Below are 144,179 nucleotides of genomic sequence, written 5' to 3'. Positions count from 1 at the left end.
GCTTGTAGGGGGAGGGGGGATGAGGGGAGGAATAGCAGGGGGTGGGAGGATTGGAGAGGGATAAGATTAGGAGAAATACTTAATGTAGATGACGGGGGATGGATGCAGCAAACCATGGTACCTGTATACCTATGTAACAAACCTGCATGTTCTGCACATGTACCCCAGAACTTAAAGTATAATTTTAAAAAAATCAGGAGACAAATACCCATAAACAATAAAAAATGGTATTTATTATGTCAAGATCTGTTTCTTCTTTGCCTAATTTGTTGAGTTTTTATCATAAAAGATGTTGATTTTGTCAAATGTATTTTCTGCATATATTGAAATGATTGATATAAAAATTTATTTTTGTCCTTCATTCTGTTGATGTGATATATCATGTTTATTGATTTGTGTAGGTCAAACCATACTTTCATTCCTAGATAAAACCCACTTGATCATGGTGTATTATCTTTTTAAGGTGTTTCTGGATTCAGTTTGCTAGTATCTTGTTGAGGATTTTTGCATTTATGTTCATTAGGAATATTGGCCTGTAGTTTTCCTTTTTGGGTTGTATCCTTGTCTAGTTTTGGTATTAGGGTAATTCTGGCCTCATAGAATGAGTGTAGAAGAATTTCTTCCTTTTCAATTTTTTAGAAGAGTTTGAGAATAATTGTTTGGTAGATTTCAGCAGTAATGCCATCCAGGCCAGGGCTTTTGTTTGTTGAGAAACTTTGTATTACTGATTCAATCTTGTTCCCCATAATTAATATGTTCAGGCTTTCTATTTCTTCCTGGTTCAATCTTGGTAGGTTGTATGTATCCATTCATACAACCATTTATCCATTTCCTCTAGGTTGTTTAGTTTATTAGTGTAGAGTTATTTATAATAATCTATGATGATCTTTTGTGTATTTGTGGTATCAGTTGTAACATCTTCTTTTCCATTTCTGATTTTGTTTATTTGGGTCTTCCAGTTTTCTTGGTGTGCTAGCTAGCAGTTCATCTTCTTAAAAAACAACTTCATTTTATTAACCATTTGTATCTTTTTTAGACTCTATTTCCTTTTTCCTTTTATCTTAGGTTCAAAGGGGTACATGTGCAGGTTTGTTACATGGGTAAATTGCATGTCACAGGGGTTTGATGTGTAGATTATTTTGTCACCCAGGTAATGAGCATAGTACCCAATAGGTAGTTTTTTAACCCTCACCCCCCTCCCACCTTTTACCCTCAAGTAGGCCCTGGTGTCTATCGTTCCCTTCTTTGCATTCATGTGTATGCAATGTCTAGCTTCATATTTGGTTTTCTGGCTTATTTGATTTCATGCCATATTTGATTTTCTGGCTTCTAGTTCCACACACATTACTGAAAAGGGCATGATTTTCTTCTGTATGGCTGCATAGGATCTCATTGTGTGTGTGTATATATATATATCACATTTTATTTGTTCAGTTTACTGTTGATGGGCATTTAGGTTGATTCCATGTCTTAGCTATTGTAAAGAGTGCAGCAATGAATATATGTGTGCATGTATCTTTCTGGCAGAATGATTTCTATTTTTTTGGGTACATATCCAGCAACTTATTCTTTTTCATCCTGTTTTTCTTGTTTCATTTTTATTTTTGTTGCATATTTTTTTTCTTCCTTGGAAGTTGTTTTTTTGTTGTTGTTATTTCAGGGTCTTAAGAAAACTTATTTGAAAGTCTTTGTCATATTGCTGCATAACATTAATTTTATTTAGAGTGAATCTGTGTCCTGATTGTTGATTTTGTTTGCTGTCTTTGTTAGCAACTGATTTCCTTATGTGTAGTGGATTTTGGTATAAAATATCATTACGTGTGTGATTTATTTATTTAGTGTTTTATTTTTATTATTATTACCTCATACACAAACCTCTGTGTTCACACTGTTTTTTGTAGTTTTGTGATTGTTTCCGCCTGGCTTTCCTAAGCTTACCATTTAGAATCAAGTTCTGTAATGGCATTTTGGAGCTCCTGCTCCTACCACAATTCAGGATATCACAGATAGAACCACCCACTGTAGCAGATGCTATTGCTATTTGTGTCCCACCCAGCTGCCCTGGGTGTTGATTGCTAATAGATCATTCTTGTATTCTTTTCTAAAGGATCATTTTTGACTGACAGAAACTTTTTCTTCTTCTTTTTTTTTTTTTCTGAAGGATTCACAACTTCACTTTGGGAGCTGGCACATGGCCAATGACTGACTGAAGCAAGAGTATGAGAGCTTATCCCTCCTTCTTCTGGTCAGGGCAATCTTTGACACATTTTAAATTTCAGAGCTCCCTGTGGGATTTTGCTTTTCCTAAAATGATATGCCTAGTTGCTGCTTCTACACTATTCTGCTTTCATCACTCCGTTATGGATTTCTCCTGAAAGAACACTTCCAATAAATTCAGCACCTCATCTCAGACTTGGCTTCTGGGGAAGTCAACCCAAGAGAAACCTAAGGTGGCTTAGTTTATCATCGGGTCGCAAGTTCTGTCTGTTCTATTCTAGACACACAGGTCAGCCTCCTTTCATGACGAGAGGGACTGAGAGAGAAGTCTCTTTTCAAGCAGTAATGTAGACAATACTGTCTTAGATGAAACCTTTCAACTCTCCTTAGCTCACAGTGGTGGACTCTCAGCTGTTACATGGTGCTTCAGGATCCAGAGCTCAGTGAATCTTTGGCTTCAACCACTCTCATAACTTTACACTTATGTTCTTGGTAAATCTTGTTTCTTTACCTCAACTATATCTTTTTAATTATGTGTTTTTACATAAAACATTGTTATTCTAGGTTTGGATCAGATAGTTGCATCAAACCTGGGGAAGTCACTGAGATATTTTTCTATTTGTGCACATTTATGAATTTTCCCTTCAAAGAGATTATATACCATGATCCACTTTTTGTGGCCTGATATTTTCCCATAGTTTTATTGTAAGTGTATTTTCTATGTCAATAGATGTATTTTCTGCAACATTATTTTCTTTTCCTGGGATAAGTCACATGTAGCCATTGTGTGTTATTTTTTTTATATACTATTGGATTTAATTTGCTAGATTTTTTTTGAGAATTTTTGAGTCTATGTTCATGAGGCATATTTATGTGTTGCCTTTTCTTTTCTTTTTGTAATGTCTCTGTTTTTAGAATGAGAGTAATGTTGACTTCATATAATGAATCAGGATGTATTCTCTACTCATCTGTTTTCTGAAAGCGTGTTTATAATAGATAAAATTTTTTTGAATGTTAGAATTTATCAATGAAACCATCTGGGCTCAGCATTTTCTTTGTAAAAATATTTTAAATTATAAATTCAATTTATTAAATGGATAGAGGACTGTGAAGATTTTTGAATTTCTTTTTGAGGCATTTTTGGTAGTTTGTGTATTTTTCAAGAAACTTGTACTTTTTGATCTACGTTTTAAAAATTTACTCAGGAATGGGAAACTAAACTTCATATGTTCTCACTTATAAGTGGGAGCTAAGCTATGAGAGTGCTTAAGAATGATATAATGGACTATGGGGATTTGGGGGAAAGGGTGGGAGGGTGGTGAGGGATAAAAGACTACACATTGGGTACATTATACACTGCTTAGGTGATGGGCGCACCAAAGTCTCACAAATCACACCTAAAGAACAATGTCCTGGAGAGTTTTTCCAATGTTTTCTTGTAATAGTTTCTTAGTTTTAAGTCTTTGATCTGTTTTGATTTGATTTTTGTAGATGGCAAGAGATAGGGATCGAGTTTCCTTCTTCTGCCTCTGGATATCCAGTTTTCCCAGCATCATTTATTGAAGAGGTTGTCTTTTCCCCAATGTATGTTCTTGGCACCTTTGTTGAAAATGAGTTTGCTGTAGGTGTATAAATTTATTTCTGGGTTCTCTGCTCTATTCCATTGGTCTATGTGTCTGTTTTTATGACAGTGCCATGCTGTTTTGGTTACCATAGCTCTGTGGTTATAATTTGAAGTCAAGTGATTTCTCCACTTTGCTATTTTTGCTTAGGAAAACTTTGGCTATTCTGAGTGTTTTGTGGTTCCATATAAACCTTAGTATATTTTTTCTATTTCTGTGAAGAATGCCATTGATCTTTCGGTAAGGATTGCATTGAATCTGTAGATTGCTTTTGATATTATTGATGGCAACAGTGGCCCATTTGGAGTGGCCGCTACAAAGATTCTGGCTGCAGCAGAGGACGCCTGGCCAGGGCTGTGTGCTCTGTGGAGCCCACGGGAGCTGGGAACAGGCCGGAGACCCATGCTTCCAGGTGCAGCTGCACAGGCATCCCTGTGGTCTTGGGGACCCAGAAAGTGCCCCTACCGCCACAGGCTCAGAAGTGCCTGTTCCCTCTGCCTGGGCTCTCCCTACTCCTGGTGCCCACTCCGATTTCGGAGTAGAGTTATGGCTAAGCCTGGGTGCTGTCACTACTGGTTAGGTATGCACTTGCTCAGGCAGGTGCTGACACAGAAGACTCCTGCTGCTGCTGAGGCCCCCATACCACTTGTGGTATGTTTAGTCTAGCCACAGCAGGGAGACAGTGCTTGTGCCGGCGTCTGGAGTTGCCTGCCCCACTGCAGCCAGTGTGCCTGGCTGTGTGAGGTGTCCAGACCCTGTATTCGCTTGTCACGCACCCCTCACCACACCATACCTGGCTTACCCTTGACAGGAATGGGATCGGAGCTGGTAGTGAAAGTCCAGCGCAGTCTGCCAGGCCGAGTGGGTGGAATGAGCCCAGTGGACCCAAGCAAAACGTGGGCAAAGGTGCCACTGGCCAGAGAGGTTTCTGACTGGCAAAGCAACATCCTAAGGATCCTGTGACAGTATGAACATTTTAGTAATGTTGATTCTTCCAATCAACAAACATGAAATAGCTTTCAATTTTTTGGTGTCCTCTCCAATTTCTTTCATTAGTGTTTTCTAGTTTTCTTTGCAGAGATCTTTCATTTTTTTTGGTTATTTAATTTCATTTGAGGCTCTTACAAAGGGGATTACTTTTTAAATTTATTTTTCAGATTGTACACTGTTAGCATTTAAAAATGCTACTGATTTTTGTATGTTGATTTTGTGTCCTGCAACTTTACTAAGTTTGTTTATAAGTTCTAATGGTTTTTTTGGTGGAGTCTTTAGGTTTTTCCAAATATAAGATAATATCATTTGCAAACAAGGGTAATTTGACCTATTTCGTTCCAATTTGGATGTCCTTTTCTTCTTTCAGTTGTCTGATTCCTCTAGCTAGGATTTGCAGTACTACATTGAATATTTTTTTGCAGTACTACATTGAATAATTTTATCAAATGCTTTTTCAGCATCAAATGAAATGATCATATGGCTTTTGTCCTTCATCCTATTGGTATGATGTATCACACTGATGGATTTGCAAATGTTGAACCATCCTTGTATCCATAGAATCAATCCCACTTGGTAATAATGAATGATCTTTTTATCGAATTCAGTTTGCTAGTATTTTGTTAAGAATTTTTGCATTAATTTTTATCAGAGATAATGGCCTGTAGTTTTCTTTTTTTGAATATGTCTTTGTCTAGTTTTAGTGTTAGGGTAATACCGGCCTTGTAGAATGAGTTTGGAAGTATTCTCTCCTCCTCTATTTTTCACAACAGTTTGAGTAGGATTCGTATTGGTTCTTCTTTAAATGTTTGGTAGAATTCAGCAGTGAAGCCACCAGGTCCCAGGCTTTTCTCTACTGGGAAACATTTTATTAATGGCTTTGATCTTGTCACTTGGTTTTGGTCTGTTTAGGTTTTGGATTTCTTCATGGCTCAACCTTGGTTGGTTTTATGTGTCTAGGAATGTACCCATTTCCTCTAGGTATTCCAATTTATTGGCAAATGATTATAGTAGCCATTAATAATCCTTTGAATTTCTGCAATATCAGTAATGTCTCCTTTTTAAATATCTGATTTCATTTAGGTCTTCTCTTTCATCTCCTTTGTTAGTCTGGCTAAAGGTTTATGAATTTTGTTCATTTCAAAAAACAAACTTCATTTTATTGACCTTTTGTATTGTTTCTTTCATTTCAATTTCATTTATTTCTTCTCTGATGTTTATTATTATTTTTTTCTTCTACCAATTTGGGGTTTGGTTTTCTCTTGCTTTTCTATCTCTTTAAGATGCATTGTTAGATTGTTTATTTGAAGGTTTTTTTTTTTTTTTTTTAATGTAGGCACTTGTAGCTATAAAATTCCTTCTTAGAACTGCATCCCATAGGTTTTCTGCTGCATCCCATAGGTTTTGGGATGTTGTTTCCATTGTCATTTGTTTTAAGAAATTTTTTAATTTTTCAATTTTCTTCTTAATTTCATAATTGATCAACCAGTCATTCAGGAGTGTAGTGTTTAATTTCTATGTGGGTGTATAGTTTCCAAAATTTCCCTTGTTTTTGATTTCCAGTTTTATTCCATTGTGGTCAGAGAAGATGCTGGGTATTATTTTAATTTTTTGACTGTTTTAAAACTTGCCTGTGACCTAACACATGGTCTTTCTTTGACAATGATAACATTTTTTAGGAGATGCATGTGTATTTTGTGCCCAGTGGATAAAATTGTATGTAAAGATTAATCAGTTTCATTTCTTCTATAGTGCAAATTGATTGTGTTGTTTCTTTGTTGAATTTCTGTCTGGGAGGTCTGCCCAATGCTGAAGATGGGGTGTTGAAGTCTCCAGCTATTTTGTTTGTCTGGGAAAGTCTTTATTTATCCTTCATGCTTGAAGGATATTTTTGCTGGATATACTATTCTAGGGTAAAAGGTTTTTTTCTTCAGCACTTTAAATATGTCATGCCACTCTTTCCTGGCCTGTAAGGTTTTCACTGAGAAGTCTGCTGCCAGATGTATTAAAGCTCCATTGTATAATTTTTTTTCTTGATGTTGTTAGGAACCTTTCTTTATCCTCAACCTTTGGGAGTTTGATTACTAAATGCCTTGAGGTAGTCTTTTTTGGGTTTAATATGCTTGGTGTTCTATAACCTTCTTGTACTTGAACATTGTTACTTTTATCTAGGTTTGGGAAGTTCTCTGATAGTATTCCTTTGAATAAACTTTCTACCCTGATATGTTTTTGTACCTCCTCTTTAAGGTTCATAACTCTCAGATTTTCCCTTTTGAATCCATTTTCTAGATCTTGTAAGTATACTTCATTCCTTTTTCTTTTGTCTCCTCTGACTGTGTATTTTCAAATAGCCTGTCTTCAAGCTCACTCATTCTTTCTTCTGCTTGATCAAGTCTTCTATTAAGAGACTCTGATGCATTCTTCAGTATGTCAATTGCATTTTTCAACTCTAGAATTTCTACTTAATTCCTTTTTAATTATTTCAATCTCAATCTCTTTGTTAAATTTATTTTCTAGAATTTTGAATTTCTTTTCTGTGTTATCTTGAATTTCTTTGAGTTTCCTCAAAACAGCTATTTTGAATAGTCTTTCTGAAAGGTCACATAGCTCTTTTTCTCCAGAAATGCTCCTTGGTGCCTTATTTAGTTCATTTGGTGATGTCTTATTTTTCTGTATAGTCTTAAGGCTTGTGGATGTTCATCAGTTTCTAGTATTCATTATTGTCTTTATAGTCTGGGCTTGTTAGTGCCCGTATTTCTTGGGAAGGCTTTCCAGGTATTCGGAGAGACTTAGTCCCCAAGCCCCAAATTGCTGTGGTTCTTGTAGACTTGTAGAGGTACAGCTTTGGTGGTTTTGGATAAGATAATCTCTGGATTATCAGGCAGAGACTCTTGTTCTCTTTTCTTACTTTCTCCCTAACAAATGGAGTCTCTCTCCGTGTGTGCTGAGCCAGATGGGGCTGGGGTGACAAGAAGCTCTGTGACCACCACCACTGGGGCTGCGCTGAGTCAGACTTAAAGCCAGCATAGCACTGAGTCTTGCCCAATGCCTTCTGTAATCACTACCTGGCTATGGCCTATGTTCACTCAAGGACTTTGGGCTCTAAAATCAAAAGGTGAGGAAGCCAGCCAGGTTTGTGTCCTTCCCTTCTGTCCCAGAGAAAATCCAGAAATGCTGTCTGAGAGTCTAGGCCTGGACTCAGGAACCCCAAGAGCCTGCTTGGTGCTCTACCCCATTGTGACTGAGCTGTTCTCTAAAGTTCAAGACAAAGTCTTCTTTACTTTTCACTCTGCTTTTCTCAAGCAGAAGATCTTTCACCATAACCACCACAACCAGGGACGTACTGGGTCCCACCTGCAGCCAGCATGTCTCAGAGTCTTATCCAAGGCCCACGATGTACTACTCGGGTATTGCTATTGGTTATTCAGGGCCCAAAGCCTGTTTAGTCAGCAGGTAATTATTTCTGTCTATCAGGATTAGTCCTTCCCTTCAAGGCAGTGAGTTTCCTGCTGGCCCAGGGCATGTCTCAAAATGTTGTCTGTGAACTAGGGCCTGGAATAGGGGCCTGACAACTCTGCCTGGTGCACTATCCTACTGTGGATGAGCTAGTATCCAAGACACAAGACAAATACCTCTTTACTCTTTACTCTCCTCTCCTCAAGCAGAAGAAAGGAGTTACTATCATTGCTACAAGCTACACTGCTTGGGTGTCAGAGTGGTGGCACAAGCACTCCCTTAGCTGCCCCAGCTGGTGTCTTACTAGGTCATGTGCTGCCCTAGTCCACTGGCTGTAAGTCCAGCCTCGGCACTAGGACTCACCTAGAAATTGTAGTACTTGTGTCCTAGACTGCATTTTGGGTTTACCTAGAACCCCAGAGCACTTTAGCCTGCAGTGTCAAAGTTTGCTGAAACTCAAGTTCCAACCACTGGGATGGGCAATTCCCCTCTGGCTGGGACTGGTCCAAATGCTCCTTCTGTGGGTGGGTGCGTGCCAGTAGAACCAAGCAAGGCTTTGTTCCCTGCTGTGACAGGGCAGCACTGAGTTCAATGCCAAGACCCCTAATCACTGAGCTTGCCCTACCTCAAGTGCACAGATTCTTTCTCTGTGTGATCTGGCCACTGCCAGGGAGGGGAGGAAGAGTGGCATAGGCAATTCAACACTGTCTTTCCTACCCTCTTCAATGTCTCTTCAGCAATATAAAGTTAAAATCAGGTACTGTGATTGCTCACCTCATTTTTGATTCATGTGATGGTGCTTTTTTGTGTGTAGTTAGTTGTTAAAATTTGGTGTTCCTTTGGTGGGGGGATAATTGGTACAGATTTCTGTTTGGCCATGTTGCTCTGACCCTTCATTTTCTTGATAATCTGTACCTTTTGTCTTTGTTCTTGGTAAGTCTAGATATGTCAACTTCAATAATCTTTTCAAAGAATAGCTTTGTTTTAATCAATTTTCTCTATAGTTTGTCTATTTTCTCTCATTGAGTTCTGTCTTATTTTCATTATTTTCTTCTTGTTATTTTGGGTTTAGTTTGCTCTTATTTCTCTAGATTACTAAGATAGATGCTTAGATAAATTATCTTGCACATTTCTTCTTTTAAGGTATACATTTAATAATATAAATTTTCTTGTAATTACTACTTTAGCTGCAGCTTAAAAGTTTTCATATTTTGTGTTTACATTTTTATTCAATTAAAATATTTTCTAATTTCTGCAGCTTAAAAGTTTTCATATTTTGTATTTTCATTTTTATTCAGTTAAAATATTTTCTAATTTCCTTTATAATTTTTTATTTGACCCATTAATTGCTTAGAAATATAATGTTTAATTTCCATATGCTGTTTAGTTTCCATATGTTTTTTAGAGTTGGCATTATGCAAATATCTTTGTTATAGATTTCTAATTTCATCCCGTCTTGTTGAAAGAACAACTCTGTATGATTTCAATGCTTATGAATTCATTGAAACAGGTTTCTATCTCAAAATATGGTTTGTCCTGGTGAATGTTTTATGAACAATGGAAAAGAATATGTATTCTGCTGTTGTGTGTAGTTCTATAAATGTCAATTAGGTCAGGTTTGGTTAATAGCCTTTTAAAAGTCATCTATATCTTCACTAATTTATCTATTTCTGTTATCAATTATTGTGAGAGTAATGATAAGTGTTTCCAGCTATATTTGTTGATTTGTCAAATTCTTTTATTTTTAATTTCAAATACAGGTTTTGTATCATGTATTTGAAACTTTCATTAGATGCATGCACTAAAGTTAAGATTTTTATTCTTGATAAATTGACCCTTTTATCACTATGAAATCACTATGAAATGTCTCTTCTTGTCTCTGGTAATATTTGTTATTTTAAAGTCTACTTTGATAAGAATATAGTTACTCTAGACATCTTTGATTAGTGTTTCATGATGTATTACTTTATCTTTTTACTTTTAATTTACTTGTGTCTTTTTTTTTTTTTTTTTTGAGATGGAGTCTTGCTCTTGCTGCCCAGGCTGGAGTGTAATGGCGCGATCTCGGCTCACTGCAACATCCGCCTCCGGGGTTCAAGTGATTCTCCTGCCTCAGCTCCCAAGTAGCTGGGATTACAGGTGCACACCACCATGCCTGGCTAATTTTTGTATTTTTAGAAGAGATGGGGTTTCACCATCTTGGCCAAGTTGGTCTTGAACTCCTGACATCAGGTCATCTGCCTGCCTTGGCCTCCCAAAGTGCAGGGATTACAAACGTGAGCCTCCACACCCAGCCCGGTGTCTTTTTATTTGAACTAGGTTACTTTTAGACATAATATAGTTTTGGGTGAAGATGAAAGTAGCCAGGACAGGGGTCCTGGGAATCTGGTAGCTACAAAGGGCAACCCAGAATGTGGTGTCATTGGGTGCATGGACAGCCTTCCACATGATCAAGGACATTCCCCTCGGGTTTTATTCCAAAACCCCAGAAGAATGGGCCACCACTGCCAAGAAGTATAATATGTGTGTGGAAGACTATCAGCCTTTCTTGGATGATGGCTTGGGTATGGTGACTACTCAAAGTTCCTTGACCACTCACAGTAAAAGAGGGATCTATGGTTTGATCTGGACCACCAAGACTTGAGGTTGAACTGGAGTGAACTGATATACTGGCATCTGAACATGTATATTAGGAGCCATGTGGATATGGCCCTCCACACCTATTTCTTGGAATATCATGTATGATAATCTCTTCAGCTTCCTGGCTTTCATGAACTTTATGTTCTATGTGGGAGAGAATCATTCTACCTACCAGTCTGTGGGGCTAAAGCAGTATCCTTTTAATAATCGGTACCTGGGACAAGGCACTGATCCGACTAAAGAACCTGAGCTAGTGGTTCACTATGAGATATAGGGCCTTCATGAGCTTTTGTGCCTTCTAAGTAGGACTCCTTCATTCCTAGAAATTTGACTTTAGTGAAATCTTTAATAAAACTTAGTGCCATAGAAAAAATATATACATGTATATGTACATACATAGTCTTTTCTTACTTTCTTATTCATTCTGAAAATCTCTGCCTTTTAAATGGAGTGTTTACACCACCTACATTTAATGCAATTATCAATTTGATCATGGTTACGTCTATTTTCTTATTATTTGTTTTACATTTATACCATGTGTTCATTGTTCTTCTTTTCTTTTTTTCTGTCCTTTTTTTAAATTTTTAAAATTAAATATCTTTAGTTTTATCTTACTATTTATTCCTCCTTGTTTTTATTTTTATTTTCAGTGCTTGCTGTAAAATGTGCAATAATAGTCTTTAAATTCTTTCCTACTGTTCTTTGTATTATTGTCATAGAATTTATTTTTGTTATAAACCCCATAACACATTGATATTATTTTGGCATAAACAGACAGCTGTTTTTTAACAAAATAAAAAATAGAATGAAAGTATTATATTTGCTTACATGTTTACTATTTTCAGTTCTCTTTATTTCTTAAGTTATATCCAAATTTATTTCTTGTGTTAGTGTCCTTCCTCTTAAAGAACTTCTACATCAATTCTTATAATGAAGATGTAATGGCAGTAAGTCTTATCAACTGTGCTTTGAAATATATTTACTTCATCTCCATTTATGACATATGCTTTTTCTGGGTGTAGAATTTTAGGTTGGCAAAAGTTTTTCAGAGTTTAAAAGTGGTATTTTCTCTTCTCACTTGCCTAGATTCTAATGAAAAGAGTACTATCACTCTGATCTTTGTTTCTTTGCATATAATATGTATAGAAGATTTTTCAGATCATCTCTAGTGTTCAGCAATTCGATTATCACATATCTTTATCTTGTATTGTTTGTGCTTTTTTTTTATTGTTTCATTGACGTACTTGGATCTGAGATTTATTGCATTTGTAAATATTTTGGCCATATTTCTTGAAAAAAATTTACCCTTCCTTCTCTTTATAGGACTCCAATTACATAAATATTAGACCACTTAATATTGTCCCACATGTTACTGAGACTTTGTTTATTTCTTTTCAATATTTACTCTCTGTAAGAGTCACTGTGAATAGTTTCTATTGTTCCATCTTCTAGCTCACCAATCTTTTCTTCTAAAGTGTCTAATCTGCTATTAATCTTATCCAGTGAATTTTCTATTTCAGATATTGTTTTTATCTCTAAATTTTTTTATTTAAAAAATATTTTACGTTCCTCTTCTATTTTGTTTTCCTTTATATATTTGAACATAGTTAAAATAGTGGTTTTAATGTTCTTTTCTGCTTATTTTACCATCGTTGTCATTTATGGGTCTGTTTCTGTTAACTGATTTTTCTCTTGGTTATGGATCACATTTTCCTGCTTTCAATGTCTAAGAAATTTTTATTTGATACTGGATAATATGATTTATGTGTTGTTCAGTATCTGGATTTTGTTGTTGTTCTTTACCTTAAAGAGTAAGTTTTTATTCTGAAAGAGAGTTAAGTTTCTCATGATTCAGTGTTATCTTTTTCAGCCTTGTTTTTAAGCTTATTGGGGTGGGTCTAGCATAGCCTTTATTTTAAGAGTCATTTAATTTCAAATAAGTTTTATCTTCATTAATAAGTTTTTAGGGATCTTTACTGTATGCAAAAAGTGATCAGTGAGGATTCTCTATTCTGCTTGAAGGTGGAAACTTCCTCTGTATAAATAAGCTCTGGGAACCATTCTTCTTAAAGATTCTTAGATACTCTTTGACCCAACTCATGAAGTTTAACACTACACATGTGAATTCTAGTAGTCAGGAAACATTCAAGAGGATATTGATATGGTTTGGCTCTGTGTCACCACCCAAATCTCATGTCAAGTTGTGGTTCCCAGTGTTGATGGAGGGACTGAGTGGGAGGTGATTTAATTATGGGGGTGAATTTACCCCTTCTTGTTCTTGTGATAAGGTTCTCATGAGATCATTTTGTTTGAAAAGTGTGTGGGACTTGCCCCCCCACTCCCCTGCCCACCATGTGAGACACTCTTGCTTCCCTTTCACCTTTTGCTATAATTGTAAATTTCCTAAGGCCTCTCCAGCCATGCTTCCTGTGCAGCCTGTGGAATCATGGGTAAATTAAACTTATTTTCTTCCTAAATTACCTAGACTCTGGTATGTCTTTATAGCAGTGTGATAATGGACTAATATAGAAAATTGGTGCTGAACAACGGGGCATTGCTATAAAGATACCTGAAAATGTGGAAGTGACTTTGGAACTGGGTAACAGACAGAAGTTGGAACAATTTGGAAGGCTGACAAGAAGACAGGAGGTTGAGGGAAAGTTTGGAACTTCCTAGAGATTTGTTGAATTGTTTTGACCAAAATGCTAATAGTGATATGGATAGTGAAGTCCAGACTGAGAAGGTCTCAGATAATGATGAGCAACTTACTAGGAACTAGAGTAAAGGTCATTCTTGCTATGCTTTAGCAAAGAGACTGGCAGCATTGTGACCCTGCTCTAGGGATCTGTGGAACTTTGAACTTGAGAGAGATGATTTAGGGTATCTAACAGAAGAAATTTCTAAGAAGCAAAGAGTTCAATAATGTGGCCTGGCTGCTTCTAACGATATATGCTTATATGCATTCACAAAGAGATGCTCTGAAATTTGAAACTTATTTTAAAAGGGAAGTAAAGCATGAAAGTTTGGAAAATGTGCAGCCTGACCATGTGATAGAAAAGAAAAAAACATTTTCTGTGGAGAAATTCAAGCCTGCTGCAGAAATTTGCATAAGTAAAGAGGAGGAGCCAAATATTAATAGCCAGGCAATGGGGAAAATGCCTCTAGGGCATTTCGGAGGCCTTCACAGTAGCCCCTCCCATCACAGGCCTGGAGGTGTAGGAGGGAAAAATCATTTCATGGGCAAGTCCTGGGGCCCTGCTGCTCTGTGCAACCTCAGAACATGGCTCCTTGTGTCTCAGCTGATCCAGCTCCAGTCATAGCTAGAAGACACTAAGGTATAGCTCAGGCCCTTGCTTCAGAGAGTGCAAACTCCAAGTTTTGGCAGCTTCCACATGGTGTTGGGCCTGTGGGCATACAGAGGGCAACAGTGGAGACTTGGGAACCTCTGCCTTGATTTCAGAGGATGTATGGAAATACCTAGATGTCCAGTCAGAATTCTGGTGCAGGGGCAGAGCCCTAATGGAGAACTTTACTAGAACAGTTCAGAGGGGAAATGTGGGGTTGGAGCCCCCACACATAGTCCCCACTGGTTCACTGCCTAGTGGAGCTGTGAGAAAAGGACCACCATTCTCTAGACACCAGAATGGTAGTTTCACTGACAGCTTACACCATCAGCCTGGAAAAGCTGCAGGCACTCAACATCAGCCCTTGAGAGCAGCTGTGGGAGCTGAGCCTTACAGACCACAGAGGCAGAGCTGTCCAAGGCCTTGGGAGCCTACCCCTTGTATCAGTGTGACATGGATGTGAGACATGGAGTCAAAGGAAATTATTTTGGAGCTTTAAGATGTAACAACTGCCCTATTGGGTTTTGGATTTGCATGGGATCTGTAGCTCCTTTGTTTTGACCAGTTTCTTCCTTTTGGAAAGGGAGTATTTACCCAATGCCTGTACCCCATTGTATCTTGAAAGTAACTAGCTTGTTTTTTATTTTATAGGCTCATAGGCAGAAGGAACTTGCCTTGTCTCAGATGAAACTTTGGATTTGGACTTTTGAGTTAATGCTGCAATGAGTTAAGATTTTGAGGGACTGTTCAGAAGGCATGATTATGTTTTGAAATGTGAGAAGGACATGTAATTTGGGAAGAGCCAGGACAGAATGATATGGTTTGACTCTGTATCCCCACCCAAATGTCATGTCAATTTGTGGTTCCCCGTGATGGATGAGGCACCTGGTGGGAGGTAATTGAATCATGGAAGCAGACTTATTCTTTGCTGTGCTTATGTTTGATTTTGCATGAGATTGGTTGTTTGAAAAGTGTGTGACATTTCACATTTACCCCCACCTCCTGCCCACCATGTAAGATGTGCTTGCTTCTCCTTCACCTTCTGCTTATAATTGTAAGTTTCCTAAGGTCTCCCAGCCATGCTTTCTGTACAGGCTGTGAAACTATGAGTTGATTAAAATTCTTTTCTTCATAAATTACCCAGTTTCAGTTATGTCTTTATGTCAGTCTGAGAATGGACTAATACAGACATCTATTCATATTTTTGTAGTTCTTTTTCTGTAAAGCTTTCTTCACTTCAGAACTCTAACACAGAACTTCCAACCACCTTGGCTTTATTTAACTCCAGTATCAAAAACTCATCAAGACCACTGCATACTTATCATGATCTCCTTCTCTGCCTTGTAGTCTAGAATGTCTTTCAAGAAAGACAGGGAACTCATAGAAATCATCTCTTTTGTTTCTCTTCTCTCAGGTATTATATTTAAGTACTGTCTGCTGCCAAAGATCTGAAACCAATGATCTCATATATATTGTATAGTTTTCTAGTTATTTACAGTGAGAGAGTAAATTATCCATGCTCAGAAGTGTTAATCTTGTGTGCCTTATTTTTAAAAGTTTCCTAGCTTATTCAGATGCACAGTCAGGATTGGGAACCACTCAGAAGTTTTAAATTTTATATTAATGGGGTCTAAGGTGGGTGGATATATTGGTGGGTGAAATGAATGAATGGATAAGAAGTTAAGTATATATAAGGGTTGGCTATATGGATAGGTAACAGAGCCAAGTGTATAAGCACTTATTTATTACCATGCATTTTCTCTTGATCCTTTTGCAGAGTATATACTAGTCTCACTAAGCCAACAGATTTCCCTGGATCCAGGCTTGGAGAAAACAATGTTTTCTCTTCTCTATCTGCAATTTTCCTGAAGCCAATTCTGACAGATATTATAACTGTGTCAGTCACAAAAGAGGAACAGAATGGGCTTTAAATCCTTCCTTTACAGCCATCCAAGGCAGGTAGGTGATACTGGAGAATTAGGGGTATATGATGTATTGAAGTACAGATCCTGTCTCCTTTTACAGTATTAAATCCTAGATCACTGTTCTCTGATTGACTTTACCATTTTTTTTTGTTGTTGAACTGCATCAGAATGATCTATCTAGGTTAAAATTCCATTCTATCTTACAATAGCACCAAAGGACTAGCTAAACCATCTATGAAGTAATTCTCTGAAGGAAACTGATAGCCGGCTCATTCCATCCAGTGTGTAGATATTTATTTTTGCCTTCAGTATATTTTTAAAACTTAAACTAGTCACCAATACTTAAAAATAGAGACATTTAACATCACATTTTAAAAATCTGATTTCCAGCTTTTCTTCAAAAATCATAGGTCCTGGCTACATTCCCACATGGTAATGTTTCACAGGAGCAGTGTAGTGAGGTCTTTTTCTAGACAAACTCTGTGATCTCCATTTTCCACAGTCTTCACCCAGCTCATTTCGTTCATTTATGTTGTCTTTTAGTCTCTTCAGCATTTGTGTTTGAGGTCTTGGCTCTAAAGATTAAGCATGAAAATTATGGATAAAGGTAGAAAAATTAAACCATATCATAAGCACACAATCCCCTACATACTGCACAAAATAAAAGGAGTTTTGAAAGAAACATAAAAATGTCTTAGTTATACAAAGATGAGTATAATATCATGTCAAAAAAATTAAGATAGTAACAAGAAAAGAAAGAGAAAATCCTAAGACAGCTGGGCATCATATTCCTTAATCTCACCCCTTCCCTGAATAATAAACGCTGGAGAAAGAATGAGAGCAGGCATATTTCTGAGAATTTTCACTATGATTCTCTAATTTAAATAGAAGCAAAATGAGACAGTAACAAGGCAGCTCAAGGAAAGTTATGTGAAATACCAAGGAGAGAAAAACTCCTGCCTGCCTGAGCAGAATCTCAAGACATTAGTAAAGGCAGGTAAACACATAAGGAGTCACCATTTTAAAGATCCTACGTAGCACTGAGAGAATGAATTCTACCACCTAGACCTCATATCATGATAATACGTGTATTTAACATAAATAAAAGTCATAAAGAGTAAAAAGGAATAATGAAAACTGCATTTCAGATGAAGCACTTCTTACATAGGAAATCCCAAGAAATCTATAAAATGACCATCGTAATTAATATGTAAACTTAAAAAAGTCACAAGATGAAAGGTTAATAGTATACAAAAATCAATTGTATTTTATATATCAGAAGCAAATAATTAGAAAACAAAAATTTAAATACAATTTTGTGAACAATCGCATTAACATAACACTTTTATTAATAGATTAGAATACGCACAGGATTTCTACATTGAAAACTATAACACTGCTGAGAGAAATGAAAGAAGAATTAAGTAAGTGGAGAAATATACTATGTTCATAGATTAAAAACATATAATTATTAAGATTTGATTCTCCCCAAGTAACCTACAGATTCAATGCAAGTTCCATCTCAATCTCAGCAGGCTTTCCTGGAGAAATTGACAAGGTGATTCTAAAATATATATGGAAATGCAAGTGATTTAGAATGTCCAAAATAATCATAGAAAAGATTGACCTTGCAGGACATATATAAAATTTGAAGACTTATTGTAAAGCTACAGTAATTAAGACTATGGTACATGGATAAGTATTTTACTAGTTTTCCAAGGGGTATGTAACAAAGTGCCACAAACTGGGTGTTTTTTTACAACAGAACTTTATTGTCCCACAGTTCTAGAGGATGGAAGTTGAAATCAAGGAGTGAGCAAGGACCTGCTGCTTCTGATGGCTCTAAAGGAGAAGCTGCTTCCTGCCTCTTCTTAGCTTCTGGTGGTTCTTGACAGTCTCCGGTGTTCCTTGGCCTGTAGATGCATCACTCTGCTATCTGTCTCTGTCATCACATGGCTGTTTTCTGTGTGTCTCTGTTTTCACATGCCATCTTTTTAATAAAGATGCAAGTTATATTAAATGAGGGGCCCACCCTACCCCAGTATGACTTCATCTTAGCTTATAAAATCTGCAACAACCCTATTCCCAAATGTCACATTCTGAGGTGTTAGGGAGTTTACGTTAAGACTTCAACATATGTTTTCAGGGTAACACCATTCAATCTATAATAAGAATCAAAAAATAGATTAATAGAGCAAAATAGAGAGCCCAGAAACAGACTTCCAATTATGCAGTCATCTTATTTTTCAGCAAAGATACCAAAGCAATCCAATTTCCCATGGGAAGGAATTTTATTTTAAATAGATGGTACTGGAATTACTGAACTTCTATGTGAAGCACCCCCAAAAATACTTATATGACAATGTTCACAGCAGCTTAATAGCTAAATATTAGAGAGAGCTAGGTGTCTGTCAATGGGAAAATAGATAGAGAAACTGACTTATAATCATGCTATGAAATACTACATTCATATTACTCTGTTATAAAAAGTAACAAACCACTGCTACATGCAACAACTTAGTTGAACCCCAAAACAATGCTGTGTGAAAAGAGCCATATGATTTTATTTATATGAAATTCTACAGGGTTCCTTTAGGTAAATTTAAGTGAAGGTGAAAAAAATCAGAAACATGTGATTCACTCCAGTGGCTGGAGTGAATGCGAAGAGATTGGAGGAACTTTCCGGAGTGATGGTAGCACTTTCCATATTGATAGGTATTTCAACTAACCATGCGTATGCATCTACTAAAACATAATGAATGTACTTTTGAGATTTGGGCATTTTGTTCTATGTAAACTTTTCTTTCAAGAGAAAATACTATAAACAAACACAGAACTATAGTTAATGATATGCATGTTAATTATTTTGATGAAAGTGAACAGTTGTTTATTTACTTTGAAATGTGTCAAAAAAAGAGAGACTGATGGATGAATATAAGTATGGATAGATGGATAAATATATGTTAAAAATATGGTAAAATGTTAAGGATAGAATATAAATGTTGAATATACGGGGTTTACACTGTAAAATTATTTCTTCTTTCTGTACTCTCAAACTAACCCGATGGTGTATGTTGTCCTACACACCAGTTATTCATTCAGTGAATATTTATTGAATGTTTACTATATGCCAAGCACCATTCAGGATAACAGGAATAGAACAGTGAATGAAACAGACAAAGCCCTGCCCTTCTGGAGCTAACATTTTAGTTGGGAGAGACAGATAAAAAATTGATTTTATAAAAAGAAATATACAACATATCTGATGGTGATAAATGCTATGGAGGAAAAAATAAAGCAAGGAAAAAAGAATGAGAGTTACAGAGAAAGGTGATGTGTATATCTGTGGAGGCTGCTATTTCATGTAGACTATTAGGAAAGGCCTCAGTGATAGAATGACATCTGAACAACTGTCTGTAGGAATAAAGAAGCAAGCCATGAGATTTAATGAGGAATGATTAAAGCAAAGGAATTAGCAGGAGCACAGGCTCTGAGGCAGGAGCTTTCTTGATGTATTCAATTAAAAGAAGGCCAGTGTGGCTGGAGCAGAATAGGAGAGAGACAGGGTAAGGAGGGATGAAGAGAGAGGTGATAGAGCCAATTACACGGGGCCTGCAGGCCATCGTGAAGGCTCTGGCTTTCATTCTAAATGAGATACAAAGCTCTATTTTATAAACCCTATTTGTAATATAACATAAAGTTTTAAGAAGTTGACTTTGGCAGCTCAGTTGGTAAATATGGGTGGTGGTGGAAGTGAGGAAATGCAGGATCCAATAGCAGAAACAAGAAGGTCACCTGGGCGTTATAATAATCTGAGTGAGAGATAATGCTGGTTTGAACCACAAGAGCTAGCAGTGAAGGTGATGATAAGTGATTAGACATGTCATCAGACTCTGGATACATTTTGAAGATATATGTAATTTGAGTGATACATGAGAAAAAAGAGGAGACTAGCGTGATAAAGATTCCGGCCTGAGACAATAAAAGGATGAAGTTGCCAGTACCTGAGTTGGGGAAGATGTGAGTGTAGGTTGGGAAAAAGAAAGGAGCTCAGGTTTGGACATGAATGAGACAGGTGCCTATTAGATGACATTCAAATGCAGATGTTAAGTAGGCAGGTGGGTATACGAGGCTGGGATCAGAGGCGAAGTCTGAGCTGCTAATACAAATTTAGGAGTTCTTGGCAGAAAGATGACACGAAAGTCATAAAACTGGATGAGGTCATTTCAGGAAGACATGAGTGTAAATAAAGTCATCTGAGGATAAAGCCCTGGCTGTTTAACTGTTGAAAGCATGGGGTTGATAAGGAGAACAAGGAAAGGAACCTGAGAGAGACTGACCCGGCAAATGTGATGTTCCAGAAGAAATTATTTCACCTAGGACAGAGGGATCAATCATGTCAAACACAGCCGTAGGGCAAGTAAAATGATAAGAATTGACCACTGGATTTAGTGACATGGAGGTCATTGGTAACCTTGGAATGGGACAAAAGCCTTCAAGACAGAACAGGAAGAGAGACTAGAGACAACTGGAATAGATTATATTGTAAAGGACAGCATGTGCCAGTGACTAGACTAGATATGAATGCAAGTCCAGGATACAGGTTTTTTTTTAAAAAAGATAAGACAATATATTTGTATATTTATGGCAATATCCAAGAGAGAGGTCAAATTTCATAATGTAGAAGAGAGAGGGGAGAATTGTTGAATGAAGTTCTTGAGTGGTTAGGGCAGAGATCCAAAGTATAAATGGAGCACTGGCCTTGTATAAAAACATGGAGAGGAACAAGAGGAAAGGAAAGATGATAAGTTCAGATGCAGGTGGCCAGAGGTAATGGGAACATGCAGAAGTTCTCTTCCAAATTCTTCTATTTTCCTTGTGAAATAGAAAGAAAGATCATCAGCTGAGAATGAGGGTGAGATAAAGATGCATAAGAAGAGGCCTCTGCCCAGAGAAGCTCTCACTCTATGGGGGGAAAAAAAGACGTACATACAGCCAGTTACTGCCATGATGGGTAAGAAAATCGAAATTTGAAAAAAGTACTGTGGAAACACTGAGGGGGAAACGATTAACAGCGGTACTATTGTTTGGTCAAGTGAAAGTTATGTCATGTTATCTTCATGTAGAGATAACATTCTCCAGGCAGTAATAATATTCTAGAAAAGAGAAATGACATGATCAAATGCTCTTTTTTCCCTTCAGGTCAATAAGAGTATTTTAAGCAACACTGTATTGAACATCCTGGTAGCAAAATCTTTACTCACATCCTTAACTATTTCCTTAGGATAAATTTCTAAAAATGGAATTTCTGGGTCAAAAATTCATTTATTGGCTCTTGATGTACTCAGAAAGACCTCTGGATTTCATAATTAGAAATTTTATGGATGATTACATAAAATTTTCACAAGTAATTCAGTTTGACCAGTAAAGGGTGGGGGATATTCTGGATTATGGCAGATAAGACTACAGAGAGTAGTTTGAATAAGATTGTTAGGGAATTCTGAAGCATTAGTAAAGATGTTGGATTTTATCCAATGGAAAATAGAAGCCCTCAATGTCCTTAAGTAGAATGAATAACACTTTGTGCTATTAGGGACATAACTTTAGGGGCCATTTGGAAGATGAAGCAACTTCTAGCAGACGATCTGCTCAGGTCTGATCCCTACTGGCTGCTGACTGAACGGAACCCCTTCTGAAGGCTCCACTCTGGCCTTTCTCTGGCTATGACTTTCCCTATAAGGCAAAGGGTCTATGAAACCAAAGGAAAAGACTCACCAGGAGCCCATAGCCTTCCTTCAAGGCAATGCTTCTAGGCCCAATAATTCCCTGCTCAAATAGTCTTGAACCTACTTCAGGGGCTTGCAAAAACCCCTTCCCTGGGTCTATTCTCCTAAGGATGAATCTCCTGCATCTCTAGGAGAGGTAGCCAATGGGCCTCAGTTTTTGAGAGGTATGATGCAGCTTGGATGTGTAGGCTGGGATGTTTACCTATCTGTGCATGCAAGACATTCTTTGTGCAGGATGAAGCCAGGGGTAGGAAGAGAAGAGAGAGCATAACTGGAGCATAGCAGGGGCTGGTTCTTCCTGGGCCTTCATGTTGCAAGATGCTAGAGAATTCCAAATTGTAACCTGTCCTTCTCTCTTGTTTTCAATGTGTGTTTGTCAAGGTAGGGGGTAGAACAATTGTATTTAATAGTATGTGAGCTTAATTTATACATTTTAAATACAGTTATTTAGAAATATGGCATGTGGACCTTTATTTTAATTCTTGCTCTGAGCTCACCTGAGTGTCCCCTCACCCTAGAGACCTTGTCTTGCAACCTAGCATGGTTTACGGGCAGATATTCCTTGGAATTTACTCCTTATGGAAGGAGCAAGAAAAAGGTTAAGGATACCACCCTGGCTTTCTGCCTGCAGATGTGGACAGTTGGCATTATTCACATGGACAAATCAAGTTATATAGCTCAGGGCTTTTTATTTTATGCCAAATTGGTGGGTTGACAGCGCAAAGGAAGCTCAAAAAGGTCCTGGGTCTTGGCTGCCTGTCAAAAACCCCATGAATCTGTGATTTTGCATGGATAATTTTTCTGTAACTCTTCTTTTGGTAAACCAATTTGAAGTTCTTTCTCACGTCATTGTAGTTTCCAGTCTGGCACAATATGGTTGTAACTTTGCCACAGAAGTAAACTGTGGCCAAACTGGGATTCCACATGGCAGGGTCTTATCAAGCTGAACATAGTATATCACTTGCCCTCATGTAGCTCACACACATAGACAATGATAAGATATATGCTAAAATAAAAATACAAAGGGCAGTAAAGTAAATTCCAAACCAAGGGAGCCTCCATGGACAAAACCTTTGGGAAAGAAACAAGTTATTGACATTTTGACAGATAGAGGTGTTGGATAGGTGAGTGATAAAAACAAATCAGACAGAGGGAACAGTTGAGCCCAGGATCACTGTCGCTCTGTTCAGGGGATGATGATTGGCTCAGTGCTGCTGTCACAAAGTGAGGGGAAGGAGTGGGTGAGTTCCCTGTACTCACTCTGGCCTAAGGGACCTTCCTATGACCTATTCCATTTGCTGAGAGGCTCTTCCCACCCATGCACCACAAAAGTTTGCCAGGTATCTCACAGGGCTTCTATCTCTCCTTCATGACACTTATCACAATTTAATCAAAGAATTAATGATGTTATTACTTGTTAACCTTCAACCTCCCTTTGCTAATATATGTACATTCCATGAAGAGCAAGATTATATTCACCTTGTTCATGGCAATATTCCAACTACTCAACACGGCATAGGCACTCTAAAAAATCTTTGGATAATGAATAAATGAATGAATGAGTTAATAAATAACATATACATTAATTAACAATGCATTAATTGATTGATAAGACTGAAAGAGTAGGTTGCAGTTAGAATGTGGAGGTACCTGAATGACTTTCAAATGAATTTGGACCTCATTTGCAAACAATGATGTTTTATTCATTTCCTTTACAAACTTAAATAAATATCCACTTATGTGTTCATTTTCTTCCAGGCACTGTGTTAAACACTGAACATAAAATGATAATTAAAACACTCTGCCAGGATCTTGCAGAACAGTAGGAGGTAACAGATAAATAAATAACTGTAATAAAAAATGTGAGAGATCATTATTAAAGCCACTTTCCAAGTATATGAGAACACAGGCAATAGACTAATTTATTCTGTTTCAGGAGAGAGTAGGGCAGTGAATGTCCCCTAGAAGAGACAACATCTCATCAAGGAATTTAAAGATAAGTGGGGGTTTTACAAGAAGGAAAACAGGGGAAAGGACATTATGGGGATTTATATTTTCAGCAATATAGAAGACTGGATAGTGTAAAAAAAAATCCTTTGGAAAGAAAAGAAAGAAGAAAAAAGAAAAAAAATGAGAGAGAAAAGAAAAGAAAAAAGAAAAAACTTAAAATATAAAGTAAAACTCTTCTAAGTAACATAGCTGCTATTACAAGACAAGAATGGAATCTCTTAGATGCCATATTAATCTGTTTTCACACTGCTGATAAAGACCTACCCTAGACGGGGGGGAAAAAGAGACTTAATTGAACTTATACTTACACACGGCTGGGGAGGCCTCAGAATCATGGCGGAGGTAAAAGGCACTTCTTACATGGTGACAGCAAGGAAAAAACCAGGAAGAAGCAAAAGTGGAAACTCCTGATAAACCCATCAGATTTCACAAGATTAGGAGGAAGCAATATTGAGAAGACACATACTCAGAAAGTTTAACAAATTGCAAACAGAGTAAATGTAAAGAAAATCAAAAGCTAAAATCATTGCAGTAAAATGCACAGTGCCTAAAAAGAAGAGAAAGTCTTAAAGACAACCAGGAAGATAATCAATAAAGACAGGTAATGTATAAGTAATTAGACTGGAAATAATCTTCTGAAAAGAAATAATGAAAGACAGAGCACAGAAATATCTTTGCATACTAGCAGGAAATAAATATCAACCTGCATTTACATATCCAGCAAAACTGAGTTCAGGAACATGGTTGAGAGATTCTACTTTTGGAAATGCAACATGAGGAGATTTGAAGAACTTCTCTCTGGTGAAACTACCATGACTGGAGAAAATTATTTTAAAAACCATCCATTTAAAGTCTCTGAAATTGTCTGGAGGTATACAGCAAATAAGGAAACATTTATTTAAAAGAGTTTACTAAATCTCAATAAAAACAGTGAAAGTCTATAGTACCAGAGCCGTGACTTTCTTTCTCCCTGTCCCCAACTCAGTGTGATGTTGGTATCATTCTGGGTGGTTTGGCTAAGAAGAAAAGGCTTCCTCTTTCCCAAGTCCTTAGTCAAGGGCAACATGTGGTAGCCAGATTAATCCTCCTGCAATATCCACATTCTGTTCCCCAGAACCTGTGAATGTTACCTTACATGGCAAAAGGAACTTTGCAGAAGTGATTAAGTTAAGAATATCGAGAGAAGAGAAGATTATCCTGGATTACCCAGGTGAAGCCAATGTAAACAAAACCTTTTAAAATTGATTAATTCAATATATTGAAATAAAATATGTTTGCCAAAGGGCATCACAGAGTGAAGGACAAGCCACAAAGCAGGACAAAATATATGCTATATGTATAACCTACAAAGAATTAGTATCCAGAGTTTCTAACATATAAAGAACGTCTACAAATCAAGAAAAAAAAAAAAAAATAGAAAAGCAGCCAGAGCTATGAATAGGCATTTCACTAAAGAGGTAACACAAATAGCTAATAACTTCCAGAAAGGGACTTAATCTTATCAGTTGTCAGGAGAATGCACATTGAAACTACAGTGAGACACCATTTCACACTACTAAGTTAGAAAAAACATAAAACTTTCACGATGCAAGTGTTGGCTAGCAAGTAGAGTAATACAAACTCTCCTAAGCACAAGTAATAGTGTAAATCAGTACCACTTTACCTAGTAAAGTTGAAAATGCTCCTCACTATAGGAAACAGAAATTCTACTTCTAGGCATATAATGTAGAGAAACTCTTGCTCATAGGCCCCAAGAAAACATGAACAAAATCATTTATGAGTAAAGGTGGCTTATAACAGTTTAACATTCGTGTAAAGGGGAATTTGAAGATAGCTATATAAAAAAGAGAAAAAGACACCACTTGGTAGCTTTTGTGTATTGATGACAATGCCTCTTAACATGAGCTTTAAAGATAGGCAGAACTGGGTTTGAATCCTGGCTCAATTGTTTACCAGCTACATGACCTTGGGCAAGCTGTTTATATTTTCTAAGCCTTAGTGTTTGCCTCTGTAGACTGAAGATATAAGACTGAAGAGATGAAATTTCTGTGAGAATTAGGTATAGGATATGCAAAACACCTGGCACATAGTAATGCTCTATGAATGCTAGCTATTATTACTGCTCTATTGAACATACTGGAGTGACCCACTAAGAAAAGAAGGAAGAAGAAAGGTGCCAGTTACCTACTGAGCATCTACAACATTTCAGTTACCCTCCAAAAGAAGGAAAGGTAAAGTCTTTGGGGCTGGGTAAATTCAAATCAGAAAAGACTCTTCCCTTCAAGTAAAATGTCAAGTGTGGGGATGAGGGTGTGGTGGAGAGGGCAGAGGATTTAGAGACTCAGGATCTGCATTTGAGTCTGGCCTTCACTACACAATAGATCTAAGTGCCACGTACCATTGGGTAAGTCATTTAATTTCTCCAGATGTCAATTTAGTCTATGTAAAAAGGAAACAATAGTGTACCAGGCTGCTATGAGAATTAGGAGAGAAAATATGCACAAAAACTCCACTCTGGAAAGAATTGTACAAAAGCCTTAAAATCAACAGTAACAATATCTTTCTATTTTTCACCCTTCTCTTTACAGGATTCCTCTCTCTGGACCTTTTTGGCACCCAACATTCTATTGCTGGTTCTGGAGGCTCCTGTTTCCTTGAGGTCTCCATCCTATGCATCGGAAGTTACACATCCCAAATACTATGTCCTCAGCAACTTTCTAGACAACTGGCTAATCTGATGAACCAATTCGTACTTGTCTATCGCGTTATGTTGGCTCTTATGTAGGCACTTTAAAGATGAAACTTGGTCATCTTTATATTGTTATTATGTTAGTTATTATGTAGGGATTTTAAAGATGAACCTCTAAGAGGGAAAATTATTTAATGAAAATGCTGCCAAATGCTCAAAATCATAGGTTTGTGGCAGACTGTTGGGTAAGACCCATTGGGTCAAACAAAGCTTCCCTAAATGACATACCAGAGGCATCTGGAAAAATGGAAATAACATTAAAATAGCATTTTATGCTGCACAAAGAACTCTGCTGTCTCAGTCCATGTTTACATCAATGCTGGGAGGAAAAACCTGAGACAGGTTTGTGACACCCAGCTTTGTAGATGAAGAAATTGAGGTTTAGGAGGTTAAGAAACTATCACACACAAGATCACACACCTATCTAGTGGCTGAGTTTAGCCACCCCTTTCTTGTGTTTCTCCTCCCTTTCTAGTCTCTAGAACATTTGGTCACACCTATCACCTGGACCACCCAAGAAAATATGGTGGGTGTGGAGTCGTCACAGACCAGTTCTTCTCTGTAGTGTTAGGTGTTCCCATTTCTTAGGTGGTCAAATTGGCAGGTAGTGTCAGCTAGCAGCCTAGAAGAAAACCATTACAGAGTTCAACCATTGTGGAAGACAGTGTGGCGATTCCTCAAGGACCTAGAAATAGAAATTCCATTTGACCCAGCAATCCCATTACTGGGTATATATCAAAAGGATTATAAATCGTTCTACTATAAGGACACATGCACACAAAAGTTCATTGCAGCACAGTTTACAATAGCAAAGACCCGGAACCAACCCAAATGCCCATTGATGATAGACTGGACAGGGAAAATTTGGCACATATACACCATGGAATATTATGCAGCCATCAAAAACGATGAGTTCACGTCCTTTGTAGGGACATGGATGAACCTGGAAACCATCATTCTCAGCAAACTGACACAAGAACACAAAATCAAACACGGCATGTTCTCACTCATAGGCAGGTGTTGAACAATGAGAACAGATGGACACAGGGAGGGGAGCACTACACACTGGGGTCTGTTGGGGGGAAATAGGGGAGGGACAGTGGGGGTTGGGGAGTTGGGGAGAGATAGCATGGGGAGAAATGCCAGATATAGGTGAAGGGGAGGAAGGCAGCAAATCACACTGCCACGTATGCACCTATGCAACAATCTTGCATGTTCTTCATATGTACCCCAAAACCTAAAATGCAATTAAAAAAAAAAAGAAAAGGAAAGGAAAACCATTACAGACTGCTGCTCCTTGTACATTCCAGTACATGACAGTAGCACCCCATAGGTTGGTTACTCTGGATGCAGAAAGATCCAGCTTCCCAACAAGGCTGAAAGCAAGTGGTGAGGGGTAGACCTGGGTGCCTTCTACCTTCCCTATCCTTTTTCACCATTCTCCATGTTTTCCCCATCTAGAGCAACAGGCAGTTATCCCTTTCCATCAGTAGCTATATATTTTTATTTTTTCAACTTTTATTTTAGATACAAAGGGTATATATGCAGATGTGCTAAATGGGAATATTGCATGATGCTGAAGTTTGGAGTGCAGATCCTGTCATCCAGGTAGTGAGCACAGCACCTGATAGGTTTTTTTTTTTTTTTTTTTTTTTACTCTCCCTCTACTCTGTCATAATCACAGTCCCTATTGTTTCCATATTTATGTCCATGTGTGATCAACATGTAGCTCCCACATATAAGTGAGAATATGTGGTTTTGGTTTTCTGTTTCTGCATCAATTTGCTTGAGATTATGGCCTCAAGATCCATCCATGTTGTTGCAAAGAGCATGATTTCATTTTTTATAGCTGCATAGTGTGCCATGGTTTATATACACCACATTTTCTTTATCTAGTCAAATATTGGTGGGCACTTGGGTTGATTCCATGTCTTTGCTATTGTGAATCGTGCAGAGATGAACATATGAATGCATGTGACTTTGGGAGAATGATTTACTTTCTTTTTGATATATATCCAATAATGGGATTGCTAGGTTAACTGGTAGTTCAGTTTTAAGTCATTTGAGAAATCTCCAGACTGCTTTTTTCAGTGGCTGAACTAATTTACATTCCCACCAAAAGTGTTTAAGTGTTTTCCTTTCTTTGCAGCCTCACCAACATCTGTTATTTTTTGACTTTTTAATAATCACCATTCTGACTGGTGTGAGGTCGTATCTCATTGTGGTTTTAAATTGCATTTCTCTGATCATTAGTGATAATGAAAATTTTTTCTTTTTTTTTTTTTGTCACTTATGTGTCTTCTTTTGAGAGATGTCTGTTAATGTCCTTTGCCCATTTTTTAAATGAGGTTATTTGGTTTATGCTTGCTGATTTGCTTAAGTTCCTTACAGATTGTGGATATTAGGCCTTTATTGGATGCAGTTTGTGAATATCTTCTCCCATTCTGTAGGGATTATCTGTTTGCTTTGTTGATAGCTTCTTTTGCTGTGCAGAAGCTCTTTACTTTAATTAGGCCCCATTTGTCTATTTTTCTTTTTGTTACAATTGCTTTTGGTGACTTAGCCAAAATTTATTTGCCAAGGTTGATGTTGAGAAGAGTATTTAGTAGGTTGTCTTCCAGAATTTTCATAGCTTGAGGTCTTACATTAAAAGTTTTCATCTATTTTGAGTTAGTTTTTGTATATGGTGAAAGGTGGGAGTCCAACTTTAATTCCATATATGGCTAGTCAGTTATCCCAGCACCATTTATTGAATTGTGGATCCTTTCCCCATTGTTTTGTTGACCTTGTCAAAGATCAGATAGTTGTAGATGTGCAGCTTTATTTCTGAGTTTTCTCTTCTGTTCCATTGATCTATGTGTTTTTGTACCAGTACAAAGCCCTTTTGTTTACTGTGGCTTTATAGCATAGTTTGAAGTCGGATACTGTGAGACTTTGTTCCTTTTGCTTAGCATTGCTTTGGCTACTTGAGCCATTTTTTGTCCCATATTAATTTTAGAATAGTTTTTCGAATCCTATGAAGAATGACATTGGTAGTTTGATAGGAATAGCTTTAAATTGCTTTGTGCAGTATGGACATTTTAAATGATATTAATTCTTTCTATCCATGAGCATGGAATGTTTTTCCATTCATTTGCGTCATTTCTGACTTCTTTCAGTAGTGTTTTGTAGTTCTCTTTGTACAGATGTTTCACCTACTTGGTTAGCTGTATTCCTAGATATTTTATTTTCTTTGTGGCTATTGTGAGTGGCATTGTTTTTTATTTCATGCGCACCCTGGATGCTGTTGGTGTACAGATTTTTGTATACTGATTTTGTATCTTGAAACTGTATTAAAGTGGTTTATCAATTCTAGGAATCTTTTGGCAGAGTCTTTAGGATTTTCTAGACATAGACTCATAATTGTCAGTAAAGGGAGATTGTTTGGCTTCTTGGTTTCCTATTTGGATGCCTTTTGTTTCTTTCTCTTGTGTGATTGCTCTGTCTAGGACTTCTAGTACTATGTTGAATAGGAGTGGTGAGAGTGGGTGTCCTTGTCTTGTTCCAGTTCTCAAGGGGAATGATTCAAGCTTTTGCCATTCAGTATGATGTTGGCTGTGAGTTTATCACAGATGGCTCCTAGCTATCAAAGAAAAAGAAAGAGAAGAGATCCAAGTAAGCACAATCAGAAACAACGAAGATGGTATTACAATTGATCCCACAGAAATGAAAAAGATCCTCAGAAGCTATTAGGAACAACCTGTGCACACAAATTAGAATATCTAGAAGAAATGGATACATTCCGGAAGCACACAGTCTTCCAAGATTGAATCAGGAAGAGATTGAAACCTTGAAAAGACCAAAGACAAGTTCCGAAATTGAACCAGTAATAAAGAACCTACCAACCAAAACGAAGCTCTAGATCAGATGGATTCATAGCCAAATTCTACCAGACATAAAAAGAAGAACTGATACTAATCCTACTGAAACTATTCCAAAAATCAAGGAGGGATTCTTCCTTAACTTTTTCTATGAGACCAACATCAGCCTGATACCAAAAGCTGCCAGAGACACAACAAAAAAAGAAAACTTCAGATCAATATCCCTGGTGAACACAGATGCAAAAATCATCAACAAAATACTAGAAAATTGAATCTGTGGGATATCAAAATTAATATACCACAATCAAGTAGGCTTTATTCCTGGGATGCAAGACTGGTTCAACATACACAAATCAATAAATGTGATTCACCACATAAACAGAATCAAAAGCAGAAACCATTTGTCATCCCAATAGAGACAGAAAAAGCTTTTGATAAAATCCAACATCCCTCCATGATAAAACCCCCCAACAGACTAAGCATTGAAGAAACATACCTCAAAATAATAAGAGCCATCTATGACAAACTCAAGCAACTTTAGAAATGATACTTAACCAGTCCTCCTAATGACTTAATAATCATGCCTTGCGTGTCAATGGACCTGGTGTTTTCAGGCTCCCTTGCAGTCATTAATTAATCCTGCACCAGCTTCCTGGAGATGTAGGTCACCTTGATTAATTTCAGGGTGTGGTAAGTCACTGAGACAGGCCAGAGATCTGCCTAAGGTCACCCAGCAGTGGCTGCAGCCCAGTCACCCCACCGGCCAGTGGTAATCAACATATAAAGTCAGACATGTCCTCTGTCCCTTCCTTCCCAGGGCCCAGTGCTCTCATATTGCCTTGCTTGGCATTCCACCTTCCTCTGATGAAGCCTCTCATCCAAACTTATGTGTCCTGGATCTCTAACGGCCATGTTAAATAACAAGAGGAATCTAATACAATAGTTTACATTAATGCATTACTAATTAACATGACTTCATTCATTTCCCCAGAGGTACATGCATTTTAACAGAAGGTCTTCTGCAGCTCCAAAACTTTAATCCATGGGGATGAATTTCTAATGGTAGAATTCCAGGCATTTGTCACTATCACTAGACAAGCTATTTTAGCAATGGGGCTTTTCAGGGAGAAGTTCCTCACACACCGTGGCCATGTAGCTCTAGTGTCTTGCTGGCTCTGTCCCCAAACAGAGCTCGTCGTGCTCTGGCTTGGTCATTAGTTCCCTCTCTAGGGACTGGAGATGAGTTGGCCACTTGGATGCAGGTGCAACACATTAATAAAGAGCTGCAAGTTGGTCCTCTGTTAACTTATTCCACCTGAATCCACATTCTCTTAGACAACCAAACCGTGTGCCAAGCCAACCTTTGCCCTGGTATGATCTGGGCCAGTCCCGCATAGGGTGCCAGATTTCGGGATGCTCAAACTTATGACTCACGAAAGTTCAATGAATGTATGTGTATGTGTGAGTGTGTGTGTACTGTGGGTACTGCGTGTGTGCGTGTACACATGCGCATGTGCCTGTGTGTGCCTCACGTGAGGCAGAGCAGCAAAGGTGACCACCTGAGAGATGAATCCTGCCCAAGCTACACTAGCTTGGAGGCCTGAGGAACCGAATGAATAAAGACCAATAAAGTGCAGATAAAAGACGACAGTTGAGCATTAAGTTCTCAGTTACGTGTTCTCATGAGAGGTTAAGGAGGCACAGGGATGCAATGGCTAATCTCAAAACCTTTACAAGATTTAGCAGTACCCTGGATAACTTCTTATTTGTGCTTGAACTATGATTATTAAAAAGGAATTGATTGGGATTGGAAATCAAGAGGGCCAGGCAGGCTGGGGGAGCCGAGGATCTTGGAAAACCATCTTGAATATGATTTTCTTGCAGCTCCTTCCCCAAAGGGGAGGTTTGAAGCACTTCATCTTAAGGATAAAACCAATTGACTACAAATCATTTTAGCTGATGCACTGAGACAATTCTGTAGCAAACTATCTTATCCTGGACTTTCTCAGTAACTGGAGTTGAAGGACTTGAAGATTCTCAAGGTAACATCTATGGAAAATGGGCTTTCTCTTTTTGTTCATCTTTCCACGTCCTGAATTCACCCCTTGAAAGTTATGTAGATCACACATGACAATCCTCTGAGCCTCAGTCTGTTGTAATTTGGCAGAGTTTCTGTGATGATTAAGCAAGGTAAAAATAACTGTGATTCTTGTTTATGATAATGATAATTGTTAACATGTATTGAGTATTTACCATCTGCTAGCTTACATTTCTATTACTGGTTTACAAATACCGTGTGAGATAGCAAGAAACTGGGGTTCAGAGAGGTGACATAACAGGTGCTCAATAAATATTCATTTTCTCAAGATAGTATGTGCAAAGTAATTCTATTTGGGTTAGATTGAAATGTATTTGTATAGAGATAAAATGAAAAAGACATTATAAAATATTAATTGCACTTTTATTTAGGAGGTCGGTCGTATACAAACCTTCCCCCTCCCCCACCGTTTAGTCTGTATGTAATATGAAAAAATCTACAGTGGAGGTGGAGGGTGTGGTTGCCTGCCACCTGCCTTGTTTGAAGCAGTTAAAGCTCCAAGACCTGTTCTGTTCACTTGGCAGGGATTATGCTAGGCCTGTAGCCCTTCAAAGAAAATGGACACTTGCTGGTTAAATCTGACACATGTGTTTTTTCTATTTCATATGCTTTTCGGCTTAGAATTACAAATTGTATCAAAATCAAGAATTCTGCAAAGAATATTTGCTTTTGCTTTGTTTACACACACACACACACACACATTTGTGCCCTTCCTGCAATTCTCTGACGATGAGTTCTGAACACTTGACCCCAATTCAATTAAGTGCAACATATATTTCTGTATTTAGGGCCCCAAATTTGTAGACTGAGAAGTGAAGACCCAGGCATAGCAAGCTCACTGCCTTGGGTCATAAAGAAGAATGCATTGGCAAAAGCATCTGGGGAAAGGAGAGGCACCCAAGCCCTCTTTCAGGACATGGGAACATAATTTTGTTTGAGGACTGATCTTGGTACTGTCCCTTTGTCGCCCGTGGTTAAGCACTATTTCAGGGGAAGTTGCTGATGGATGCAGGGAGAGCTTTTGTAGACTAGGTTCTACCTGCATGGTATTATAAAGGTCTATGATTGTGGGAGCAACTTCACAAAATCCATGAGGTTGGCATGGTAGGTAAGGAGAGGAGGCTGGCAGAATTCCCCCACAACCCACCTGTTTGCTTCTCTCAGATTCTGTCCCCTCAGGGCAGGTGACCCAGCCATGTACAAGAAGGACTTGGCTGGTAATACCAGCAACCTTTATTAAATTTTAAGCACTTTAAATTGTCTCAGTCAAGTCTTCCAACAACCCTAAGAGACATGTGCTATTGTTAGCAGCTTCACTTCACAGTGGAGGCAACTGAGATTTACAGAGGTTAAGTAAAGTAAGCCCATGGTCACACAGCCAAGTGGCAGAGCTGAGACTCGGACCCAGGTCTGACTCCACAACTCCCATGCTCCTTCCTCTCTTCAGCGACATGCTGCCTCACCAAACTTGCCCAGTCAAACCTGCCTCTGCTTCCTGTCCTGTGTCATGTCCCAGGGCTGCACTCCCCCACTGTGGGCGCACCTGGCAGGGACTTCCCATTCTCTTTCTGCATGCTCAGCCCTCAGCCTGGAGTCCCCTCAACAGCCTAATCCCCCATCTCTGCCTGTTGGAGTTTTCTGATCCGTCAAGCCCAGCTGAAGTCTTCCCTGGTCCCATTTAGAATTACTCTTTTCTTCCTTGGCTCATCTCAATGAATTACGAATAAATATGTAAATTTAATATATGTCATATATATATATACATGTATATATAGTTTGTATGTATATATAACATATATATGTATGTGTGTATATATACGTATATAATTTTTTTAAACAGTGGCAGCCAGTATAATGATGTTCTTCCCCCAAAGATATCTATGCCCCAATCCCTGGAACCTATGAATATGTTACCTTACATAGTGAAAGGGACTCTGCAGATATTGTTAAGATTAAGGCCCTAGAGATAGGGAGATTATCCTGGGTTATCCAGGTGGTCCCAGCTTAATCACTGAGTCTTCAAAAGTGAAAGAGAAGAAGAAGAGGAAGAAAAAGAAGACGAGAAGAAAGACGAGGAGCAGGAGAAGAAGAAGAAGAGGAGGAAGAAGAAGAGGAAGAGAAGAAGAAGGGGTCAGAGACATGTGACATGAGAAGGACTTGGCTTGCCATTGCTGGCTTTGAAGATGGAGGAAGGGGGTCATGAGTAAAGGAATGTGGTGGCCTCCAGAAACTAGCAACAGTTCTAAGCTAAATCCAGCCAAACAAACAAATGAAAAAAAAAAAATGGGACCTCAGTCACATAACCACAAGGAACTGAATTCTGCCAAAAATCTAATGAGAGGATTCTAGAGCCTCCAGAAAGCAATGCAGCATGTCAACACTTGGGTTTTAGTTTGTCGATACCTGTGTTATAATTCTGACCTACAACACTATAAAATAATATATTTGTGTTATTTTAAACCACTAAGTTTATGGTGATTTGTTACAGCAGCAATAGAAAAATAACATACTTTCATTGGGTGTTATTTTATAACACTATAGCATTCGTGCCAGTCTACTACTGTGAATGCTTCAAAATGCATATATTTCTCTCACTCACTTATTGGACTTAAGTCTTAGCTATTTTTATGATTTTCTCAGAGCCTCAAGTAGCACCTGGATTTTATTGCATTGCCTTACATCATCTATCTTACCTGAGTGACCACTACATGCACAGCATCATCTTGGGTGCAGAGAAACAAAGTCAAGTCAGTGGGGTAGTATGCTAAGTACTTCACAGACATCTGGGGTTTCACTCCTTCTAGACACATGAGAAGAAGATTGTATGTCTCTGCCCACTCAAAGTTCAGTGTGGCCATGTGACTTGCTTTGGCCAAGAGCTGAGAACAAATGCTTTATCCTTCTCTCCTTTCTCTGCAACGTGTTACCTTGCAACGTTTTAGATCGTGTGGGGTCTGGCAGCTTGCATCCCTTGGTGATTGTGGTGTTTAGAATCTGTTGGCTGGCTCACAGTGGACATGTACTGAAAGCAAGAAAGAGTCCTTTTGTTTTGACAGACATCTCAGATTTTGAGATGGTTACCACGGCATAATTAACCCACTCTGACTGATAAAGTCAGTTTCTGCCTTTCATATTCTTATAATTTTGGAGAGAAGAAAAATTAGGCATACACACAAATAACTACTATCTAGAAGAGAAAGGCTGGGATTGACTATAAGTGTTGATGGTTTAGTATGCATTCTTTCAGACTTTATATACACGCACACACACAAACACATCTGTAGGTATGTAAGTCTGTAAAAATAAATGCTTCTTTTTATGAAAATGGGATGATACTCTACACATTATTTTGTAATTTGACTCATTGACTCTCAAAAAATAAAGCCACTTAGCCTTCACAGCAAGCGATGAGGTAGGCAGTGTCCCTTTTTAACAGTTAAAGAAACTGAGCCTCAGAGAGATTAAGCAACCTCCTCAAGTTCACTCAGATGGCAAGTCATGGCATTGGGACTTGAACCTGGAACTCTCTGTCTACAAAGTCAGCAAATAACATATATCCTTCCTCCATAGAGCAGGACATGTGCACAAAACACCTTAAACATACAAGATGGTGCATGTTGAATGATCAGTCAGCACTGTGGATTGCATGTGTGCTAAGTGTTCCAAATGAAGAACACTTAACACATATGGGCTGGAGTGATGGGAGAAAGACTTCACAAAGACGTGGGACCAGAGCTCAGCCTCAGATGCAGGGCAGGACCTAACTAGTTGAAGTGGAAGGTGTTTATTCATTCATTCATTTATTCATTCACTATTTAGTAACTTATACAACAGCCATTTATTAAGTGCTTGACACAGAAGAGGCACTGTGTCAGTCCAGAGAGGGGACATTATGGGGACAAAGCCTTGGAGGTTGGAACATTCAAGAATAAGAGGCAGCCCTGGCTGACTGGACTCAAAGACTGGGGTGGGAAAATATGGGTAAAAAGGCAGGATAGGCAGGTAAGAAAACAATCAAAGGAGATCTTGGGTGTGCTCCACCACCACTGCCTAAAGAATAACCCCAAACTTTGGAAGAGTTTCAAATATTACTATGAGAATTTAAGAACTCAACTTCCAGTACAAAGCTAACACAAGATGATAGGGTGGAATTGGAGGGCAAGGTGGAAGACGGGGAAAAGCTACAATTTTCCATAAAAATGATTTCACTAGCTCTAAACTTCACACATCCACATTGGTCCAGTGCATTGCTGGGCACTCAGTGAGATTCAGAGGAAGAGGGACACAGCCCAACATGGTCAAAGACAATAGAGTCCACAAGGCAGTCAGTATATGGTTGATATCTAGTTGATGCTAGAATGTGAGCTATAGACAGAAGGACTGGAGGGGTGGAAAGCAGCCCTGTATATGAGAGGGATGGAGGAAAATTTACCAAGCAAATGGAAAGCAAAAAAGAAGCAAGGGTTGCAATCCTAGTCTCTGAGAAAACAGACTTTAAACCAATAAAGATAAAAAAGACAAAGAAGGGCATTACATAATGGTAAAGGGATCAATGCAACAAGAAGAGCTAACTATCCTAAATATATATGCACCCAATACAGGAGCACCCAGATTCATAAAACAAGTTCTTAGAGACCTACAAAGAGACTTAGACTCCCATACAATAATAATGGGAGACTTTAACACCCCACTGTTAATATTAGACAGATCAACAAGACAGAAAATTAACAAGGATATTCAGGACTTTAACTCAGCTCTGGACCAAGTGGACCTAATAGACATCTACAGAACTCTCCCCCTCAAATCAACAGAATATACATTCTTCTCAGTACCGCATAGCACTTATTCTAAAATTTACCACATAATTGGAAGTAAAATAATCCTCAGCAAATGCAAAAGAACAGAAATCTCAACAGTCTCTCAGACCACAATGCAATCAAATTAGAAATCAGGATTAAGAAACTCACTCAAAACCGCACAGCTACATGGAAACTGAACAACCTGCTCCTGAAACACTACTGGGTAAATAATGAAATGAAGGCAGAAATAAATAAGTTATTTGAAACCAATGAGAACAAAGATACAATGTGCTAGACTCTCTGGAACACAGCTAAAGCAGTGTTTAGAGGGAAATTGATAGCATAAAATGAGCACAGGAGAAACGAGGAAAGATCTAAAATCAACACCCTAACATCACAATTAAAATAACTAGAGAAGCAAGAGCAGACACATTCAAAAGTTGGCAGAAGACAGGAAATAACTAAGATCAGAGCAGAAATGAAGGAGATAGAGACACAAAAAAACCTTCAAAAAATCAATGAATCCAGGAACTGGTTTTTTGAAAAGATTAACAAAACCAGCTAGCCAGATTAATAAAGAAGAAAACAGAGAAGAATCAAATAGACACAATAAAAAATGATAAAGGGGATATCACCACTGATCCCATAGAAACACAAACTACCAGCTGGGCGTGGTGGCTCATGCCTGTAATCCCAGCACTTTGGGAGGCTGAGGTGGGAGGATCATGAGGTCAGGAGATCAAGACCATCCTGGCCAACATGGTGAAATCCCATCTCTACTAAAAAGTAGCTGTCCCAGCTACTTGGGAGGCTGAGGCAGGAGAATTGCTTGAACCCAGGAGGCAGAGATTGCAGTGAGCCAAGGTCGCACCACTGCACTACAGCCTGGGCAACAGTGTGAGACTCTGTCTCAAAAAAAAAAAAAAAATACAAAGTACTATCAGAGAATACTGTAAACACCTCTACGCAAATAGACTGGAAAATCTAGAAGAAATGGATAAATTCCTGGACACATACACTCTCCCAAGACTAAACCAGGAAGAAGTTGAGTCCCTGAATAGACCAATAAAAAGTTCTGTAATTGAGGCAGTAATTAAGAGCCTATCAACCAAAAAAAAATCCAGGACCAGATGGATTCATAGCTGAATTCTACCAGAGGTACAAAGAGGAGCTGGTACCATTTCTTCTAAAATTTTCCAAATAATAAAAAAAAGAGGGACTCCTCCCTAACCATTTTATGAGGCCAGCATCATCCTGATACCAAAACCTGACAGAGACACACAAAAAAAGGAAATTTCAGGCCAATATCCCTGATGAACATCAATGTGAAAATTCTCAATAGAATACTGGCAAACTGAATCCAGCAGTACATTAAAAAGTTTATCCACCACAATCAAGTCAGCTTCATCCCTGGGATGCAAGGCTGCTTCAACATATGCAAAACAATAAATGTAATCCATCACATAAACAGAACCAATGACAAAAACCACATGATTATCTCACTAGATGCAGAAAAGGCCTTCAATAAAATTAAACACCCATTCATGCTAAAAACACTCAATAAACTAGGTATTGATGGAATGTATCTCAAAATATTAAGAGTTATTTATGACAAACCTCCAGCCAATATCATACTGAATGGGCATAAACTGGAAGCATTCCCTTTGAAACTGGCACAAGACAAGGATGCCCTCTCTCACTACTCCTATTTAACATAGTGTTGGAAGTTTTGGGTAGAGAAAGGGCAATCAGGCAAGAGAAAGAAATAAAGCATATTCAAATAGGAAGAGAGGAAGTCAAATTATCCCTGTTTGCAGATGACATGATTGCATATTTAGAAAACCCATCATCTCGGCCCAAAAACTCCTTAAGCTGATAAGCAACTTCAGCAAATCTCAGGATAGAAAATCAATATGCAAAAATCACAAGCATTCCTATACACTAATAATAGACAAACAGAGAACCAAATCATTAGTGAACTCCCATTCACAGTTGGTACCAAGAGAATAAAGTACCTAGGAATACAACTTACAAGGGATGTGAAGGACCCCTTTAAGGAGAACTACAAACCACTACTCAAGGAACTGTGGGAGGACACAAACAAATGGAAAAACATTCCATGATCATGGATAGGAAGAATCAATACAGTAAAAATGGCCATACTGCCCAAAGTAATTTGTAGATTCAATGCTATTCTCTTCAAGCTACCATTGACTTTCTTCACAGAATTAGAAAAAACTACTTTGAATTTCATACGGAACCAAAAAGAGCCCATATACCCAAGACAATCCTAAGCAAAAAGATCAAAGCTGGAGACATCACGCTACCTGACTTCAAACTATACTACATGTGGAAGGCTAGCACTCTGATAGCACCACATTACATAGCACGGTGTCATCTAACCTATAAGCTAACTGGAAGGCAGATGAAATACAGTTCAGGACCATTGGCAGGGTTTTCATAATCTGCACTAAGTAAGAGTTTCATCTAGCAGATCAGCATCTTTGTAAAGGTTGCTGATGGGAGATGACCTCTCTGTTACCTCCAAGTTTGATGCTTGGATGCTTCTTGCTTCTTACAATAACACAAGGCAAGCCCTGACTCACCAAACTTATGTGAGCAGGCTGGATCTTGTGGCTGCAGCCAAAACTTAATCTCTTAGCCACCTGAACCAGGTCTGCTCAAGCCCATGCTCCAAAAAGTCAGATGCCATAGGCCAGGAATCACCGATGAAAAAGATGAAGGAGAATCCCCTATACCATGGAGGGATACCTCTACATCCAGGAGAAACATCACTTTGGAACTTCTTGGGTGAAACACTACTGTATATATCAATGGGATTTCCAACAAATCACCATGGTATCATTTGACCCAAAGTCAGGAGGAAAAGGGGGAGAAGATGAATCAGTTACCCTCAAATCCGGTACATGGTGGAAAACAGACTCCATTAAGAAGAGATTTTGCTTTAATGTGGAAGCAGTAGATGGGAACTTTTGACCCAGAGATGGACCTGCACACGAGAAGAATATGGTGTTAACATGAAGGCAGAAGTCGAGGAGATGCACCTACAAGCCAAAGAACACCAAAGATTGGCAGCAGAGCACCAGAAGCTAGGAGAGAGGCATGGAGCAGATTCTTCCTCACACATCTCAGAAGGAACTCTTGATCTTGAACTTCTAGCCTCTAGTCTCATGAAACTATACATTTCTGTTGTCTGAGACAAGATATATATATGTGTGTGTGTGTGTGTATATATTCGTTTCTCCATACACCTTGGAGAGCCTCCTTCAAGGCTTTTCCTTGGTTTGCTGAAGCCCTTCCTTTCTTCTTTATCCTAGATAATTAAAATACCTCTTTTTTTCCTTATAAAGTAAAGTCAGATTATCATTGATAATATAAATAAGCAAGAAAAAAAAAAAACTGACGATTACTTCACCAACCCAGAGATAACCTCTTTGAACTCTTCTGGTGTTTTCCTATCATACATATTTTTTCTTTTTTTTGAGACAGTCTCATGCTGTCACCCAGGCTCACTGCAATCTCCATCCCCTGGGTTCAAGCAATTCTCTTGCCTCACTCAGCCTTCCTAGTAGCTGAGATTACAGGCATGCACTACCACACCCAACTAATTTTTGTACTTTTAGTAGAGATAGGGTTTTGCCATGTTGGCTAGACTGGTCTTGAATTCCTGACCTCAAGTGATCTGCCTGCCTTGGCCTCCCAAAGTGTTCAGATTACATGCGTGAGCCACCTCACCCCGCCTCATATCTTTCCTGAATTTGTATAGGTACATGTATAAAAATAATATGTTATATATTATGTTGGTATTTTTCCTATCAGATATTTTTCTGAATATATGCATACAGATATACATATGTACAAAAGTAAAATATAATATAAACATCTTTCCACATTAATAAATACATTTCTAGAATATATTTTTTAATGACTGCATAGTATTCTATTGAAAGAGGATACTACCCAAATTTTTAATGAGGAAGATATTTACCCTATTTCATTTTAATTTTATAGGAATATTTCAGCAAATATCTTTAAGACTATATCTTTTCTCAGACCTTTCATTACTTCAAAATTTCTAGCAGCAACATCTCACATCTTTCAATATTTCCTTGGGAAAAATTGTAGCAGTAGTGTTGCAGGGTCAGAAAAGAAATGCATTTTTATGGCAGTAATCTTTACTTTTTGTTGAATTTCTTTCTTGAAATTTCACTCACTGCAAATGAAAAACATCTGTGGAAACCAAAGCAGAAGTAAGTGTTATGTCTTATGTTGCTGAGTCCCTAGCACAGTGCTAGTGTTCCAATTAGTCATATTAAAGTGATGTTTCTCTGACCAGGCTCACACCTGTATAATCTTAGCACTTTGAGAGGCTGAAGTGCATGGATTGCTTGAGCACAGGAGTTTGAGACCAGAATGGGCAACATGGTGAAACCCTGTCTCTACAAACAATAAAAAAATTAGCCAGATGTGGTGGCACACACCTGTAGTCCCAGCTACTGGAGATGTTGAAAGATCTCTTGAGCCCAGGAGGCTGAGGCTTCAATGAGCTATAATCTCCACGACACTCCATCTTGGGTGACAGAGCGAGAGTCTGTCTCAAAAAAATTTAACAAATAAATAAAATAAAGTGGCATAACTCTTCTGACTTCAGTAGCAACAATAAAAACAACTATTACTATTGTCATTGTTGTTGCTATTGTATTATCCTTTTTACTATTCTCCTGCTCTAAGATTCCCTCCACTTGGGCTCACTTAGGAGGAATGGGCCATTTGCCAGAAGCTCCAGGGACTTCTCCTGGAGCAGAGCACAGTGGTGCTGGCACTTTCACTGTCTGAAAAGCTGAGGCTGAGCTTTGCCTGATCCCTCAGAGCCCCTCACCTCTAGACAATACGTCTTCTGTACTGTGTGCTGAGTGACACCTGCAAGAAGCTTGTGTTCATTGTTATGTCATTTTCCTGGCATGCTTATCTATTGAGTTTGGCTTCTGCTGACTGCAGTGAGGGAAGCTGACCTAGTTGAGGAGAGCAGCTTGACAGAAAAGTCTTAGTGTTGCCATATGGCCTGAGGGCTCCATGTGAACCTGTCAAAATAAATATATATGAATTAATCATCTCAATCCTAAACAAGTCCTAGCATTGAGCACAGTACACGGCACAGAGCACAGGTACTCTGCAAGTGTTTGCTGAGTTAAAATAGGATGACAGACGAGGAGGGTATTAATGATCTCTTGCCTTATCTTGCTGTAGATTGAATGTCATGCACCCAGGGTCAGGTATTTATGTCTCCAGAAGCCCTTTCACAAGTGAGATGGAAGATCCTGCCTTATGTGTAGGGTTAAATACACATCTACTCTTCAACTTTTGGACAAAGACCAAAATGCATGGGTCTAACAAGTGCCACTAAGCTGATACTAAAGTAGAAGATTGACCTGCCCACCATTAGTCAAATGTGAACATGTAATAAAATATTTTCAACATCCATGGTCTCCAAAAGAGTCACTTCTTGGGAAGATACTAGAGGATACACTTCCCTAAAAATGGGGGTGGGGTATAAACCAAACCATGAAATCCAGGATCCTGGTACTTAACTCCAGAGAAAGGCTCAAGGTATTCTTGGGATGATGGCAAAAGAAAGAACAGAATAATAGCAGCACAGCAGACTTACAGAGCAACCAGTCTAGACTATGGGAGGGAGACCAAGCATCTCCAAGAGGGATATACCCTCCTCCCCCACAGAAACCATGAAACTCTCTAAGCACATGGTAGATTTGACTTCAGTAGGAGTTTTATAGCCCTATGTGAGAATTTGGGATTAATTAATTTTCGGTACACAAAACCAAGCAAAAGAAAAATAAGACATTTTAATATAGGAAAAATAGTTCACAAAAGGAAAAATAATCACAGTATGTGGCTCATCTAGGAACAATATTTTCATAGATATCATCATGCAAATAGCAACTACTGAATTAACAAAAAGTTGATATAGTTATATGTGAGTGAATACGGGAGGGAAAGTGTTATGGGGTGGGGAGACTTAGAAAGAGCAAAATAGAGGTTATGAAGAGAGATAAATTTTATCCTCCACTATCGAGTGACAAAAGAGAAATGTCTACAATTGAAAAATCCAGAACTAGCAGTATAAGCACATTATTTAAAGATAAAAATGTCAATGCCAAAGAAACAGCTTAAAAGGTTGAGAGTTGTTGCCTTTTGGGAGAGCAACCTAAAAGTAGGAAGGAATAGAACAGGCATTGCTGTTTTTCATGAGACGATTTTGACTTTTTAAAGATATTATTTTTAAATAAAATTACTAGAAGTGTCAGAGGGTGTATAACTGGAGGAATTGATGCACACTTCTTCCCTTGGGTTTTGATAGCTAAGTCAGTTTCTTTTAAAAATCATGCTCCCCATAGTTGTTTCAGAGACAGTCACAAGGAGAAAGGGGGTGACTGAGAGATTGGGGCTCTTTGACTCTTCTATCGGTTTTATATGTTGAGGTTCCTAGTGGGATTACATTTCAATTAAAGGGTCAATTGCTTAAACATTTTTTTTGTCTTGAAGTTTGAAAGCACAGACCTAGACATAACTTTCTGGGGACTAGATTTCTCTTGGTGGCCCAGTGAGTCGGTGTGCCACATCCAGAGCCCCCCTTACACAGTGCCAGGCTTACCCTTCAGGCAGGAGAAGGATCCCTCCCTCACCACCATGGCCTGGAGCTGCTCTCTCCAGAAGGAAGAATGGATGTGTGATGCACTGTCTACATCTTTGTATTTTTCTCCCCAGGATCAAAGGCCTGTTTCTGCGAGTTTAATGATCTGGAAATGTGGTGTGATTCTAGGGACTTGAGGCCCTGAGCTCACAGTTTTAGCTCCAGTGCCCCAACTCCAGCCAACTGAACTGAGCCATTATGAACACAAAGCTAGGACCACATCAACTTTACAACACACCCACAGCAATAAAAGTGAGCAACCTTTGAGTCCTTACGATTTGCCAGGCACTACTCTAAGTGCTTCCTATGTATTTACGTCTTCAATCATCACAACACTAAAGGCACTGTTGCTGTCTGCATTTTACAGATAAGGAAACTAAGGCACAGAGATGGTAGTTATCCACCCAGAGTCATGTGGTGAGCAAGATTCGAACCCAGATGGAGTCCAGAGCTCAAGCTCTTAACAACGTCCCTTTTATGTCCCCTACTACACATGCTTTCATATTCCTTTTCTTAGATGAGCCCACAAACCCTTTCACGGAGACTTTCATTGAGGTATTCTACGCCCTTTCATTGTCTCATTTGTCTGGTTTGCTTTTAATTAGGCTGGAGTTTCAGTAAACAGCAGACTCACTTAAAATTGAAGCCGGCAGAGAAATCCTTCGTTGACAAAATGTCTGGCACACACAAGCAAATCATGATTTGAAGTCATTAGAGGCAATTGGATACCCATGTTGTAATGGTTTGGAATTAAGAGTTTAAATCTCACACCCAAGGGCTGACACCCAGAGAAATCGCTCACTAATCTCTGTGCCTGATGCTTGGGCAGGGAGGTGAGGAGTTGGAGCTTTCCTGGGAGGGTGGATAGAACCAAGAGGCCTCTCCACACAGTAGAAGTCAGAGACTCTCCAAACCAACCCCAGATAGAACTTTAACAGGATCAACCCAGCCACTGAGTAAAGGGACAGGGAACCGTGGATGGGCCTGGCGGCCAGCTCTGTACCCCACTCCAGCCTCAACAAAATTTATTTGCATTTCTCTAACATGCAAGACTGGCTCCTGTCTCCGACACTTGGGACTTGCCATTCCCTCTGTCTGAAATGCCCTTCCCTGCCTCCTACTCACATGGGTCTCACCTGGATGAAGAAGAAACCATCCTGATCACCATAATTTAAAGTAGCCACATGCTCCCTGTGCTCATTTCTTTTTTATACCCTGTTTTTTCTTAAACAAACAAAAAAACTCAAAACCTATCATCGGGCTTATCATTAGTGGACTTTATTTATTCATTTATTTTAAATATTTATTTGCTGTATTTATGTATTCATTTATTTTAAATATTTATTTGCTGTGTACCCGTTACCTTTCTATGAAAGAAGCACTTTGTTTTGCATAAATTTCATTACTCCCAGAGTAATGAAATCATGTTAATATGTGGTTGAACTCCACTGAATATTTTTTGAACAAATGAATAAGTGAGTGAATGGTTGGATGGTATCCACAAGTTAGGTAGGTAGGAGGGTTCAATCTTTAGCCTGTGTTGTAGGAAAGAGAACAAGGACTTTCTCACTGGGGAATTATTCTTCTTGGCCTTTAGCAAGCCATCTCCTTTTCCAGTCCTCCCTCCTACCTATCTAGCATTGAAGAACTTGTTTCCATGCTCAAGGACACAGTGTGAAACCTTCCTGTTGGGAGCTCTGTGGCTTTTCTGGGAGTTGAAAGCAGATTATCTCAAGGTAGAGAAAGGTCTGAGTCCCATTTAGCCATATTGTTGAGGATCACTTGGAAGGAGTTGATGGGGAGAAAAGCCTGTCCTTTATTATTGCCTTCTAGGGGTCTAATACCATGACAAGCTGGCCTGAGCCATGAATCCTGGGCTCTCAAATCAGTGCATTCTCAACTCTCTGCATCCTGATCTTGACTAAGCGCATCCTGTTCCTCTCTTTGGAGGTTCCTGGCTAAAGATACCTCTATGCTGATGAGTAGGCCAAGCCTCTCTTGAACCAGGTGCTGAACTTGCTCAGCTCTGTAGATGTTCCGGCCTGTGACTCTTGTCCTGATCCCTGCAATAAGAATACAGTCATGATATTTCAGTCAATGAGGGACTGCATATATGATGGTGGTCTGATAAGGTAACAATACTGCATTTTTACTGTACTGCTTCTATGTTTAGATATGTTTAGATACACAAATACCTACCATTGCGTTACAATTGCCTACAGTATCCCATACAGTAACATGCTATCCAGGGTTGTAGCCTAGGAGTAATGGGCTATACCATATGGCTTAGGTGTGCAGTAGGCGATACCATCTAGGTTTGCGGAAGTACACGCTATGATGTGTGTACAACGACAAAATCACCTAACTACACATTTCTTAGAACAAATCCTTGTTATTAAGTGAGACATGACTGTACTCATCTCTAAGTTCTTCCTACTTTGCCAGGATTATGGAGACTATGATTGTAGGGGAGTCAAACTCAGCTTTGGTGGGACTTTCCACGCAGGCCTTTTCCTCTCCTCTCTTCCAGCCTCACCCCAGTGTGGTGCAACCCTGTCCTAATGGGTCACCAGACTGGTGAAACCTGAACAGTTGGAAGCCAAAGGAAGCATTTGATGACAAGAAGAGGGGGGAGGTGAGCAAGTGGGGGCATAGGAAGGGGACCTGGGGAGGGTGGAGAGAGAAGGGAGAGGCACTGGGGCTGTTTTCAAATAGAGATGGATTTTAGATGTCAATTTCATTGTTTTTATCATAGTGAAATCTTAGGAAGTTGATGTGAACAAGGCCCTGTATGCATTGTTATGCTATTTGGTTTTGATAAAAAAAAATGGCATTGTACAAGATGTTCCCTGGTGACATAAAACCTCACTGCATAGCTAATGGTGGCAGAGAGCCACACCACAAGTTGTGCAACGCCATGGCAGGGAAAACAGAGCTGCTTCCCAGGGATTAAACCTGGTATTTCTATTTGAACTTTAAGAAAGAGATTGAAGGACCAAGAAAGAAAAAGAGAGAGGGGAGAAAAAGGAGAATGCAAAGCAGGAATAAAGAAAGATAGAAAAAAGGAATCTAGGAAAGAATAAAAAAGGAAGACAAAATAAAGAGAATGATACCGTTTAACGGGGGAAAATTCTCTTTGCAAAATAGGGAAAGGGAATAGGTTCTGAAAGAGAATAAATGTCTTTGTTCCTTTTGCTACATTCTTTTCCTTCTATCTTTGTTCCAAAACTTCACTATACCTGTAAGGGAACTCTTTTCTCTCCATGTTTCCACTTAAAACTAGGAGTCAAAGTGTCTGTGGTGCTTTTGCCAACCTCGTAGGTTGCCAGGAGAGTTTAGCAATGCACTTATATTAGCTCCAAGACATAGACCTTTCCCTCACCTAAATCTAAACTGGAACTCTCGGTGTTTGTTCATCAGCAGCCTCCGTGAGACATGAGGAGACAGGAAGACCACTTTCTTCTCAACACTTTTCTTTCTTTTTGGCTCCTTTGAAGCAAAAGGTTAAGACCTACCCAAGGCACTTTGAGAAGAGACTTAGAGGCAAGGTGGTATAAATGGAAGGAGTATGAATTTGTAATTAGAGGGGTAAATATCTGAATTCCACACTGGGTTGTGAGAATGTCAAAAAGCACTGGCACATTTTAGACATTTGATAACTCTGGATTCTCTTGTTGACAACTCATCACTCCTTACTGAATATTGTGGGTTCTCATCTTATAAACAACAAATTTATTTCCTAATCTTGTGCCTGAGCAATGACTGTGCAGACAGTGAAAAATCTGGTCCTGTTATGAAGAAAAACTCAATCAAGGTATCAGAATTACACAAATGTCTTCCATTTAGTGCTGCCTCTAAGGACTATGACCTGAAATAGAAAGAAATCAATCCAAGTGTTGTAGAGTCCCAGGAAAACCCTGAAGAACTGTGTCCAGACCCATTGCATGCAACAGAGCTGTGGCCCGCCAGTGTGAATGGTAGGCAGTGGAGTTGGGACTTGGTGAGTTCTTCTTCTGTTGCCACCAACAACTTTGCAGCATCTGATGTCTTCTTGTCCTAAGACAGCATTTGCTTAAAGAGAACCCTTCTAACACTCCCAGCTTCTTCTTTCATGAGGTCCAACACTCTGTACCCTACATTCCCACAACCGCAACCAAAATGCACTTGCCAGATTATACAAGGCTATTGCACACACTCAGGCCTTTGTGCATCCTGCTCTCTCTGCATGCAGTTCCTTTTGTCTTGTCAGCACCTTGATTTGGTGAACACCTACTCATCTGCTATGACCTGAGGTGTAGCCTCAACTCTCCTGTGCAGCCTTTCCTGACTCCTTCCTGAGAGAACCTACTGTGCCCTTCTTTGGCCCCTACTGTATCCTGAATAGACTTCTATCATAACCCCTGTGCCTCCTTACTTTCACGTGGCAACTTTTGGAACTTAAGGACAATGTCTGATTCATTTATTTTATTTTATTGTATTTTACTTTATTTTTGAGACAGAGTCTCGCTCTGCTGGGACTGGAGTTCAGTGGCGTGATCTTGGCTCACTGTAACCTCCCCCTCCCAGGTTCCAGAGAGTCGGGGTTTCACCATGTTGTCCAGGTTGGTCTTGAACTCCTGATCTCAGGTTGATCCACCACCTTGGCCTCCCAAAGTGCTGAGATTACAGGTCTGAGCCACCGCGCCTGGCCAATGTCTGATTCATTTATGTATCCCTAGTATTGTGTCAGGCACATAGAGGGGCTCAAAATTGCTAGTTGAATGAACAAGTAAATGAATGGAGTGAAAAATAGGGGTAAAGAAATTTTTAGAAAATCAACTTAAGTATCTAAAAGAACAAGAGGTCAATTTTAGCATTCTGAGATAGTTCACCTTTGTCATAGTCAAAAATGTATTTAAACACTCTGTTAATGAATAACAAGCATCTCCACCAAGCAATAGCATTTGGCATATGACACTATGAATATGGACTAGATGTGCTTTGTCAATAAATTGAACAAAAATATACATTTTTAAAACTATGTGGGAGTCCATTATACTCACAGGAAAGAGGAAGGGAGGGAAGAAAGAAGAAAGGAGTAAAAGATGAAAGGAAAGGAAGATAAAATTTGGGGGACAGAAACTCTGTTAAGAGCTTTCACATACATCATCCATCTGGTTTTCATAGAGAGCCTGTGGAGGTGGGCATTATTATTATTCCATCTTACATACAAGAAAATTTTGGCCTAGAGAATTTTTACAGCTGGTAGGCATTAAGAGTAGAACCAAATTATGTTTGCCTCCCTATTCCAGAGGTTGCAGAATTCTAGAAGTTGGCTTGTTAAGCAATTCTAGATCACCTAGGCTTACTCCTGGAATTTGCAGATGAGAAAACTAAAGCACAGAGACATAGGAGTCTTGGTCCACATCATCCAGCAGTTGGTGGCAGAGCTTAGGATTCAACCTCAGGCCTCAGAAGTTCAACCTTATGAGGAGAAGATTGCAGGACCATGGTTCATGCACAGGTGAACACCCTCCAAGGCCATCTCATTGTTATGTCTGGATTATGCCTGGGGTGGCTGGAGTGGCTAATGCCAGAATTTTGGGGCCAAAAAATTGCAGAGATTTCAAAATTTGTAGAAATCATGCAACCTTGGGGGACTGATTCTGGGGAAAGAGTGAGAGAAAGAGTAGCCTGCATTTTTGACTGGCCCAAGCATTTCTTTCGACATTCTTAAGTAAGTAGTTGCACATAGCCAGAGAACAGTATAGATTAACTACCATTTTAATTCATTACCCATCTCTATTTTTCACATTGGTGATAGTTGCTGAATTTTTTAATGGTACATTAGAAGATTGTGCATTTATTCTGATGAACTTAAGACTCCCTTCACCATCTCCCATCATGTTAGGAATTCATGAAAAACATTTCAGTTTTTTGTCATCCCACCTTCTGAAGATTTCTTGTTGGATTTCAGAGACATGCAAACTTAAAAGAGCTGACTTGGTAACAGGAGCAAATGCACAGCGAGGGCTCACTCTCTCCTAGGTGCTGTTCCAAGTGCTTTACAGACATTATTTAATTTAGTGGTGGCATGAATCCATGAACTGTTTGTATTTCTTAAGTCAGTTTTATCAAGATATAGTTTAAATGCAGTAAAATTTGCACTCTTTAGACATACAAGATGATGAGTTTTTACAAATGTATGTAGAGTCATATAGCCACACCACAACCAAAATATCAAATATTTCCATCACTCCACAAAGTGCCCTTATGCACCTTTATATAGTCAATCCTGTCACTGCCCCACCCCCCCCCACCACGAACCTCCAAATAACTACTGGTCTGTTTTGTATCTGTTTCTAGAATGTCATATAAATGGAATTGTATAGTAACATAGCCTTTTATTCTGGCTTCTTCCACTTAGTCTAATGCTTTTGAGATTCATCCATGTTGTGAATTCCTTACTTCCACTATCCCACTTCACATATGAGGAAACTAAATCCCAGGCTGGTTAAGTGACTCTTTCAAGCTTAAAAGTAATGGAGTCAGAACTCAAACCCAGCCAGCCTGACTCTAGCTCCTGTGCTCTTGTTCAACTCCCTACATTTCTGTACGTGTGGCACGGCTCCTGGCCCAAGGCTGGCCCTTGTCATAACATGCTAAATGGACTGGTCTTGGCTAAATGCTTCATTTGGATGTTTTCCACACTGTGCAATCATAGTACTAGTTTTACATGTGAATGTAAAATCCTTATATGTTGTGTAAAGAATATGAGCTGCTTTTTTTTTTTCCATCTTCAGGGTTGATCCAGAAAATGTTCCAGCATAGAGCTACAGCAGAGTAACTTTGGCAAAAAAAGTTCACTTGCTACCAAGGAGCGTCTCTGTCTCCTGACCTCTGGATTTCTAAATCTTCAGCTCTGGCTGCCACACAGTGGCAGGCTCACACCTGTAAGCCCAGCACTTTGGGAGGCCGAGGCAGGTGGATCACAAGGTCAGGAGTTTGAGACCAGTCTGGCCAACATAGTGAAACCCCCTCTCTCCTAAAAATACGAAAAATTAGCTGGGTATGGTGGTGTGTGCCTGTAATCCTAGCTACGTGGGAGGCTGAGGTAGGAGAATTGCATGAACCCAGCAGGTGGAGGTTGCAGTGAGCCGAGATTGCACCATTGCACTCCAACCTGGGCAACAGTGCGAGACTCCATCTCAAAAAAAGAAAGAAAGAAAGAAAGAAAGAAAAGAAAATATAAGACTTATTAAGTTCACTTATCAAATATTTTTTAACCACTTACTATGTGCCTATGCCTTGGACTATGCTAGAGATACAACAGTGAACATCCTGACTAATGGAGATTATGTTGCTATCTTGAAATTTCGCCTGTTCCCAAAAGCCCCCAACATATTTATTTTGCTAAATATATACCCTTATTATACATATTATCCTCATTTTATACATACATATATATATATATACACACACACACACACACACAAACACACACACATAATATATGTCCTATATTATAGGGTAATGGGTGCCAACTACTGTGTTGAGAGCTCATTATGTATATGTTTCATTATTTAGTCCTCAAAATTATTCTGTGAGCCTCCAGAATTCTTTTTTCCAAGTGAGAAAAAATGAGGCTCAGAGCACTGAATGAACTTGCAAGTAAATGACTGAACTGGAATTTGGAACCAAAGCCTAAGCTTTAAACTGCTTTATTCAATGGCTTTTGGTTGTCTCATATTCACCACTGTCTATGTGATTGGTACACCCAGAGTGGTGCAGGGCGCCTCATGCAGCCCTGGCTGCCAAGATGAAGGCAATGGGCTGTCTGTGACAAACATCATCAAAAAAGATGTGCTTGACAAATACTTGGTCCTCAATACACAGTTATCAAATTTTTAAAAGTGAGCTTGGCCTTTTGCTGATTCAAGCACTCACCTAAGAGTTTACAGTCTGAAACAAAGACATCTATGCTAGAGAGAAGGAAAAACAAACAATCCCTGTGAGAAGCAATATCCTTCACACTGGCTGAGCTCACCAGCCCATCATTTCTGCCTTTGCAGAGAGCTCATGATCTTGTGTTTTAGATGAAGGGGAAGGTACAAAAATCATGAGACTTCCTCTTAGTCAAGAGAGGCTTTGTGGAGGAGGCGTGCTTCTCAGAAGGCTGTGGGAGTGGAAACTGTGAAGGTGCCAATGAAGCTAGAGAACTCTTTCCATGCAGAAAGTGGAGCAGAAGCTCATGGTTACATAAATACAGTGGGAAGTAATATGGCGATTATAATCTGGCATTTATAAAAGAAGAATCATACCCTGGCACAGTGGCACACGCCTGTAGTTCCAGCTACTTGGGAGGCTAAGGCAGGAAGATTGCTTGGGCCCAGGAGTTCAAGGCCAGCTTGGGCAACATAGTGAGACCTTGTCTCTAAAAAAAAAAAGATTCCTTTATAAAAAGGAGGCCTCTCCTTTTTAAGAGGAAGAACAAAGGAGAGTCTCTCTGCTATTCCTCAAATGGCCTCTTCATTCCACTCTGCACAAGTAAACCTCTCTTTTATGTTTGTCCACTTATTATTTAAGTCAGAGGTTTCTGAATGCTCTTGGTTAAAGGTCCACTCTGTGTCTTAGTAAACTTTCCAGTGTCTTAAGCCAAAAGAAATATCTCACAATTGTATTAAGTAGTAAGTTTCGTACAACTTCATAAACATTTATGTGCTAACAAATTAGTAGATGCTAAAAATAACACATACATATTGAAAAAATATTTAATTCTTAAATAATTACAATTACAAATCAGATGTGTGTGCCTTTTGTGCACACACAACTTCTCAAATCTTGGAATCAGATTGGGTTGTCCTATTCCACAATGACTTTTACTAAACTGAGTATCATACTACATGAGCTACTTCAAATACATGGAAACAACAGGGATGGAAAAAATTGTCCTGCCTGAACATCGGGAGGCAGGTGGTTGCAAGCATAGGTTCAGCACATCAATCATGCCAAGATGATTCTCTTGACTTTTTCCTTTCATTTGCAAGATGACCGTTATACTCCCAAATATCAAGTGCATATACAAGGCAGGAAGAGGGGCGGGGAAGGTAGTGCCAGCCTTATGTGATCTCTTTTAATGAGAAAGAAAAAAGCTTTTCAGAGACCGCCCTCCATCCAAACAGATGCCCAGTTATAGTCAGGCACTGCATAACAATGTTTCAGTCAGCCATGAACCACATATACAACAATGGTCCCATTACATTATAATACTGTATTTGTACTGTACTTTCTCTATATGTAGATACACAAATATACTTACCATGGTGTTAATTGCCTACAGTATTCAGTACAGTAACATGTTTTTCAGGTTTGTAGCCTAGGAACAATAGGATGTAGCATATAACCTAGGTGTGTGGTGGGCTATAACATCTATGTCTGTGTAAGTTCACTTTATGATGTTTGCACAATGAGGCATTTCTCAGAATGTATCCCTGTTGTTAAGCTATGCATGAATGTTTATCTCATGGGCCAGGAACTGTGTTATATGTCAATTCTTGGCTGCAAGGAAGACTGAGCTAGTGAACATTTAGCTGGGTAAAAAGTGCGCCAAGTCAGAGTTCAGTAGCAAGGAAGGAGCAGGTGGATACTGGGTAAATAAACAGTGTATGCTATAGAGTCACGTTTACTTGCACAAACATAAATAAGACACTATATTAATTCCTTATCTCAATAACCTCAAGTCTAGCCAGAAGACAAATAAGAACTTCTTGGAAAAATAATTACTATGTGATAGAATAAACTGACATATATTGCTGTGGAAAGGTACTTAATTTGCTTGGGGATGGGGGCAATCAGAGAGAGAGTTCTAGGAAGGAACGGACCACATTGCATTCTGGCAGAGGAACAGCTAGCACAGACGTTCAGAGATGTGAAGATGTGCTATTCAAACAGTTGAACAGCACGTGAACCACTGTCTAGAGTACAGGGTGGGTAGTACGAGAATGGCAGGAAATGATACCAAACAGGTTGTCGAGTCAGCTAGGGTTCTACGTGCCCACCAGCTTTTTGGGGAATAGCATAGGAAGGGAAGTGGACATCAGCTATGTTTTTTTCCCCTTTGGCCCTCCATCTCTTTCTTTGGGGAATTGTTCTTTCACACTCTACAAGACAGACAATCACATGACCCAACTTTCCATTTTCTGTGTGTGGACCCCTGACTCACGCAGAACTAATCAGAGTCCTGTACAGAAATTGATATGGATACTGAAAAAGAGACCCTGTCCTAAGAAGGACATCAACCTGGAGCTGCCTGTGGCTGTATTTTCCTCCTTCAGAGACAGCTTGCCTGAAAAAAGGAGGAAAAGGGAGGTGGGTTGGGGAAGAGAGAGTAGAGAAGATAACTAATGAAATAATTCTAACATCCTGGATCCATCTTACCTAAAATTATCTTTACTACTTAAGCTAGTAACATTTCTGGTTTTAGTTACACTAGTTGAAGCTGGCTTCCTATTAGTCACATTTGGAAGAGTCTTGGCAGAGGGGTTAGAACCTAGAAGCAGGATGACCAATCAGTAGCTCTTACAGCATTCTCGTCTTCTACCTGGCTACGGGCTGGGCCTCGCCTGGCTGCTGGAGAGAGGAAGGAGACCAGTTTTCCATCGTACCCACCTCAATCTTCATGCACAGTCTCTGAGAGAGGTGCTGGTTCTCACCCAGCTGGCTGGATGGCACCCACTTCCTGTCCTGCAATTGTCGGCTGCCTTCCCAGTCTGTTATCTGACTCCACTATCAGCCAGAGGCATCCAGGAACACATTGGGCTTCTAGGAAAAATGATGTTTTACAAGAGCAAACACATGTGGCCAGAGCTGACGGTAACCCTAGCTACACAATGAAGCCCTGGATGATATTCATGGCCTCTGGTATTCAGGAGTCTCGCATGAGCTCCAGAAGTCAAGATAACCAGCATTTCTGAGCTGGTAAGTCAAATCCTTAGAGACTATAGGGCTGACAGAGTCTTTGCTTTGAAAGAGAATCATCTCCAGGTGTTAGTGCTTCTTACATCTCAGTGTAGTCACTTACTCGCTGTGTGAGTCTGGGGAAATTACTTACCTCTCTGAGATTCCAACTCTCAATTTTAAATAGGCATGATCACAGTGATCACTACCGTGTATTGAGTGCTTACAATGTACCAGGCATGCTAAGTGCTGTACATGTAGTCACCTTCCTCTCAGGGGATATACCTCAAGGGAGTGTGGCCAATACAGTGGCTGGCATATTATGAAACTTTAATTTGGGTTTGCTATTATTATTATTACTCCTGGTACCATGGAGAGCATCAACTTCAATCCAGTCCTTTAATGGGTGAGAAAACTCATACCAAGAAGCAGTGAATGACTTGCCTAAAATCAGGCAGAATAATCAGTGACAGAGCAAGATCCAGAATCCAAGCCTCATTCAAATTAAGGGACATACACAAAGCAACAGAGATTATAAGGTATCTACAAATTATTTAACTTAGGATATGCATAACTTCTATAAAGAAAACTTTAACATTCTAATGGAAAACAAAAATGATCTGAATAAATGGAAATATTCCATGTTCTTGAATGGGCAACCTTATATTTTAATAGTAATAGCTATTCCCATGTTAATCTATAAATTAAAGGCTGTCAGATCCCAATTGGGCTTTTTGAAGAACTTGAAACATGTAATCCAAAATATTGGAGGAAGAGAGAGCTATAATAAGTAAGTCAAGTTTAGAAAAGAAGAAGGGGAGAATTGCCTTACTCCTCATTGAGAAGAATTATAAGCTGGTAGTAATGAAAAATAGTTTGATATTGGTACCGAAGCAGAAAAATAGATTCATGAAACAGAGTAGAGAGGCAAGTGTCAGACACTTAGAAACAGGGAGCCTAATATATGGCATAAGAGGACTTTGTGATTTTATGAGGAAAAGCCAGATTGTTTAGAGATGGAGTAGGGGAAAGTGACTCACTATGTGGAGAAAATTAGAACAGTATCCCAATTTAAGGAGACTCCAGATGAATTAAAGATCTAAATATGAAAGATGAGACATCAAGTTGTTAGGGAAAAAAATCTTGGCAACCTAGGACGAGGCAGAGTTTGTGAACAAAAGTATGAACTTCTGTTTAACATAGGGCATTATAGACAAAGTTAATAGGTAGCTGATAGGCAAGATAAAGATTTTTTCAATATCTAGAATGAAAAAGCCATAAGTGATATCCTTGTGATTCTACCATAAGAAAACAGAAGTTCCTATAGGAAAATAATTTCTTATGAACAATTACACAAGAAATGTAAAAGTTTATAGAGAAGTAAAGAAATACTCAAGATCATTAATAGTCAATAGATGAAAGTTAAAGTAATAAGATATCACTTTAAACTGAATAGACTGGAAATATTAGAAAGCTGTGTAATTCAAGTGTTGGTTGGGTAGGAACCCACATGCACAGATACTGATATACACTGATGAGAGTGCAAACTGATACAACATTCTAAAGAAAATGTGGATTATTTAATGGAATTAAGAATGTGCATTCCCTTATGGCCCAATAATCCCCCTTTTCTCCTTCTTTTCCCTAACTCTAGCAATTACTATTCTATTCTCTACTTCTATGAGCTCAACTTTTTAGGCTTCTACATATGAGTGATAATATGTGGTATTTACCTTTCTGTTCCCTGGCTTATTTCACTTAGCATAATGTCCTTCAAGCTCATGAATGTTGCTTAGCATAACATCCCTCAAGCTCATCAGTGTTCACTTAGCATAACGTCCTTCAAGCTCACCAAATAGAATTTTGTTCTTTTTCATGGCTAAATAGTATTCCACTGTGTATATATACCACATTTCTTTGATGGAATACTTTTTGTCACAGATTTAATCTTATTACTTTTAATTGTTCTGTTCAGTTTTATATTTCTTCCCGGTCCAGTCTTGGTAGGTTGTATGTGTCCAGGAATTTATCCATTTTTGCTAAGTTTTCTAATTTGTTAGTGTATAGTTGTTCATTATAGTCTCCAATAATCCTTTGTATTTCTATGATATCAGTTGCAATGTCTCCTTTTTCATTTTTTATTTTATTTATTTGGATCTTTTCTCTTTTTTCTTCTGTTAGTCAAGCTAATGTTTGACAGATTTTGTTTATCTTCTCAAAACATCAATGTTTTGTTTAGTTGAGCTTTTGTATTTTTTTAGTCTCAATCTCATTTCTTTCTGCTATTATTTCTTTCCTTTTGCTAAATTTGGATTTGGTTTGTTCTTACTTTTCTAGTCCTTAAGATGCATCATTACTTTGTTTATTTAAGATCTTTCTACTTTTTAAATGTAGGCATTTATTGCTATAAAATTTATCTTAATACTGTATTTCTGTATCCCATAGATTTGGGTATGTTGTGTTTCTGTTTTAATTTCAATAAATTTTTAAATTTCTCTCTTGACTCATTGGTTGTTCAGGTGCATGCTGTTGAATTTCCATGTATTTGTACAATTTCAAAAATTCCTCTAGTTAATGATTTCTAGCTTTATTCTATTGTGGTCAGACAAAAATACTTGATATGATTTCAATTTTTAAAAATTTGTTGAGACTTGTTTTGTGGCCTGACATGTGGTCTCTCTTAGAGAATGCTCCAGGTGCTGATGAAAATAATGTGTATTCTATAGCTTTTGGATAAAATGTTCTGTAAATCTCTGTTAGGTTTATTTGGTCTAAACTGCAGTTTAAATTCAATGTTTCTTTATTAATTTTCTGTCTAGATAACCTGTCTAAAGCTGCAAATGGGGTGTTGAAGTCTCCAACTATTATTGTCTTGGGCTGTCTCTCCTTAGATCTAATAATATTTGCTTTATGTATCTTGTGCACTGGTTCAGGATAAATATATACTTCCTGTTGCTATATCCTCTTGTTGAATTGATCATTTTATCATTATACAATGATTGTCTTTGTTTTTCCAATTTTTTACTTAAAGTCTGTTTTATCTGATATAAGTATAGCTACTTCTGTTCGTTTTTGGTTTTTGTTTGCATGTAATATCTGTTTCTATCCTTCCACATTCTGTCTATTTTGTGTCTTTACAGATGAAGTGAGTTTCTTGTAGGCAGTATATAGCTGTGTTATATATTTTATCCATTCAGATATTCTATATATATTTTAGTGGATGCTTTAATCCATTTGTTAATACTAATACATTCAAGATTACTTGATAGTTGAGGACTTATTCCTGTCATTTTGTTAGTTGTTTGCCAGTTATTTGTATTCCTTTGTTCCTTTCTTAGTTTCATTGTTTATTGCTGTAGGTCAGTCTTTTTCTGTAGTGATAAGGTTTGCTTCTTTTCTCCTTCTCTCTGTATTTGATCTGTCAGAGTTTTATACATTTGCATGTTTTCATCATAGTGGTTATTATCTTTTCACTTCCAGATTTAGGATTCTCTAGAGCATTTCTTTTAAGGTTGGTCTAGTGTTGATGAACTCCCTCAGTTTTTCATGTCTAGGAAAGACTCGTTCTCCTTCAGTTCTCAAGGATAGCTTTGCTGGGTATAGTTTCTTTAGCTGACAATTTATTTCTTTCAGTACTTTGAACGTGTTCTGTAATTCTCTCCCAGTCTGTAATTTTTTTTTTTTTTTGGCAGAGAAATCTGCTCTTTGTCTAATGGAGATTCTCTTCTATGTGAATTGATGTTTTTCTTTTGCTATTTTTAGAATTCTCTATTTATCTTTGATTTTTGATTATACTGTGTCTCAAAGAGGACTTTTTGGATTGCTCTTATTTGGGCAACTTTGAGTTTTCTTGGATTTGAATGTTCATAAATCTTTCCAGACTTTAGGAAGCTTTCAGATATTATTTTATTCAATAGTTTTCTATGCCTTTTCCATTTCCTTCTTCTCCTGGAACACAAATGTTATGAAAATTTGTTCATCTAGTGGTGTTCTACATGGCTTGGTGGCATTCTTCACTCTTTTTCAATCTTTTTTTTTTCTCTGACTGGTAAATTTTAAATGACCTATCTTCAAGTTCAGAGATTATTCTGCTTGATCAAGTCTGCTACTTAAACTATTTTATTTATTTTATTTTATTCATTCAATTCTTTAGCCACAGAATTTCTGTTTGGTTCTTTTTTTTTTAATAATGTATATCTATTTGTTGAATTTCTTGTTCATAATTTATATCTCTTTGTTGAATTTCTTGTTCGTGTCATGAATTGTTTTATTTCATTAAATTGCCTGTTTTTCACCTATCTCTCATTTATCTTCCTTAAGATCATGCTTTGAATTCCTTTTCTGTCAATCTGTTGATTTCCTTCTATTGAGGTCTGGTACATAACTATTATCTTCCTTTGGTGGTGTCACATTTCCTTGTTTTTATGTTTCTTGTGTTTCTATGTTGATGTCTGTGTATCTGGTGGAACAATCACCATTTCTAAACTTTATAGTCTTTCATAGAGAAACAATTCCATTTGCAGCTGTGTTGTAGTGTGCTGGTTGGGGAGGGTGTGATAACTTTGTTTCCAGATAAATACAGTGATAGTCTTTGTGCAATTTCTTCAGCTATGTTCAATGTCAGTCATAACTGTAGACACTTCAGTGGCCTAAGTTGTAAAAGTCTGTGTCAGTAGCAGCAGCAGCAGCAGCAGCATAGGTTGTTAATGTCCTTGGTGTCAAGGACATTTTGGGGTTCTCTTATTCTCTTTTTCCCCACTATAGAGAGACTTAGCCAAGGGAATCCCTATTGGTGTCAGGTCTGACATGGTCTACAAATAGCTGCAATAGTACTGGGATCTAGATGCAGGTGCTTGAAGTTGCTGAGGGGATGGGGTCCTAGGCTCAGGGTCTCATGAACCCACTGTGGCACCTGGATCTTGAGGTGCAGGCTTACTCTCTGTGGCAGATTTGGATGTAGGTTGCCCACTGAGCCAGGATCTGTGATTTAGAGGACTGTTCCTTTGTCTGCCCCACCTCCCTCCACCCAGCAGCTTGAGTCTAGAGGGCTGGTTTATAAATGCCATTTGACCTTTAGAGGGCAGGGCACAACACTGGCCTGACTCTGGGAAGGAAGGCGTCCTCTGGAGGTTTGGACATGGGTATCACAGTATGACTAATTGAGAATCTGAGCCAAAAGAGCTCAATGGCAACTTGGGTCCTAAGGGATGCAGCACCATGTAGTAGTGACTTTAGACCCTGGGATATTGGGGTTTGGCCACATCCAAGACTCTGTAAGGCCATATGCTGTAGCAGCAAGTACCCTAGAATGGTGGAGTACAGCTATTGTTCAGGTCCAGGGGGCAGGGAGCAGCACAGAGGCGACTCCACTTCCCAGAGAGAGGGAAGTCTCAGCAGCTCAGACTCTAGAAGGCTGGTCCAGTTCCAGGGAATCTGTATACTAGAGTCGTTTGACCTATAGGGCAGGTATCTCACCTCAGCCACTGCTCTGTTCTCCTGTTATATGGGGGTACTATATCAGCTCAGTCCTGGAATGCACAAATGCTCAGCTCAGCCAGGACACTGATTCCCCAAGGGGAAGTGCACTTCTTCAGCTTAAGTCTGGACAGCCCAGGCACCAATTCCTGGGATGCAGGGCACTACTTCAACCTAGGCATCAGGAAGGGATGATTGCTTTAAGTGACCAAGGTACTGGTTTCTCAGGAGGCAGGGTGCCACTTTGGCTCCAGACTGAAGGGGCAGGCAGAGAGGTAGGTGGAGTGGCTGAACGCTTGTTTGGCCCTATGAAGAATGATGTAATAACTGCTTGCAGCTCAGCTGGAGAATGTTAGCCACCAGGCTGGGTGGGTTGGTGGTGGCTTAGCCTGGGAGTGAAGGAGAGCCATGGCTAATAACCTGCAGAGCAAGACACACTCTACCCACAGTTCCAGTTCCAATATGGAGTAGCACAGTAACCACGTGGGGCATAAGGGGGACAGTATCAGCTCCTTCTCTAGGGGGAACATAGATATGTGGCCTCCAGGTAACCCCCTCAGCTGGGCTTAGTGCTAGTGAGGAATGCAGGGGACCTGGTGGTGAGGTCTGTAGGTGTCCAAGATACTCACTGGGGCTTCTGGGATCCTCTTGCTTACCTCTTTGCTGTAGGGAAAAGTTCCCCTGGTTTCCAGCTGATCTTGGTTGAGAGGGTGGTGAAGGCCCAGCAGTTCCTTAGTTTGGAGGGACACAACATTCTTGATTCAAATTTCTTTTCTCTAAGATTGCTTAATATAGTCCCCTAATCTCTTCAGGCTTATAGGGTTTCTACTGAAAGGTCTGCCATTAGCCTGACAGGCTTCCCTTTGTAGGTAATCTGCCCCTTCTGTAGCTGCCTTTTACATTTTTTCTTTCATTTCAATCTTGGAGAATCGATGACTATGTGTCTTGGGGATGGTTATCTTATATAGTATCTTACAGGGGTTCTCCACATTTCCTGACTTTGAATGTTTGCCTGTCTAGTGAGGTTGGGGAAATTTTCATGGATGATATTCTCAAATATGTTCTCCAAATTGTTTGCTTTCTTTCCCCGACTTTCAGGGATGCCAATGAGCTATAGATTTGGTCTCTTTACATAATCCTATATTTCTCAGAGATTTTGTTCATTCTTTATTCTTTTTTTTTTTTCATTTTTTGGTCTGAGTTATTTTGGAGAACCAGTCTTTGAGTCCTGAGATTCTTTCCTCAGCTTGATTAATTCTGCTGTAAATACTTGCAATTACATTATGAAATACATAAAGTGAGTTTTTCAGTTCTATCAGATCAATTTGGTTTTTTCTTAAAATGGCCATTTTATCTTCCATCGTATTCTTTTATTGCATTTCTTAGATTCCTTGGGTGGAGTTTTGACTGTCTCCTGAATTTCAATGATCTTCATTCCTACCGACATTGTGACTTCTATTTCTGTCATTTCGGCGATTTAAGCCTGGTTTAGAATTATTGCCGGGAAACTAGTGTGGTTGTTTAGCAATAAGAAGACACTCTGGTAGCCAGGCACGGTGGCTCATGCCTGTAATCTCAGCACTTTGGAAGGCTGAGGTGGGTGGATCACGAGGTCAGGAGATGGAGACCATTCTGACTAACATTGTGCAATCCCATCTCTACTAAAAATACAAAAAAGTAGCCAGGCGTGGTGGCACGCACCTGTAGTCCCAGGTACTTGGGAGGCTGAGGAAGAAGAATTGCTTCAACCCGGGAGGTGGAGGTTGCAGTGAGTTGAGATTGCACCACTGCACTCCAGTCTGGGCAACAGGGCGAGACCCTGTCTCAAAAAAAAAAAAAAAAAAAAAAAAAAAAGACACTAGTTTTTTGAGTTGCCAGAGTTCTTGTGCTGGTTATTTCTCATGTTTGTGGGCTGATGTTCCTTTGCAAGAGTTTTTTGCTTTTATCTTTTTGATGCTCTTGGGGGTTTAACTGTAGTATAAGATGGCTTCAGGCAACTGGTTTCATTTCTGGAAAATTTTAGGAGGCCAAGGCTCAGCTCCTCACTCTTGGGCTGTATGTTCTAACACTGGGGCTAGTACTGGGCTCCCAGCTTTGGTCTCTGGTTAAAAACCTGCTGTGCTGGAGAGGCCAAAGTGTTCCCGGTCTGCTGGCCACCACACTCTGATGAGTGGTGCTGGCCACAGTGCTTCATTGGGGTCCGTGCTTCCCCTTGTGTGCCAGCAGCCCTGGCGGCATGGTGGGGTGCATATGTGTCAGCTAAGGTGGGGTACTGGCGGGAGCAGGGCTGTGGTGTTCCCGCACGCCCAGAATAACTGTTTAAAACCAGATTTTGCCAACTCCCCAGGAGAAATAACAGTAGAAATTGGCCCACTGGGTAATTAGAAAATGAAGATGGGAAACGTGATCTGGTTTCAGAGATGAAAAGCAGTTGAGTTGGGCCCTGGGGAACTTGGGTTGGAGCTATCATTAGCAGCAGAATAAACCTCCTGCCTAGGTTTTGGCTCCACTCCAAGGGAAAAGATGAGGTACATATTGGCTTCCTGTGTGAATTTAGGTTAGCAATTTTCTACTATTGCACAGAATAATGTCTGGTAGGCAAATTGGAGTCAACATTCCTCACTCTGACCCATCTATGGACAAGGAGTAGTGGTAGTTCCTAAACACTTCAAAGACCAGTTTCATTTCTCCTCATGTTTGGGGGAATCTATTCACTCTGATGCCTGAAAGAAATGTGTGTTGATTGGAGTGAAACAAATATCAAGAGAACCTTCTGCACACTTTTTAATGGTGGAAGAATTGGGAATGAATAAAATTACAGGAAAGAAAAGTATTCAGGAGGAAGAAAATAAGGTGCTTGAATGTAGGGAATTGAGTCACCATAACCGGCATAACATCAATGCCTAATGCTGGTGAGAAGTCTCTTTCTATCCCCAATCTTTGTGCCTATTGACGCTGGCAGGCCAGAGTCTCTTGGGCATGTTCCTCAAATTAAGAACAAGTTCTTATTGCCAAGTCCATGGAATCTCAACTCCAATCTGACCCCCGGAGTTTACCAATCCTTATTAACTTGCTTTAGCTTTTAAAGGTGGATACAAATTAAAGGACTTGGTGTTTGCGTTTAAAGCACCTTAGGGATAACTTTTTCCCATGTCTGGCAGTGGTGGCCCCCAGGCTTATCCAGGCTGCATCTATTCTAGGCTAATCCAAAGGGAATTCACATTCCCTCACCTGTACATGACCTATTGCAGAATCACAAAATCACTTTTACTCTGAGTTGCAACTGAAGTAGACTCTCAACTCTTCATTTACCTCACTATTTTTTTAAACTTAAATTCAAATCTTAACGTCTTAGGGATGATGGGGATTATGGTGAATTCCAGTTCTGTCTTCATCACTTACTATTATGGAGTGACTCAATCTCTGGAAATTTGTTTCCTTATTTCACTTCAACAAGAGAAGCAAAAGTGAGATTTTTTTAAGAATAAAAAAAATTCAGTGAAAACCACTATAAGAATCCTTTAGTTGCTTTGGGGTAAATAAGATTAGTTTCCTAATAGCAGTTTCTGGCACAGTTCCTCAGCCAACCGAACTAAACTGAATAAATAGCTCAATGATGCTGTAATGTGGGGTTAAAGTCATGGTGGCTAGAAAAACTATTAGGCAGCTGCCAAGGAAAACCACACAAATATATAAAGCCAGCAGTGACCCTAAGCCTTACAGATAGAACAAAATTATTCCTTTTCATGCAGCTTAACATTCATAATACTCTTCAATGTTGGAAGATTAGCTTGGTAAGTATCCAAGGAAACACAAGAACAGGGCTAGCTTTTAAGGATTAGAATTCCAAAAAACAGAGCAGAGAAAGGGTTAGAAATCAGGGGGTCTGAAATACTCTAGTAAAAATACTGCTTCACTGAAGTATTTTCACTAAGGCCAAGAAAGTTTTTTCATTTTGAGTGACCTACTTAGTGTCATGTTTCTATAGAAGAGATCATTGGAAAGTATATTTCATTCTAATTTGCAGTTCAATTGATTATGCTCTTATTGATTAGGGGAGTTTCCCTCAGGGCATAAGCTTTCTGTCTTCTGTTTCCTTTTCCATTTGCATATTAGTATGTTCAAGGCACATGTGGCAAGAGGACTTTGTAAAAACCAAGTCTCAGATTCTAAAGATGTAGCAAGATGCTATTTTAAAATATACTTATTGTGATTTCTTTTCTTTTCTTTTTTTTTTTTTTTTTTTTGAGATGGAGTCTCACTCTGTCGTCAGGCTGGAGTGCAGTGGCAAGATCTCTGCTCACTGCAACCTCCACCTCCCAGGTCCAAGCGATTCTCCTGCCTCAGTCTCCTGAGTAGCTGGGACTACAGGTGCTTGCCACCACGCCCAGTTAATTTTTGTATTTTCAGTAGATACGGGTTTCACCATGTTAGCCAAGATGGTCTTGATCTCCTGACCTCGTGATCCTCCCACCCCGACCTCACAAAGTCTGGGATTACAGGCGTGAGCCACCATGCCTGGCTCTACATATTGTGATTTCTTATTTCTACTTCCTCAAGCAACAATCATCCATTGCCTGAAGAGGATTGGGCAAAAATAGCAGAAACAACATCAACTTATTTTTATTGAGTCTTTCCTAAGTGCCTGGCATTGCTCTGACCACATTATACATATTATTCAATACTCCCAGCAATCTTATGAGATGAGTGCTATTATTATCTCCATTTTACTGATGAAAAAACTGAGGCCTAGAAAGTTTAGGTGACTTATCTATGATCGAAATCTGGGAAAGATGAAGCCCTGAGATTCAATGTTCAGCTTTAACCTTCTAAACTACACTTATTTCAGAGAAGATGGCTACGAAAACAGAAGCTTCTGATTTGCAAGTTCTTGGCTTTCTTAAAAAAACCATCTGTTGGATTTTAACATTCACACATACCAAAAAGTATACAAATCAGCTGCATAGATCAGCGAAGTCCCACAAAGTGAACAGGCTCATGTAACCCAGATCAAGAAACAATATTACCAGCACTCAGAACTTCTTAAGTTCCGCCTCCAAATAAGATCTCTCTCACCAATACCTTGATTTCTAAAACAATTTATTTTTGTACCTTTTTGAATCTTTTATTATTGAAATTATATACTATGTACTTTTTTGTGTGTCTGGCTTCAGTCAACATAAGAAATATAGAGGATGAATCTCTAAGTAGAAAGGTTTTGTTTGGAGATAAGCTATTAGAAGTAGCATTGCAATCTGGGATGTGTATATGTGGCAGGGTGGTCTCTGGTATGTCCAGGGAACAACAGATTAAAAAAAAAAGGTTAGGGTTTTGTTGGGGAAAGAGGAGATTTATCTGTTTTATTTATTTATTTAGACAAAGTCTTGCTCTTGTCGCCCAGGCTGGAGGGCAATGGCATGATCTTGGCTCACTGAAACCTCCGCCTTCTGAGTTTAAGCAATTCTCTTGCCTCAGCCTCCTGAGTAGCTGGGATTACAGGTGCCTGCCACCACACCCAGCTAATTTTTGTATTTTTTTTTAGTAGAGATGGGGTTTCACCATGTTGGCCAGGCTGGTCTCCAACTCCTGACCTCAGCTGATCTGCCCGCCTTAGCCTCTCAGAGTACCTGTTGTTTCAAAAGACACTTCATTGCATTGACTGTCCCCTATAAGAGCTGAGTTCTGATTGGCGAATGCCAGTAGTTGCTAGGTGTGTAATCTTGAAGTTACAGTTGACTTTGCCGTTTTGGATTGAGCTTGAGAGGCAAGTGTTTCTGTGCACATGGCTAGCTGTCCTTGTGCTGCTAGCTGTCCTTGTGCAACTCATGTAGTAAGCTGCAGTGTGGAAAAAATTTCTTGTGATAGTTGTTGTTATAAGGCAAATCATGCATAAGAACCATCCCTTCATGACCTTTCCTGGCTCCGTTTTCCAGGTTTGACTTGAGTGACTCCATTTTGAGTCTGACAACTTTCATTCTTCTTTCACTCAAATTTATGTGGTAAGATCCATTCATACTGTGCTTTCTTTTCAATTTCATATGGAGTTCCTTGTGCATATAACAAAATACATTTATCTATTTTACTATTGATTGACATTTGGGTTGTTTCTGGTTTGGGGCTATAATGAATTAATATAACTGAAACTATTCTTGTATATATCTTTTGATGCACATTAAAACATATTTGTTGGATATACACCTAGGAACAGAAGTGATGGGTCATATGTTATACTTATGATCACTTAATAGATATTGCTCAAGAGTTTTCTGAAGTAGTTTAACTACTTTATTAATTTTAACATGTTAATTTATAAATTATTTATTTTGTAATTAGTTGATTTTGTATCAAATTTAAGAAATCTCTGTTTATCCCGAAGTCATGAAGATATTATCATCTGATTTCTTCCAAAAGCTTTGTTGTTTTACCTTTTTCACATTTAGATGTAAACATTTTAAAATTTTTATTTAATTGACAAATAAACATTTTTATTAATTGAACAAATAAAAATTTTGAGAATTTTTATCAAGAAAGGATGCTGAATTTTACCAATTTTTTTTTCTTCATCTATTGAGACTACCATGTGGATTTTGTTTTTCATTCTGTTGATGCAGTGTATTACATTTATTGATTTGCATGTGTTGAACCATCTTTGAGTCTTTGAGTCCCAGGAATTGAGTCCCACTTGATGATGGTGACCTTTCCTTTTAATGTGCTGCTGAATTCAGTGTGCTAGCATTTTGTTGAGTATTTTTGCATCTGTGTTCATCAGGGATATTGACCTGCAATTGTCTTTTCTTATAGTGTCCTTGTCTGGCTTTGGTAACAGTGTAATACTTGCCTCATAAAATGGGTTTGGTAGTATTTCCTTTACTTCGGTTTTTTTAAAAAGTTTGAGAATTAACATTGGTTCTTTAAATGTGTGGTAGAATTTGGCAGTGAATCCCTCAGGTCCTGGGCTTTTCTCTGATGGAGAACTTTTTATTATTGATTCAATCTCCTTGCTTGTTAGTGATTTTTTTTTTCTTTCAGATTTTCTGTTTCTTCATGATTCAGTCTTGGTCGGTTGTTTGTGTCTAGGAATTTGTTTCTTCTAGGTTATTGCAATTTTTAGCATATACTTGTTCACAGTAGTCTCATGATTCCTTGTATTTCTGAGGCATCAGTTATAATGTCTCCTCTTCCATTTCTTTATTTACTTGAGTCTTCTCTTTTTTTTCTTAGTTTAACTAAAGGTTTGTTAATTGTATTTATCTTTTCAGAAAACCAATGATTAGGTTTTGTTGATCTTTGCTATTTTTTTCTAGTCTATTTTATTTATTTTTGCCATCATCTTTATTATTTCTTTTCTTTTACTATCTTTGGCTTAGTTTGTTTTTTCTTTCCCTGGTTCCTACAGATCTAGCACTAGATTGTTTACTTGAGATTTTTCTTGTGTTTATATAGCCATTTATTGCTGCAAATTTTCCTTTTAGAACTATTTTAGCTGCATCTCATAAATTTGAATTAGGTTGTGAATCCATCTGGTCCACGGCTTTTTTTGGTTGGTAGGCTTTTTATTACTTTTTATTTAATTTCAGAACTTGTTATTGGCTTGTTCTGATTTTTACTTTCCTCCTGGTTCAGTCTAGGGAGGTTATGTGTTTCCAGGAATTTATCCATTTCCTCTAGATTTTCTGATTTGTGTGCATAGAGGTGTTCATAAGTCTCCAAGGATCCTTCATATTTCTATGGAATTAGTTGTAATGTCATTTTTGTTATTTCTGATTTTGCTTCTTTGGATCTTTTTTTCTCTATTAATCTAGCTAATAGTCTATCAAAGTTGTTTATTCGTTGGAAGAACCAACTCTTGGTTTTATTGATCTTTTGTATGGACTTGTGGGTCTCAATTTTGTTCAGTTCTTCTCTGATTTTATTTTATTCTATTTATTTTTTTTGAGACAGAGTCTCATTCTGTCACCTAGGCTGGAGTGTGATGGTGTGATCTCGGCTCACCACAACCTCTGCTTTCTGGGTTTAAGTGATTCTCCTGCCTCAGCCTCCCAAGTTGCTGAGATTACAGGTGTGCACCATGAAGCCTGGCTAATTTTTTTTTTTTTTTTTTTTTTTTGTATTTTTAGTAGAGTTGGGGTTTCGCCATGTTAGCCAGGCTGGTCTCAAACTCCTGACCTCAAGTGATCTGTCTGTCTCAGCCTCCCAAAGTGCTGGGATTACAGGTATGAGCCACCACACCTGGCCTTCTCTGATATTGGTTATTTCTTTTCTTTTGAGAGCTTTGGGGTTAGATTATTCTTTCTTTCTAGTTCCTCTAGGTGTGGTATTAGATCATTAATTTGTGATCTTTCTAACCTCTTGATGAAGGCATTTAGTACTATAAACTTTCTTCTTAACATTCTTTAGCTGCATCCCAAATATTTGATAAGTTGTGTCTCTATATTAATTAATTTCAAATAATTTTAAAATTTCTGCCTTAATTTTGTTGTTCACTCAAGAGTTATATAGGAGAAAGTTGTTTAATTTCCACATTTTTATGTAGTTTTGAGAGTTCTTCTTGGTATGGCTTTCTATTTTTACTGCACTCTGGTCTGAGAGTGTGCTTGGTGTGATTTTGATTTTTTTGAATTTATTGAGACTTACTTTATGACTGAACATGTGGTCAATTTTAGAATATGTTCCATGTGTAGATGAGAAGGATATATAATCTGTGGTTGTTGAGTGAAGTATTCCGTAGATGTCTGTTAGGTCCAATTTGTCTTGGAATTGTCGAGTTTAATTCCAGAATTTCTTGAAATTAAACTCGACAATTTAATTTAAATTTCTGTTTCGATGATCTGTCTAATGCTGTTACGTGGAGTGTTTAAGTTCTCTGCTAAAACCTGCTACCACAAAAACACACTCAAGCACATAGCCCATGGAAAATATAAAGCAATTACACCATCAGGTCTACAAAACAAATAGCTAACAACATGATAACAAGATCAAAATCTCACATATCATACTAACTTTGAATGTAAATTATCTAAACACCCCAGTTAAAAGGCATAGAATGGCAAGATGGATTAAAAGATAAGACCCAACTGTCTGGTGTCTTCAAGAGATGCAACTCACATGTAATGATCCCCACAGGCTCAGAGTGAAGGGATAGAGAAAGATCTACCATGCAAATGGAAAACAAAAAGAACAAAAGTTGCTGTTCTCATATTAGATAAACAGACTTCAAACCAACTACAAGCAGGAAGAAGAAAGAATGCAATGCCTTATGTAATCATAAAGGGTTCAACAAGAAGACTTAACTATCCTAAATATTTATGCACCCAACACTGGAGCCCCCAGGTTCAAAAAACAAGTTATTCTTGGCCTACTATGATAAGTCACAATTTTTAAGTTTTATTTTGCATTTGTTTGTTGCCAGCATATGGAAATTCAGCTGCACTGGCTACTACCTCCTGTACAATGTTGAATATAAATTGTGTATTGAGTATCTTTGTCTCGTTTCTGATCTCATAGGGGAAAGCTTTTAATGTTTTACCATTAATTAGGTTGTTTACTGTTAGCTTTCTAGTGTTCTTTACAAATTAAGGAAGTTCCTTTTTATTCCAACTTTGCTGAAGATTTTTTTCATGAATTTGTATTATATTTTATAAAAGCCTTTTCTTTAAGATGATAATATAATTTTTCCTCTTTTTGTAATTAATATAATAAATTACAGGGATATTCAAATGTTTAAACTATACATGTGAATATACAGGATATTCAAATGTTTAAACTATACACGTGTTCTTGGGATAAACCTCATTTTGTGATGATATATTAACCTTCTTATATAATATTGGATTCAAATAGACAATATTTTGTTCAAAAACTTTTCAGTCGTGTTCAACAGAGAAAGTGGCTTGTAATTTTTCCATTCCTTGTCAGATTTTGGTTTTGAGATTGTTCTGAACTCCTAAAAAGAGGTGGTAACTGTTTCTTCTTTTTTTGTTTTCTGAAGAACTTCTTACAAATTATTTTGTTGAATGCTTAGGAGACTAGACTGTAGCCCTTTCTTCTATCTGCCGAGGACAGATTCCAAGACCACTAATGGCCTGAAACCATAGATAATGTGAAACCTGATTGTCATTAATAGGAACACATTTCTGTTCATGTCTTCCACCCACAAATTTAATGCCTTTTCCATCTTAACTAAGCACTTATGTGTGGTAGTCATCAGTTTTTCAATTTGAGGTGTGACAGCAAAGCTAGCACAAATTTCTGTTTCCTTCCTCACAATTTCATGGATAGAAGGCTCATTCTTACTGTAACTCCTGGCAATCTCAGCATGTAATTTTTTTTGTCTTATTACTTAAAAAAAGCACTTTATGAATTCTTTCTGGCATATCGAGTTGCCAGCATCACTATATTTTGATTTGCGGCCATTATGAAGTAAAATAAGGGTGACTTGAAGAGAAGGGCTGCAATACCATGACAACTGATCTGATAATCAAAACGGCTACTGAGTGAGTAATGGGTTGTTTTGAGTAGAATGATGAAATTGCGCCTGCTACATGAATCATCCCTTTGTCCAGTGTATCCATGTTGCATAAACTACCCACCTGTTAGTCATTTAGTAGCCATCTTGGTTATCAGATTGACTCTCATAGTATCACAGTGCTCGTGTTCAAGTCATCCTTATTTTACTTCATAATGGCCACAAAGTGCAAGATTAGAGATGCTGGCCATATTTTTCTTACAAGCATCAGATAATTGTTTTTTTTTTTAGTGTTATCTAACAATATTTTAATATGAATATATAATCTATTTATATTTAATGTAATTATTGGCATATTTGGCGTTCTATCTGTCCAGAATTATTTTACTTCTGCCTAAAGAACTCCCTTCAGAATTTTTTTAGTTCAGGTCTGGTGGCCAAAAATTCTCTCATGTTAAAATGTCTTTGCTCCATCTTCATTTTTGAGAGATGCTTTACTGGTTATAAAATCCTAGGTTAGCAGTTATAGTCTATCAGTACTTTGAAGAAGTCATTCCATGTTTTCCAGCCTCCCTCACTTCTATTGAGAAGTTAATTGCCAGTCTTACCATTGTTCCTTTGGAGATAGTGTGTCATTTCTCTTGCTACTTTTAAAGATTTTTCTCTTTGTCTTTGGTATTTAGTAGTTTGATATGCCTGGATGTCATTTGCTTTGTATTTATCCTACCTAGTATTCACAGAGCTCCTTGCATCTGTCAGTTGATGCCTTCCATACATTTGCAAAATTCTCCATCATCATCTTTTTAGGAAATTGATTTGGGAAATTCTTTCCCTTATTTCTCTCTTTGGCTTCTATTGCATATGTATTAAAGTTTTTCACTGTGTTTGGCATGTCTTTTATACTGTTCTGTATTTTTCACCTTTATGTCTGTGCTTCAATTTGTGACTATTTCTTATTGAACTGTTTTCAATTCTCTAATTTTATGTTGCTTGGTCTCAAACTATAATTAACCTATCAATTGAGTGCTTTTTCCAGATTTTTAAATTTTTACTTCTATAATTTGATTATTGTTAAATAGATTTGAAATCTATAATGAAATTTTCCATTTTCTCAGTTTTTTTTTTTTTTTTTTTTTTGAGATGGGGTTTCACTCTGCCACCCATGCTGGGGTACAGTGGATCTCGACTCACTGCAACGTCTGCCTCTCAGATTCAAATAATCCTCCTACCTCAGCCCGTAGGTGGGACCACAGGCACATACCACAACACCTGGCTAATTTTTTTTTTTTGAAGTTTTGGTAGAGACAGGGCTTCACCATGTTTCCCAGGCTGGTCTCAAATTCCCGAACTAAAGTGATCAGCCTGCCTCAACCTCCCAAAGTGCTGGAATTACGCATGAACCACCATGCCACTTTCTTGAACACATAAAGCATAGTTATTTTATGCTTATATGCTAACTTCAATATCTGGATCATTTGCAGTTATATTTCTATTGCTCCGTCCATGTTTGTTTTTGACTTTTGGTCTTATGGTCCTACTCCTTGACATGCTGCACTATACACATATATGATAGATGCTCCAGAAATGAGCTTTCTTTTCTTCTTTGGGCAGACAGAGTAGAACTGTTTACCTGAATCTAGTCAGGGTCTGAGATGAGTCATCCTGGTTGCAGCCTTGGAGAGACTCAGTATGTTTCTAGTTCCCTTCTCTTTTTAGAAAGCTGCTCTCAAGGAGCATCAGCTAAGAGACACTTTTGTTTACTGGGCCTCCTCCTTTTGGATGGTCTGGAATTCGAATCTCGTTTTCTAAGCACTGAGATACTACAGAAAACTCCACTCTGTTTTTCAGAGTTATTTCTTTGCATTTTAAGTTTTCTACATACATAGCTTAAGAATTCAACAGATGTCTTTAGGAAAAACTGGACATGTATTTGAGGATTCTCATTCTCAAATTTGTCACTCCAACCCTTTAAAGTGCTGACTATCAGAAATACAATTCGACCTAGCAATCCCATTACTGTGTATATATCCAAAGGAATATAAATCATTCTATTATAAAGACATATGCACATGTATGTTTACTGCAGCACTATTCACAATAGCAAAGACATGGAATCAATCCCAATGCCCATCAATGATAGACTAGATAAAGAAAATGTGGTACATATACACCATGGAATACTATGCAGCCACAAAAAATGAGATCATGTCCTTTCAGGGACATAGCTGGAGCTGGAGATCATTATCTCTAGCAAACTAACACGGGAGCAGAAAAACAAATATTACATGTTCTCACTTATAAGTGGGAGCTAAATGATGAGAACACATGGACACATAGACAGGAACAACACACATTGGGGCCTTTTGTGGGTGGAGAGTAGGAGGAGGGAGAGAATCGGAAAAATGACTAATGGATACTAGGCTTAATACCTGGGTGATGAAATAATCTGTACAACAAACCCTCATGACACATGTTCACCTATGTAACAAACCTGCACGTGTGCCCCTGAACTTACAATTTAGTTTTAAAAAATTCTGCTGGTTTCTCTGTTCCTCAGCAGAAAACTTCTGTTTGGGAAAAGCCTGGATTCTCAGCCTCTGGATCTGCCTAAAATCAGTATATGGCCCCAAGGAAAAAGCAATTGCGGAAAAAGCAATTATCCTTCCACTTTTCTCCACTTTCTTTTATCTTAGTCTTTGAATATTCATTGCCTCAGCAGCTTTCTCATGGAGTTAAACAGATATTATTTTGCATTTTATCTAACTCTTTAGTTCTTCTCAGCAGAAGTGTTGATTTGTTGCAAATCATTTCCTTCTATACCAAGATACAATCTTTTTGAAAGAAAAAATAGTTCAAAGAAAATATCTTGAAAAGACAGCTGTCAATTTATCTACAGAAATAGATGGAAAAGAGCCTGGAAGAGATAGATAGCCCTCATCTAAGGAGAGTGCCAGAGTAGCTCTGGGGAGCAGACAGACGGAGACAGTGGGAGGAAGGGGCCGGCGAGACTCACAGATTCATGGAAGAGGTCAAGGTCCTGCCTAGCTTCTTCCTGAGTAACCCCTCCATGGCTGGCCCTAGAGGGAATATAGGGACTACAAAGGGAATATAAAGTCCATATTAAGCTATGCCCATAAATGACTCTGCTCAATAAAAACTTGTTGAATAGGTACAGATGCAGGTACCAGCAAAGCGAAAAGTTTAAGGGATATGGGAGAGGCTTGACAGCATCCATTACACCAGATGTGTGGTTTGGAGTTGCATTAATAAGATATAAATGACAATAGCCTCTAGAAGAGACTTCTCGGGGAAGCTTTGGCTGACTACTTCTCCTCAATATTTGTTGAACTCTTCCTTTTTAAACTGTGTTTGCTTTTCTCCATCCACACTAACGTTCTGCCAGTCCATGCCACTTTAATCTCACTGGCTAAGTCTGACATATCTTAGAGTTCTTTCCCTTCTTGCCCCAGGACCCTTCATCACACTACGCACACTTTATGTTCATTGCTCAATACTATGCATTCGCTATCAGACTCTCAGCTTCTCATGGGAAGAGATGGCATCTTTCTTTTGCTTCTTAATGTGATCCCCACACTTAGCAGTGCTTGGAGTACAGCAGATGTCTAATAATTATTTGCAAAATTAATAATGATTTTTTGCATCATAAATTCTATCTTTGGAACATTTGCTCTATAAAGTAGTGTCTTCTAAATTTGTCCCCCTACTACTTACTACTAACAGCAGTTACTCAGTCCTAGTCATCATTCTAGGAGTTTTAAATGATGGATCTATGGTCCTTATAATAATCTTGCAAGGTAGGGATGATTACATTTCTTTAAAGAAAAAATTGATGCACAGGAGAGTTAACTAGCTTGTTCAAGGTTATCATTTGATGAGGGATTTGCCTTCAATGCCCAATCTCTTTCCATGGCACTGCACTGCTTCCTCTTATTTAAGGCTCTGATGAACTTTGTACACTCAGGTGTTATGCAAACATCTTTTCTTCTTTTTGAATTTGTCCGCAGAACCTAACACCGTAATTCTGTTCTGTCCAACTCGCATGTGAAAAATCAAGGCACTTGAGGTCTTCCTGCGTATTATGACAGGGAAACAATCCCATCATATGCATAGGAGAAGGCAAGCTGCCCATGGGATCTACCACATGGAAAGACGTTCAAAGCTTCTCTAGGGCCATGTGCCCCAAATACTTTTCCCACTTGCTTCCTGACTTCTTGATGCTTGAAATTTCTCCCACAAAGTTACATATAAGGCTTTAAATGCAATTAGTTCTAAGGGAGAGGGGACCCTTAGCTTAAAAATCAAACTAAAGTATGCATAACTGATGTTATCTCATATTTCCTAGTTGGTTTGACTTGGGGCAGGGCAGTGAGGTAGTGCTGGAGGAGAGACAGCTGAGAGATCTGAGGAAGGGGTCTGGAAGAATTCGGAATACAACAATGTCAGCACAAGCTGGACGAAGTGGCAGAAGAAAAGTCATGAACAGTTCACAGTTTCCAAAACTGGGATGCCCTCCATCCCAACATCCCTAGAAGATACAGTCCCTTCATTCTTCTCTCACAGAAAGAAGTTCTGAGTATTAGCATCCCTATCAGTTCTATTGGTAAGAAATTCCAATTCTAAGGAATGGGGCCGTTACAAGAAGGGGAGAAACATACCCCAATATTCAATTTGGGGAAGAAGGGTCTACAGAAAACCCTTCCAAATGCTCATGATACCAATGTCTCCCACCAGAGGCACATCTCCGCTTCCTCTGACTAGCATGGACATCAACAGCTTTCATCTACCACTGAGCAGGGCCAGCGACTACGTAGTGGGAGACTTCAGGCTGGGTTCACCTGGTACCTGGTCCTGGCTCAATCGTTTTGTAAAATGTGGAGGTTCATACAGATTTACTAAGGGTTTAGGGTATCAGCCCAAGGGTCAGTATAAAAACCAACAGCAACATTGTTTTTCTGGGTTTGGTCTTATTCCTTGTGAGAAATCCTTCGATTGGCAGTTTCTCAGTTAAGTGTTCAGTGAATACTTGATTAAAAATTACCCCCACCTCCCACACACCCAACTCTCTCTCCCTCTGTCCAGCTTTATGTTTCTCAATAGCAGTGACTTCTGCCTTTGAACATACCATCTAATTTGTTTGTTTATTTATTGTTTGTTTGTTTTTAAGGCAGAGTCTTGCTCTGTCACCCAGGTTGGAGTGCAGTGACGCAATCTCGGCTCACTGCAGCCTCCACCTCCTGGATTCAATTGATTCTCCAACCTCATCTTCTCAAGTTGCTGGGATTACAGGCGTGCACCATCACACCTGGCTAATTTTTGTACTTTTAGTAGAGATAAGGTTTTACCATGTTGGCAAGGCTGATCTCGAACTCTTGACCTCAAAGGATCTGTCCACCTCAGCCTCCCAAAGTGGTAAGATTACTTGCGTGCGTGCCCGGCCCTTTATTTGTTTACTGACTTCCCCATGGGTATATAGGGAATATAAAGTCCATGAAGGATCTCTGAGGAGTTTGTTCACTGCCATATCCCCAGAATATAGCAGTGCCTAGCCCCTAATACATGGTCAAAAAATAGTTTTGAAATGAATGAATAAAATTAGTTTATACATGTAAAGTATTTAGAAAAGTGTCCAGCGCATACCCAGAATTCAAATAGTTATTATCATTTTCATTATTTTAAAATAAAATTATTATGAATAAAACATAAAATTAATCATGAATGAAATTAAATTATACATGCAAACTATTTATAAAAGTGTCCAGCATAAACTCAGCGTTCAATAGGTATAATTATTTTTATATTGGAATTCAACAAAGTAGAAATGTTTGTTCTACATCTCTAATGTTAACAGAAAATGGAATATCCTTTTCATGAGTTTTTAAAATAAAGCACTCTATCCCCAGTGCTTTCTGCTGCACATACCTTTATTTCTGTACATCCAGATCACTTTATCCTTACTTAGTCTTGATCTCTGCTGTATCCTGTCACTAGGGAAGGCAAGCTTCTAGGTAAACATATACAGAAACTAAGCATATAGGCAAAAATGGCTTCTTTTGGTTATGAGGCTTGAGAACATCAATCAATGACCTATACATAAAAGTTGATAAAAAGTAAGTCTCCATATTTTGTTTGCCAACCTCAGGGCACAGTAGGAACCAGATAGTAAAATGGAGTCATATACCATGTGTTAAATGAATTGAATCAACCCTTTTCTCTTCTCAACTTCAGCTTTTGCTCTGTGTCTTCCTGGTTGCTTAGGTTCTCTGGCACCATGTGAATCCTGCTTTATACACCAAGGGACTCTGTTAGGGCTGGAGGTGTCCTTTCTTTCACTATGAACTCCTCCCTCAAAAGCAAACATGGTAAGATATCAAGCTGGCAAAGCTTCACCTTCACCCACCACTTTAAAAATTAGCAAGTTGCTTCACAGATGTGATCTTTGCCAAGTCACTCAGAAATAGATGGGAATGGAAATGAGGTACTTAGGGAGGGACTCGAAGGCTATTAATATTGATCAAAAAGGTTGCCCAACAGGCAGAGTCTCCCAGTGTGAACTTCCCAAGACTATGGAATGGGGTGGAGAATGTCGTGACTGGCTTTGTGGCCATTAAGAAGGAAGAACTGCTTCTCTGAAGCAAAACGAAGGGACTTGGCTCAGAATGATGCCTGGTGCACAGCATCATGGGTCTCCTTCAGGCATGACCTTGCTGTCTCCTGTGTGACTATCTCATATCAGGTTAATGGGAGTCCCAAGGGTGAAACTGAAGTCAAGCCATGTTTGCCTTGCACTTGTTTGTCCTGTTTGGGCTCCTGTCCATCTCCTACAGCCATAGATGGCCTCTTCTGTGAAAAGTATGGACCAGGAGTAGAAAGGGACCAGTTTTATCTCAGTCAGGATTACTTTGTATAGCCCATGTGCTGTGGAGGTAAGAAAGGTGAGAGAAGATGACTCAATTACTCATTCACTTATGTGTACACATTTGCAGGGCACTGGGCTAGGTACTGGATATAACAATAACAATAATAAAATAATGACTATATGTGTCAGGACTGTGTCAAGTGCCTTCCTTGATGAGCTTATTTAAATTTCACAACAATCCTATAAGGTAAGTGCATTATTCACATTATACAACTGAGAAATTTGAGGTTTGGAGAGGTCAAGTAACCAGCCCAAAGTCACACACCTGGCAAACACAGAAATAGAATTGAAATCCAACTTTGTGCTTTTAACCATCATAAATATTTGGGTGAGTTTCAACACTCAAGTGGTTCACAGTCTAGTGGGAAAAACAGACAAACATGTGAGAGGTGTGGTAATTGCTAAAGGGTTGATCAGTTTTAGCCACAGTACAGTAAGTGGCATAGTATGAAAATTATCCTCTGAAGCTTTGAATTATAATTAAGTCCCTTTTATATCCTCTAAAGCAGGGTTTTTAAACCTTGGCACTATTGACATTTTAGGCCAGATAATTGTTTGTTGTGGAAGGCTAGCCTGTGCATTGAGGAACGTTTAGCAGAATCTACTTATTAGATGCAAGTATCACGGGACCCCAGTAGTTAGTGATAACCCAAAATGTCTCCAGACATTGCCAAATGTCAACTGGGGGCCAAAACTGCCCTGAGTTGAAAACCACCACTTTACAAGAATTAAACATTTTTAAAAGGCAAGAATTATATCTTAATTGTCATTTCATTCCTTCACCTTGCACTTCAACATACAAATATCTATAGAACACTTCACCCAACAGCAGCAAAGTGCACATTCTTTATAAACATCCATAAAACATTCTCCAAAACAGGCCATATTCTACACCATTTTAAAGTCTCAGCAAACATAAAAGAATTGAAATTATTAGATATATCCTTTCTGAACATAATGAAACTGAACTAAAAATCAACGACCAAAAGAAATATTAGAAATCAACACATTTCAAAATACCCTATGGGTATAAGGAGAAGTCCCAAATGAAATTTAAAAGTATCTTGAGCTAAAAGGAAATGAAAATACAGTGTAACAAAATTTATGGATTGCAGCTAAAGCAATGCTTAAGCTATGTTTTTACTTAAGTTTCTCCACAGCAAAAGAAACAATCATTAGAGTAAACTGGCAACCAATAGAATGGGAAAAAATTTTTGCAATCTGCCCATCAGACAAAGGGTTAATATCCAGAATCTACAAAGAACTAAAGCAGATTTACAAGAATAAAAACAAACAAACTCATTCAAAAGTGGGCAAAGGACATGAACAGACACTTTTCAAAAGAAGACAAATATGCAGCCAACAAACATATGAAAAAATGCTCATCATCATTGGTCATTAGAGAAATGCAAATCAAAACCACATTGAGATACCATCTCATGCCAGTTAGAATGGCAATTATTAAAAATTCTGGAGACAACAGATGCTGGAGAGGATGTGGAGAAAAAGGAACACTCCTACACTGTTGGTGGGAGTGTAAATTAGTTCAACCATTATGGAAGACAGTGTGGCAATTCCTCAAGGATCTAGAAATAGAAATTCCATTTGACCCAGCAATCCCATTACTGAGTATATACCCAAAGGATTATAAATCATTCTGTTATAAAGACACATGCACATGTATGTTCATTGCAGCACTGTTTACGATAGCAAAGACCTCTAACCAACCCAAATGCCCATTGATGATAGACTGGACAAAAAAATGTGGCACATATACACCATGGAATACTATGCAGCCATAAAGAACAAGTTTGTGTCCTTTGTAGAGACATGGATGAATCTAGAAACCATCATTCTCAGCAAATTGACACAAGAACAGAAAAAGGAACACTGTATGTTTTCACTTATGGGCGGGTGATGAACAATGAGAACACTTGGGCTCAGGGAAGGGAAAAACACTCATAGGCTAGGTGGGGGGTTGGAGGGGAGCAGAGGGGAGGGACATTGGGGTGGGGGGTGGGGAGGATGGGGAGGGATAACACCAGGAGAAATGCCTTATGCAGGCGAAGGCAGGAGGGATGGAGACAGCAAACCACCATGGCATGTATGTACCTATGCAACAATCCTGCAGGATGCAGGATATGCACATGTACCCCAGAGCCCAAATACAATTTTTTAAAAAAGATATGTTTTTAGCTTTAAATGCATATAGTCTAAATAAGGAAGTTCAAATATCAATAACCTAAGATTTTATCCCCAGACACAAAAGAGAGGAAATAAAACCAAGTATGTTGAAGGAAGAAAAAAACCAAAGATTATAGTAAAACTCAATGAACTAGAAAAAAATGGAAAAAAAAGGTCACGCCAAAAGTTGATTTTTTGTAAAAAATCAGCAAAATTAATAAACATTAACTAGATTTACTAAGAAAAAAGAGAGAAGACACAAATTATTAAGATCTAGTATAAAATCATTATACTACAATCACTATAGAATCTACAGAAATTAAAACATTATGAGAAATATTATGAAGAACTTCATGGCATTAAATTGGGCAACACGGAAGAAATGAACACGTTCCGTTTTTAGAAAGACATAAATTATCAAAACTGACTCAAGAAGAAATACTAAATCTAAATAGATAATATCACGTAATGAAATTTAAAATCTTTCTCCCACACATAAAATCACTTGGGACCAGAGTGATGACTTTACGGACAAATTTGATCAAACATTTAAGGTCAAGATAGTACCAATCCTATTCAAACTAACAGAAAGTAGAGGAATAAAAACCATTTAAACAACTTACTTTATGGGGCCATTATTACCCTGATACCAAAGTCAGACAAATAAATTAGGAAGAAAAAAATCTGCAAATTAATATCTTTCATGAATATAATTATGTAAACAAAATATTGGCAAATTGTATCTACAACATATTAAAAGAATTATACATGACAAAGTGGATTTTATCCCAGAATGAAAAGTCTATTTAAAATAAGTTAATGAATATAGTACACCATATTAATAGAATAAAGGTTTAAAATTACATGATCATTTCAACAGACTCAGAAACGCATTGACAAAATCTAACACTTATTCATAATAAAAATCTCAGCCAACTAGAAACAATTTACAAAATCCTATAGCTAACATCATGTTTAATTGTGAAAGACTGAATTCTCCTAAAATTGGGGTCAAGGAAAGGATGTTCACCCTTACTACTTCTTTTCAGCATTGTAGTGAATTCTATCCAGTGCAGTAAGTCCAGGAAAAGAAATTAAAGTCATATAGATCAGACTGGAAGAAGTAAGATGGCCTTTGTTTGAAGACAGGTGACTTTTTATTAGAAAAAAAGCTATTAAAACAAGTGAACAAAATGAGCAAGATCACAGGATACAAAATCAATATACACAACCAGTTGTGTTTTTATATATTAGCAATGAACAATCCAAAAATAAGATTAAGAAAATAATTTAATTCATAATGGTGTCAAAAAGTCCTTCATAGCTTGAAGGACTCAGTATTTTTGAAATAGTAATTCCCTTCAAATTGATTCGTAAATCAACACAAATTTTTAAAAATTTTAGCATGTCTATTTGTATAAATTAACAAGCTAATTCAAAATTAATGTGAAAATGCAAAGGACATAGAATAGAATAAAATTTTAAGAGAGAAAGACTAAGTTGGGGAATTTATACTACTTAACTTCAAAATTTACTATGAGCCTTCAAGAATCAAAAACAATGTAGTACTGGCAAAAGTACAGACATACAGATCAGTAGAACAAAGTAGAGTATCCAGAAACAAACCTGCATATTTATGAACCATTGATTTTCAACAAAGATGCCAAGGTAATTCAGTGAAGGAGGAAATAGTCTTTTTCTAAAAATGAAGCTGGAATAATTGGATATCCATATGTAGCAAAATGAACTTAGATGCTACCTTACTCTGCACATAAAATAGTAATTAAAAGTAAATCACAGACCTAAATGTAAGAGCTAAAAATATAACATTTCTAGAAGAAAACATAGGAAAAAAAATCTTTGTGACTTTGGGTTAGGCAGAGTTCTTAGATACAGCACGGAAACCACGATCTATAAAAGGAAAATCATTTATAATTTGGACTTCAGAATTTTTAAATGTTTGCATTCTGAAAATACCATTAAGAATGTGAAAAGACAAGCCACAGACTGGGAGAAAATGTAGTAAATCATGTATCTTATAATGAACATGTATTTGAAATATGTAAAGAACTTTTTCACTCCATAAGAAGACAACCTAGTTGAGAACTTCCAATGAATTTGAAACAAAAACCTCACCAAAGATACATCGAATACAAAAAGCACAAGAAAAGATGCTGAACATCATTTGTTATTACAGAAATGTAACAACACCACAGTGAGATACCACTATATACTGACCAGTATGGGATTTTTAAAAAAGATATTTATTGCATTTCTGTAGAAAAAGCTTGACTCAAAAATCTGTTGATAAGGTACAGGTTCCTGTCTTTAAATTTGTCAATAAAAGACAGATTCCTAAGCTTCACTCCAGAATTCATGAATCAGATATTTCACTGATTCATAATCTCTGGCGGAGGCTTAAGAGCAATAGCAGAATCTACATTTCAAATAAATCCAGTGGCATTTTAAATAAATATTACATTCAACAACTATTGATGTAGGTCTTACTTTAGCCATTGCAGTATGAGAAAATCAAACTGGAATTATTGTAATGTTTTTAACTCTAATTTTATGCCTTTTTCATCCTATATTTTTCCCTGTCTCTTTCAAAGCCCCTAATTTGCCCCAATCAGATTTTTAAAATTTTGTGCATTTTCTAATAAAAGAATAGGGAGGAGAGATCCAAGATGGCCAATTACTAGCAGCTCAGGATTGTAGCTCCCAGTGAAAGCACAGAGAAGGAGAGGACGCCACACTTTCAGACGAATTTTTGTTGCTCACGGATCAGGAGATTCCCAGCAGAGGAGCCCCACAGGTCACCAGCGCGACTCTTGTGGCCAGTGCCCCAGCGCGACGGTTCCCAGTGCAGAGTAAACGGGACTGGGTCCCCTTTTGGTCGACCCTATTCAGCTGATTGAAAAAGGGACTTAAGAAGGAAGCCAGACCAGAGATTCCGGGCAGAAAAGCACCACAAATCTTAACGCCACTGTTTTAGCCAGCACAGTGGGTTGCTCAGATTCTGGCGCTGGGAATCACCAAACTGGACATCCACTCAGAGACCTAGTTTGAGGGTCGGTAATTGCAAGGACGACAGGTGGATGGATTTACGATGATGGGAAGAAACCAGCGTCAGGGAGCTGGGAATACCTGAGATCAGAGTGCCTCTCCCTCTACAGGGGATCACAGTTCCTCATCAACAAGGGAACAAGGCCTGATGGAGAACGAGTGCTTTCCATTAACAGAATTAGGCTTCAGAAGGTGGATAATAAGAAACTTCTGTGAGTTAAAAGAACATATTCTAGCCCAATGTAAAGAAACTAAGAACCTTGAAAAAAGGTTCGACAAAATCCTAACGAGAATAGACAATTTAGAGAGGAATATAAGTGAATTAATGGAACTGAAGAATACAATACAAGAACTCTGCAAAGTATGCACAGGTTTTAACAGTCAAATTGATCAAGCAGAAGAAAGGATATCAGAGGTCAAAGACCAACTTAATGAAATGAAACAAGAAGACAAGATTAGAGAAGAAAGAGTAAAAAGGAATGAGCAAAGTCTCCAAGAAATGTGGGACTATGTGAAAAGACCTAATTTACATTTGATAGGTGTACCTGAATGTCATGAAGAGAATGAATCCAAGCTGGAAAATATTCTTCAGGATATTATTCAGGAAAACTTTCCTAACCTAGTAAGGCAGGACAATACTCAACTCCAGGTAATACAGAGAACACCACAAAGATATTCCTCAAGTAGAGCAACCCCAAGACACATAATCGTTAGATTCACCAGGGTTGAAATAAAGGAGAAAATTCCAAGGGCCGCTTGAGAGAAAGGTCAGGTTACCCATAAAGGGAAGCCTATTAGACTCACAGCAGATTTCTCAGAAGAAACCCTACAAACTAGAAGAGAGTGGGGGTCAATATTCAATATCCTCAAAGAAAAGAATTTTCAACCCAGAATCTCATATCCAGCCAAACTAAGCTTCATAAATGAAGGAAAAATAAAATTTTTTGCGAACAAGCAAGCATTCAGAGATTTCATCACCACCAGGCCTGCTTTACAAGAGCTTCTGAAAGAAGCACTATACACAGAAAGGAACAACCGGTATCAGTCATCCCAAAAACTTACCAAAAGGTAAAGAGTATCTCCATAATGAAGAATCTATATCAACTAATGGGCAAAATAGCCAGCTAGCATTAAACGACAATATTAAACTTACAAATATCAATATTAATCCTAAATTTAAATGGATTAAATGCCCCAATCAAAGACACAGACAGGCAAATCGAATAAAAAGTCAAAACCCATCGGTACGCTGTATCCAGATCCATCTCATAAGCAAGGACACACAAAGACTCAAAACAAAGGGTTGGTGGAAGACTTACCAATCAAATGGAGAGCAAAAAAAAAATAAAAAATAAAATAAAAACAGGAGCTGTAACTTTTGTCTCTGATAAAATAGACTTTAATAGTAACAAAGACTAAAAGAGACAAAGAAGGACATTACATAATGGTAGAAGGATCAATGCAACAACAGGAGTCAATGATCATAAATATACATGCACCCAATATAGGAGCACCCAGATACATAAGATAAGTTCTTAATGACTTATAAAGAGACTTGGACTCCTGCACAATAGTAGTGGGAGACTTTGACACCACATTGTTAATACTCGATGGATCAACGAGATAGATTAACAGGGACATCTATGATTTGAACTTAGACCTGGAACAAGTAAACTCAGTGAATATTTGTGGAATTCTTCACCCCAGGTCCACAGAATATATATTTTTCTCAGTATCACATTACACCTATTTTGAAAGTGACCACATAATTGGAAGTAAATCACTCTTCAGTATTTGCATAGCATTTCACAGACTTAAATGAAAGATTGGTTGGCTGTTGGTTTGTTATTTTCTTCCCTTATTCCTTCCTGTCTCCGCTGTTAAGCACAACTATCGGCATTAAAGAGGTTTTTAATACCTATTTTTTAGATTGCATTCCAGCCTGGGCAATAGAGCAAGACTCCTGTTCTCTCTCCCCCTTTCTCTTTCTCTTTCTTTCTTTAAAAAAAAAAGAATAGGACCTCCTTTCAATGCATTCCTCCCTCCCAGTGAAAGGCCCACATTCTAATTATTGACAATGCATCAGTTCATCCAGATGTGCTTTCAGCCTTTCTAGGTGTCTCGTTTCATCCACTATCAATGCAGGAGGGTGAGCTTTGTGCTTGGCCAATCAATGCTGATGAGAGTGAGATGCTGAGGAACCAGATCAAGGATTCAGATCCCACTGCTGCACTGCTCCCAGTGGATTTCATCCTCTGGCTCCATGACTCCTGCCTTAACTACAATTCAAAAGGGCCTAGTGTAGGGGTCGAGAGTGTGGCCTCTGGAGTCCAACACCTGAGTTCAGATTCTGGCTCTTCCACCTAGTGGCTCAGACACAGTCTGACTTCTCTATTCCTATTCCTCACCTGTAAAATGCAGATAAGAGAATTCCTGACTCACAGGTCCTTAGAAGGACCAGATGGTTAAAGTGCTTGAAAGAGTACCTGGCATATAGAAGGGACTGTGTAACTGTTTGTTAAATAAATGGACCTGTTTGGGTTGATTTCAGGTTTCAATTTCCCATGGTACAGTTCTGAGGCATCTGAGCAGTGCTTGGGAACATGTGTGAGATATAGATGTTTGCTTTTGGCTGTCAGCCTTTGGGGGTCACAACACAGCTCGATGCGGAAACTATGTTCCAAGAAGACCTAGAGATCCACTGTGTGTGTGTGTGTGTGTGTGTGTGTGTGTGTGTGTGTGTGTGTGTTTTGAAGTGAAAAGGACAGATAGTAAACAACTAAAACTGTAATGAACAAGATACTCTCAGATATTATGAAATAAATAAAACACGGTGATGTGATAGCAAGACTCTGTGGTCTTGTTAAAGGTGTTCCCCTTGCGGCTGCCTCTGTCTCATTCCTCCCCAGTTGCACCCAACCCCAGCCTACTCCCTGCCCAAGATGGGGCAGCCAGGGCCAAACAGTCACACATGTGTAGTCCACATCACCACACTTGATTTGCTCCACTCCCAAGGGTCAAATAGGCTAATTTCCCACATCCTGTGCTTCCCTCTATTTAAAAGCCCCAAATGACTATTCCAGTGACACTCCTTTGAAAAATTTTCCATGAACTTTAGGTTAAAACCTCCCTTTATTTAATTTCACCTTAATTGCATCAATTAGGCTCCTTTCATGTTTGCTCAACAAACTCTTTTGTTTCTTTCACTCAGCTCTGAGCAACAGCTGCCAAGTGGATTCTTTGTTCTGAGGCCTTTTTTTAATGGTCTTCACACCAATCCTGTTTGTTTTCCTCAGTGGCAGCTCTGAACAAACCTGAAAAAGTGTTGCCATTAAGCTGCAGAGGGCAAGCTTAGTTGCCAGCTGCCATTTACCCCCATCCAGTTCCCAGAATGGAAAACGAGGCCTTTCTTCTCTCATTTAGAAGGGAAAATGTTTGGTTTGGTTGCGTTGGGAGAGGTGTCAGAGACCTCAGATAACTTATGCCCCTCAGAGTCTCACTTATGACACCCCTTCTCCCATCCCCAGTCTACAGTCCCTGAAGTTGCTTTTGCTCTTTCAACCTATAGAGATTTCATGGCTACCTCCCTGACTGTAGTTTTCTCCCACCTCCCCCATTCTCACAGCTGGCAGAGAAGGATAATCATAAAATGGATCCCATCAGACCACTTACATGTTAAACTCTTCCATGGCTTCTCACAGAATTCAGGGTACCTTGCTCACTCCTTAGCTTGCTACTCCAAGTTCTTCAGGCTTGACTCTTTAGTTTCAAGTTTCTCACTGCCTGCAACCCACATGAGGAAGCTTTTTTCCAAGATGGTTGCCATCAAATTCCCTCCCTCCTTCTGTAGACAAGCCATTCCCCTATTAAGGGAAAGGGCTCTTACTGTCCCCTCTCCCTTGGATCTGGGTTGGCTGCAGTGACTTGCTTGATCGTAAGAATGCAGAAGTATGTTTTGGAACTTCCAAAGCTAGGTCACAAGAAACTTTGTATCTTTTACCTGGGCTTCTTGAAATACTCTAGGATTTACTCTGGAGGAAACTAGCTACCCTGAGACTGCCATGTCATCAGAAGCCACATGGAGGAGCCCTGGATGATGAGAAAATGTAGAAAGAGAAGTCAAGAAACACCAGGCCACTAGAAATGTCAGTGAAAAAAAACATCTTGAAAGTGAATCTTCAGCCCCAGTGGCCTAGCTAATGACAAGTAAATGAGAGATGATCCACCTAGTTTTGTCTTTCTGCATTACTTACCCACAAAATTACAACAAAACCAAATGGTTGTTTTGGGGTAGTTTGTTATACAGCAATAGACAGCCAGGAAGTCACTTCTTCAGACTATTCATTCAGACCTTGACGTCCACCCTAAGCTATCAGGCATATTCCCAAGTCACTGTCCTGGCACCTGCTACTGTGTCTATCTGAAATAACATTTCTGTTCTCTGCATGGCTTAACTCTTGCTTTTTCTTTGGAAACTTAAGAAGTACTTTATTTGGCAAGACTTTCTTTTAACGTTTCTAGTTTGTATAGGACAGGTCCCCTCTGAAATTCTTTTGACAAATATGTATTAAGCTTCTACTATGTGCCAGACACTGAAGTTTCAACAGTGAAGCATATTTCTATGATGGTCTGTGGTTCCCTGTTGTATCAAAGGCTCTGTATTCTGTTTGAAATAGCTTCTACCTTTATCTCATAATGAGCTCCCCCAAGGCTGAGGCTGTATGCTTCTCTATGTACATCCTGGGCATCTGGCACAGTGCTAGTATATAGTAGGTAATCAATAGATTCCAACCAAATGAACAAATGAATTGTGATCTTCAGTCGGTGTTTATATGAGCACTTGAGTTTAGGTTTGGCTGATTTCTGCCAAGTCCAAGCTTCCTGAAGTGGAAGCATTGTCAAAACCCTGAAATGATAGTGGTGGGAATGAAGTCTAACAGCAAAGTTCCTGGTTTGGGTACCCTTCAAATGCAAATGCACCAACACTAAGAACCCAAAGTTGGAAATGCTATAGAATAGCGCTAGGACGCACTTGTTCTGAAATAAGAATACTTTCTACTTTGATAGTGAGAGGGAAGAGGCAGCATTCACATCAGACTGTACTACATAAGTATATGAACCTCTGAACTTAGGCCCTCTGTCTCTTCTGCCCTGAGGGTAGCAAACAAATAGACAGATGGGAAGAGGCCAAACTCCAAAGGCTTTTTGTTTTGTTTTGAACCTACCAAGTAATCCGAGAAAGAGAACTTGTTCCTAAAATCAAAGTTATGTGTGCTTGCTTAGGGCTGGATACAAAAGAAAGATTTATCAATATTGAAAAACTCCATCTGTTTTTAGGAAGCTGCCTTGTGGTTACCGCTTCTTGTGCCTATTATCATCTCATGATAAGGAGCGATGCAGATAGTCTGGTAGCTGTTTGTCATTATGACACAGAGACAGCAAAAGCCCAGAGCCCAGAGGAACAACAAGCAGTTTGTCTATTATCTCAATCAGGGCTGGATTTACCTCCTTTGCTCCAGGACCTCTGACAATGACCAGAGACATTTTCAGGTATCATGTTGGGGTGGGGGTGGACTACTGCTTCCAGTGGATAAAAGTCAGGGATGCTGCTAAACATCCTACAATGCACAGGACTGCCCCCATTACAAAGAATCACCCAACCCAACGTGTTAGTAGTGCCAAGATTGAGAAATCCCGGCTTAGGGCACTGGTTTCAAGCATTAGTTTACATCAGAATCACTCAGAAGGCTTGTTAAGACACAAGTTGCTGGTTTGGGAGCCATGGAGTAGGGCACAGGAATTTGCATTTTTTTCTTTTTTGAGATGGAGTCTTACTCTGTCGCCAGGCTGGAGTGCAGTGGCGTGATCTCTGCTCACTGTAACCTCCATCTCCTAGGTTCAAGTGATTCTCCTGCCTCAGTCTCCCAAGTAGCTGGGACTACAGGCATGCACCACCACGCCCAGCTAATTTTTGGATTTTTAGTAGAGATGAGGTTTCACCATGTTGACCAGGATGGTCTCAATCTCCTGACCTCGTGATCCACCTGCTTCAACCTCCCAAAGTGCTGGGATTATAGACGTGAGCCAGGAATTTGCATTTTTTCAAATTCCCAGGTGATTCTGATGCTGCTCCTGGGACCAACCTTTGAGAATCAATTGTCTAGAGCTCCTTTTCCCTAAGTAGTGGAAGCTGAGAGTGGGTACCACTCACTGGGGCATGAAGAGAAGGTCTAGAAAGCGGGTTTCCATATAGGCCTTTTGGGGGACCTCTCTGACTTCTCAACAGGAATCTTTCCTTTGGGTCAGTGAACTTCACACTAATTCAGTCTAAACACCTACTCTGGGTTAGAACTGAAAAAACAAAAACATTCTTGAAAGAAAATGAGCAACCTGAACCAGGAAGGGAAATCAGCTACAACTGGGGTCAATCTTTTGGCACATTCCACGGGACTCACAGAGTGGGTAACAATAGCTCCAATTCTCCAGAGGGGCAGCCAGATCAACAAAAGTTCAATTAGTAAGTCTTGGCAAATAAAGGCAACAAACAGTTTGGCAATAATAAATTAAGGCCATGCTTGGCTTTCACCCAGGCTCGTTACTGTCTCCCTGCCAGGCTTTGTGAAAGAGTGGCTTTGAAGGCTCCTGAAAAGGGTTCATTTCTTGAACAATTCTTGCTTTTGTTTGCTGCCATTCTCTTCTTTTCTTTGCTCCTTTCTTCATTTATCATGAAGGGCACTCACAGGAGCATTCGGCTTCTGTCCTCCTAAGAGTATGACTTATTCCCAAGAAGGTACAAGGAGCCCACGTCAATTCTGCTGTCACCCACAGAGGACATTCAGGGATGAGAACTAAGGGATGGCAGACTCAAAGAGATGAGCTTTCTAGTTTAAAAATTCAGTTTCTAAGAAAACAGAGAACAAAGTCTCCTCACACTTAGAGACACTGCTTCATTTTGTACATGTTTCTAAAAATAAGGAAATGAAATCATTTGGTGAACATGCCAAGCACCTTGAAACTTCGCAAAATATAGTGTGGGGTCCACATCCTCCAAGCCCTCTGCATCCCCTAAGATGTGGATATTAGCATTAATGATAATGATAATTTTCTAATATTCCCTGAGCTTTTCTGTGTGTCAGATATACTTCTAAGCATTCTACATCTCTTTCTTTTATTTATTCTTTTTAGAATGGCCTGCAAGATTGATATTTTATTATTTCCATTTTATAGTTGAGCAAATAGGGGCAAAGAAAAATTAAGTGTCTGAGATGGAGTTATTTTAGTTTCTTTATGCAGCGATGCAGCCTGATTCTTGCCAATGGTGTAATTACAGTGTGCTAGGTGGCTATTCTACAACTTGTAGAGGGTCCTGTAGCAGTGGTGTACTCTCAAGCAAATGTTCTCCTTTAGGCAAACACGTAGCAAGAGACCAACTCTTACCACCATTGAGTGAGGTCCTGCTGGCAGTTAGTGTTTCAACTGTGCCTTGGCTGCTACCATTGATGGTTTGGGGACAAGGAGTAATGCTTGGGTTGTACTTAGGCGGCACTGAACTCACAGAGAGAATAGAAAAGGGAAAAGGGACCTAACAACAGCAACAACAACAAAATGGCAGATCTAGTTTAATATGTCGGGAAATCCAGTCCCATTGGGTCATTTTAGGTTTGACTTTACTGATCATCAAGGTCACCCCTTACTTGCATTTCCAGTTTCCCAAAGGAGGCAGTGGAGGCTAACAGGATGAACCTATCCAAAGATACATAGTAAATGGTAGAAGTGAGACTAGAACTTGGGACACTGACTTTTGTTCCTGTGTTCTTTTTATTATTTTTTTCAGACCCTCCCATTGGTACATCAGCAGTATGAGCCAGGTGGAATTTCTGGGCATAACGGATTTAGTAAAATTGACAGAATCACAGAATCTTACCATCCAGAGAGATCTTACCTGGTTTAATTGCCTACCTTCTCGGAAGGTGCAGTGAGAGCCATAGGAACATTACAGACATTTCTCTGTGTCTGTTTTAAGAGGCGTGAGCTCCACATGCCTGGGGCTGAGATAGCATTGACTAGCCCAGTCAGCAGACACTGTGGGCCCCCTTGTGAGCCAGGCACTGCCATATGTTACAGGGTCAAGTAAAATGGTGCCTTTTAGACAATGGTCCTACAACAGCCTAGAATCAGAGAGCATGTCCCCAGCTCCCAGAGAATATCAAGGCAGAAGTAGGAAATTAATATGAGGAAATTAAATTGAGGTTGGGTGCAGGGGTTATGAATGCCAGGCCAGACAGTCTTAACTTTACTCTGAAGACAAGTGGGGAACACCAGAACTTCTTAAGTCAATCTGAAATGGATAGAGTTTTGCTTTGGGAAAAGGAAGATGATGTGATGCCTAGACTTGCAGGCTGATATCAGATGGCAGAAATGGAAGCTAGATTACGGTAACCATCTAGACAAAAACTAATGTGGTGACTCAGCAATTTTGCATGTAGGATTTATCAAATGGAAATGAAAATCTAGGTTCATGAAAAGGCTGTACATAAATGTTTGTTATAGCTTTACTCATGATCATCAAAACAGAAACAACTTGAATAAATGTCAATCAACTGGAAAATGGATAAACAAATTATGATTTATTTCTACAATAGAATACTACTCAGCAGTATTAAGAAAAGAACTACAGATGCAGGAAACTATGTGGATGAATCTCACAGACATTATGCTAAGTGAAAGATGCTGAACAGAAAAGAGGGCATGCTGTATTATTCCATTTATATGAACTTCTGGAACAGCCAATCTAATCTAAGATGAAAAATCAGAACAACAGTTGCCCTGGGAGATGGGAGCAATTGGCTGGGCAGCGACACAAAGAAACTGGAAGATAAAATTGTTCTAGATCATGATACAAGCATGATTAAATAGATGCCTACATTTGTCAAATTTGTACACAAAGATTTGTGCTGTGTAAATTCTGTGTAAATTTTACCTCACCTAGAAAATAACTGTAGAATAATAAAAATAATTGAGCCAGGCAGGGGTACAGAATGGCATAATATTGACAATTATAAAAACTGAGTGATAGGCACATGGAGGTTCATTATACTAATCTGCTTATTTTGTATAAGTTTAATATTTTCCATAATGAAGTATTAAAATAAGTAATAGACCTGAACCAGGACAGTGGAGAGGGAGAAACCAGGACAGACGAAAGACATTGTAGGCATGTACCTGAAATGTCTTGATAAGTACTTGGATGTAGGGAGCAGTTTTCAAAGGCAAATGTCAAAAATGACATAGAGTTTCAGTGGTGAAGCCTTTAACAAAGAAAAAAAGAGGTTTTAGAGGCCATGGGAAAGGTTGAGTGTGAGGATGTACTGTTTCTGAAATGCTAGTGGAATGAATGGAAGGAAATGCTCAGGAGACAGATGAAAAGGAAGGAGGATGACATCCTACCTTGAGTGTCATCTTCCTTCCTGTCATCCTGAGTGCAGGATCAAAGGGGAAACTTCAATGATGGCAATAAATTATTGCACAGGTTCGTACATCACTAAGCTAACCACAAGTCCCCAGAGTTATCTACATTGGATGCTTACAATGTGCTAAGCCTTGTGTCCCACTGGGGCTACAGCCTAATGGGAGAGACAGGAAAACCAATATAAATGCAACATAATGTGGTTAGTGTGAAAATAAATGTATGTAAATCATTCTGCCAAGGCCCAGAAAGAAAGCTCTTGGCCCAGCCTGGCTGAGAGAGAAAGGAGAAACCCAAACCAAGTCATCCTTGAACAAGACCCCTGAGCTTAGATGGAAACCATGGCCAATGGGTGCTTCTGAAGTTAAGGGACCTCCTGGATGCCTGGGAAATTACTGTGATCCTTATATTTACCACTTGAGCTAGAGTTCTCATAATTATAGACTTCAGGAGATGAAATGAACCATGAATTAGATTCACAGGACATTTATTGGGGACCTACTAAGTCAAAGACATTGTGCTAGCAATATGGTTTGGCTATGTCCCCACCCAAATCTCATTTTGATTTGTGGTTCCCATAATCCCCACATGTTATGAGAGGTACCTGGAGGGAGGCAATTTAATCATGGGGTGGTTACTCTCATGCTGTTTTCATGATAGAGAGTAAGTTCTCACAAGATCTGATGGTTTTATAAAGGGCTTTTCTCTCTTTGCTCAGCACTTCTCCTTGCTGCTGCCATGGGGAAAGTCTGAAACTTTCTAGAGACTTGTTGAATGGCTTTGTCCAAAATGCTGATAGTGATATGGACAATAAAGTTCAGGCTGAGGTGGTATCAGATGGAAATGAGGAACTTGTCAGGAACTGGAGCAAAGGTGACTTTTGTTATGCTTTAGCAAAGAGACTGGCAGCATTTTGCCTTTGTCCTAGAGATCTGTGGATCTTTGGACTTGAGAGCAGTGGGCAGAAGAAATTCTAAGCAGCAATGCATTCAAGAGGTGATAGAGCATGAAAGTTTGGAAAATTTGCAGCCTGATGATGTGGTAGAAAAGAAAAACCCCATTTTCTGGGGAGAAATTCAAGCTGGCTGCAGAAACTTGCATAAATAGTGAGGAGCCAAATGTTAATCACCAAAACAATGGAGAAAGTGTCTCCAGAGCATATCAGAAGTCTTCATGGTAGCCCCTCCCATCACAGGCCCAGAGGTCTAGTAGGAAAAAATGGTTTTCTGGGCCAGGTCCTGGGCCCACCTGCTGTGCGCTGCCTAGGGACTTGGTGCTGTGTATCCCAGCTGCTCCAGCCATGGCTAAAAGGGGCTAAGGTACAGCTCAGGCCATGGATTTAGAAGGGGCAAGCCCCAAGCCTTGACAGCTTCCATGTGGTATTGGTCCTGCTGGTGCACAGAAGACAATAATTAAGGTTTGGGAACCTCCACCTAGATTTCAGATGATGTATGGAAATGCCTGGATGTCCAGGCAGAGGTTTGTTGCAGAGTCAGAGCCCTCATGGACAATATCTGCTAGGGCAGTGCAGAAGGAAAATATGAGGTTGGAGTCCTTACACAAACTCTCCACTGGGGCACTGCCTAGTGGAGCTGTGAGAAGAGGGCCACCATCCTCCAGACCCTGGAATGGTAGCTCCACCAACAGTTTGCACTGTGTTCTTGGAAAAGCTGTAGACACTCAATGCCAGCCCATGAAAACAGTTAGGTGAGGAGCTGTACTCTGCAAGGCTACAGAGGTAGGGCTATCCAAGGCTATGGGAATCCACCTCTTGCATCAGTAAGCCCTGGATTTGAGACGTGGAATCAAAAGAGATCATTTTGGAACTTTAAGGTTTAATGATGGCCCTATTGGATTTGCATGGGGCCTGAAGTCCCTTTGTTTTGGCCAATTTCTCCCATTTGGAATGAGTGTATTTACCCAATTCCTATACCATCCTTGTATCTAGGAAGTAACTAATTTTCTTTTGATTTTACAGGCTCATAGGTGGAAGGGACTTGCCTTGTCTCAGATAAGACTTTGGACTTGGACTTTAGAGTTAATGCTGGAATGAGTTAAGACTTTGGGGAACTGTTGGAAGGGCATGATTGTGTTTTGAAATGTAAGGACATGAGATTTTGGAGGTGCCAAGGGTAGCATGATATAGTTTGGCTATTTCCCCACCCAAATCTCATCTAAATTGTAGTTCTCATAATCCCTATGTGTTGTGGAAGAGACCCAGTGGGAGGTAATTTAATCATGAGGGTGGTTACCCTCATGGTGTTCTCATGATAGAGATTGAGTTCTCACGAGATCTGATGGTTTTGTAAGGGTTTTCCCCCCTTTGCTTGGTACTTATCTTTGCTGCCACCAAGTGAAGAAGGATGTGTTTCCTTCCCCTTCCACTATGATTTTAAGTTTCCTGAGGCCTCCCCAGCCATGCTGAACTGTGAGTGAATTAAATCTCTTTCCTTGATAAATTACCTAGTTATGGGTATGTCTTTACCAGCAGTGTGAGAATGGACTAATACAGCTAGGTACTGTGGAGTATTTCAAAAGTGAGGAAAAAAAGTACATTCCCTGCCTTTAAGAAGCTTCTACCTAGTAGTGGAGACAGAGTCAGCTATATAACTCTATATCACAGAAGTCAATACATGAAAAAAGCAGTAACTTACTATACACATAAAAAATGTAACACAAAGAAGGGAGAGATAATATACAACTAAAAGATCATAGGACAGCCCATTTCATTTTACAGATAAGGAAAGTAAATTTCAGAGAATTCATGTCACCTGTTCAATATTGCATTGCTATTTAATAATTTTGATTGATTTCTGAGAATACTGAGCTATTTGATCCTAACTCTGGCTTCCTGGCCTGGGCTTCATCTCTATTTCTGTGGCAGCATTCCAACTCTTATGTATTTACTGTAGTTAATGCTCACTCACCCACTGCACCTGCTTTTCTACTCCTCTTTGATATAATGAACACTGGCTACAAAGTACTCAGAGTAGATAGAAGTCATTTCTTCCCTGAGTATGAGCTTAGTATAATATGCTGTAAAATTCAATCTTGGACAAATGGCTCCACTGATTTGCTCCCATTGAAAGCCAATTTTGACATCAGTTAAGCCCTTTACATAATCTCTGATTTGTGATTAAACACATTTTAAAAATACAATTAGTTATAGGCTGGAGCTACAGAGGCCTTTGATTCATAATTGGCTGATTGTTTCTAGAAAATTAAAAAAGGAAGGAATCATACCTAGTTGACTCTGCAAGACCCATTGCAAACACATACCCTGATTCATGCACCTTCCCAGGGTTAAAGAAACATCTTCACAAGTGGGACCCTACCAACCTACATGACTTTAGTTTTCTAAAATATAAATGTGATTATGTCACTCCCTGGCTCAAAATCTCTAGGGTGCCCCATTATCTTCTGGACAATGTCCCAACTCCTTCCTTCCTTTTGAGGCTTTTCATGTACTGGCCTCTGTCTCCTATCCAGCCTCATGGGGCCTTGCTCATTGTGTCCTAGTGACCCCAGCCTTTCAGATCACCAAATCTTAGTAGCAAATTCCATTAGCAGTTTCACTAACAAACCCATATTAATTCATCTATTCTTTCACTCTTTCACTAATTCATTCCATAAGTATTTCATAGAACTTTATTAGGTGTCAACCCCAGTGCTAGGCACTCGGGATTAAGTGATGAGCTAGGCAGTCAAGGAGCTTTAATTCTCAGAGGTAGACGTTAATCGAATAATCACACATCTACATGGTTACAAATGTGCATATACAAAGAGCTGGCAAAAGGGAACAGTAAGAACAAATATCCTAGGAAGGAGAAGAGCCTGGCACAGTTGAGCAACTGACACAGACAGCATAGTAAAGGAAGAAATGGAATGAATTGAGTTGGGAGAAGTAGCAAAGGACTAAATCATGCAGTACCTTGTAACCCATGGTGAAGACTTAGATTTCTTTTAGAAGGCAGGATTTTAAGAACAGGGAATATTACAATAATCTATGCAGTTAAAAGATTGCACTATGGGCTAGTGGGTGGAGATAGAATTAAAGACTAGCAAACCTGGGAACCGAAAGACCTATCTGGAGATTACTGTGAAAGACCAGGCCAGTGAAGTCACCAACCATCTTGGATTGCCTTCAATTGAGGGGTTCCCTGAAGGTAGAACTTGCAGTACTAAAACCTGGAAAGCCCCAGGCATATTGGGATGTTAGTCATCTTCCAGGCATGATATCATTATGTCCTGAATTTTTGGATGACACTAAATGGAAGGATGTGGATGGTCTAGAGGTTGATGACTTATTGATGGACTGGACAAAAGGGGCAGAAAAAAGGAGAGCTCTTGGCTTCCGACTTTTGCAACCAGTTAGTAGGTCTTTCTATTGAGATAGATGATTCTCATTTCTCTGACTCAGGGCTTTTTGAGCAGAAAATAAATCAACACAGAAGAAGAGAGTGAAAGAAGACAGCTTCCCACTATGTTATCACTTCCAGGACTTCAAGCAAATAATTGATGTCACACTAGGGTCAAAGCCATGGTCAGCCAGGAAAACCCTGTGTCTTGTTTGCAAGGGATCAAAGCAATTTATGAATGTTATGATGCTGTTCATAAAATCCCCATGTGGCACCAACTAAGAGATAGATGAGGAGATGGACAAAGGGAACCCAGATTATCATCAGTATTGCTAGTAGAGTCAATGCCTTAGTGGATAACTAGAAGCAGGTAAGAATGTAGCTGGCAAAGAGCTGCTTCCCTGTAGAGAAAGGGCTGTGTGCTTCAAGGAGCATGAACTTTGTGTTCCAGTCCTTTCCCAGCCACTTACCTCTTGTGTGATCTTGGGCAAGTTACCTAATCCTGAGATCCTTCATTTCCTAACCTGTATGATGATATTAATAATTACCTGCCCTGAAGGGTTCTGATGAAAACTGGAGAGAAGATGTGTGCTTGCTACATGATAGGCTTTCAATCATGCTTCCTCACATTATCTTAACTTATATTGTTCTCAGTATGGTATTTAAGCTTTTTTAATACACTGTAGAGGGAAAAAGCAAATCAATGTGTTTCTTCTGACCCACTTTTAGGGAGACCTTCCCCAGATTGCTTCCCAAATAAGCAGAATTCTTGTAGAGTGGATGGAAGCTCAATTTAGAGGACATACATACCACTGTGTCTGAATATCAGCTCTGTCACTTGGTAGTGTGATCCAGAATCATTTACCACAGGCCTCCATGCATCACTATTCTCACTTGTAAAAGAAGGATGATTTCCACCATATCTACCTTATAGGACTTTTGTGGGTATTAAATGAGATTATCCATGCTTGGTGTTTAGTGTGGTTCCTGGCACAAAGAGAGAACTAAATAAATATTTTGACTATTTGCTGTTATTAATAGTGGGAAAAGGTTGTAATGGGCTCTTTCCACTCTCCCATTCCCTTACACTCATGACTAATATTATACATGTGTGTATCAAGGGGACTCTCACTTTATAGATTGGGTTCTTAAGATAGTGTATATAGTGAAAATTACAGGTATCCAAATTTTCCCTGGAAAATATCTTCCAATCCCCCCAAAATACTGTGTACATGGTTCTGTGCTTATAACTATGTAAATGCAGATAAAATTATATAGATAAAATTTTCTTTTACAATATCTCATAGTATTTTAATATTTTTGCCACATAAGGAGCTGAATTTACATGGGTTAAATGCATGTGTGTGCGATTCTATTGTGATTGTCAAGGTCAAAGTTTCCTTGCAAATCCAGTGCTTTTCTGTAGCTAAAGAGACAATAGATGTAGTAACATTAAAGGGACAATATGTGTAGTCTTTCTTTTATTTATTTATTTATTTATTTTATTTATTTATTCAGGAGGTACATGTGCAGGTTTCTTACATGAATATATTGCATAGTGGTTTGGACTTCTAATGTACCCATCACCCAAAGAGTGAACACTGCACCCCAATAGGTACTTTTTCAACTCTCACCACTGTCTTTTTTTTCTTTGTCTAGTAATCCCCAGTGCCCATTATTTCATTTTTATGTCCACGTATATCCATTGCTTGGTTCCCACTTGTAAATGAGAACATGTTATGTTTTATCTTCTTTCTGAATTAGTTCACTAAAGATAGTAGCCTGCAGGCTCCTATCCATGTTGCTGCAAAATACATGATTTTATCCTTTTTATGGCTGTGTACTATTCCGTGGGGTATATATACTACATTTTCTTTATCCAGTCATATGTTGATGGACATGCAGGTTGATTCCATGACTTTGCTATTGTTGACTAGTGTTGCAATAAACAAGCAAGTGCAAGTGTCTTTTTAATACAAGTTCTATTCCTTTGGGTAGATACTCAGTAGTTGGATTGCTGGATCAAATGGTAGTTCTATTTTCATTCTTTGAGCAATCTCCATGTCATTTTCCATAGAGATTGTACTAATTGATATTTCCACCAACAGTGTATAAGCATTTCCTTTTCTCCACATCCTTGCCAACATCTGTTGTTTTTTGGCTTATTTTTTAAATTTAAATAGGTTTTAGGGGAACAGGTGGTGTTCAGTTACAAGAATAAATTCTTTAGTTGTGATTTCTGATATTTTGGTGTACCTACCAACTGAGCAGTATACATTGTACCCAGTGTGTGTTATTTTATCTCTCACCACCCTCCCACCCTTTCCCCAAAGTCCATTGCATCATTCTTACACCTTTTGCATCCTCATAGCTTAGCTCCCACTTATGAGTGAGAACACATGATGTTTGGTTTTCCATTCTGGAGTTACTTCACTTAAAATAATGGTCTCCAATTCCATCCTGGTTGCTGCAAATGCCATTATTTCGTTCCTTTTTATGGCTGAGTTGTATTCTATGAAATATATGTGTATATGTGCATATATGATATATATGCATATATAAAAATATATATGCATATATTACATATATGTGTGTATGTATAAAAATATGTATGCATATATTATATATGTGTATTAAAAATATATATGCATATATGATATATATGTACTGGCATAAAATATATATATTTTATATATATACTGGTGTGTGTGTGTATATATATATTATGTATATATATATATTTCACATTTTCTGTATCCATTCATTGATTGATGGGCATTTGGGCTGGTTCCATGTTTTTGCACTTGCAAATTGTGCGCTGTGAACATCTGTGTGAGTATCTTTTTGTTATAATGACTTCCTTTCCTCTGGATTGATATCCAGGAGTAGGATTGCTAGATCAAATGGTAGATCTACTTTTAGTTCTTTAAGGAATATCCACACTGCTTTCCACAGTGATTATGCTTTCCACAGTGATTATCCTGCCAACAGTGTAAAAAAGTGTTCCCTTCTCACCATATCCCTGCCAACAGCTGTTATTTTCCAATTTTTTGATTATAGCCATTCTTGCAGGAGTAAGGTGGTATCGCATTGTGGTTTTGATTTGCATTTCCCTCATCACTAATGATGTTGAGCATTTTTTAATGTTTTTTGGCCATTAGTATATCTTTTATTGAGAATTGTCTACTCATGTCCTTAGCACTTTTTGATGGCATTATTTATTTATTTATTGCTAATTTGTTTGCGTTCCTTGTAAATTCTGGATATTGGTCCTTTGTCAGATGTATAGATTGTAAAGATTTTCTCCTACTCTATGGGTTGTCTGTTTACTCTCCTGACTATTTCTTTTCCTGTGCAGAAGCTTTTTAGTTTAATTAAGTCTAATCGATTTATCTTTGTTTTTGTTGCATTTGCTTTTGGGTTCTTGGTCATGAAGTCTTTGCCTAAGCCAATGTCTAGAAGGGTTTTCTCCAGTGTTATCTTCTAGAATTGTTATTGTTTCAGGTCTTAGATTTAAGTCTTCGATCCATATTGAGTTGATTTTTGCATAAGGTAAGAGATGAGGATCCAGTTTTATTCTTCTACATGTGGCTTGCCAATTATCCCAGCACCATTTGTTGAATAGGGTGTTCTTTCCCCACTTTGTGTTTTTGTTTGCTTTGTCAAAGATCAATTGACTTCAAGTATTTGGCTTCATTTCTGGGTTCTCTATTCTGTTCCATTGGTTTATATGCCTATTTTTATACCAGTACCATGCTGTTTTGATGACTATGGCCTTACGGTACAGTTTGAAGTTGAGTAATGTAAGGCCTCCAGATTTGTTCTTTCCAAACAGCTCCTAGAACTGGTAAATGAATTTAGCAAACTTTCAGGATACAAAATTAATGTGCATAAATCAGTAGCCCTTCTATACACCAACAGTGACCAAACTCAGAATCAAATCAAGAACTCCACTCCTTTTGCAATAGCTGCAAAAATGAAATACTTAGGAATATAGTTAACCAAGGAGGTAAAAGACATCTACAAGGAAAACTATAAAACACTGCTGAAAGAAATCATAAGTGACATAAACAAATGGAAACACATCCCATGTTCATGGATAGGTAGAATCAATATTGCGAAAATGACCATACTGCCAAATTCAATCTACAAATTCAATGCAATTCCCATCAAAATGCCGCCATCATTCTTCACAAACTAGAAAAAAACAATCCTTAAATTCCTGTGGAACCAAAAAAATGCCTGCATAGCCAAAGCAAGACTAAGTAAAAAGAACAAATGTGGAGGGTTGTGTGTGTGTGTGTGTGTGTGTGTGTGTGACTTTTTAATAATGGCCATTCTGACTGGAGTGAGCTGGCATCCCATTGTGGTTTTAGTTGCATTTATTTGATGATTAGTAATATTGAGCACTTTTTCATATGTTTCTTGGCCACCTGTGTGTCTTCTTTTGAGAAATGTCTGTTTGTGTCCTTTGCCCATCTTTTAATGAGGCTATTTAGTTTTTCTTGTTCAGTTGAGTTCCTTATAGATTCTGAATATTAGTCATTTTGTCAGATGTATAGTTTGAAAATATTTTCTCTCATTCTGTAGGTGGTTTACTGACTATTTCTTTTTCTGTGCAGGAGCTTTTTAGTTAAGTCCCATTTGTCTATTTTTGTTTTGGTTGCATTTGCTCTTACTTATAATTTATTTGCTTAGGCCAATGTCTTGAAAATTTTTTCCTAAGATTTCTTCTAGGATTTTTATAGCTTCAATCTTACATTTAAGTCTTTAATCCATCTTGAGTTAACTTTTGTAGATGGTGTGAGGTAGGGATCTGGTTTTATTCTTCTGCATATGGCTAGCCAGTTACCCCAGAACATTTATTGAATAGGGTGTCCTTTCCCCATTATTTATTTTTGTTGACTTTGTCAAAGATCAATTAATTGTAGGTATGTGGCTTTATTTTTGGGTTGTCTATTCTGTTCCATAGATCTATGTGTCTACTTTTGTATCATGCTATTTCAGTTACTCTATCCTTGTACTAAAATTTAAAGTTAGGTAATATGATGTCTCCAGCTTTGTTCTTTTTGCTTAGAATTGCTTTGGCTGTTTGGGCTCTGTTTTGGTTCCGTATGAATTTTAGTATTGTTTTTCCTAATTGTGTGAAAATAGCATTGATAATTTGCTAGGTATTGTATTGAATCTGTAGATTTCCTGGCTCTGTTTTGGTTCCGTATGAATTTTAGTATTGTTTTTCCTAATTGTGTGAAAATAGCATTGACAATTTGCTAGGTATTGTATTGAATCTGTAGATTTCCTTGGGAAGTAAGGTCATTTTAACATTAATTCTTCCATTTCATGCTTATGAGATGTTTTTCCACTTGTTTGTATCATGTATGATTTCTTTCATCAGTGTTTTATAGTTCTCCTTGTAGATATCTTTTACCTCTTTACTTAAATATATTCCTAGATATTTTTTATGGCTACCGAAGTGGAATCAAGTTCTTGATTTGTTTCTCAGCTTGAATGTTACTGATTCATAGAAATGCTACTAATTTTTGCACATTCATTTCACATCCTGTGAATTTACTGAAGCCATTTATCGAGTCTAAGATTCTTTGGCAGCATTTTTAGGGTTTTCTAGAATAAAGAGCATGTCATTAGTGAACAGGAATAATTTGAATTTGAATTACTTTTATTTCTTTCTCTTGCCTGATAGCTCTGGCTAAGACTTCCAGTACTATGTTGAATAGAAGTGATGAAAGTAGGCATCCTTGTCTATTGTGGTTCTGGGGGGGAATGCTCTCAACTTTTCTCCATTCAGTGTGTTAGTCATAGATGGCTCTTATTATTTTGAAGTATGTTCCTTCAGTGCCTAGTTTATTGAGGGTTTTGAACATGAAGGGATATTAAACTTTATCGCATGCCTCTTCTGCATCAATTGAAATGATCATGTGGTTTTTGTTTTTAGTTCTGTTTATACACCTTGCTTCCAGAGACAAAACCTATTTGATCAGGGAGGATTAGCTTTTTTTAATTTTATTTTTTTATTGTATTTTAGGTTCTGGGGTACATGTGCAGATCATGCAAGATTGTTGCATAGTACATTCATGGCAAGGTGGTTTGCTGCCTCCATCCCTCCATCACCTATACCTGACATTTCTCCCCACATTATCCCTCTCTACCCTTCCCGCCACTATCCCTCCCCTAACCCCCTACAATGGACCCTAGTGTGTGATGCTCCTGTCTCTGTGTCCACATGTTCTCATTGTTCAACACCCGCCTATCAGTGAGAACATGTGGTGTTTGATTTTCTGTTCTTGTGTCAGTTTGCTGAGCATGATGGTTAATGTGCTGCTGGATTCAGTTTGCTAGTATTTTGTTAAGAATTTCTGCATCTATGTTCATTAGGGATATTGGTCTGTATTTTTCCTTTCGTTGTTGTACTCTTGCCTAATTTTGGTATAGGGCGATACTGCTTTCATAGAATGAGTTAGAAAGGAATCCTTATCTTTGATTTTTGGCAACAATTTTAGTAAAATTGCTAACCAGCTCCTTTTTATATGTCTAGTAAAATTTGGCTATGAATTTATCTGGTCCTGGTCTTGTTGTTGTTGTGAAATTTTAAATTACTGATTCAATTTGATTACTCGTTGTTGATCTGTTCAGGGTTTCTATTTCTTCCTGGCTCAATCTTGGGTTGTTGTATGTTTCACGGAATTTATCACTTCCTGTAGGTTTTTCTAGTTTGTGTGCATAGAAATGCTCAGAGCAGTCTCTGATGATCTTTTGTATTTCTGTGGTATCACTTGTAATGTTACCTTAATCATTTTGGGTTGTGCTTGTTTATAGCTTTTTTTTTTTTTTTTGGTTAATCTTGCTAGTGGTCTATCAATTTTGTTTATCCTTTCAAAAAAGCAACTTTTCATTTCATTGATACTTTTTGTCTTTGTCTTAACTCATTGAGTTCTGCTCTGATTTTTGCCATTTCTTTTCTTCTGCTAGCTTTGGGTTTGATTTGTTCTTGTTCTTCTGATTCCTTGAGACACAACATTAAGTTGTTAATTTGAGATCTTTCTATCTTTTGATGTAGGCATTTAACACTATAAACTTGCCTCTTAGCACTGCTTTTGCTGTATGCCATTACAGTCACAATTAAAAGCATAAATAAACAAAGAATCTATTCAACCATGTAAACACAAATAAAAAGCCATATTTATTGGATAATATGCGTTGCTTTATAATCGATTACAATAAATCAGCATGTAATATATTCCAGACACAATGCTAAGTGCTTTGCTTACATTTTACAGAATACGGTGTCAGGACAGAAAGTTTATATAACAATGTTTAGTTCGTGTTTACTGAGTACTTTGTTATTGTTGCCAAAAATAACAAAATTGTTGCCAAAAACCAAAGATAAGGATTCCTTTCTAACTCATTCTATGAAAGCAGTATCACCCTATACCAAAATTAGGCAAGAGTACAACAACAAAAGGAAAAATACAGACCAATATCCCTAATGAACATAGATGCAGAAATTCTTAACAAAATACTAGTACAAACCTGAGACATTCTTGGTGCTTTACCTACGTTCCCTCATTTAATCCTTATGGCAAACCCATGAGGGAAATACGATATCAATTATATTTTCAAATGAAGACAACAAGGCTCATCATTAAGTCTGAAGAAATAGTTTGAAGAGAAGCCCACTTGAATCTCTAAACAAGGGGCTAGAACTAGTGACATTCTTATAGAACACTTTTCAGCTTATCTCTATTCTGGGTCAAAAGAGATTACCTTTCTTTAAATTTGTTCTTTCCCCTTAACGCTATTGCCCTTTGCTTGGCTACTATATGCAAAGAATGTAGTAAAGTCAGTGGTTTATTCATTCCCACAACTAGTGTTTACTGAGAACCTACTCTGCCAGCCGCTGAGGACTCTGTGATTGAACTACTCCCTGTCCTAGAGTTGCAATAGTACATTAAAAGGCTAAAAGAGAACAGCAACTTCTCATATAGCATTTGTCCACATACATCCTCTCTTCAGTTGCATCCCAAGAGAGATTTCCCTGGTATCATATCTCATATCTCACATGAGCTCTTCCTTTACAGCCAATTGATCCAAGTGGCCCTGACTAGGTCCCCAACCAAGAGAAGGCTGTCTTTGGAGATAGGACATTTTCAACAGGGAAACACAGAAAAGGATGACATGTTGAAATTTGCAATGGAGGCTTGGATAGTTTAATTTTTCTCTACTTCTACAGAAAGATTTTAACACTTCCAAGTTAAACTGGTTCACTGAGTGCCCTGATTCATATACATACATTCACATACAAGTCAGGAGAGCAGGGTGGGGTTGCAGACAACCTGGAAATATTGAAAAAACATTAGATTTTACACAAAAGGTATGTGTATTTTCTCCAAATCTACATGTCATTCAAGCATCAACCAAGAAGTTCCAGGAGTCTCACTGAATTCTCGGTTTGTCTTGAAACGTCATGTGACCTTGACGGCGCCATTCATCAGCACTAGCTTCAGTCTGGCCTTTTTCCATTAGAGTCTATTAGCCATCAGTTTCCTTTTAAGACTAATATTCTGTGACTCTTGCATTTGATTTATAAAAATGTCCCAGTTGCCTGGAAACTCCCACCTGTGGGGCTTGACTTTGTATGTTACTGATGGACTAGACTGCTGTACCCTCGCAGATATTAAATATTAAGAGAACGAGAAACAGGGAGAGTACGCAAGCCAGGAGAACATATACACTTGTTGTCTGGTAAGCAAGCAGATTTTTTGACCTACACTGCGTTATAATAAAGGCTATATTTATTTTCCTCATCTTAATATGTTCTAGGATTGCCTTTGAGTCCAGACAAGTAGAAAGGTGGAGACTTTTTTTTAAACATAGGCAACCCAACACACTATGTGATTGAGGGGTGTGAGACTAGCCAGGCAGCAAAGGCTGTTACTAACAGATTCGACTTCCTCACTTCCTTCCACTCTTCCAAATCTAATCAGTAACCACAAGGGAAGGGCAAAGGCATTTAGTAAGTTTTTAACACCCAAGATTCCAAGAAGTGTACCAAGCTTTTACCAGGACTGTTCAGGTTTTCAGAGCCAAACCAACAGGAAATGACTTTTTCTATTCCCGGCCCATCAAAAGAATGAAAGAAAAATTGCCAAACCTGACTTGGCATGTGACCACGGTGCTGCCAAAGAGAAGGGACATGATTGAAAGGAGAAGTCAATAAACCTGGAGTCACCGTCCTCATCCAACCCACCCCCACCGCCCCCTACCCTAAAAACACACACTGCTGCCTTCACCTCTTTTCCCAGTTTGGCCAACGGGTAGTTATATGAGTATTAATCTCAGCAAAGGTCAAACTAAAAACACTGAGAAGCCTTAAAATTTTCTTCAGATGAGACCCTAAGGCATGGGAGATAATTCAATATGTTGTCATCATTATGGAAAAAGATACTGTCTCTTAATTTCTGCCAAAGTCAACAACAAATCTCTCCTCAACTCTCTTAATCTCGTGCCAAATAAAAGAGCAACTCTGTTCCCCCAAACTCTAAACTTGTATCAAACCTGTTTCTGATGATGAAGTTAACAGTTTGTAAATTTGAATTTTAAGTGGGTTACTTATCAATTTGTAGAGACAAAACTTAATAAATTGGATGTGCTGCTGGTAATCTCATGGATTTCACTGCAGCAGTTAATAGGATTATAATCACCACACATAATTTTCCATGCTTCAAGGACAGACATGATGTTACCTAGATATCTTCAAGGAAGTTCCCAAACACAGACTACATTCATATTTGCTTAATCCAACAACCCCTTTTCCAAGTGCTTTCAAGTGTTTTCTGAGATAGGTTCATGAGAATTTTGTAGTTACAATGGCATTAGAACATCTCATGTTTAGCTGGTCCAAAGAATTTTTTCAACCTTTTGACCTAGTGTATATTCAAAATTATATGGAAATCTATGCCACATAAAATAGCAATTAATCCTAGCTGTGATACAGAAGAGGTAGGGAAGGTCTATGTCTTCATTGAATTTCATGGTTCTTTATTTCAAACTGCTAGAGGACAAGTTTTTTTGTTGTTGTTGATGTTGGCATCCTCATTAGCACTGAGCATCACAGCTCAAAACGCATGGTTGAATTGATGTTTATTGGTGATGTATATCGCCATGAAAAGAACTGCTAAGTTTTGTCACTAAATATCCCTCAGCCATTTTGGGGTCCATCTAGAGAACCAGACTCAAGGCAGGTCAAAGTAACAATATGACATGAGGTAGATAAAGCCTTGGAGACAAAATGAATTGTCGTAGGGTCACAATAGGAGACAAAGGTTAGAACTTAGACTGTGGGGGTCAGTAATTTAAGTCATGTAGTCCCCATGTTCCTTGCTCCTTTTAACCTTTTGAAACTAACCTAAGGAATTCTGCTTCTCTCTCTCTTTTGTTTATGCAACTTTTGAACTGGGTTATTTCATTAATTTCAGAAGCATTTATTGAGGAATTAATATGGGCACAGCACATAGAAGGTAGTTTATATAATATATGGTCTTGAGCATATATAGAAGTCAGGCAGAACTGAATTCAAACCTCAGTTGTACTTCTTACTCATTCATTACTTTAAGCAAGATAATTGGTTTCTCTGTGCCTCAGTTTTATAATTTCTTCATCTATAAAATGAGAATAGTAATAGTGTATATCTTACAGGGTTGTTACAAGAGTAAACTATTGTTACTATCATTATTCTTATCATTGTAACATGTGCTAGACACAACAAATGGTACAAAAGTACAACCATTAATTCCAGGAGAATAGAGAATAGGTACCCTATGAACTGAAAGAAATATGTACTATATAAATTCAGAGGGAAAAGTCAGTGAAGGTTAGGGTGATCAATAAGGTTTTATAGAGAAGAAAGGGCTTCAGTTGTATTATTAGAAAAGAATACACCATGAGAACAGGCAATACACCACGAGCATTTGGTCAAGAAAAGTGTGCTTGGAGAACGTAAGAGTGGATGTAGTGAGGAATACATTTGAAGCCAGGCTGAAAACGGATTGACTATCTAACTAATGATTTTTGACTTTCATTCATTCATTCATTGATTCATTCAACAAGCATTTGTTGAGTGAATATTATGGTCCCATGCACTGTTGCCTTGATGATACAATCATAAGCAAGGCATGGTCTATTCCTGTGGAAATAAACTAATACCAACCAAATGAGAAAAGTAAAGGCTACTTATTCTGAGCTCGAGACATAATTTATTCTGAGAGCACTATAACTTGTATTTTGGCAGAAATGCAAAGGGAAGTTGAGGAGTGGAAGTGGGAAAGTCTTGTAGTGGGAAAAACGGAAGGCTTCAGGTGTGCCCTAACTGGAGGTTACTGGCATGGGAAGCTGTAGGCAGGATAACTAGAACTGGGCTTCCTGTGTTATTGGTTAGCAGGGCATATTTGGTTTTCTCTGGTTGGGTAAGTTGGAAGTAGGAACAAAACTTGGGGAAGCTTTCAGTTTTTAATGAAGTCCTGGCCATTTTGGGCCAATTATTAAATGAGTTTTTTTTATTTGTAGCTTCTGAATTGTCATTAAAGATAGCAATCTGATTTCCCGCTAGTCTGACTGACAGCAGGCTGGCTTCCTGAATTGTTTATTGCAGATAAAGAGGCTGGTTTCCTGGGCAGGTTGCTGCAGGTTCTGAGTCAGAGTTCTACTTTTATATGTGGTCTGGTCATTTTCTGTTTGCATATTCAGTTTCTCAGTCTAGTGGAGAAAAAAACTAAAAAAGGTTGTGGGGGGCAGGAGCAAAACAAATACGTTAGGGCATTATAGGGACAATGAAGTTGGGCTGGGAAAACCTACTTTGGATGAAGTAGTCAGAGAAGTCCTTTCTGAGGAGGTGACAACTATGCAGAGACCTTGAAAATGAGAAGAGGCCAGCCATTTTAGGAGCATAGGGAAGCACATTTCAGGTAAAGAGGCAGAGAAAATATTTTAAGCTAGAAAAAGTGTGGTGGGTTTAAATAAATGACAGATCAGTGCAGTTAGACAGGAATAAGCAAGGAGGAACAGCATGATATGAGGTTTGAGAAGTAATTAAGATTCAGGTAAGACAGAGCTCTGTGTGTCAAAGTGGAGAATAGATTCCATGAGAGCAGAGAGCTTAAGTAGAGAGCCTATTACAGATGCTTTTAGCAGTTCAGGCAGAAAGATGATGGTAATGGTCTGGCTTAAGATGATGGGAAGTAGAGATGAAGAGAACAGTACACCCATTCCTTGAGATATCTTGAAGAAAGAATAAAGAGCACCATCCAGTAGCCTGACTATGGAGGAAACGGGGAATGGCGATAAAGGAAGGAAATTAAATAACTCCAAACTTATTGGCTTAAGCAACTGTGTAAATGATTATAGCATTTACTGAGATGGGGATACAAGACACAGAGAAAAATAAGTTATGGGGGTGAAAAATCAAGTTTATCTTAGGTATTGAGAAGGCCATTGTTATAATAACAGTCATCTGAAGATAAGAGGCAGGATAGATTCAAAAGTCAGAGACCTCCTGACCACAGCCTACATTGACAGTTCACACCCTTTTAGTTGAGAAAATAGGGAGACATTCAAATAAAGAACAAGCAAGAGAGACAAAAGCTGCAGAAAAAGAAAAAAAAAGCTGGAGATATTTAGCTAGGAACACCTGGCCCCAAAGTTGCTGGTCAGTTCAGCTTTTAAAAAATTGAAAACAGTGGCTCACATCTAAAATCCCAGTGCTTTGGGAAGCTAAGGCAGGTGGATTGTTTAAGCTCAAGAGTTTGAGACCAGCCTAGGCAACACGGTGAAACCCCATCTCTACTAAAATGTATATATTTTAAAAAATTAGCCAGGCATGGTGATGTGTGCCTGTAGTCCCAGCTACTCAGGAGGCTGAGGCTGGAGAATTGTTTGAACCCAGGAAGTGGAGGTTGTTGTGAGCCGAGATTGCACCATGCCAAGATTGCACCACTCCACTCCAGCCTTGGCAACAGAGCAAGACTCTGTCTCAAAAAAAAAAAAAAAGAAAGAAAGAAAGAAAAAGACTTGACAACAAGAAAATAGAATTGTTTAACATTGTGTGACCCAAATACCTAGTCTATTGGTTGCACTTGAAGTATCCATTGGTGATACAATCATACAATACATTTTCCATTCTTGCTTATAGTCTAAAGAAGGGGAGAGAAGTGTCAGGTTCACGTCAGGTACTAGTCATTTAAAAGAGAAAAGCCTATCTTAGCTGTTGACCTTGCTTTCTACTTCATGGAGAAAATAAAAGCAATAAGAAGAGAACTTCTAGATTCCCACAACATCTATCAACTGCTAGCATCTAGACTCTCATGTTGTACCCTCTCTCCTGTTACAACTGGAAAATTGTTCATGCTTAATTATGAAGCCAATACCTTCACTCTAGATCCCATCCTTTCTCATCAATTCAGGGACATCTTTCCTGCAATTCTCTTCTCTGCTTTTCATATAATTTCCATCAACCAACAAATTCACTGCTCATGCTTCCATCATCAAGAAAATAATAATAACTACAAAACAAATTTTACAACCTTTACTTCATTCTGACTTGACTTCTTCTCCCATTTTATGACACTCATTTCAGGAAACTACTTGAGAGAGTTGCCTCTTTTTGATGACTTTGATTCCTTTCCTACCACTTTTTTTATTTTTCCTTTGCTCAGCTATATTGCAGTATAATCAACATGAAATAAAGTTCACCTTTTTAAAGAATACATTTTTATAAATTTTGAAAAATATATTGGTCATGTAGCCACCACTATAATCAAAATATATAACATACATATCACCTCAAAAAGTTCCCTTGGATTCGGGTTCCAAAATGATGGAATAGAAGCAAGCCATCTTCACTCCTCCTCCTCCCCAACTCCCCAAAGAAAACCAAAAACAAATATAGAGAGCAAAGATTGTCACCAGCAATATACCAGAACTTAAATATCAGAATGAGACAGTTTCTGCAGCCACAGAAGAGTGAAAAAAAAATCTAAGCAGATGGTAAGAAAATCATACTCCCAAGTCCATGATGTCCCTTTTCCTCAATCTGCTCAGCACCAAGCATGCAGAAAACCATCCAGCTTCTCCATTATCTTGGGTTTCTTGGCAGTGGACCTGCCCCTGCCTCAACCCATAGGAAGCATTGCAAGTACCTAAAGGAAAAGCTAGCCTTGGAATGCCAAAGGAAAAGGAGAGGGACTATGATTCCTAGGCTGAGAAACCCTGCTCTGTAACTCAGCCAAATGAAACATCAAATCAGAATGGTTGTTCAGCAGCACCATACTGTAGGAGGTTTGTTCCACAGGACCCCTGGGCATGAGCTCCTAGCCTACCTTTCCATACTACTGGAATATAACCTTTGGAACCTGCTTCATTCAGGACGGGCAGCACTCTAATTGTTTACTACAACCAAGACAAAGCAGGGCTTAATAAACTGTCTAGTATCTAAAAGGAGACAGCAACCAGGAAGGGGAAAATAAATTAACAGGTAAATTATGAAGAATTTCTAAGCAATTGTATCCAATAAAAATCAAAACAAGCAAGACAAATAAGACTAGAATAAATAAATAATCCTTCAATGCAAAGACATAGACATACATCAACAAGAAACAACAACAAACAGGGAATCATGATCTCCCAAATACAAAAAGCAAAGAACCAGTGACTGACCCTAACTAGCTGATGACATATGAACTTTCTAAGAACTCAAAATAGCAGTTGTAAGGAAACTTAGTGATCTCTAAGACAACACAGAAGGGCAATTCAGAAATTTATCAGAGAAATTTAACAAAGAGATTAAAATAATAAAAAGAAATAAAACTAATCTTGGAACTGAGAAATACATTTACTGAACAGAAAAATTTGTTAGAGGATCTCAACAGCAGAATTAATCAAGCAGAGGAAAGAATCAGTGAGCTCAAAGATAGGCTGTATGAAAATATATAGAGGATACAAAATAAAAAATAACAATGGACAAAGATCACCTACAAGATTTAGAAAATTATGTTAAAAGACCCAATTTAAGAATTTTCATTACTCAAGAGAGAGTTGAGCAAGAGCAAGGGGTAGAAAGCTTATTCAAAGAAATGATATTGAAAACTTTCCAAAACTGGAGAAAGAGATAAATGTTCAGGTAGAGGAACATGAAAGAACATCAAACAGATTTGACCCAAAAAGGACTACCCTAAGGCACATAATAATCAAACTCTCAAAGGCCAAAGACAAAGAGAGGATCCTAAAAGCAGCAAGAGAAAATAAGCCAATACCATATAAGGAAGTTTGAATTTACCTGGCAACAAACTTCTCAATGAAAACCATATATGCCAGAAGTGAGGACAATGATAATTTAAAAGTTATTTTAAAAAAACCTATCATTCAAGAACACTGTATTCAGCAAAGGTATCTTTCAAATATGAAGAACAGACAGGGTCTTTCCCAGACAAACAAAAGCTGAGAGAATTCACCACCAGCAGCGCTTTCTTATAGGAAATGCTAAAGGCCGTTCTTCAGTCTAAAAGAAAAAAAATACTAACATGCAAAAATAAAACATTTGAAGTTATAAAACCCAATGATAAAATTAAGTACATGGCCAAACCCAGAATGATCTAATGCTGTAATTGTGTTTTGCAATCCACTTATAAGTCTAGTATATAGCCCAAAAGACAAATCTATCAAAAACAGTAATAGCTAAAGCAACCTGATAAGAGATAGGCTTTATAAAAATATGTAAACTGAAGCAACAAAAAATCAAAATGTGAGGGGGATGAAGTTAAAGTATAGTGTTTTTTCTCTTTTTTTTTCTTGTTTGGTTATTTCCATTGTTTTCTTTGTTATCTAATATAAGTTGTCTTCTTACTGAATTACTTGATATATCTATAAGATACTTTTTGTAAGCCTCATGGTAACCACAATGCAAGAATCTATTGTACATTAGCTAAAAGTAAAAAGCTGTAAATCAAAATATATCACCAGGAAAAAAAAAATCACTTAATCACAAAGGAAGTCAGCAAGGGAGGAAAGGATTAGAGAAGTTACAAAACAATCAGAAAACAAACAATAAATGGCAATAATAAGTCCTACTTAGCAATAACACTAAATGTAAATTTGACTCAATTCTTCAGTTAAAAGGCATAGAGTAACTAAAAGGACAGAGGACCAAAGTCCAACTATATTCTGCCTTCAAGAAACCCACTTCACTTACAAAGGCACACATAGACTGAAAGTGAAGGTGTTGGAAAAGATATTTTGTGCTGTTAGAAACAAACAAACAAAAGCAGGACTAGCTACACTGATGTCATATAAAAGAGACTACAAGTCAAAGACTATGCAAAAGGACAAAAAGGGTCACTACATAATATTAAAGGGGTGAATTCAGCAAAATGATATAACAATTATAAATAACTGTGCACCCAAAACTGAAGCCCCAAGTATATAAAACAAAGATTAACAGATACAAAGGGAGAGGTGATAGGCTGCAATACAACAATAGTAGGGGACTTTCACACCCCACTCTCAGTAACAGATAGGTCATCCAGGCAGAAAATCAACAGAGAAACAGCAAAGTTAACTACATGTTACACCGATAGGTTTAGCTGACATTTACAGAACATTTGACTCAACTGTTGCAGAAAACCGCATTATTTTCATACTCAAATGGAACATTCTCCAAAATAGTCCATATCTTAGGACACAAAACAAGTCTCAACAAATTCAAAAATGTAGAAATCATACCAAGTATCTTTTCTAACCACAATGTAATAAAACTAAAAATCAGTAACAAGAAGAACCTCAGAAAATGCATAAACACATGGAAATTAAAGAACATGTTTCTGAATGATCAACAGATCAATGAAAAATTAAGAAGGAAAATTTAAAATTTCTTGAAACAAATGAAAATGGAAATAAAACATACTAAAGACCTATGAGATACAACAAAAGCAGTTTAGAGAGTGAAGTTTATAGCAATAAATGCTCATATCAAGAAAGTAGAAAGACTTGCAATAAACAATCTAATAATGCTCCTCAAATAAGAATAACAGAAACAAAATGAACCCAAAATTAGTAGAAAGAAATAAATAAATAGGATAAGACTAAATAATTACAGAATATCAATAAATGAAAAGTTGGTTTTTTGAAAAAGATAAAATCGACAAGCCTTTTGCAATATTAAGAAAAAGAGAAGGCTCAGATAAAATCAGAAACAAAAAAAGGAGACATAACAACTGAAACCAGAGAAATAGACTCATTAGACTATTCTGAACAACTATATGCCAACAACTGTAAAACCCAGAAGTGGATGAATTCTTGGACACACACAATCTGTCAAGATTGAACCATGAAGAAATAGAAAACCTCAGCAAACTTATAGTGAGTAATAAGATCAAAGAAGTAATAAAAGTCCCAAGACCTGATGTCTACACTGCCGAATTCTACCAAACATTTAAAGAACTAATACCAATTCTTTCAAACTCTTCAAAAAGAAAATTGAAGAGGAGGGAATACTTCCAAACTCATTCTACAAGACCAGCATTACCCTGATACCAAAACCAGAGGACACAACAAAAAAATACAACTACAGGCCAATAGCACTGATGAACGTAGATGCAAAAACCTTCAACAAAATACTAAGGAACCAAATCCAACAACACGTTAAAAGGATCATTCAAGTGAAATTCATCCCAGGTGTACAAGAACGGTTCAACATACGCAAATCAACAAACATGATATATAGCATTAATAGATCTAAGTATAAAAACCATATAATTATTTCAACAAATGCTGAAAAAGCATTTAATAAAATTCAACCACCTGTTATGATGCAAACCTTCAACAAACTGGGTATAGGAGGAACACACCTCGAGATATGCATTCCAATGTCAAATGGCAAATTTCAACAATGCAAAAACTGCAATTACATTTGCACCAAACTAATATATACTTTTATTTTAGTTTCTAGGGTACATGTGCAGGCTGGTTCTCTCTATATATAACCTAAATCTAACTACCTCTTGTGTCTTCCATCTCTACCACCCTGGTCTAAGCCACATCATCATCTCTCTCTAAATTTCTGCAGTACTCACTAAGTGAGCTCTTTGCACCCTTACTGCCCTCGGTCTCAACACAATAGGCACCATGATTCTTTTCAACTCTAAGTCAGATCATATCACTCCTCTGCTTCAAACCATATAATGATTAAGCATGGGAAAAACTATAGGTCAAATTGACTGAGTAATTCAACAGACAAATGGTAGGGAAAAGAAAGGGATGGAGAAATACCCATGAGTTAAAAGAGACTTAAAAGACAAGCTTAAACTATAGTTACTAGAGATGAGATGCAAACTTGGGTGATAAAACATAAAGAAACCAGGGAAATGGTTAGTATGAAAGTCAGAATACTGGTCACATTTGGACAGAGGCAATGAACTCTGATTGGGACACAGCCCGTGGAAGGGCCTCTGGGGGGAATGTCAAATTTAATTCTTGATCTGGGAAGTGGCCCGAAGAGCACAGCCCCATCATAACTCAACTAAGCTCTACATTTGTTTTGTGTGGTCTTCTGTATTTGTATCTTTTATTTTTCAATAAAAAGGTTAAAAACAATCTCTGCAATTGCTCCCCACATCTCTTCAGTTAAAAGCCAAAGTCCTTAAAACCCTTCACAAGGCCTGGAGGGATCTGGTCCATTCTTACCTTTTGGATGATTCCTTTTCTTGCTCATTTGCTCCTACTATGCCTGCCTTTCCTCACTGTTTCAGCCACAGTTGACTGCCTGCTTTTTCTTGCACATTCCAGCACATCTGCTCTAGCTCCTTCCTTTGCCCAAACATCCCCTTGACTAAACCCATCAACTCTTCCAAATCTTCTCTTAGATTTCATATCCTCAATGAGGTGGACATTGTTGACTGCTTAATATAGCCACCTGCCTCCTACCTTAAGTTGCAGACCCCCTTACCTGTCTCTACTTCTGTTTCCCATATAACCTTCTATCATGTAGACTTCACTTATTTATTTCGCATTTTCTTTGTGTGGTTTGTGACCCCACTAGAATGGGAGCTTCACGAGAACAGAGACTTTTATGTTTTACTCACTGATGCATCCTACAGGAAAAGGTAAAACCAAGGCCAAAGCCTGAGTGATTTGACAGGTAAAGGTACAATCAGCCACTTTTCGATTTAAACAGTGTATTACCTACGTAGACAGGGAAGAGAAGAATGAACAAAAGGCACCAACCCTCTGTGATCCTTTTCCCACGTGCCAAAGAGGATAACATTGGAACCAAAGGGGCCTAACGGCTACCTGAGTTGTGGGATACCTTGTAGTTGAGTGTATTAGTCTGTTTTCTTGCTGCTGATAAAGACATTTCAAGACTGGGCAATTTACAGGAAGTGATGAGAGATGGTTTTGAGATAGCTTCCCTGTGAAGATAGAAAGGTGAATGGCAGATGACCTCAGAGCAGCTCTTCATAAGCCTCTTCATAAGCCTTGGTACTCTGGAGTACCAAGAGGACCACAAGACATTTTCCCAAGACTCAGGTAAGCTGTAGTTTAAGCCTTTGCCTGTGTGGCATATGTGGATATGTATGAAGTTTCAGGGTGCCAGGGCAGAGCTGTTACCATGTAAGTAGGCATTCAATGAGTAAATGAATACATGAATAGCTAAAAGTCCCCCAGTTGGATTGACCTATGGGGAAAGAGAAGAGGAGATATAAATTCACTTTTGTGGAGAAACAATGTAGTTCAGAGCAAGGAGCATATGGTCTAGCATCAGACTGTACCAGGTTGTAAATGCAGCTTGGCTACTTAGTGGCTGGATCAACTCAGGCAAATAGGCGCTGTAAAAGTGGTTGCTATACTTACCTGGCAGGGGAGATACCATGATTACGAAGGTGGTTTTCCCAGGGCGAGGCTTGTCCATTGCACGCTGGATGTGCTGACCCTGGCGATTTCCCCAAATGTAGGAAACTCGACTGCATAATTTGTGGTAGTGGGGGACTGCGTTCTTGCTTTCCCCTGGTCTTTTTTTTTTTTTTTAAGTTGTTGCTATAATATTTATTAACTTCATATGTTATATTTTAATATGAAATTTTATATTTGCCAAGAGTCTTTGGGGCATTTGGCTTCTTCTGTCCATACTCCCCATCCCAATGCTGGAGACTTGACTGTCATTATACTTAATATATTATAGAGATAATAGAACCACCTCTTGAACACTGGAGAAAAGAAAAGAAAAATTACTCCTATTCAACAAGCTTAGTATTATTGCTAAGCCTTTTAATATAACTCTTTCTAGTCTCCTCCCCCACATATATAATAAGAACACCTAATGTTTCTAGAGGGCCTTCTATGTGACTTATATTAACTCATTTAATCCTTACAATACCACTTTCAGCCAGATGCTATAATTATCCCAATTTTCAAGGCAAGAAAACAGAAGCACGGAGAGGTTTAGTGGCCTGCCCAAGGTCACATACTTGGTCAGAGCTAGAATATCAATCCATTTAGTCAACTTCCAGTACATGCTGTGCATTTAACCACTGTCATAGCCAACAAACCACTCTACATTCTAGCATGGTCAGAAACTCTACTTTTCCATGCAGAAACATATTTGTAAGCATTCATTTTAATGTCCATCAAGCCACTATATCACGCATGGTTTCCTTAATCACTTCTCCTCTTTGGGGGCATTTATTTTTTAATTTCTACTTCTATAAACAAAGTGAGATAAATATCTTTGTACACAAAGTCTTCTCTGTGGTTAAGATTATTTCCCAGAAGTGCAGATAGAGAGTCAAAGGCAGGAACATGTACTTGGCATCGGATCCTATCACTCAGTGACTTTCCAAACTGGCCCACTCTCTGTCAATAAGTAGCAACTTCGTGACCCAGCCCTGGATGTTCTGATCCAGTAGGTGCTGAGGGCTTCCCAGGAAGCTTTATTTTTTTACCAGCTCTCCTGGTGATTCTGATGCTGACCAATTTGGGGAACAAGTGACCTACCCAAGTGCCCTCCCTGTCCAAGCATATATTCTAGGATTTTATATGCATTAGTGTTTGTCATCCCCTTCAGGAAAAAATCAACTGCAGTATCTCCAATTACACAGATGTGATTACAAACTCTAATTTACTCTACCAATTTCATAAATACATATGCAGTTATGGTTTAGCTGCTGGCCACACAACAGTGTACAAGACAAAGCCCCCATATTCTTGGCAGTCACATTAGCGTATGATTTGACAGATAATATACAAGAAAAAAAGTAAAGAAGATGACTTCAGAGAGTGATATATGCTTTGAAGTCACCAAAATGGAAAAAAATGTGACAGAGTAGTATGGGGGCATAGGAGGGCTACTTTATACAGGATGGTCAGAGGAGGTGACGCTGTGTGAAAAGGGTGTGCAGATCTGCCAGAAAGTGTTCCAGGCAGAAGAAACTGCAAACTTAAAATGTTTGAGCAACAGAAGAAAGAAAGGTCAGCATGGGTGGAGTATAGCTAGTGAATGCAACAGTGTAGAGAAATTTGGAGAAGGAGATAAGGTTCAGATGACATAAAGGTTATGGCCTTGGTACGGAGTGACTGTGGTTACGTTAGGGACACCACTGATAGACTTTAAGCTGGTGAATGGCACAATATGCTGCATGTTTTTAAAACTCACTCCAATCTTTGTCTCTAGAAGAAGGTAAAGATGGGGCAGGGGAGCATTTGAAAAACTTAGGAAACTCTTGGATTCCAGCCAAGAGATAATAGTAGTTTATGGAAATGGGAATGCAGAAAAGTGAATCAAATCCAGCTAAATCTAGAGGCAGAGGGATGGGGAGGCTGTGTAAAAGAACTAATGTCTTATATAGTTTGAGCCAAGAGCAGAAACTAAAGGTAATTCCCTTGATGAATGACTTGAACCTTAGATGCTAGTCCTAGATGTCTTCTTGCCCAGCCTTGTAACCTTGGACAAGACAGCTTATCACTCCTGGAAATTTCTAGTTCCAACATTTCTCATCTATTGGTAAACATGATAGTCTCTACATCTCCTCCTTCTTTATTCCACAAATGTTTCTTAAGTGGCTACTAAGGACTATATTAGGTCCTGATGAATCAGCCAGACACTAAACCTCCTCTGTGCAACCGACAGCTTGGAGGAGGTGACTGATATTAAACAAATAATTGTGCAAATAATTATTGAAATTACTATTGGGATTAGGACTGCTAGGGAGAACCCCAGGGGAAAAAAATCACAGGAGCCCTTGTCTTGACAGGGGGTCATGGGAAGACTTCCCTGAAGAAGAGGCATTTTAGCAGTGGCATTTGGTGAGGGCACAGTCTGTTTAAGACAAATCAAAAACCTCGTAGACCATGTTTCTTTCATGAGCTTTGGGTCCACAAGCACCAGTGACTTTAAGTTAGAGTCAGTTGCTTGTGAAACTGAAGGGACTCTATCTCAGGCCTTCCACAAGGGGCCACGTGGTTCTGGGTACATTCTCTCCTGAGATCAGCTAGTTCTCTTTGACAAAGCCAGGCATTTTTCCTAGAATGGAATGTCACAGGAGGCACATTAGATGACCCAATGTCATGATACCCAGAGTGAGGGAGGCACTTGGCAACACGTCAGGCAACTTGGCCTCTTTCTCTGCCTCCACCCCAGGGTTCTGGGACAGAATGCCAGTTGCTAAGTCTCCTAGGGCCAGATTTGGCCTATTCATTTGGAAAATAGGCACACTCCCCAGTTATCAATTCTGAGGATTATCTCAGGAATTAGTCTCTTCCATACAAGATAGCAAAAGGTGCTTGAAGTTGCTCTGGCCATTTTGTAGGTGACACTTGCACCTACATAAGAATTGCCAAGCACTAATCACTCCAGCATTTCCATCTTCCTGTCCCCTACAACCTTCAACACCAACTGTCACACAAACACACTGAAACAGGATCTCCTTTGGGCGAGAGTTTCCAGGATCTTGGGGCTGTCTTGTCTGCCTTAGCAGCTGGAGCCCGAGGTTAATTACGATGTTTTTTTCCTCTTTGGAAGCTTCTAGACAAACTCTCGCTGTGAGGGAAGTCACCCACTGACCAGATCCAGCCTCCTTAGAAACACCGCAGAAGGAGAAGAAACCCTTTCTCAGAAGCTGGAGGGCATAGAGGAGAATCGTGCTTTGTCTCCGGGGCCCTTTCCCAGGGTACTAAAAACAGCCACGGCTCCCTAAAAGGGTGCCCTGTTGGACAACTGGTTTTATAATCAGGAATCCTGAGATCATTTTAAAAAACTATCTTTATGGAATATTTCCATAATTCTGAGTCAGAGTCCATGGCCCCACATCCTCCCCGGCTAGCAAGGCAGTATGATGGAATGGTTAGGTGAATAGATTGCCTAATACTGCCTTGCTAGCTATATCTGGAGGTTCAGCTATATCTGGAGGCAGATAGATGGGGAGACTGTAGAGGAACTAATATCTCACATAGTTTGAGCCACCTCACATAGTCTGAGCCAGGAGCAGAAACTAAAGGTAATCCCCCTTGATGAATGACTTGAACCTAAGGGTCTTTGATGCTAGTCCTAGACGTCTTGTCAAATTTTAAAACTGTAACTTCAGGCAAATCATCCTCTCAGTTCTTTCCACATATTTATATTGAACCTAGGAAAAGACACCTGTCATAGGCTTTGAATTAAAAAATTACTGAGCTGATGTAGGTAATGTGCATAGCACAGAGTGAGCTCAATCATCCTTATCACGGCATTACTAGATGTCCACAGGAATCTGTATTTCCTATGCTGCAGCCATTTGAGAGCTGGTCTAGTCACCAGCTACTGAGCACAAGCGGCTGTGTGAATAATGGAAAGAGCTACAGGTAGGAAGCAGACCTGCCACCAGCTCTTTCTGTGGCCATGGGCAAGTCACTCGATCTGAAAATCCAGGGTCTGAAAAAGAAAAGAAGTCAAACAAATTCCAAGATCCTGATGAGCACGTAATCATTTTTCAGGAGTGCTCTCATTAGTCACTGGGAAGAAGGTAAAAGCCCCAAATTAGTGGGGTGCCTTTCAAGTGCTTCCTTTTCCTTTTTGGTTTCTTCACCCCTACCCTACCCTTGCCATGATGCTTTCTCAGCAGCGTCTGGTAGGAGTTCTCCTGCTCTCAGTGGAATGCTATCTAAAGAATGTGAGTGCTGGGGCTGACCCTGGAGATCGTCTGTCCTGGCTTTCTATTCCGGGAGATAAGGTAACTGAGGTTCTCACACAGTTAGAGGTCGCTGCGCCCAGACTAGAACCCACCTTCTATTTCAAGTTTGCCATAGCCACTGCTTATCCTCCTCCATCCAAGTGACAATTAGGGGCACAAGGAAGGAACAACAATGCCTGGACTCCTAGTATAAGGAAGGAGCCTTGCTTGGAATCAAACTTCCCAAGCAAAAGTAATTCCTTCTTGGGCCTCCAAAGAGGCCAGAATACAAGAATCAGGAAAACCGTCTTGCTTTGTGTCCCAGGCCACTCTGGCTGTATGCTTTTGAGTGAAGTGCCTAATTCCTCTGTGCCTTTTGCCTCACCTCAACCCCAGCTACTCTTAAAGCCTGACTTGTCCCTACCTAACCAAGTCATTATGCAGAAGGGCCTTAAGGTGAGAAAATCTTGTTTTAGTTACGAAGTCACCAAAGGTATTACTCAGCCCCTGACTCCCACTGAGAGAATCCGTTGGAAGCTTTAAGCTCCGTTCCATGAGTTTTGTGCTCAGTCTTGGAGTTTTCTCCTCCAGTGAGTGAACAAAGCCCATTTAGAAACCCAAACCTGCCCACCAGTCCCTGGGGTCTAGGCCCAACTCCTATATTCGTGCAGTCCAGAGAGGAAAGTGCCTGCTGCCTGATTCAATGGGCCTATTATGCATGGCTAATTCTGCAGTAGAACACTGTGTCTTTGAGGGCCTGGCAGCAACAGGTCATACCTGTTTTAGAGTGAGTACATTGTGTTTGCTGGAGGGATGAAGGAGAGCAGCACAGAGCACCATCTCATCATCGTAAATGCCATTTCAGGTTAATGATTACCACGTACAGTATTACTGTAGTCAAACTGCTCACACCAAGGGCCCTTCCCATGCAGGCTGGCAGGCAGCATATAAAGGGGGTCATTGTGTGCGCTGGGTAAAGGAGTGAGAGGTGCCTACAGGTGCCAAGTGTGGTCTCATAGCTCATAGGTTCAGGAGGGCAGAGGTTCACCGCAGGGGGGACACTGCACACATATTTTCTCATTTTATAAGATAATCTATTTACATTCACTATTGACACGGAGGTACTGTTACTGAAGCTGGAATTTGTGTCATTCAACAAAATACCCTATCAGCCTAACCTGACATTACAGAGCATCAGCTAGATCCCACAAGAAACTTGCCTGTCTCAGACCAGAACCAGTTCTTTTGTAGCCAGAAACATCCTACTCCCGCTGGGGTGCTGGGACATTGTGTAGGCCTGCCTACAAACTGACAGTTGGGGGCTGTTTCTAACCACCTGAATGACTGAAGCTGATGGCTATCAGGCCTGAGCCAGCCTTCTCTGTCTGCCAGAAACAAAGCAAGAATGTTCCCCTCCTAAGGTCTCAATTTACAGGCATTTGACATTGATAATTAAGCAAGGTTTGCCACCTGCACTTCTATTTAGAGGTTCCTCCTGAGACAGTCTTGACATTGCCTTTAATCAGCCCAGCTGTGTCTCCACCTGTTTTTATTGCCACCTTCAGCCAGAGGGGATTGCTCTAGGGCTAGAAGGCTATGACCTTGGTCATATTCCTGGGTCACTGAAACCAGCTGCATGATTTGGCAGAACCACAGAGATCCTCTCCTCCAAATAAAAAAAAAAAAACTAATACTGGAAATTCCATCTTTAGTTTCACAATTGCTTTGGGTCAAGCATTGTTCTCTGTTGCAATTCTCACTCAAAGTCCAGAAAACTCTGGGATGAGTAGTAATATACATCTCCAGCATTGAAATGCAAATACATTTATCTGATTGGGAAAGGTGGCATGAAAACCTTGGGTGTTGGAGGTGAGAAAGCTGCACTGAAAATGGGAGAAGAGAAATCAGTTGAGTGCTAAGAAAGAATTGTGGCATCAAAGGCACAATGACAATGTTTCCCAGTGGCCTGAGTCACATCTTGTTTTTCCTTTCCTCTTAAAAAATAAACGAATAAATAAATAAAAACAGGAAAATGATAACAACAAAGACATAGCCTTTCATGCACATAAAATCATAATGGCTGTAGTGGACACTGTTGTTTGCCCACTAAGCAAACATCATTCCCCTTTCTTTCAGGAACATTTTCTTCCATACTTTAAGTGAGTGCGGTTCAGGTGAAGCTGACCTCATCCCCAGGCTTCAGGCATCATTTAGGCTAGTCCATCAAATCACTGCATCCCATAGTCCCACTGGCTGAAGTCATTGTTACGTGAATAGCCATGTGGCCTGAACTAAGTCAATGAAACTCAAATGTAGGGATTTTGTAGAAACTATTGGGGAGAAAAAAAGAGCTTTCTGTTGGTGCTGCTAAACTGATGGAATGCAGGCTTAGACCAGCTATGGACTCTTTACCATGGCACATGAAGAGCCTTCTTGGAAGTGAAACCAATTCAGAGAAGCATAAACTAAAACTTTCAGAGAGCCATATTCCTAATGATATCATCCAAACACCTAGAGCTGACTATACCTGACATTAACATGAACTTTCTAGTTACAGCCAAAAACTTTCTTTGCCCTTTCCCTGTTTCTGATACAACAGAAGTTCTTAGTGTTGCAATGACTTTATCATACCATTCACAGTGGTGCTAGTCCCCAGCTGCTGGTAGTATTCTTTTCTGCCTGATTCTGCCAGGTTCCAGTGAACTTGGCTCAAACCTGAGCTCAGTGTACCCCTCAGTGACCTGGACAATACTAGGATAGATAGTAAGGAGGAAAACGGAATTACTGATATGGAAAAATTTTTCCCTTCTTGGAAGAAACACATTGTAAAATTCCCAAGTCTTATGTCAACAAAAGCAGACTTCCGCCTGTGGCTATGAAAGTACTCTGGGGCTTTGCCACTCAAAGTGAGGTCCCTGGACCAGCGATAGGCATCACCTAGAACTTGGTAGTTTGTTAAACTGAAGAACCTCAGCCTTATTCCAAACCTACCTTCACAAGGTCTTCAGGTGATTTATGTAATATGAATAGTAGGGAACCAAGTTCAAGAGGCTGCAGGAGGTCAGGGCCCTAGGTACACTTATGTTTGTTGTATATCCTGAGGAACCATGCATGATCTCAGTTAAAAGTGCATTCCCTTGCTTTCAAAAAGTTTGAAAAACACTGATCTACTTCAATCTTCACATTTCGCAAAGGGGTAAACTAAGGCTGAGAAAGAATAAATGACTTGTCTAGCAGGAGAATCAGCCACTGAGTCAGGATGAAAAGAAGATGTTCTGAAAAATCTTTGTGGCCTTGGGTTAGGCAAAGGGTTTTTAAAATATGGCAACAAAAGCATTATCCATAAAAGAAAAAAAACGATAAATGACTACATCAAACTTTAAAACATCTGCTTTTCAAAAGATGCTATTGGGAAAATAAAAAGTTAAGGTTCAGATTGGTAGAAAATATTTACCAAATACATATTTGATAAAGGATGTTTGTCCTGTCTAAACTGAATAATAAGAAAACAAACAACCCAGTTAGAAATAAGGAAAAAATTTAAATCGATACCTTACAAGAGAAGTTATATGGACAGCAAATAACCACATAAAGAGAGGTTCAACATCTTTAGTTATTAAGAAAGTGAAAATTAAAAACAAAATGAAATGCCTGTATATACATAGTAGGTTGGCAAAAACAAAAAGCGGATAATATGAAGTACAATGAGGATGCGAAGCACTTAAATTTTCACACACTGTTTATGGGAATGCAAAAATGGAACAATCACTTTGGAAATGATTTGGTAGTTTCTTACAAATTTAAGCCTGCTTATCATATGACCCAGGAAACCCAACCCCTAAATATTTATGCAAGAGAAATGAAAACTTACATTCACACACAAAAAAGTTGAAATGTGAACATCTATAGATGCTTTAGTCACAGCAACCAAACCCTGGAAATAATACAAATATCCTTCAACTGGTGAGTAGATAAACTGTGCATCCATACGATGGATACTACTTAGCAATTTTAAAAAGGAATGAAACAGAAAAGAAAAATGTATCGATCTCAAAAGCTTGTGCTGAATGAAGGAAGCTAGATTCAAAAGGCTGCATACATTTTGTGTGTGATTCCATTTATATAACTTCTGGGAAAAGCAAAACTATGGGGGCAAAAATCTGATCAGTGGCTGCCAGGGAGAGAGTCTGGGGGAGGTGATTGACTATAAAGGTGTTGTATTCATTTCCTAGGACCGCCATCACAAAATACCCCAAGCTATGTGATTTCAACAACAGAAATGTATTGTCTCAGAGTCCTGGAGGCTGGAAGTCTGAAGTCAAGATGTTGGCAGAGTTGGTTCCTTCTGAGAGCTGCGAGGGGAGGATCTGTCCAGGCTCCTTTCCTTGGCGTCTCTCCTCTCCAGCCATGAGGATGGCTGCCTCCATGTTCACATCGTGTTCTCCCTGTATGTGTCCAGATGTTCCTTTTCATAAAAGCATCTGTCGTTTTGGGTTAGGGCTCACCTTAATGACTTCATTTTAACTTGATCACCTCTGTAAAAACTCTATTTCCAAATAATAAGACATTCTGAGGTACTGGGGCTAGGACTTTAACATAGGAATTTTGGCGAACATAATTCAACCCATGACAGGAGCACAAGAGAATATTATGGAGCCAGAACCTTACTATTCTATCTTAATTGTGATGATGGCCCATGAATGTATGTATGTATTTGTGAAAAGTCATAAAACTGTACATGAAAAAGGGTGAACTTTACCACTTGTAATGTAACTTGATTTTTTAAATGAAAAATAGAGCGGGTCTCCCAAATTTTTTCTCAGAAGATTATTACTCATTCTGATCTACTGCACTGTCCTGTCTACACTGTAGGTTCTCAGCATTCACGAAGGTAAGAGATTGCTTTCCAGAACCCTGAAGTAGGTCGTGGTTTCATCAAAAAAAGGCTGTTTTGTTGCTCTATGAATGCCTCTGTAAGCAACATTCCACCAAAGCACAAAGATTTCATGAACTGCTTTTCTTGAGAGGCATGAAGTAACACAAAGTGAGGACCAGCTGGGAAAATCCAGTTCAGGACCTGCAAAGGTGAGCTGGAGCTGCTCTCCACCCACTGCAGGTAGAAGCTGCACACTGCCCACAAGCCTCTGTAGTCTCAGCCCCAACCTGAGGCCATTCAGAGGTCACCTGCAGCAGAGGGAGACAGGATATCGAATGACCTGCCAGCTATACTCAGATACACAGGAAAGAGCCCAGCAGGTGACCTCGTATCTTCACGGGAAGGGAATGTGAAGCAGAAGCTGGGGGTGTACTACATGTAGGTTAGACATAGACGTCTTCACAAGGCAGGAAAAGCATTGGAAGGGGTCGAAGATAACCCTTGGAGTGCCCCCTTCTCCCCATCCCCGGCAGCTTCCCCTGCCTGTGCATTCCCCTCTATCTTTTCCTGCCACCATCTGACATGGAGCCATTCCCCAGGTTACTTACTATGTACCTGCTCAGGCCAAACAGAACCACCTGACCAGCAGTGGAAGCAGATCCAAGGTTTGTGACAGCACCTCTAAAGCCGGCCCTCCACTTCCAGAAAAGGTATTCTATTAGTAGACAGCCCCTTCTTGGTCAGTCTGCACGGGGGTGGGGTGGCTGAGACTGGGAACCGAATGGCGAGTCAGTTGGAAAGAAAGGGGCACACAGCTTATTTTCTTTAAGGGACCGGATCAGAATGTCCCTAGATGTGGCCGAGTTGGGTTTGAAGGCATGTGAAGCCACATGGCCGCACGCTAGGCCAGGCTGCTGTTGGCACCGGGAGGGCTGCCAGGAGGCCTCCGAGACGCTTGACAGCACCACCTCCATTCTTTCCGGTTATCTGTCAGAAATGACATCACTGTTTTGTTAACCTTCTCAGCCTCCGCATGTTTGTGGATGCTCCGTCTAGCTTCTATTCCATCAGGCCTTGCTCTTCTGTCTCTTTGTGTTTTTATTTCAGGTACTTAAAAAAATACACACACACACAACTCCACCCCCTAATTTGTTTCCTAAATGGAAACAAAAAGCCTTTTATATTCTCAGGCTTAGTTTTCTCCTCTGTACCATGGGGATAAAAGATGGGTGTTTCTTTTAGTTCTATATTCAAAGAGCAGTTTAGACTCAAAAGGTCTGAATTTCTAAGTTTTTTTTTTTTTTCTCACGCACTTATAAAGACTACTGGTAATGACCATGCATTACACACACGCTCACACTCACACACACTCATTTCATCTTCACAATAACCCTGTGGGTACGATTATTATTCTCACGTGTGATATTCATTCCCTAGGGCTGCCGTAACAAAGTACCACAAACAGGGTACAGTCACCCATGAGGCAACTGAGGCACAGAACCTAACAGATGTCTCTCATGTCACATAGCTAGTCCAAGGTGGCAGGCAGGGTTAGATTCCAGGCTTCCTGACGCCGGTGGTCATGCTCCTAACTACTCCACTCCAGTATTTCAAGGCCAGCTCACATCTTTGCTGTGTGGTTCCTGGCACATCATTTGGGCTCTCTGAGTTTAACTTTCCTCATTGGGCAAATGGAGACAGTCACACGGTTCATGTCAGAAGTAGCAAGGTGCTCTGTGTGAAAGCTGCTGAGTCCACATAGATGTCCCCCCTCCATAAAAACTCTCCTTTTAATTCTCACTTGTTCTCTTCCCTTGCTTTTATGTTGGCTGCCATTTAAGAGATGATTGTGCTGCCTTTCGCTGAATATTCTAAATAACGAGAGCTAAACTTGGGGAAACTCATTACATACCAGGTATTGCACTTAGCTCTTGGCTTGCTTTGCCTTGTCTGCCTTTTGTTTAACCTCTCAAGACCCAGGAGGCAGGTGCAACAATTATCCCCATTTTGCAGGTGAAGGTGAGGCACCAGGAGGCTGAGTAACTTGCCCCAGGCCACGCTGCCAGTTAGCGGTGGAGTCCGTACGCAAAGTGAGGTCTCTGTGACCCATTCTGTTACCTAACTGCTATCGCACCAAGAAAGGAACTAGGGTGAGGGCAGGGAGAAATTATGTGACTAAGGTTGGAGGCAGCTTGTAAGCTTCACCCACAAGCAATAGCAAGAATCTAAGTTAGGGGAACATTCACACTTATTTTTTTAAAATCATGCCTCTCATCTTTTTCTCATTATTCATACTATCGGTCAATAGTGGACTTCTCCACATATTCAGATATAAGAGAAGCCACTCTGACATGTAGTTCTAGATATACAAACCCAGATATGTAAAGATAAAGAGAAGAAAATAAACTTTGATGGCTCATAGCTGATTGATCTAACTCAAACACAAGATTGAAAAGACCCCCTGCTGCTGTCATTTAAATGTCAGGTCTTCACCCTGCTTAGCACTTTGCATTGTCCTGGGCAGAGAGAAGGTCCTTAATGAATGGTTTAGGGTGGCTGGGTTTTTTTCTTTCTAGCCTTTCTTTCCCATCCACCACCAAAAATTTGAGTTTCCCATGTTCCAGGAAGAGGGGAGGCAGAGGCCAGGAATGACCCACAAGCAGCAGCATGGTGGGTTCCACTGGGCTCACAGACCCATGGAGCCAGGGAGCACTTTTGGGTATGCGGTCACAGAGCTGAGGGGTATGAGTCAGGGCCTATCTTAAGCAGGGCCCACTCCAAAGCGTGAGATAGATAAGTCTAGCATCAACACCTGGCAGCCTTCCTTTGCAGGTACCTCTCCATCCCCCTGCTAACTTCTCACCTCCAGGCACTTCTTCACCAGCTATTCCGGTGAGACCTTCTTCACCATCAACTATTTGCTACTCAGACGTGTAGCTGTGGATTGGCTTACATGGACTAGCTACCTGAGAGTGTTTGAATTTTAATAAAGGATTTTTGGAGACCCAGAATTAATCACCAAATTACAGTCTCTCGGAGGGAAAGCATTGAGCCATCAGCTAATCCAGGGATTATAGATTCACAGGTCTCCAGGAGCAGGCAGGTAACTGCAGATGTGTGAAACAGGCTCATGGCAATAGGGGATGGCGGAAGATTGTGGCAGAATAGAGAACCAAGCCGCATCTGAGGGCCTTTAGGGACCAGCTTCTCAAACCATTCTTCAGGAAAATAACAAACACAAACAGAAAGAAAAACAAGCAAAAACAGCTATACCCTATGTGCAGTGTGGTTTGGATCCTGGGACAGAAAAATAACATTAGTGAAACAACCAATGAAATGTGAATAAAGCCTGTAGTTTAGATAATAGTAAAGTTCCAATGCTGACAAATGCACCTCACTTGTGTAAGACACCACTGTTAGATGAAGTTAAGGGTCTATGGGAACTTATTGTACTATTTTTGCAAATTTTAATAAATCTACATTATTTCAAAATAATGTAGATTTATTAAAATTTGCAAAAATACTTTTTTATTATAATATGTTTATTATTTAATAATATGATCTCTCCAGCTATGTAGTTTTTAAAAAAAATAAAAACAACTACATAGCTGGAGAGATCTATGATAATATTAGCTATCACTTAAACAAATATGGTGCTTACTATGTCTAAGAGTTTTATATATATTAATCCATTTATTCCTCGCAACAATTTTAGCAGGTAAATAAAATTATTCCCCTTTTATGGGTAAGAAAACACAGGCAGGTAAAATATTTGGCCCAGACTCACACAGCTAGTAAGTGGTAGAGCCAAGCTTGTAATCCAAATGCACAGTATTTTTTCCTACATCAGCTCAAGTGAGGGATGTAAAAACATGTCTGTCAGGATCAGAGGCTCAACTGGGTGATGACTTATACCTAAGGGGCAGGGCCGGAACTGCAGTGAGTCAAGTGAGGTCCCCGCCTTGGCTATAAAATGTAATGGGGGGGCACTACCATCTCACACCTATGAAGATGGCTACTATTTTTTAAAATTGAATATTACTTTAAGATTTTTTTTTTTATTCCCAAACCCGTGCCAAAGAAAATACTTGTTTTAACATGTTTTGGGGCAAACTGAGATCCAAAGAGGTTAACGTTTTCTTAACCAGAGATCACCACTGGTCAGCAATACATATGCAGGACGTGCAGGTTTGTTACATAGGAAAACGTGTGCCATGGTGGTTTGCTGCACCTATCAACCCACCACCTAGGTATTAAGCCCTGCATGCATCAGCTATTTGTCCTGATGCTCTCCTTCCCCTCTGCCCCCCGACAGGACCCAGTGAGTATTGTTCCCCTCCTTGTGTCCATGTGTTCTCATTGTTCAGCTCCCACCGACAAGTGAGAACAAGCAGTGTTTTGTTTTCTGTTCCTGTGTTAAGTTTGTTGAGGACAATGACTTCCAGCTCCATCCAGGTCCCTGCAAAGGGCATGATCTCATTCCTTTTATGGCTGCATAGTATTCCATGGTGTATATGTACCACATTTTCTTTATCCAGTTTATCATTGATGGGCAGTCAGGCTGATGGCTACTATTTTTAAAAAAACAAAATAGAAAATAACAGCATTTGAGATGCATAGAAACTGGGAATGTAAAATGGTTCAGCCACTGTGAAACACAATATGGCTGTTCCTCAAAAATTAAAAATAGAATAACCATATAATTTCGCAATTTCATATCTGTATATATACCAAAAAGAACTGAAAGTAGGATCTCAGATATTTTTACACCGATGTTCATGGTAGCATCATTCATAGGAGTCAGAATATGTAAGCCACTCAAGTGTCCCTTAGCACATAAATGGATAAAGAAAATGTAAATACATAAATGGAATATTATTCTATATATTTACATGTATATACATACATATATTCCATATATGTATATACATTTTACTTTTTCATTTATTCAGCCTTTAAAAGGAAATTCTGGCACATGCTACAACATGGATGAAGCTTGAAGATATTATGCTGAGACAAGTCCATCACAAAAAGACAAACACTGTATGATTCCACTTAAATGAGGCACCTAGAGTTATCACTGTCATAGAGACAGAAAGAAGAATGGTGGTTTCCAGGGACTTAGGGGAGGAGGAAATGGGGAGTTATTGTTTAATGAGCGCAGAGTTTCAGTTTGGGAAGATAAAGAGTTCTAGAAATAGATGGTGGTGTTGTTTGCACAACGATGTGAGTGTACTTACTGCCAAGAGCTGTACATTTAAAAGTGATTAAGATGGCAAATTTTATATTAGGAATATTTTACCACAATTTAAAATAAAATAAAATAAGCTGCACTAAAAACTCAGTCATCAAGATAAATAATATTTTAATGCAATATTTTATGAGATCAAAACTAATGTACCAGCCTGGGCAATAAAGTGAGACCCCGTCCCTACAAAAAATGGGGAAAAAATTAGCTGAGTGCAGTGGCATGTACCTGGAGTCCCAGCTACTGGGGAGGCTGAGGCAAGAGGATCACTTGAGCCCGGGAGTTTGAGTCTGTGGTAAGCTTTGATTGCACCACTGTGCTGAAGCCTAGGCAACAGAATGAGCTCTCATCTCAAACAGCAGCAAAACAAATCATGAGGACAAAAATATCAGATTTTTAAATAAAGACAAGCTTAGGGACGGTGTGCTTTCAAACTATATTGGAGCCTGAGACAAGAGAAAATATCAGCAATATTGATCCTGAAGAACACAGCCCTTCTCATGTGCTTCAAGAGCATACAGGAAATTTAGCAGTGGATGGGACTTAAGGTGTACAATAAAAAAGCTCCCTAGATGATTCTGTTATTCAGTATTTCCCACCTCCTGCCAAAAAAAAGACTTACTTTAACATGTTTTGGAGGAAACTGAGATCCAAAGAGGGAGGTCACCAGCATTTAGCAAAGAATTCATGGTGGAATGGCTGGGAGCTCAATGGTTGGGGGGAGATCCTGGTGTTTCATTCCAGGGCAGTTCTGCCTTAGGGGCCCTGTGACCCAGGCTGTGAGGTGGCCATTAGGACACCAAACGTGCATAACATCTGCCAGATCTTTTGCACATTTTGCCCACCTTCCAGCTCCAGGCTGATTCTAAAATGTATTTCAGGCCAGGTACAGTGGCTCACACTTGCAATCCCAGCACTTTGGGAGGCTGAAATAGGAGGATTGCTTGAGCCCAGGAGCTTGAGACCAGCCCTAGCAACATAGCAAGACCCGATCTCTAAAGAAAATTACAAAATTACCGAGGCAGGTGGTGCGCACTTGTAGTCCCAGCTGCTATGGAGGCTGAGATGGGAGGGTTGCTTGAGCCTGAAAGGTCAAGGCTGCAGTGAGCTGTGGTCACATCACTGCACTTCAGCCAGGGCGACAGAATGAGACCCTGTCTCAAAAAATAAAATGTGTTTCAGACCTAATCACTCAACACTCTGCTGCCCTTAGCCAACTCACTTGGGATGTTTCAGATGGGAGGCAGCGAGACAAGTCTCTGCAGCAACACCCGGGTTTAGGTACTGCCATTAACAATGCAAATTCAGGGGAGTGTCAGCTGATTTATTAAACAGCATCTTTGGCATGTCCTTGCACCCTACTCGGGTTCATCTGTCATCCCCTGTCAGCCCTGGGAGCTGGCTGGATGGGCTACATGTGCTAACCGAGTTCCATTAATATTGTCTCAGGGCTCTGGATTTATGGAGGCTTATTTCTTAATTTTTGGATTCTGATGATTAGAGTTTTGAGATCCTGTCATAGTCCTGTAGGCTCCCACCCTCTCTCCGAATGTTTCTGTTTTCTTTACCAAGGAGCAGACAACTCATTTCCTTCTTTCTCAGCCTGCAGGATCTGGCCTTGTCTGCCTCTCAGAGTGCAGTGCCAGCCCCTCCCCTGGCCTTCTCCAGTCTCAGCTGACCCTATGACCTTTGCAGTGCTTCTCCTTTCTTCTTGTATACCTCTCCCCTTCCCACTCTTCTCCATTCTCCAGCCTCTTCCCCCAGGTCGGTGAGTCTCCACTGGGGGTGATGTTGCCCTGCAGGGAACATTTGGCAATGTCTGCAGACATTTTGATTGTCACAACTGAGGCTTGGGGGTGGTGCTACTGGCATCTACTTGGTAGAAGTCAAGTCTGCTGCTCAAGATTCTACAATGCACATGACAGCCTCCCCTGTCCCTAAAGAATGATCCAGTCCAAAGCATCAATTAGGGGCAAGATTGAAAAACCCTCCTCCAGCTAAGCAAATCCATCAGCCGAAACTCAAAGATCTCTTTCTCTCCTGGGGAAGCTGTCTCTGAGGGCACTCTCATGCCATCCTCATCCCAACACCACCCAAATGCACACCAGACTATGCCATTTTCAGGGCATACCACTTTTTTCCTTTAGGGTACTTCCCTTAGTTTGTCCCCCATTGTATTTCTGTGCTCTGTGTGATGAGTATCTATCCCATACTGAAAGCTGCCCAACACTGGGGACTTTGTGCTGATCTTGTATTTGTGTCTATGATCAAGTGTCTGTGTCTGTGATCACCGCTGGATTCCCTGGGCAGAGCAGCTTGTTTGATGTGCAGTAGGTTCTCAACAAACAATTGAAGCAATCAATGAATTCTCCTATGTCTTCTTTGGAGGGCCCACCAGATTCAAAGCAGTTTCTTTGACCTGCTGGACTGAAATTGGGAAAGGGTGAGCCTGTGTGTACCACTGGGAGCTGAGAGTGAGGATTAAACACATCTGGATAAACTTCCTCATCCCTCTGTTAGCAAATATTTATTGAGACACCTATTATATGCCAGGAACTGTTGGATATTAATTGCATAAAAATGCACAAGATGGACATAGATCTTGAGCTCATCAATCTTCAGTCTTTTGGAAAGACAATCATCGAATGAGTGATGAATGTTTCAAAGGGAAAGGAAATGGGGCTGTGGACAACCATGCTGAGAAAATCTAAACTTGTCTAGGTGGGAAGAATAAAAGAAGGGCTCTCTTTTCTTCTTCCTCTTTTTTGTGGTCCTCCTCTTTGGCCTCTACCTCCCGTCTCAGGGCTGGGATTAATATGACCTATGTTCTAAATTATCTTTGGGAACCATCTCCAAAGCAGATATGCACAACCCAAGGATGTACAAGGCAACTACTGGGATATACATAGAAAATATTAGATCTTGTTTTACTTATTTTCATGTCATCCTTGCTTGAATTTTTATTTGGGAGTATGTTTTATAATCTCCAAATTGGGTCCAGAGAAGCAGACTCTGAAACATAGAGTTACAGGTAGGTTTGTTGGGGAGTAATCCCAGTTGGTACACTGGGACTGTATCAACTTTCCACTACATGGAAGCGAGGAGGGCAGGACTGGGCGTAGAGGAAAGCTGACCTAAAATGCATATGCAACAGAGGTCTCAACCAACCCACAGGGAGCTCTGGGGCTGTGATAGCCCTTGAGAGTGGTCTTGCATTGAGGCAGTGGAGTGGCTTTATATCCCCATTAGTCAGTCACTGGCTACAAGCTACCCTCTGGGAGTACATGGCCATGGGTGAGCCGTTTGTTATAGCCAGGGGCAGTTTCCAATCAGGAATGTAGCTGTGAGGCTTTGGCGACAAAAATTTCCGTTGCTGGGAGATGGCGGCATTAACTCTAAAGAGAGGGTCTGGACAGAGCACCACAGTGTCCACCACAAGAGCCTATTTCTACAACAATACATGTGAATTTCACATGTGCATGCACACACATGCACATACACTTCAAAAATTGTGTGTATATGCCCCAAAATGTTATGCTGGTAGGGACATTGCATATAGATAATTTGATGACCACCAATTTAGAGTAGGGGTACCCAAGTGATAAAAGGACTTCTTTTTATCAGTCTGCCCCCACTCTCCCGTTATCATTATGGGCATCATTTCAAAAAAGGTCCTCACAAACTGCTATAATAAACAATGCATTTATTCCCCCATTTTGAAAATAATAAAAGACAAAACAAGGGCAGGTGATAGAAAACAAGACAGAGAACAACCAAAACTAATTTGATTTGGAATTCTGATATGATTGTATTTTTGTCAGCACAGTGGTTGGGAGTCTGGGTTTAAAGCCTGGTGATCTGGGTTTAGGTACCAGTTCTACTATGTATTATGTGAACTTGAGCAAACTAGTTAATATGCCTCATGTCTGTTTCTTATCTATAAAACAAGGATAACAAAGCACCTATTTCATGGGATTATAATGAGGATTAAATGAACTCATACATTTAAAGTGCTCAGGACAATGACTGAGACATAGTAAGCACTCGATAGATGTTACTCAGCATCATTAGTCTTACATGACTTTTTCCCAGAGAAATGGAAGTTTGGGGCTTTTGAAACTATTATGGAGCCCCCTGTATCCGTTAAGAGTAGGCTTGACTGTGAGTGACAGAAAATTCAAAGCAAGAGGTAGAAGTTTATTTCCCTTTCAGGGTAGGTGTTGCCAGCTGAGATAACGACCCCACAGTCTTGAAATACCAAGAATCCTGCTGACTTATAAAGATCCTACCTCATGGTCCATTACAGTTGCTCCAGCCTCCGACATCACATCTGCATTCCAAGCCAGATGGAAGAAGGAGGGCATGCCCCCTACCTTTAAGAACATTTCCCGGAGAGATCCAAGATGGCTGATGATTAGCAGCTCGGGCACGTACCTCCCAGTGAAAGCGCAAAGAACGAGAGGACGCCACACTTTCAGACGAAAATTAGTTGTTCACGGACCAGGAGATTCCCAGTGGAGGAGATCCACGGGTCGCCAGGGCGACTCTTGTGGCCGGCGTGGCGGTTTTGCTGGTGCCTTAGCACGCCAGTTCTTGGTGCAGAGTCCGGACATTCCCGGGCAGAAAAGCACCATCAATCTTAACACCGCTGTTTTGGCCGGCTCAGTGGATTGCTCAGATCTCGGCGCAGGGAATCAACAAGTTGGACGTCAGAGACCCAGTTAGAAAGTCGGTAATTATAAAGACGACAGATGGACAAATATATAATGAAGGGAAGAAACCAGCGTAAAAAGGTAGAGAATACTCAAAATCAGAATGCCTCTCCCTCTACAGGGGATTGCAATTCCTCATCAGTAACGGAACAAGGCTTAATAGATTACACCTGTGTTCCAATAACAGAAGCAGGTTTCAAAACGTGGGTGATAAGAAACTTCTGTGAATTAAAAGAACTTGTTCTAACCCAATGCAAAGAAACTAAGAACCTTGAAAAAAGGTTTGATGAAATGTTAACGAGAATGGACAATTTAGAGAGGAATATAAGTGAATTGATGGAGCTGAAAAACACAACACGAGAACTTCGCGAAGCATGCACAAGTTTAAACAGTCGAATTGATCAAGCAGAAGAAAGGATATCAGAAGTCGAGGACCAGCTCAGTGAAATGAAACGAGAAGACAAGAACGCAGAAAAAAGGATGAAAAGGAATGAACAAAGTCTCCAGGAAATATGGGACTATGTGAAAAGACCTAATTTACGTTTGATAGGTGTACCTGAATGTGATGAAGAGAATGAATCCAAGTTGGAAAATACTCTTCAGGATATCATTCAGGAAAATTTTCCCAACCTGGCAAGGCAGGGTAATATTCAACTCCAGGTAATACAGAGAACACCACAAAGATATTCTTCAAGAAGACCAACCCCAAGGCACATAATCGCCAGATTTATTAGGGTTGAAATGAAGGAGAAAATACTAAGGGCAGCCAGAGAGAAAGGTCAGGTTACCCATAAAGGGAAACCTATCAGACTTACAGCAGATCTCTCAGCAGAAACCCTACAAGCCAGAAAAGAGTGGGGACCAATATTTAACATCCTTAAAGAAAAGAACTTTCAACCCAGAATTTCCTATCCAGCCAAACTAAGCTTTATGAGCAAAGGAAAAATTAAATCTTTTGCGAACAAACAAGTACTTAGAGAGTTCACCACCACCAGGCCTGCTTTACAAGAGCTTCTGAAAGAAGCACTATACATATAAAGGAACAACCAATATCAGCCTTTCCAAAAATACATCAAAAAGCAAAGAACTTTAACACAATAAAAAATTTACATCAACTAATGGGCAAAACAGTCAGCTAGCATCAAACGCCGGTATTAAACTTATATATATTTTAATTGGATAAAAAGCCAAAACCCATCGGTATGCTGCATCCGGGCCCATCTTACATGCAACAATACACAAAGACTCAGAGAGAAGCAGGAAGATTTACCAATCAAACAGAGAGTAAAAATAAACTAATAAACAAAAAGCAGGAGATGCAATTCTCGCCTCTGATAAAGTAGACTTTAAAGCAACAAAGATCAAAAGAGGCGAGGAATGACATTACATAATGGCAAAAGGATCAATGCAACAAGAAGAGCTAACGATTCTATAGATCAACGAGATAGAAAATTAACAAGGATATTCAGAACTTGAACTCAGACCCGGAACAAGTAAACTTAATAAACATTTATAGAACTCTCCACTTCAAATACATAAAACATACATTACCACCTCACACCTATTCCAAAGGTGACTATAATTGGAAGTAAATCACTCCTCAGTAATCGCATAGCATTTCATAGGTTTAAATTAAATATTGGTTGGCTGTTTGTTTGTTATCTTCTTCCCTTATTCCTTCCTGACTACATCATTAAATATAATTATCAGTATAAAAGAGGTTTTCAATACCCATTACTAAATTGCATTCTAGCCTGAGCAAGAAAGCAATACTTCCATTCTCTCTCCCTCTTTCTTTTCCTTCTTCCTCCTCCCCATTCTCTCTCTCTTTGTCTTCCTTTTTCCTCCTTCCTATTCTCTCTCTCTCTCTCTCTAAAAAAAAAAAAAAGAAAAGAACATTTCCCGAAAGTTGCACAACTGTTTCTGCATTTATCTTATGGACAAGAACTTAATCTTTTGGCCAAGCTTAGCTGTAACTGAGTCTGGAAAATGGAGTCTTTGTTCCAGGCAGTCACATGTTTAGCTAAAATTTGAGAGCAGTCTATACCTCAGAAAGAAGGACCGAGGAGGTATCAGAGAACAGTTAGCAGTCTCTGCCAAATGTCATGACTTTGCTCTTAACATCAGAAGGGCAGGAAGGCACGGCCCATTACCAACGATGCTTCATGATAACTAACATCGAATCCAGAACATCTAGAACTGTTCCTTCCTTTTGTCTGGAGCTGAACACTGTGATCCCTTGGAGATCACCTTTGGCATGGCACCTGGAACAGATTCTAACTCAACCGCCGGTTGATGGCCTTCTCCTCACTTGCTCCCTCAGGGAACCTCTTTCCTCTGCGGGAGCTCTCTAATCACACAACCCCTATAGGCCCCTGAGTCCCCTAAATTCTTCTACTTATTCTCCCTCACCTGACCATTTCCTTTCCTTAGCCTTTAAGCTAACTTCAACCATTCTTTTTCATCCCATTTTCAGTGTTTTGGTCATTTTTGCTGGCTTAAGATGGAGAGGCCTTAAATGGCTGTGTTTCAGGAGAGGAGGGAACAGACAGACGTGTTCACTGCATAGGGGGTCGCCTCCTATAGCCACTCCTGTTATGCAAGGCCATCTCAGTGTCTTTGCCACTTTGAGGTTCTTTTTATCAAAAGCTGCTTCTCTAGCCTGGCTGGCCGTGTGCCAGCCCCAGAAGGAGGTAGTAGTGGGTTGCGTCCTAGGACAGATTCCCCTCTTCCCCTTCATGAACGAGGAAGGGCTCCTTCTGGGTACAGCACATGATGCTAGGGAGGCCCACAATGCTAGCGTGCAGCCCCAGAGGGCAGTAGACTTTATTCTACTTTATCTGCCCACTCCACTTCAATTTAAGTTAATACGTTGTGGGACTAATTGTTCTGGCTGGAAAGTTTCATCCAATATGTAACCTCCTTTCCTCAAACAAACGTTAGTTCCTCTCCTCTGGGCCAATTTTAGTTGAGAGCTACAACCGCTAATAATTCCCAGAGAGAGCTATTGTAATTACTTCAAATCATATTGTTTTTGTCACAGTTGTACATACTAATTTCTGGTAGTCCCCAGACTCACATCTGAAATTCATAACTACATGGATTTTTTCCATCTTTTTCTATTTATCAACCAGAAATAGATTACAGAGGGGCAAGCACAAGTCATTATTAAGAGGGAAACCACTGCATTTTTAAGAATTATAATTATTCAATTATTCAAGTCAGTAGCATTTTTCCAGTGCCGGCAATGCAGCCTCCTCTCTACTGTAATGTAGTTGCTGATTGTAACGTAGCGGCTGTGTTCTCCCTCTCATTATACTTCAGCTAAGTAGACCTATGGCTTTATTGTTAAGGCACCTAGTTCAATGTTTTCTTCTATGTGGTAGGAATTGTTACATTAAAATATAAAGGAAAAAAGTACCCTCAATTGTAACAAAATCTGTTTTCTTGGAAACAGTTTTTACAACTTTGCAAAGGGATGACTTTGTTACTTTATAAATCAGTTTTTCAGTACAAAAGCGATTAGCCCGAACAAAGAAATGTTTCTACTGCTAAAATGGTTACAATGACAAATGAGCAAAAATCCAGGGAAACTATAAGTCCTGATGCTCTGAGGCTCTCAGACGATTCAAAGGAAGTATTCTCCAACAATGACAATAAAAATCAAGACCACCTTGGGCAATGGAATGGAGCAGAGCTGATGTACCATGAAGTGATGAGGCCATCATCAGCCACTCTCCACAAACATCTCTGAGGCAGGAGAGCTCGGTGGCATATATATGCTCCCTTGGTTCTTTCCTGTTGTTCCCTTAGGTGGACACATAAACCTCTTTAAGACATCATCTGCCTCCTCTAAAAGTAACTGGGACTTCAGGAGATAAGTGGGGCGTAAGTTCAGAGATAGTGGCTTCAAGCAAATATCCCAGGCAGGAGTCAGGAGACCCTCTCAATCTTTCTGGTGATCTCTGCAGCGAGCACCACAAAGTCCTGCTAGTAGTCTTCAAATTCAGGCAACGGGGAAGCTCCAGACTGACTGGCCCGGGCCAGAGCCTAGGTTGGAGCAGTAGCTATGCAGGGTGGAGTCCCTGGGAGACACCCTCAAGAACTGAGCCCATTAGACAAATATTGACTAGTTACTGTGTGTCAGATGCTGTACTGCCCCTGAGAACACAGGCACAAATGAAACAAAGGTGGCAGTGGGCTGTGATTATGCGTTTGCTTCATCATGAGTGAAGACCTCAAGAGAGGATTTCTTTGCATTTATGGCTAAGTTACTTACAAGGGTCAACACTCCTGCCATGTGAACAAGCACATTAGAAAAGGCTACCCATTGGCTTGTCTATAGATTGCCCTCCCGATCTATTACATGACTTCTTCCAGACAGTTTCTGAGGATTTTCTTTAATTGCTTGGCCTATGGAAAAGCATCCAAAATAAATTCAATGATAGAGAACCACTCATTCCTACGTTCTTGGAGGTCTCACAAAATCATTACCAGAACACAGTTCTTGGGGCTCAGGAAAATGCAAGGCCATCATTTAAGTAGAAGAAACTCTGATCCAACTGAATGGATGTACCTATGGTATGACTATGAAAAATGAAAACATTTTAAAAATTGTCCTCACATTTTGTGATTATAAAGTCATATATGTTCATTGCAGACAGGTTGAAAAATATAAAAGACAGTAAGGAAAAAATATATAAATGATGTATACTAATCATTAGTGGTTTAGTGCACCATTCTCTTGAACTCCTAACCTCAGGTGATCCGCCCGCCTTGGCCTCCAAAGTGCTTGGATTACAGGCATGAGCCACCACGCCCAGCCCAGTGCACCATTCTCAAAGTGTGGCCAAAAGATTCTCTGGAGGTTCCAAAAACTCTTTCAAGTGGTCTACATGGTCAGAAGTCTTTTCATAACAGCAAGCCGTTATCTGTTTTGTTTACTCTTATTCTGTCATGAGAAAACAGTGAAGTCTTCTAGAAACTACGTGATATGAGACGACATCATTGCTCTAACAGCATGTGTGCTTGTGCATTCCCATGTTTTATATTTCCTTATTTTAATTTTGACAGCAAATATTGGTAGATACAACTCACACAAACAAAAATTCTTTGAGATCCTCATTAATTTTTAAGAGCATAAGGGATCCTAAGAGCAAAATATCTGAGAAGCTTTGGTTGAATGCTGTGCACTGGTTATGGTTTGTGTCCACCAAATCTCTGAGTCAGTGTTGGAAAATGGAGCCTAGTGGGAGATGTTTAGGTCATAGGAGTCCACTCGACCCCTCATGAGTAGATTGATGTCCTCCCTTTCGGGCAAGTGACTTCTCACTCCGTTAGTTCCCAGGAGAGCTAGTTGTTATAAACAGCCTGGCACCTCCTGCTTTTCTCTCTCTTGCTTCTTCTTTCACCAGGCGATCTCTGAACAGGCTGGCTCCCCTTCACCTTCCTCTATGAATGGAAGCATCCTGACACCTTCCCCAGATACAGACGCCCACTCTTGAATTTTTCAGCCATCAGAATCATGAGCCAAATAATCCCTTTTTCTTTATAAGTTACTCTGCCTCAGGCATTCCTTTATAGCAACACAAAACAGACTAAGACATTTAGTGTACAGTAAATTTTTTTCCAGTCTTTGGCATATGACTTTGCTTAATCATAATATTTTGAGATCATATTATAGGTATACTTTGTCTAAACAACTGTGATAGCATTTCCATGAGCCAGGCACTGCTCCAAGTATTTCTCATAGCAACTCCTTGAGATAGAAGTTATTGTAATTTCCATTTTTAAAAATTAATTAATGTTAATTGCCTTGATCAGGGTTACACAACTAGGGAAAGACAGAATTGGAATTTAAGCCAAGGCAACTTCAAGGCATAGTATTTCAACGTCTGAATGTTCCAGAATTTATGTACTCATTCTATACTTTTTGGACATTTAAGTTTTTAATTTTTCACCAATATAAAATAACACTATCTGAATGTCCTTAAATATACAGCTTTGTTGGGCTCATGGATTATTTCTTTGTAATCAGTTCTTGGAAATGGAATTATTGGGTTGAGAACGTATCAAGTCTTTTCCAAATTTTGATACACATGGCCAAATTATCTTCCTAAATGTCTACTCCCATGCATACTTCCAACCCAAATGCTTGATGCATGTGTCAATTAATCCTCAGAGGTATTTTTGCAAACATGAAGAAAATAGAAAAGTGTCTTCTAGGCATTTTGAAAATCTCTGGGGAAGTCAAATACCATTTACAAATATTTTTAAACCATTTATATTTCTCTTGGTGTAAATTGTTTGCTCCTTTTTATGATTTTCTTTAATGAGATTGATCTGATTTGTATTGCACACATTCACGAGCTTATGCCTAAAAGTGAGTTTTGCCCGCATCAGAGTGATCAATTTGACACTTATTCTAATGATAATACCATCTGACAAAGGTATGTGGAACTCCTTTATGGGACTTACATGCAAAGTAGTTTAAAACCACATAAGAACCAAAAAAAAGTCTTTGTATAAAGCATTGTTATCACCTTTAAATAATGTGATTTGTATTTAAGAGAAACACACAATACTGTATTGTTCATTAATCTGATTTGCCAGGTTGGATCCAAATAACTTCTTGGTTTCTGCTAGTATCAGGACTACTCTTAAGGGGCAGGAGTTATCTTTACAGAAGTTATCTGTAGTGGACATTGTGGCTGCCCTGCACCTGGCTGGGTCACTCATCCCCCAGCGCTATGAGTAAAGGCTACTAATGACCTACAGCTGTTCTTCTTCATAGACTTCTCTACTGGACAAGGGTGCCTGCCCACTAGGTTATGTACCGCCCAAGAGCAGCCAGTAGCCAGTGACTGACACAGGGATACAAAAGGCTGACATCCTTGCCTCAAGGGGGCCCAACTATGTGCTGCAATTTGTGCTCTAGAGCTTTCTATGGGACCAGACTGATGCAGGTCTTCAGCTGAGTCTGCATCCTGACTGAGCTTTTTTTCCCTTGCTCTATTCTGCTTCCCTTACTTTGCATCTGCTGAGAACACCTTTTCAATAAACTTGACAAGACTCTCCACCTCAGGCTCTGCTTTTAGGGAAATCTACCTAAGACTGTTGGTGCCAATAGTGGTCATAGGAAATAGACTCTAAGGTATGGGATCCTGGGGGTGGATCACTCACTGGCTGGATGACAATGAGGACCCCTCCTGGCAGTAGGTGGAGTATTGATATTCGCTGGCATACTGTACATTGGCTGAGAATCTCACTGTGGCAATCTGGGACAGGATGCAGGTAGAAGAGAATGCACTGCTTAGTACAATGTCTCTGGCATTTGAGAGTTATGGAGCAAATAGAAAACCTAGGATGAGGAACTGGGAGACTGCTGTTAAGTGCCACTGATTCATTAAAAAGAGAAAATGCAAGGCTCAGATGTATTATTCAGCAATTTTAAACAGAGAGCTTCTTTGATAGCACTTAAAGACATTCATCTCCTGCAGCCAGACAGTGGACAGAGCTGAAGGGCAAGTAGATTGCTTTCCTAATGGTAAGAAAAGCAGAACTTCAAAACAGGTTGAATTATCAGCTTAGGCAAATACCCTATGTGAATGTTAGGAACCTTTGATAGGAAAAAAGTGGGGCCCAAAGACTTAGGATACAGATATTGGGGTGGCGCACTTGAGAACCTTGGAACCCCCAGATTTCAAATTTCCCTCAAACTTCTTGGCATGGAAAAATGAAGATAAAGCCCTTCTCCATTTTCTAGATGATACTAAGACCTCAAATAGGGCAGGTGCTTTATAATGTCTTATCTTCTTAGGATCAGCCATCACATTCTCTTCTGGACACAAAACTTTTAATTAAGGTCAAATCTCACCAAATACTAGAGTAGTACCAAGCCTGCAAGGGGAGGAGAGAAATTATATGCCAGGGGAGGTGCAGGAATGGGTTAATATATACCAGCAGGAACTGGATGAGTATGCCTAGAAGTGGATCACGAGGATGCTGGATGAAGGTGGGAAGATAGGGGAA

General features: G+C 39.2%; 1 non-coding gene across 1 annotated transcript; it reads left to right on the top strand.

Moving 5' to 3' along the window:
• Window positions 1–117,015: 117,015 nt before the first annotated feature.
• On the top strand, window positions 117,016–117,179 carry LOC135270353 (U1 spliceosomal RNA). Its single transcript, XR_010338508.1, has one exon. It is a non-coding gene; the product is annotated as a U1 spliceosomal RNA (small nuclear RNA).
• The last annotated feature ends 27,000 nt before the right edge of the window (window positions 117,180–144,179 follow it).

Source organism: Aotus nancymaae, unplaced genomic scaffold (genome assembly GCF_030222135.1).
Source record: "Aotus nancymaae isolate 86718 unplaced genomic scaffold, 86718_ANA_hifiasm-v0.15.2.pri h1tg000059l, whole genome shotgun sequence".
Taxonomy (NCBI): Eukaryota; Metazoa; Chordata; class Mammalia; order Primates; family Aotidae; genus Aotus; species Aotus nancymaae.
The sequence above is the reverse complement of the archived record's forward strand: the minus strand, read 5'-3'. Positions and strand labels throughout refer to the sequence as shown.